The following is a 115,015-nucleotide window of genomic DNA, read 5'->3' on the forward strand; positions in this document are numbered from 1 at the left end:
TCTAGAAAGTACTTTTCATATATATACTTAAAACTTCAAGACTTCCTATTGCTATGTCTTAGCAAGCCCCCCGCCCCCATCCATGCTGTGGAAGCAAGAGGCGGAGACATGTCACACGAAACAAAAGACGGAAAGAAAAAAGAAAATGGGCCACATCATGTGGAGGTACAGCACAGAAAAAAGTGGTGCCAGCTAGTGTTGCACTGGAGGCCCCCGCCGTTTGATGTGCCGCGCTCAGAGAACAGTGACCTAGTTTGGCTCTGACATGTTTATGGCTGATGAGCACAGGCCAGTGATTTCGCCAGCAGAGATTGAAACCTTGCTCCAGGGCCCTCTCATTTGGAGCACTTGGGCTGGAAACCGCTCCGAGAGACGAGACATGATTCTTGTTGGGGAGGAACCTGAATTCTCCTCCTTCCCTTCCAGCCCCCTGTGTCTTCTCTTGCTTTCTCTGCATTTATGTCTCTTTTTTTTTTCATTTTCAGCCATGCTAGCGGCACAACTCTGGGGATTATCTGTCTGTCGGTGTAGCGCCATCATTAGGTCAAAATTTCACCCTGTCAAACACTTTGGTTTATGACCAAATACCTGTGAAACTAATGACATTCCCATGATGGTGAACATGCTAAACGTTACAGCGTGCTGCAGAAATAACATGGGAATCTGGTAGCATTTTTGCAACTCTGGTTACCTCTTCTTTTTTGAATGGGGTTTTGGTTTGATGTCTGAATTAAGGACTGTGGTTAAAACAAGCTTAAGAGATTTTAACGTTTTGTTCTACGATATAAAAGACTCCACCCGCTTGTGAATTTATAAGCTTTTACCTGACACAATAAGAGAGCAAACAAGTGGCAGAATAAGTTGTGTTTATTTGGACTCATGCGCCAGTGTTGTAGTTGGTTTATAGCCCAACGTTAGCTTTTTTACTTCTGACACAAGCATTTACGCTTCAAGTGGTGATTATTTGTGAAGATTATCTTGCTGAACAAAACTTGTAGATATCATAAACCTTTGTTTGCCAAAATCCAATTGAAAAATCCCATTAACTTTTTGTCGAGTGAACCACTACGATGCTAACTTCAAGGTTGGCCTTCAAAAATACGTCATCCCTGAAGCACTGTATACCTGCTAAGCATCAGCATGTTAGCATTGTGCTTGTGAGCATATTAGCATGCTGACTTAGCGTCAGTCTGTCCCAATGTCCATAAAGTTTTTCTTTTTGGGAGGTCGTTGACAGAACATTTATCCATGAAATTGACTTTTATACTCCTCGGTCATCTATATATGCAGTTTCTTCATGGTAGTTTTCTTTTCTTGTACAGGGAATGCCTCCGCTGGTTTGAATTATTTATTTTCCCTCCAATATGAGACAAATGCATTTGGCTTACACCCACTACTTAACCAGTAAACCCAACGACCCTTCAGTTGCTTATTTTCTTTTACTTGGCAAAATATATGTTTTCTCTTTGTATTAAACTACAGGAAATAGTGACACATATTGCCCTTTTGCCCATTGTTTTTTTAAATCATACTAAATGCTCCATTCATAAGTTCACAGGTTCAAGAGCTGTAATGAGTCCTTATTCCTCTGGCTGCTATTTCCTGGTGTCCAAGGCCATGTGTGAGTTGCCACAGGGCCCGCCTGACAGCTCCAGCGTATTCATTTTTCAGATTAAAGCCTCTGATGAAGAGGCCTGTCCTGTAATTACAGGCCACGCCACAGCCACTCTTTGTGAGATTCACGTTACCAGGGCAACAAGGCAAATTAAATATGTCTCTCCCCCCCCCAGAGGAGAGTAAATATACCCTTGCACTATGAGTGTAATTTTGTTTGATGTGCCTTCCACGACGCTCTCCTTGTGAGGGGGGAAATAATTCACAGAGATTGGATGAATAAAAGGGCCGAGGAGAGCGAGCCCACTGGTTTACCCTCACCATCATACCATCAGTCAGGGAACGGGAAAGAGGTTAGTGTCCCAGTAGGAGATTTTCCCTTTGACATTAATAACACGGTTACAAAACCACATGGGATGATAATTTAAAGTGGTTGCCTCAAGATCCATTTCCACTGTTGTTCTTCCTGGTTCAGGAGGGATTTAATTTACCAGCAATTGCAGGGGTTTGAAATCTGTTCACCGCCATAAGGAAACTGTCCGACGCAGTGAACCCTACTATTCGAGAGCAACTGGTATTTTTTAGCCATGCCAGAGAAATGTTAGACGATTGGTCCAGACTGAAATCTTGGGTAGATTGACATGAAAGTTTCTACTGACATTCATGATCACCAGAGGTTGAAGCCTACGACTTTGGTCATCTTCTCACTTTCCCTGTAGCGCCACCATGAGGTAGATATTTCAGATTTTTAGTTAGAAGTCATTCCATTCACTTCGGTCCAGACAAAAATATCTAAGCATCTACTGCTCGGATGGACATGATGAGCCTCTCCCATCTGAATTAGTTATACAAAAGACTAATGAAACTGAAAATCATTGGCTTTTTGATAACGGAACAAGCCTGTGAACATAAAAACATGGAGGTAGGTGTTTACTATGACTCCAAAAGTGCATTTCTGCAAGAACCATTCAATCACAGAATTTAAACTAATGGCATGTGGAAAACTACAGATTAGAAACTGAAAACATAATCTACAGTTTAAATCACATCATTTTTTTGTTATTCCGACTTTGAAAGCAATTTGTTTCCTTTATCACACGGGTTGAACGTTCCTCCTCACAATACAGAAACATTAATTAGGCGTTATAGGACCAGACGACATTATGGCTAATCTCTATGAACAGATATCTAAAAATGAATGCATACGGACTCTTTAGCTGCATGTAACCAAAGCCTGCTCGAACGTGATTGGTCGACTTGGACTACAAATGGAACACAAAATCCTTTCCTGTTGCCTTCAGATTCCGCATTCTTCTGCAGATTTATGGATTAATTCAGCAACTGCAACGACAACTACCGCTCTGATTTCGGACCTCTGATTGGCCTCTTCTCCATGGCAAGGGGGGCTAAGGCTCATGGGTATTGAAGTATTTAGACTAGTCCACTGTATTATTATATTTCTCAGAGACACCAGTAGGACGACAGGTGCGAAGGAGAAAATACCTAAGGGTAGACAATATAGAACAAAAACACTCCCTCACACTGAAGAAGACAGTGTGGGGGAGTTTTTTTGTTCAGATACAGAGTTGAAAAAATGTAAACTGTTGGCCATAACATAAACCAATGTGGCTGTTAGACTATCTGGGGTAGCATGGCTGTAGATTCCTTGATAAATATCTTTCACAATAGCTATATTCATTTCTGAAATTGTTTGTTAGCCTTGGGTCAAGCGTTGAAAGCATGAGACAAGTGTAAACATGTCTGGGGGTATTTTACCCTTTAGCTTTGCTTCGGCAGATTTCTCTAAAGCTAAGAATAAACAGAAAAAGCTCCAAGTTAAAATGTCCATGACATGTGTTGCATGTTATATTCCAACAGTGCTAACATAGATAGTCCCAGGATGTCAGCACAGGCCACACATTGTTCTGCTCCTCTCTCCTCAGCGACGCCGAGGATCCGTCCAGCTATTTCTCACCTACTTTTCAAATTCGTCATTAACACACAGTGAGGGTTTCGAAGTGTCGATTTGAATTACATGACAGGGCTATAAGATCTGGCTGCAAAATGAATTTCCTAGTAGAGGCTCATCCATTACTCTGTCACTGACGCTGCAGGTCCGCTGTTACATTTTCAGTCGGATTGTGAGATACGTTGTTGGAGGGACTCGGTCAACGATGTGGTATGGTCTGTAAATATTAAACACTAGAAGTTATGATGTATCATGAAATCAGTGCGTGCTAGTGTAATATGTTGTATAACATAAAAAATGGGAACTATGTTAGCAAAAGACATATCTATTGTAGGTGTTCAATGAGCAATAGTGGTATCATCTTGTACATGGTTCTGTTTCATTGTCATGTAAAAGATTACCGACTTAGTTTTAGTTGGTTTCAAAGGGGATTTAAAGGGTATATTTAATTAGCTAGGAGAAAGAGTGATACACAACATTTGACATTTTTAAAGTAAAGGAAATTTAGAGACAAATGCAGACAAGGGGAATTAGAAATGGGTAAATCTCTCTAGAACACAGTCAACCATGTAGTATTGCAAAACAGTCCTTTACTACTTAACATTTACAGCCAGAGTTTAATTAGAAACATTCCTGTGACACAAATGAAAGCGCATAAAATAATGGATATATTCCACATGGAAATATCTTATGAGGTTGACACTCATTGGTCTGGATGTGATGTTATCCTGGAAGGTATGAATTCATGTTGCTGCTTGAGCGGAGAGTTCCAGGAAATAGGAAGGGAAAAAAGTGGGAAAAGATATGCTATACTGTTATTCCTGCATGTGGGAACAAGCGCAGTGTTATGATTTGAGACCAAGGTCAGAGATAAACTCGACACTATCAACTGTTCCACCTATTATATCCTCTGTTTAAAGGAATACAGCCTCCCTCTCTATACGAGCCTACATTTTATGGCACAAGAAGCCGGAAAAAAAAAAGGGGCTCTTACATACATTTCTGGCACAACTCCAGCAGCAGATGGCAAGAGAATCAAAACACCTTTGAGAAGATGGGAGAAGGAAGAGCAACTGAACAGAGAAGCGAGGCTTTGAAAGGGAGGTTCTGGGCTCTGGAAACCAGTTAAAGCAACAATCTGAGCAATGACCTGCTACCTTCATCTGGACTACACATCCAGTTCCCACCCCGAGGTATCAGTGTGCAGGCCATGACGACGGCGAGGGCGCTGCATTGTGTATGAGGCCGACCATCTGGCGTCATAAAAAAGGCCGGCAGCAGAGAGGCCCCACAGAGTGTCCATCACAGGGTGAATAGTGGCTGTCATGGTTGACTTGTGGGTTTGTTTCAACAGTGTTTCTGTCAGATAAAGTGTAAATCTTGAAATATTAGCTTTTTATTTCCGTATTTTTTGGGACTTGATGACATAAACAGGTGCATATTTGAGCACTTAAGTCTCTAACGGACACTATGAAATGAATCCCCACAACACTATTTGTGTCCTCACGATACCCCGAACATGATGAGAATAGTTTGGGAACAATATGGGAAAGACACTTATTCGCTTTCTTTCTGAGGATTAGACTAGATTCATATTTGTGAATATGTTGCTTTTCTCTGATCTATATTATTGTATATTGTATATATTGGACTGTCCCTCACCTTGGTATCTTGAAATTTACAAGAGCAATTTCTCCCTTTTTTTTTCTATAGGAAATAAACAACTGATTAATTGATAATAATTATGGCTGCAGACCAAAATGTGACTATGATCATTATCATTATATCATATTACGGCATTTCCAATGAGACCAAAACTTGATCTTAGAAAGTTTAAACATATTTGCAAAGAAGTTGCTTTGCTCCACTTGAAGTTGATTTTTTTTAATTTATGTGTTCTTGTAAAAGGACTTCCTATTCGGTTCTTCGTTTTATGCTGAGAAACTACTGTAGCAGTTGCTTGAATGTTTTTAGTATTCTTCTGATTTACAGAACCACTGTGCTCTCTAGGAATGCCCTCCATTAAACGTCCTCTGAAATAAAACAAATGTACTCATATCTAGTTCTAGAAAGCTCTCTCGGTGTGTAGGCTTGGCTTCTGATTGCATGCCGGAACAGGTCGACATGACCGGAGGCTAAGACTGAGTGTGCAAACCCATAAAAGTGGATCGAGCATTGTTTGACATCTAATATTAATTCAGAAGCTGCGGTCCTCTGCCAGGGCATGACTGACATTTACGAACACCGCTCCGAGGCATTTTATCACTCTAGGAAGTGATCTAAAAAATATTTCGCCTCACTCCCCGACTTTCATCATGAACGCAATTTCACATCTCCCCAGGAGAGTTCAGGCCTCTAGGAACGCTGCAGGGGAAGGAAATAGTAGTCGCTAATCCCTTCCACATAATGAGAAAGAAGTCCATCGTTTTATCCACGTGGGAATGTAAAAAAGAATACGATTATATGATGTCTATTTTCCGCTTGCAGTTGTTAAACAGCAACAAATAAAGCTACTAAAACTAAACATGAAATACAATTCCCACATTTTCAACTCAATCTTTTGAACATCCACATCATATTTAATCCTTTTCCTTCATATGGCTGAATTTGATGACCTTTATTACAAAAGATTGTAATGGTTCAGGCCGCCTCACTGTTTACAAACACATTTAGTTCTTCTGCTTTAATAGACCCATGGCCTGTGATTTGGTCCTCTCTTGGGAGCGTACCATATCAGATTTAATGAGGGTTCGTTAGAGGGTTACAGTCCCTGTTTAGAATCCGACATCCTGTCTCTTCAACCCTCTGCCTGACAAACGCATTAAGAAAAATGTCCTTTTCTAATATTAGTTCATAATTCTAACTTCTCTCTCTCCACAACATTCAGTACAATAAACGGTCTCTTTGTGAGCTGCACCGCTTTTAAAGGAGAATGTTGATGTTAGTTTCGGGCTTAATGGTGTCTGTTTAAAAAACATAAATAACAACTTTACTGTTTTGGTTCACTCTCACCGCTCTCATCAGTGTCATTTCCAGATGCTGCAGGCAGTTGTTTTCAGCACAAACAACACACAGTTAGAGACCAGCTGGTGAACATAGTGGAGCTAAAAAGAGAGTGAAAATGATTAAGATATTGGACTCGCAACATTCATCAGATGACAAGACACGCAACATAAAATTCATACGGTTTCACCATAACTGCTGGATGTTTCAATATCAGCTAACAAGGTGATGATATGTCAATGATGTGTGACCAGCTTGTTCTGCTCCAAAAATCAATTTGTGCAGGTCTAACCTTCAAAATTGTCTAGTTGCATAAGTGTTTTACAATTATATCTGATGTTTCTGGATTAATATTACTGCTGCATTAATGTGTATGTTGCATTCTAACTCCTTTATATCCTGTTTGCTAGTTTATCTACAGCAATGCATCATATTCTGAAGATCATATGATGGTAGAATCTCTGTCCTGTGACAGAGACGCTCGTATCTCGAAAAAGAGAACCTCGTATCTCGAAAAAGAGAACCTCGTATCTCGAAAAAGGATAATAGACCTGTCTCAGCTTTGTGACGATGCTTTTTCCAGCTGATCCAAGAGGCTTTTTAAAGAGTTTATTTATCTGAAGAAGTAGGAGGATTTTCTCAACACATAAAGGAAACACTTCATCCTTCAGTTTATCACAAACATCAACACATCTGGAGATACGTGGTTTTCACTGGACAGGAAGAGGTTGACAAATAATATGAAAAGCGTCAGACAAATGTTGTGTAAAAAGGACAATATTTGTCTGAGATGTAGTGGAGGAGAAGTATGAAGTTGCATAAAGTGTAAATACTTAAGTGAAGCACAAATAGGCCTACATAAAATCTGTACTTCCTACTTGAGCAAATGTACGTTTTTACATTACACCACTGCTCTTTTGAGACTTTGTTTGTAGTAAACAGTTTCATTTATGAGTAAGTGTGACCATAAATGAAACGGAACCACAAAATCAACAGCATGAAATCTACACAGACTCTCTTTGTCGTCGCACACTGACACAACTGCTGCTTCCTTTTTTACAGCTAATTGGAATGCAGATCAACATAATCAAATGATTGTTACTGATTGATGTGGCATTTATCCCACTAAGATGGTGCGGTATTGTTTCTTTACAGCCTTGTATTTTTCTCCACATAAGCTGCCTGTATGCCACTAACAATATTATCCACGATAACATCAGTGCAACATTGAGTGATGCCACCATGTAAAATTTGATTACTGTTGTTCTGAATTACTTTGGGCCAGAGCTAATCAATCTTTATATATTTATACCGTGCTGTTTCCCTGAAAACATGTGCGTTCTTTGAATCTAGGTTTTCGCCAAATATCTACCAATTAAAGACGTAACAAAAACAACATGTGTGCTCAAGGGTACGTTTGGCATTTACCTCATTTGATTACCTGCTCCTTTATTGAACCCTGCAATGGTTAATGTGAGTGGGAAGCTTTTCAGCACGACTCCTCTGGGAACGCTGCAGCATGTTCTTGTCAACAAGTAGCAGCATGAGTCATCCATTAAAGAGAAGTGCTTCCTGCGATCTGAGGGGAAAGTCTAAATTAGACCATTGCGTTACAGATGTTTGCTTTGCATTTTCATTCAAGGCGTGTTTAATAAATTGCTTACCATCCAAACAAACACATCTATCTGCTAATAGATTAGCTGTCACTCTCTAAAAGATCAATGGATATTGTGTCCCTGCTTGCAGGTCGTACATATCGAGGATGTCTTAGTGTCCAGATGCTGCACACATCAGAATGAAAGGGCTGAAATATGTTTTAACAGGCATGTTAATCTCTGGCTTCTGCTCCAGCAGTCTATCAGTTCCACATGAAATCACCAATTTAATGCTTTTTCCCGCTCTCCAAAAAGAGATCAGGAAACCATTAAGCATTTTAAATATGCCTCCAGCTAATTTTAAGTAATGCTTGGCTCTACAGAGCAACCTTCAACATTTGGTTTGGATGTATTCCAGCATCACATGCTAATTCAATAATGCTAAGTCATGAATTCACCATCTGTTGGCAGTAATAGTCCTCTTGAGGGATGGTAAAAGTTCACTTTTAGGGAGATGGGAACTCTTTTGCAGGATGAATCTGCTATAAATACTGCGTTGGTGAAGCTCGGTTTCTGTTGAGTCGTGGTAGTTTTCAATGGCATGGTGTGTTGCACCTGTCTCCTTTGGCCTTTCAAAGACCCGAGCCTGCACCTTGTGGTCCAATATTGGTTTTTCAGGTTGTGCCTTGCTGAATTATTGAGCTATTGACCCATGCTAAGCTCCGGCTCCCTTCCTGGAAGACGACTCCAATACGTGGACTTTAGTGTGCTTATTCTAGGGGAGGTTCCACACGATCTTTTTGAGTTTCAAAGAATTTGTCTGGCTCTCACTTGTGACCAGCTTGCCTTTGATTTTTTACAAGCATGAGGCATATATAAGTGATGCATTTGAAATGGCTACATGTTTGCTTTTATCTGTGTGTTTACAAAAACTTTACTCATATTCCTCAAATTTGCTTGGTTTTCCTACATTTGCATGGTTTCCCCAATAAACTTGCACGGTTTCCAAAGAATAAGGACAAAGAATCTTTGCATCCGTGTCACAGCAGGCCACTTGTAATGAGAGAGTGTACACATCTCCACCAAGCTGATTATTGCACAAGCCTATAATCTGTGAACATCTGCAGCTTGACGAGTCCGTCGCCACCGGTCTCCACAGTGTGAGAAATCTGCCAAAAGCAGATTTGTCTACTTTCGCTTTAAAGAATTACCTCAGTTTGGACTCAAGCACGGTTTTGCTGAATATTGGTGCACAGGCAGAGAGAAATATTAATTCAGAATAATCACACAGAAAGACACACAGAGCTAGTGGGACTCGGATGTAAAAATGTATAATGCCAGGCATACATAAATACTGTTCATATGTACATTAAACAAAATCTACTATTATGACAATTTTGTGTCATATAAATTGTGTGCCTGTAAGTATAGTTTAGTGTTGTTACATTATGTCATGTCACACTTCTACACCACCACTACAGGAATATATTGTACTTTACTCCATTACATTTATTTTATTAATTTCTGTATCTATAATATTTTTAAATTATTGTGGATTTTTAGCTTCTTTTACTTATTTAATATTCTTTACTGTGTGATTACTTATTAACTTATTTATAATACTTGCTTTGATCTTGTTTTATCATCTCTGCTGCTGTTATCCTGCAAATTTCCCCGCTGCGGGACTAATAAAGGATTATCTTATCTTATCTTATCTTATCTTATCTTAAATATGTTGCATGGTTAAAGACTGTTACAGCAGTGTATAAAGTAAATATTAAAAGCTGCACCTCTACCAGCTATAAGAATAGAATACTTCTTACACATAAGGGTCATTTTCTGCTCAATGAGTATTTTTACTTTGGCACTGTGAACACTGTTGATGCACGCATGACACATTCCTGCAGGAGAGCTCGCTGTATTCCTGGGAGGAGTTTTTTAACATGCTGTGCCTCTCGAAGATTATAATCAAGAAACCACTTAATGAAAACCTGCTCGACACAAATGTGACTTGCAAATCATATGAAGGTGTTTCATTTTTCTGTATTTTACCACAGGTTTCTTCTCAACAATAGCTCATTGTTCAGTTGATTATACCTCCAGAGTTGATGCAACGAGCAGCTGTAAGCTACGTGTTCCTGTGACCGTTAATGCGGTGCCATGTTGGCAGACTAAGTGAGGCAAATCCAGTCTATTCCATTTTTACCGTGGAGCGCTTTACACCACTAAGTGCATTATCCACTAATCAGTGCCTGGCTGTACTTGTTAGTGCATGACCTTCCTTCATATTCATGCCAAGGTAAGTGCTTCTAGTAAATTAGCTCTTATTTCCCCATCACAGTGAATTCTCTCATTCATATGCAAAGCAGTTTTTACAGCAACCAGCACATATTAGCATAAACGCTGCTGTAAAACAAACATATATGAATATGTTTAATGTTCTCTGTGGAGTTTACATTTACTCTTGTAGGAGCAAAACACAACTCTCTCTAGCTGAATCACAGCGTTTTTATCCATAAACCTGCAATAACTGATTCATGTCCAGTAAATAACGAGTGACATTATCATTCATTTGGAGTCCCGTTTATGGCCAAAAGGGTTAGGGTTACTTCAATATTCACTCTCTTTAAGCTCTGGTTTTGGTCTCCACCAACTCTTGAGGGAACTATCTGACTCTTCCGTTGCTAATTGCTCCACTTTGTTCACCAGCTAGTCTCTAGCGGTGTCTATCTGCTGTTTAACAGGCAGTGTATGGTGGATTTGTAGAGCTTTTACTCTGAAAATAGCTGTCTTTTGTGGCCGAAAGCGACGCTATGAGAGCGGTGAGGGTGAATCGAAACATTAAAATGGCTGGACTGCATTCTCTACCTGATTAAACATTTGAAAAGCCTTATCTTAGGATGTCATTGTTTCTGCTCTGTGTTCGATTGAAAGTCTTCGTCTGCAGTCTAACGTGATATTAAAGCTTCTATTTTAACATGTAGGGGACATGTTGGCCTAGCTAGAATACATTCAAAAGGGCAGTTATACATGTAGCTATCTGCGCTATGAGCAATGACTTACTGAAACAACCAGCCACCTTCATGTTGGTACAAAATCATCTCTGCAACATTAAACAAATAATATGCTGATTTGCTTCGTTGCCGAGAGTTAGATAAGAAGATTGATGCCACCCTCATGGCTCTGCCGTACAAAAGGTTTCAAAATACAGTCATCTGTTCTTCCTGTAAAACAGGGTAGTATGACGTAAGCTAGTACCAACTAATTTGCATCCAATAAAATCATTATATCAGTCTTTTAATTAATCTACAACTTTTAGCAACAAGTGAGGTGTGTGTGGAGCCACTGTCATCTGTAGCTCCGTTTCGTGCTATTGCTACTTCTTTCTCTTAAACGGTCCAATCAAATGTGAAGAATTTGATTTAAATCCTGTTTTTACAGTAGAAGGCTCAAATATTCCGTTTGACTTGGGGAAACTCACACTACAGGAGCTAAAGGCGCTCTAACTTCCGTTTTACTGAGAATGTAATGGCCCTGAAAAAGCACAAAAGACACTAAAACATAGCTGATTAAACAGGAAGTATGGTCCTCTGCTGTACAACAGCAATGTATACAACACATTCAAACACAGCGACTCACTCACAAAAACATCAGGCTTAGGTATGTCATTTTAAAACACAATCAACTTTTTTTCCTCTGTTTTGGCATTCAAAAACAGTAGCTACCGCCCTCTAACATAAACTATAGTCTCACTGACCTTAACAGTAAATGTGCAATTTGAAATGAAATACTGCAGCAGACCCCTCTAACAACTGTGCCTTCTGTATTGCATCAGCTGTGTTCTCGTTTAAACACACTCAATGCAGATCATATTACACTCTAGTACATAACCTTTAGACAACCCCCGGAAAAGTTTCACAAATGCTTTTTGGAAAATCATTTGGGACAAAATGTCTCTTGGGATACTGTAGTTATCTGGGACAACCTCAATCCTGCACTTATGTTAATCCACCCGTTGCAGCACCATGCAGTTGGTGCCTGAACCAAAGCAGATTTCCAGCGATCTACAAACCCGGATGGAATACACACAGTCTGTGCCAGGGCCTCTTACGCAAATTCAACCAGCTGTGGCTGTTTGGGTTGCGTGTGCAGGGAATGTGTTTACATAACGCTCATTTGGGCTTTTTTCTTTTCCCCGTCACACAGCAGGTCCTATAGAAAGTTGAAAGCATGAAGTTAAGGGGCTTTTTTTTGTTGCTTTTAAGGCTTTAAGATATTTTTCCTTTATTGTCGGCAGTTTTTTATTTATCCAACCCTTCCTATTCGTCTCCATTATTACTGAAATGTAAAAACTATTGTGAACCAGATACTATCTTAAGCTGAAACACTTTTCTGACTTTTAATACACACATGAATTGCGGGATGAGTGTAGATGTAACCCCAGAACCTCGTGGAAGACTTTCTTCTATTCTTCTGTTCCTTCTCCAACTAAGGAGTAAAACAGTCCAGTTATAGTGTCTTTTCAGATGTTCAATAAGATTATGCACATACAGTCGAACAGCTCATTAGGCAGTTCAAAGTCTAGTTTCAGTTACTCTTTGAGCAGGGCGGTTGCAGCGATGCCTGCGTGAAAACATTTCAACACACAAATTCTATACCGACCCGGAGACATGACAACAAAGACAGTGTTTGTTTTGATTTTGGGTTGACAAAAGAAAATACATTTAAATAATTATAATTAATGTTCTGAATGGCAATGAATCATCAAGTTTCTATTTTACTGCTCACTATAGAGTAGACAATGTAGTGTCTGTTATACAGGGAGCAGTGAAAGAAAAGAAATACTTCAACCTAGGAATACAAAATTAGAAGTAAAAGTCTTGAATTCAAAATCTTGCTGAGTGTCATTCTGGAGGGCACGGACAAACAAATTCCTTTTCCCTTTTTATATGGAGGACTTGTTGGGCAATGCATTCTGGTTCTTGTAGGATTTTCTTCAACCTTTTGCTCAGGTTTGTACAGTCATAGTCAATTAAATAACTTGCACAGAGGACCTTGCTTTAAGAAATGTTTCTGAAATGACTCTTTAAAGTTTATGTATAGTAACGACAGATGTCAGATAGAAGTAGTGCAGCAAAAAGTAGAATATTTCCTTCTGAAATGTAGCATAACATAGAAATACTCAAGTACCTCAAAGTCGGGATTTATCGTACTTGCGTTAATGTACTTAAAATGTCATGCTTGGGACCATCACTTTAGTCTTTAAATGGGAGGTCGACCAATGCTCAACCTCTCCAGTGTATTAGACATCATACATTTGAGCCTCCTAACGTTTAAAGTACTGCTTTCATTTGATACAACCTTAATGTGTGTCTCCTTGCATGTACCACTGCCTCCAAAACGGTTGGTTAGGACTCCAGTCCCGTTTTCCCGAAGCGGAGAATCAGAGCCTGATCTGTGTTAAGCCCCCGGAGCTTAAATCCCTCTCAGACACTCATTAATGCTCTCGCTGTGGGCCCACACTGGGGCCGTGTCACTCTCCTGAACCCAGACCCTTGCCCTGTGTCTGACTGAGGGATCTTCTCCTCCCCCCATCCTCACCCTCCACCTCTTTATCCTCTTTCATAACCAATGCCTCTCATCCTCAGCCACCTTTTGACCTCTCACACTCCTCATCCCATCCACCTGTAAATACAGCAAAAGGGACTGATCATGCAGTAAATAACTTAAAGTGTACTCACATTTAAATCCGTCTGACTGTATTCTTCTTAGACAGATTTGGCATTCATTTTGTCCAGGTGATCTTTTTAGAATACAGTTCTGGAAGAGAAAAACACAGCCTTTACTATAAATATGTTATTAATGGCATTTATATCACGTCTTATTACAAAGAGCACTCTCAGGCCTCATTGAGTGAGGTCACTGAAAGTGTAGTCAGAGTTATGCTTTGTACGGCTGACAACTTAAAAAAACAAAAATCTGTTCTGTGGTCGGCTGAGCTAGGAATAAGACTAAAAAAAGATTGTGAATTTTTTTATACCATCCATCCTTTAACTAAACCCGCTTGCCCGCAATTTGGACTTCTTTTTGTTGGCAAATACTCATCGCAGTAATTTGATGTTACCCAGCGTCTTGATGATTCAAGAGCGTTTAGAAGAGTAATAAATCGACAAAACAGAACCAGAAAATTCAAAATGATTGCTGTGTGTGTGTGTGTGTGTGTGTGTGTGTGTGTGTGTGTGTGTGTGTGTGTGTGTGTGTGTGTGTGTGTGTGTGTGTGCACGCCTCTCTTCTTGCCATTTCAAACAATGCTGCTCTGGGTCTGACACTGTGTTGTGCAAGAGGCAAAGTTCATCATGATGAATGAGTAACAGAAATAAAGCAGCATGTGATGATTGGCAGAGTCAAAGCACAAAATGAACTGTTGATCTTCTGAGAGCAACATGTTGGACAAGTCCTGATGTTTTTCTGCTTTACTGAAAGCTTATTAAGTTTGATCAAGAAGACTGCTGTTACTCATCCAAACAAATGATCTGTATCTGTGACTCATAAAACATTTAAAAAGCAGATTCCTTTTTTAAATTGTGCAATGTTTACATCCTAGTCTTCGGTGATGCATTACAGCGTTTATTTACAAGTTAGTGCCGCCAACTGTTGGTCAGTGGAGTAGCGTGAAACTTACAAGTGGAATGTGCGTCACCTCCTTGTGTGTGTGTGCCAACAATACAAACAAAAACACTCTACAGGGTTACTTTAATGTCAATTCATCTTTAAGCTAGGATTGGTCATTTTGAGAAACTAGGAATAGTAAGCTAGATTTTAAGAAAGGTCCAACCAAAAAAACCCAGGCCGGTGTTGCCAACTCTTTTCCAATGAAAGTAGCTAGCAGCTAGCTCCAAAAGTTGCAAAATCTATCAAGAAAAAGTCTCAGAGTTTAAACACCCCTTTGGAAATCGAAAAATGAACTGAGAGTATCCAGACTCATTAGCATTTGTTCCAACGATGGCATGCTAGTACTACTGCATGTGAGAAAAAGTTGTATCGTGTCAGAGGGATGAAATCTGATAAATTGCCTCAAGTGATGTCACATAAATCAGTGTTGATTGCGGCTGAAGATGAAGTTTGAATGTGAAATATGGCTAGCGACTCAAGGCTACATTAGCTGGTACTAGCATAACACACCTAAATCTCCAACTGAACTCTCGTGGGTGAGTAGCATTGTGGGTAATAAAAAAGACAAAACCTTCAACATCCTTTTTATTCTTCTAACTGTCCATCGAGACAGTATTATATGCTAAATGCAATGCTAAATATGCGTAACAATCTTTTAAGACTTTTAGTTGTAAGACTTGGATGAACAATAAAAAGTGAAGTCTTAATTCAAGTTCAAGTGTGTTACTTCTTTCCTGCAGCTCCTTGAGTACACACCTTAAAAAACAAACAGCAACATGTAAAACACAGAGTCTGTTTAAAGACTAAAATGAAGTCATTGCATCATAGCACAACTAGTGACACAAGCACATTCACAGAGCATGTAAACCAAACTTCCAGTGTTCTGTGACTTTGATGACCCAGCAACATTCTCTATATACACTTTAGCACACCCAACATTTAGCAGCCTTCCACAAAAACCACAATATCATGCAGTCATACATCATCATCATCCTCTCATTTCACTGTAACTACACAGGCCTCGGAGAAGGTTTTAATCCACACCCTCTTTGTTTCTTTGCCACACAAGGAGTCTCTAAAGAAGCTTTTCAAGTCCCAGAATCTATTTTAAAAAACTGAGCATTTCATCACAGCCGCCTGAGATTCAGTGTTTATTTATTTTACTGTTGCTACACAAGCATTTCCATGAATATCTCAAAATAATATTCTGTTATTGGTACGCCACACTGTTCACAATCTCCATGTTGTGTACTTGAGCATTCACCTCGCCCACACAAAAAACCACCTGCCACCCACCTAGTCAAACACACACACTTTTACTTTGTGTTGATGTTGCAATCGTTTGTATGACTTTGCAGGAAATGTCAACACAGTTAAAAATGTCACATGATTCACTGTATAGTTACAGGCCATACATGACAGTTGAACAGTTGCATAACCACCAAGGATGTTTTCACTGCTGGGCCGTTACTCATACTGAACGAAGAAGCAGAAACACTTTAACTGCAGGATTACTGAAGCTTCAATGTGCAAAGCCAGAAAAGACGAATTCAAGTTGGGAATAATATCGGCACATTGTTAAAAAATGTCCTGCAGAGAAGAAGTAAGAAAAGTGAAAAATTAAAACCATAACAGTGCAGCAGAAGTGTTTAACACGAGATTGAACCCTCGCCTACACATTGAGCTGCCTCTCCCAGTGTGCGTGATGGGCCTGTGGCTTAGGACTCAAGCTCGGCCCGAGGCCATTAGTTGCAACATGAGATATGGGAGCTGGGCTGGAGTTCTGGCTTCCCCCCAAGTCACAGAATGTACTTGAACAAATTCCAGAAACAAGAGTTAATACAGCCCAGAGTGAATTTGTCTATCTGTGTCTCAGATTGCGTGTGTCTACAGGAGCAAGCAATCCTCCCACTGCCGTTTTCAACTTCTCCACTTCTTTTATTTATAAGATTCACTTTTCTCCGCAGTCGTCTGAACGACTACAAACCCTTTCAAAGGAGGCATAGAAGAGGAAAACTCGATGTTGTAAGAGGTTTTACCACAGCTACAGTACATAATGTTAACAATGTTGATCCCCCACTTTGGTCCAGAGTTACATACAATGTCTCAACAACTATTAGGTTGATTGCGATGAAATTTGGTAAACACATTCATGGTACCCAGAGGATGAATCTCTGTTACTTTGGTGATCCCTTATTTTCCCTTATTGTGCCACCCACATGTAAAAAAAAGTAACTTATACATAAGAAATCTACTAAATAAATGTGGACACATTTTAATCATGATCCCCAGAAGCATTTCTATTGACCTGGGTTTCCCCTTACAGTTTCTCTAAAGCCAACTTGATGCTAGCTTAGTGAAATATCAAAAACATCATAGAAAATCATGAAAATTTGTTGCAATTTTGGTGGTCCCATAGCTTTTCTCTAGCACCACCCTGAAGTTATTATTTTTGGTTTAGAGTTAAATATCAATCTTGGAAATTTGAGACATTCATGGTACCCAGAGGATGAATCTAAATTACTTTGGTGATTTCTTCTTTTTCCTTAAAGTACCAAAGCATGTCAAAAAAAGTACTAACACAATAAAGTATCTCTACATCTACAACATAGATTGAGACAGATCTTATTCATGGTCCCCAGATGATTGCTTTCTAGTGAATCCCCTAACGTTTTCTCTAAAGCCACATATTTTTGATATAACAGTTTAACAATCATTGAAATACGTGGAAATGTGGTACAGACGTTCATGGTACCCAGAGGATGAACGTTGGTGATCCTATCACTTTTCATCTACTGTCACCAGCGGGTCAAAGTTTTCACTAATAGGCTAAATATTTCTACAATATTCTGTAAAAGAGTGACCCGATATTTGGCACAGACATTTTGGTTCCCCACAAAGTGAATTGTATTAGCTTTCGTGGTCTTTTATCTTCTCATTTAGCGGCACCATCAGTTCAAAAATGTAACTTATCCATCAACCAAATACCTGCAAAACTAATGACTTTCCCATCAGCCTCAGCTGTACTTTGGGTTCAGTGCTCAATAGCAAACATTAGCACGCTAAGCTAATACAAACATGCTAAACATGAAACCTGCTGAACATCAGCTATAGACGCTCGTTTTCTTTATCTCTTGCTGTTTCTTCTACAATGTACATGCGTGTCTGTGTGCACACATATGCAACCACACACCCTATTGATAACAATGCACACAGTTGGGCACATCATTACTATTGATCCGTCTCTCTAAACTGGATTACAAACCAGCCAGCCTCCACTCGCTGGAAGCAGTCAGATGGACAATAAAGATATTTTATTATCCTCTTAATCCATTATCTCTGCATGTCATACTGTTTGTTTTATTTATTGGGTGAAATTAAAAGGGGGAGAATGCCTCCACACGAGACCTTGAGATCCACAGAAGTCTCACACTAATGAAAGGCGACAACAACAGGAATAGGGACGGTTTGTACTGGGGGGGATTTTGTTTAACTACCTTCTAAAACATAATAAAATATATTGACATGCTTCAAATGCACTAGTTGTCTGTATTTTAATGATAATAAATAATAGTAAATTAGTTATTTCTTTGCCCTGTGGGAGCTTCTCCCTGCTGCTACACCCCCTTCTTCTGACGGTTAACCCCATTCCCAGACCCTAAGAGGATTTCCCCCCCCCCCCCATTCAGTCAGTATCCACATTTGTGCTTAGTAATCAGTCTGTGTGGACACTGATCCATCTGTGTCATTAACACTGTAATCACATTTGAAATGACGAATGAATGAAGTTTTTGAACATCAACAGGGAGTTATGTATTTATCTGCTCAATCCAAACATTTTTTAATCATTTTTGTTTTAACAAAAAGCCCCTGTAATGCATCATAAATGTATTATTACATGAATGTTTTGAGGTGACTACAAGTTACTCTCTATAAAATATACAATCTATGTGCAGCTTTAACAATTCATTCTGATCTTGGGAGGACTTTCAGACACCATCACGTTTGTCCTCTGTATTTTTACTGAATGTTGCTTTAAGAGGACCTATTTGAGCAATAAGTACTGCAGCACATGGATGGAAGGATACTGCCCCCTGCTGGTGTTACACTGCACCACCATGCTTTGGTATAAATGAGTATATGTGTATTGCAATATATGAGCATATCTTCAAAATTTGTCATCTGCTGTTTGCAGATGATTTATCTATTGGCAATCTTCTAAGAATCTCAGACCTTCCATGTAAAGTCTGTGGTGGAACTGAAGCTTGGAGACAATGGAATTGTTATTAAGTATTTGGGGGACACTTTATTTTACAGGTTTATAATTTCTTAATAATGGCCCAGGAAATTTCCAAAAAGTAATATAATTCAATATAAATGAAACAAATATGTTTCATTTATTTATTCTTTATTATTGGAAAGGTGATTGGATTGGAAGTGTGCCAATTGTACGCTGTCTAATTAGTTTAGTTAGTTAGTTTGGTTCTAATTTTGCATGTAATTACTAGCAAATAATGAAAAAAAATTCAGGAAATTATTATATCATTATTCATAAATGTCAGACTCCTAAAATAAAGTGTTACCATTTATATTTGTGTGATATTCAATGATTCAATTTGAATGTCAATCTATGAAATCTACCACAGAGGACTAAAAAGATTAATTTATAATTCCATTTTATTTTCAGTATTACGCAACATTAGAAGTATAAATATCTGTTTTAATATACAACATCTATGACATCCATAGAGCTTTCCTTGGGCAAAATACAAAACTCAAAACACTTTTATTGCACATATTCTAAAAGACAAACCATCGTAAGCAAGTTCATCTAATACTAGTTTTGCACAGAGGAAGAAAAAACAAAAAAGAAAGGAGGAAACTGAAAAGACAAGCAGAGAAAAGAAGAACCTGACGTATGAAAAGACACATTGATCACAGCACAAACAAATGTTCTTATTAAACATCCTGGTGGCAGGGGAGCAAAGTCTCACACTACTAGAAACAACATCTCGGACACAGAACATAGATTTGGCAAATCAACAATATACAAAATATACATCCATGATGCTTTGTAAACAAACATTGAATGTGCTTTGAGGATTTAAATGTCAGTCGTCACAGAAGGAAAAAAAATGTTCAGTTTGATGAAATAAAATCCAGTGAGTCATTGAAATCTGAAGGACGAGAGGGGAACTTATAAACCGTGTTCAGTTACAGTTTCTTCTTCTCACCCTCTGAACTGAATAATGGCAAACATTAAGGTGCATTTGTTCTCTTACACTACATTAGCAATACATTAACAATATCTAATGCAAAGTAAACATCAGATTTCCTTTAACGTTAAAATCTCTGCAGTCAATCTCACGTGTTTCAGTTCCGTTCTCGGATACAGTGTGCCGTTTAGATAAACTACATATTCTGTGTCATGTTTGACTCGTCCAAATGAGAGTATACGTAGTAGACAAGATGATTGTGTTTTTTACATAGCCAGCACTACAGAGCAAATACTGCATGACGTACTGAAGTGCTCGAGGCTACTCTCTCGCTCTCATTAAGGGTTCACAAATCATCTACAGTATAGAAATATATATGTGTGTGTGTGTGTGTGTGTGTGAGTAAGCTGCAGGAAGTGATTGCTGATATATGACAGCCTATATGTGTAGTACCGAGTATTTAATATCCAATGTATGATGTGGACATGAACTATGCGTATAAAATCTTTACTCAGGTGAAGCTTTAATCCAGCTGCTGCTCATCATGAAGAGTCCTTTGAAACATCGAAACACTCGCGCATGACTCGAACAACACTGAAAAAACGAAACCTGACATCGAAATCCTTTTGAAAACCCTGACGATGAAGCTTTTTGTGTACTTTTAATCAGATTTTAATCATGTGATTGGTTTGAATATCACTCTGCATGGACGTGGAAATAACCGGAGATGATGACCAAAGCCTTCAGAAACCAACTGTGGTAATTATTGGTATCTGGCTCATTAATCAAACGACAACATTTCATATTTTACACCCTCATCAACAATAAAGACGTTCCTGGGAAACGCTGACAGCCCTCACAGTTTTGTTATTTAATGCTACATTTCTTCAGAAATAGCCCAGTTACCCCCCCCCCTCCCCCGTTGCCTTTTCCTCTCTCTCGTCAAGTTATTTTTTGGAACATGTGAACACATGTTGAAAGTCACAGAGAAGAGGATGCCTTTGATGAGACACATCACGGTGTAGCTTACTTCAGAACCACAGAGTTATCCAGCTCTTAATAACGAGCGTACAAACAAATGAAATCTATACATATAGTACAAACGACAATCATGTAAGCCCATGAATCCCAGTTTTACAGTGTTCTCATATTTACACCATATTGCATAAAAATCAAAAAAATATATGTACAGATGCCAGAGGAATGTGAATAAACACCATAACCTTGCTAAGAACAGCAAGTTTTAATTTCCCATAATTATTATCTCTAAGGCCCCTTCACTAATTTAGGCTTTCCAGAACCGTGAGAAGATTCCGTAGTTTTAGATTTAGGTGAAAAGCACAGGACGTAGTGCGTTCCCGCTGTGTACCAGTGCACAAAAACCCCGACATACAAAGAATCGTTCTGAAACAATCGTGATACAACTGCTGAGCGAAAAAACATGAGTGGTCTACTGCATTAAAAGACTTCAGGCCCTCCGAGTCGAGAAGTAAGAGTGCAATTGAAAATCATTTGTATGGCACTGACTCTACAGTACGTCACACGCCTTCGTTAGGCTCCTCCCTGCTGCTCCGGACATACTGATTGCACAAAGCAAAAAAACAAAAAAAACTTCCAAACATTCAACTTGACGTAAAAAGTAAAACACCACAATCAGCAAATGATTTGCCTACATTCAGACCTAGAAATGTGTTGTCATATGTCTGTCTGTCCACACACACACACACGCACACACACACACACACACACACACACACACACACACACACACACACACACACACACACACACACACACACACACACACACACACACACACACACACACACACACACACACACACACACACACACCTCTCTACCAGCATGTAACAGCTTACCCGGTCCTCACACAAAAACAAAAAAAAACAAGAAGGCATGATGATGTTTGCTCAAACCGTTTTCTAATGTAACATCTGGATTCTCTGACGCCATAAACGTCGGCGGCTGCTATCTTTACTTTTTGTTGCTAGAACTACGTGGCGACTCCTTCTGCTGCTTCCTGCCAGTGTCTCTGTCGGAGGCGGCGGCAGCTCGGGATGCGTCTCTTTTAGTGTTTTTCTGTGCAGACGTGATCTCTTGAACTGTCTCTTTTTTCTTCCTCTCAGCCTGCTCCTTCTTGCTGGAGGACACCTGTTTGTCGGGGGTGGTGGCCCTGGTATCTGGGCCCTTGTGACTGAGGGTTTCAGCCTTGGGGACTTCCTTGGACACCTTGACTGCACTCTCCTGGGTGGAACCGCTGGAGATCCGGCCTGGGACGCCTTCGCTGCTCTGGGTTTCTTTTTTCACTGCGGGTTTGGGCAGCACTAGTGGCGGATCGGGCTGGAAGGGAACATCTGACGGCAGCCGATGAGGAGCAGTGAGAGGCGAAGCAACTTCTTTTGGTTTAGAGCCGTGATGGTTTCTCACAGACTGGGCTTGGTTTTTGGGTGAGGTGTCTTTAAGACTCTGTTTAATAACTGGTGTTGGAGCTACGGGGGTCTTTAGCGCTGACGATGGAGGGGCGGCTTTAGGAGGGAGAGCTTTTGGCTTCCAGTCGTTTGTTGTGTGAGCTGAAGCTGCTACAGAGGTTTTGGGCTGTGGTTCTCTTTGCTTCGTATCAGGAAGAGTTGGAGAATGTGTCAGCTGAACCGATTCCTCCCGCTTGGATGGCAACGATGCTTCTTCTTTGCGTTTAGGATCGTGGCTTGTGTGAGTGTTTGACGTCGACAGCGTGGATTCTTTAGACAGATCTCTCTGTTTTGAACTTGGACTTCCCTTCGCTGCAGTAACGGGAGGCGCTGCACTGAGAGATTTCACTTCATGTGTTTTTGTCTCCGTCTTCACGGTGGCGTGTGGTACAGGCTGCGGGTCAGGCCTAGACTTACTTTTGGCAAACAAAACATTTTCATTCGTGGTTGCTGGGGATGAACTTTTGCGTTTTGCAACGTTTTCTTTCACACCGATAACGGTTTCCTCTTTTTTAGATGTGCAGTTTTCTGAATCGGATGATTTGTGTTGTGCTTTTTCAGCTGGATAGTTTTTTGATAGCTGCTCTGGATCTTTCACATTGACCTTGTTCTTTGTCTTTGGTGATATTTGTTCCTCTTTTTTCTGCAGCAAAATGCTTCTACTCTCTATAGAACCAACAGTGTTATCCTTTTTATTCATGTGCAGTGTAACGTTATTTAATGAGGCGACCATGTTTACTGTAGTAACTTCTTTCTTTTGCTCCAATTTAGGGTTTGCCTCCACTTTTGTGACTGTGTTCACCTCCTTCTTTGAGCTCCTATCACCTGTATCAGCGACCACTTTCACAGCTGATCTGTTAGACTGCTCCTTACTAACTGATCTTTCCAAACAGTCCCGTACGTCCGGTTTCAAACTGAAGGTTTTATCTCCTTTCACAGAACCAGACGCTGACGTTGTGATAGAAACCCGCGGTTCTGTATTTGAAGAACAGATGTTCAACAGCTGCTGCTTTGACAGCACGCTCTCTGGAACGCGCACAGATGAAGAGTTGTTCTGTGCAGTCACCTCAGAAGCAGAGGTCATGTTTGAGCTCTGTGCAGGAGCTGCTTTCTTCTCACAGCTCTGATGCTGACCTGTGTCCAAACCACAGTTTATGCTCCGCTTCAGCGACACAGCTAGCGGTTCTCTGGCAGCTGCAGCCGGAGTCTCCACAGTTTTTATGTTTACCTCCGGCTCTGCTGGAGTCAAAGGGACCACTGTCTTGGAGCTGTCGGTGTTCTGTGATGTGGTGTGCGGCGTGACTTCCTCCTGCTCCGCTTCATCCTCCTGATCTTCGTTGCTGACTTCCCGTATGGACGGTGTTTTTCCACAGGAGGAGAAGTGGGAGCTGTGTCGAGGGCCTCTGTGTTCATGAGCCAGTGACGGACTGGACTTCACGCCCGTCCTGCTCTCTTGTTTAACGCTAAAGTTTGACGCCTCCACTTTGCTGGTTTGAGCCTTCAGTGGTTCACTGTGTCTGTCCTGTGTTTTCTCACCACTTGTGCTGACTTTCATCTCTGTGGCTGCGTTATTTGACTGATTTTTGGCGGCAACGATGCTATTTAGAGATAAAACCGCTTCAGGGCTCGTGGAACTAGTCAGGGGGCTCTTCAGCTTGTCTGCGGTTTTCACTTGTGGGATGGTTATTTGTCTCTCAGTGGGGGTCTGGAGCCAAATTGGAGGACTCAGAGAAACACTGTCGCTTGTGTTCTCCGCCATCTTGGATAAACAGGTTTCCGTTTTAGAAACTCTGGGCCCTGAGAGCAGGCCGATATCCAGAGTGCCCTCCAGGGGTTTGAGGGAGGAGACGTGGCGTCCTTCAAGTTTGTATTCAGACGACGTCTTCCGAAGCGGAGACTCGGCGGAGGAGATGAGCTGGAGCTTTTCCACGGCGCTCTCTCCTCTGCCGGAGAACAGCTTCGGGGACAGACCCTCGGGGCTGGAGTGAACACTTCCAAGCCCCGCCTTCATGTGCTCGTGAGACATGGCCGTGTCCAGCTGGAGGCTCTTCGACCTGGTGGAGCCAAAGTGCAGGGTGTCGTGGAGGCCGGGGGATAACCGGCACATGCAGTCTTCTCGCTCTTCAAATGAGAGCCTCTTTCTGGTGAACTCGATGGTGGGAGCTTTGAAGTCCAGTCTGTCTGGCTTCATGTTATCTTTGCCCTGTCTGCAGTGCTGAGCTGATCTGAGTCCTCCGTCACTGTCACAGCATCCACCGGATGTTTCTGCGATGCCCTCAGACGCTCGTGTGGTGAGTTTCTTGTACAGCACATCTTTAAGGGTTGTGCTTGCAGCTTTGGCCTCCAGGGGGCCGGAGTCTGGGCTGCTCTGGGTTTTGTTTTGGCCGCGGACTAGAAAACCATCATCCCTGTCGTCGCCACACAAAGGGGAAGATGAGTCGGCTTCTTGCAGGGCGTCTTGCTTCTGCAGCGACTCCCTCCTCTCCGACCAATCCTGTCTCTTTGCAACCATCTTGGACTTCAGCTTCTCCCTGTCCAGCTCCTCCACGGACTCCTGGCGGCCCATCTTGCGGCCGACGGGCCTCTTCAAGCAGCCCTGCTCGACAGGTCGAACGCGGTTGACTGCCAGCGGCTCGCAGGCCGTTTCCTCCACACTTTGCAAGATGGTGTAATCCCTCTCCCCAGGCCTCAGCTCCTCATCCTGCACCTCCTCTTGGGTCACCTCCAGGCTGTGTTTCCTGGCACACAGGTGCTTCTTATCTCCTGTGTAAGAGGGGGACAGCTTCTCCTCAGACTGGACACGTTTTAGGAGTGGCGAGCGGGGAGGCTCGGCACTTTTGGGCCGCACAATATGGCGTACAATGGTGGGCGGGGAATGTATCTTGGACGGGAAAGCTTGGCTTGTCTTGGAAATGGCAACGGGATGCCCGCTGAGAAGGGGAGAGGGTGAGCGCTGAGGAGACGTTGGCTGAGGGGTGGGCGAGGGTGTGCGAGCCAAAGGAGAAAGGGGGATGCTGCTGGCAGACTTGCGGCGTCCCTGTCGGAGCCTTTGACCCGGCAGTTTGGGGCCGAGGCCGTGGAGGGTGCTGGGACGGATGTGACCTGAGCCCGCGGGGGAGTTTGGAGCGCTGGAGCTGGGGGAGCTACTCTGGGACGAGTTGCCACCTGGACAGTTAAAAAGGACAGAAAAAAAGACATCAGTCATTTAACACACGTGAAATGAAAACAAAGAGTTCCGATTTCTTAGATGAAATCTCCACCTGACTGGGTGAACTCTGGTGGGGGCGGAAGGTGGCGGTAGGGGAACGAGGGGAGAGACTGTGGGTGGGGGAGCCGGGGAGACTCTCACCAGAGGACAGAGAGTGGTTGAGGGAGGAGAAACTGCGGCTCGTGTGCAGGAGAGGAGACGGCTGCATGGCGAAACGTCTGAACAGGGAGCGGCGCCTGGAAGAAAAGCAAAGAGAGGCAAAGAAAAATCAATCCAGAGTCATGTGTTAAAAAACAATACAACCACATAGCTATAGATGACAACAACTAGCACTACATTAGATAGTATTATGTAATGTGAATTTATTAAAAACTAGAGATGAATCTACAGTCACATTCTGGGTTGTTTCCACAGACATCAGGTTCCTTATTTTTTCTTTTTTATTATATTATTTGCTTTATTGGTTTAAACAGTTCGCAGAAATTTACATATAAATATATTTGCAGAAATAAAACAAAAACATGCAAAAACCATAAAAAAATATAGGTGCATTATGACTCAATATAAACATTAGCTTTTCTCACATCATCTTGCACATTTACACTCCTTTAAATCCTTTTTTAGATGCAAAATAACCCATTGATCCTGAAGACTTCACACTCGCATATTTAAATACTACCTCTGTGTTATTGATCTGCCCCCTAGGGACCAATAGGAGACATAGTAACGTCTAAACACTTCATCAGATGATTCACTCACCTCTCCTCTGCTGCACTACTGAGCTGTGCAAAGCACTCAGCTGTAAATCAGCGACACTGTGTGTCCCTTTTAGTTTTCAGAGACACCAATAAGTGGTGAAAGTGCTTTTTAAGTTTTTGCAGCCTCATCTTGGTGTGAGCTACAGACTTTAAATTAGACTATTTTATGAGCATGTACGACTTTAAAATACAAGACTATTTGATGCTGAATGTAGATATCCTGTTACTGAATGACAATTTTCATTTGCCGTTTGTTTGGCTTGACTTGTCTCTTGTCGTTAACTTTATATGTTGTTTTTAACTTTTTGCTGTTTTGTTTTTTATTCTGTTATGTGTGCTTTTATGCGTGAAACGTTGAGGCTGCTGTCTTGGCCATGACTCTCCTAATAAAAAAATTATTTAGATCTCAATGGGACTAGATTCTACCTGGATGAATAAAGGTTAAATAAAAACAATTAAATAAATGTGTAAACACAGCAATTCTTACCTATGATCCTCATTAACTTAAAGCTACTCCAGACTGCCAAAGATGATTGAAATGGTCACTTTCTTTACAATTTCCACAAACATGGTGTTCATCAAATACGTAAAATTAGGACATTTAAGATTAAAACCAAAACATATTGTGGAGGAGAACAAAAGCCTTTACATCTACAGTGGTTAAAAAGTTTAAGGAGGAGATTCGTACCTTTCTGGTGTTTTCTCCTTCTTGGGCTTTTTGGCACATCTCACCATCTTGCTCCGGTAGCTGTTCCTCCGGGCCGGACCAGTTTTTATCGAAGTATTTTCAAACGGGGTTGTGGAGATGGCCACTTTGCTACCACTCTGAAAAAACAAAGGACAAAACTTTAGAGGACATTTGCTATCGAACAAGCCTTATACTCTCTGATTTTAATATTAATACTATTACTTTAAGTAGAGGATGTTTACTGAAGAAGATAATAATTGAATTGTAGTAGAATAGTCAAGTAATAATCTCAATCCAGCTACAGTAAAAACATTGCATCCAGACATATTAAAGAGTTACTGACTCAGATTAACAGGAATATGAAATGGAAACCATCATGGAATCATTAAAAAAATGTAAATCTGCAGTTTAAAGATAAACATATGTTGTGGTTTACCTTGAGCAGGAGCTCCACCACTTCCGTGTGGACGAGTCCGTGGACTGGTTCTCCGTTCACGTGAGTAATGAGGTCTCCAGCTTTGAGTCCTGCTTTATGTGCAGGCCCACCGTCTTCCACATTCTGAGAAACATACAGACACATAAGAGACATTTAATGTTATCATCCATTTAGATCTTTAGGTGCGCAAACAAAGAGCTATATAAATGGTGTATACAGACTTTTGACAGTTCAGAACGAGCAGGTTGATTCAACAGAAGATCAGCTTTTGAATTCACGCTAACATCACATATCTACTATCATAACATCCTGCAGTTTGTCCACTTTGCTTGCACGCAACAAATAAACTGAACCAGACCAGAATCCACTTGGAAGCGGCCCGAAAGCTTTTACACCGCTTCAAATGAACCGAACTAAATGGGCAGCAAACAGGTTCAAGGTTCAAGTGCTAAAACTTCTCCACTGACTTCTAATTGATCCCTATTTGTCTACTGCAGGCTGATAAAGTCCTTCCTTACCCAGACCATATGGTAGACAGTGTAGACGTCGCCGTCACAAGCGTACACCCGGATCGCCCTCAGCGTGAAGCCGAACTTCTTCCCCGAGCTGTGGATGACGATGGGCTGCCGCGGGTTGGCGTTGCAGAGGGAGGAGTCTCGGCTCGGAGAGGAGTCTCTTGATGAAGGGTCTGAGGAGAGGGAGTATGGAGAGAGAGGGCTGGCCAGAGGAGACACCCCGAACATATCTGGAAAAATAAAAGAGCTGATCACAAACCTGAGAATATCCTTTCATTTAATCGATGTGGATACAGCAGTGAGGCGTTTCTGTAGAACCCGCTCCGTTCTGCTCCTGCTGTGGGTGAAACTAATGTGATTTTCACTCTCCCAGCAGTGGAGACCTCTCGCTCCTGCCCTGACTGCTTACTCTCATTATTAGCGGCTCAACCCACAAACACGCCGTTAAAATTGAACTCACAGCAGGTGTCACGCTGGTCCAATGCCACACAGATCTATAGAGTGGGCTTTCATCTCTTCCACGTTATTTGTACAAAGTGCGCTGCCCTTATTGTAATTCTTGGCACGCTGTTGCTTTGATATACTTCTAAAAACTGGTTGAGATCATGTTTTTATGAGTCAACGTCATGCACATCTGCCTGCGTGTAAACGTGGGTTCTTCGTCTCACCTCCAGGGATCATGAGGGACAGGGCGCCGGTGGAGACGGACTTTGGGACTTTGGCCACAGCGCCGGTCTTCTCTGCAGCGCTCTCGGGCCGCAGGGAGTTGCTCTGAGGGATGTGATGACCGGTGCTGTCGGGGCTCTCCACCTCTTCACCTCTGGGTGTCAATTGGTCCAGATGTTCTGAGAAACTTCCTGATTATTACAAAAGATGAGCATGGAGTGAGCAGAGCAAATGCATCCTTGTCATTTCAATTAGACTTTTTAAATGTATGGATTATAGATACAAGTCTTCCATTCTAAAAAGAAATGTTTGAGATTTTGGGAAATACACTGATTTGTTTCTTGTATGCAATGCTACAGTAAGAAGTTGGTCAGCTTAGCATAAAGACTGGAAAGGGAGAAAAACAGCCAGCATTGCTCTTTCAAAGGTTAACAAAATATCTTAAGTGAATTAATTCAAACATAATATCTTGATTGTTTTTTTCAGTGCAAAATACAACAACTGTATTTTGCGTGAAAACAAAAGTTTCAACAAAAACAGGACATAAGAGAGAAACAGAGATACTTCTGAATAACAATAACTCTTAAGAAACTAATAATGACAAATAAATAAGGGAAAAAATAATGATTTCCTGCGTTTTGTAATTCATGCAAACTGAGGGATGTTTTGAATGCTTTTCGACTAGGATACATGTTCTTTATGAAATTAAGGAACATTTTATTTGCTTTTTGAGGGTGGAGTTACTTTTTCTTGACTTATGAATGTGGAGCTTTTAACAAGATTATACACTAAAACTTGAAAGAGGTGTCAATTTATTCATCTATCTCTCTGCAAGAAAGCAAATTAGAATTTCTTCCCCAAATGCCAAACTATTCCTTTAACCATTCCAGGTCTGACAAACTAGTAGCTTGACTTGCAACAAAGAAACACCTGCACGTTATTAATATAAACATAATCATCTTTACTTGTCCAACAGAAAAAGCTTGGATACTGTAGTTTCATTTCAGGGACTTTACAACTTATTGACTTTCATTTTTTTTAACCAACCACATGTATTTTATAGCTTAACACCATGATACTCGAGACGCATTCATTTCCCACCAGAGAGCGTGGCTCCGCTGTGCGTGCTGCCTGGAGTTGTAGCGTCAGGCTCGTCCTGCAGCAGCTCTCCGGTGGAGAAGGAGGTCTTGCTGGGGTCTCCGAGGCCTGAGGTCTCGTCTCCCTCGCTCTCTGCTGAGATGGCGAACTTTGGCAACAAGTTGGGTCGAGGCCCCTGATTCATGCCGTCAGTCTCCGTGGAGTGGGATAGCGAGGGCCTGGTGGAGGAAGAGGAGGAGAGACTCATGAGATGAACAGATTCTCTCTTTTCAAAAGTTTAAGTTCAATATTACAAGATTTTGGTACTTTGACTTTGACTGTGATAGTTTAGATTTTTTGATGTGGGTTTGTATGAGTTTCTTATCTATGCATACAGTAGATGACAGTAGTTTGAAGAAGCAGATAGTTACGGCACAGGACTGCTGTTGACTGGGGCAGCAACAAAACATTTTTAAGACACCTTAAAAAAATGTGTACTATATTTAGAATATTTTCACATCTTTGCCTTGCTGTTAGACAGCTTTTTCTGACAAGGGAAGTGACGCCTTTATATCCCCTCGAAAAAGACACCAGACTCCGTTGTAAAAAACAAACCAATTTGACCATTCAGAACATGGGAGTTGCTGTTTTACCGCTGCCTCGGTCAGTTAGTTAGTCTGCGTTATTGTGTGACTTTGGTTAGTTTGAATTCACCAAAGTAACACAATTACACAAATGCTGATCGGGTCAGAAGTAGACTTGTAAAATTATAATTTTTATTTTACAATGAGGTCTTATGGCTTTGAGGAGAGCATAGACAACTGCTTCAGTTCCCCCTCAGATACATAGACCGTATAGATGTATGACAGCAAGATAAAGCAGTGAATATATTCTAAATGTAGTGTACACGTCAACTGATATAGATTTTTTTAAGTCTTTTAAAACACGTTTTGCTGCTACTCCCGTCCACAGCAGTACATCACTTTCACACACTTTGTGCCATTACTCCTGTCTGTTTCTCCAAACTCCACCTACTGTAGATAATACACTGACTATGGATGAGTAGCTCCAACAACAAAGAAAGGATCTGAATACATCTTCAACCTTTGAATTTGTAGCACAATGCAAATGTCTCCCAGTAATCAGCATATTTCTGTTATGATGTCTTTAAGCAAAAATATATTTTCATCTTGTGTTAAATATGACGTCCGAATTCAAGCACCGAAGTGCATATACAATCTCCGCTACATGCTGCATTGTGTTTATGTTCAGAGGTTTAATGAAACAGAGTTCCGAGCGTACATTTCAGGAAAGTCTGGCGTCCAGCTGAGGGAGTCAACGGTCAGCGGGCTCTCACTCTTCTTCCCTTCAGTCTCTCCCTTCTCCTCGAGGTGCCCTCGGGACAAATCCAGGCTGCTGTAAACCTGACGACCACACAGAAACAATGGTTAGCTTTAGTACATGCAGGCAGAATAAGCTAGAAAGATTGATGACAAATGTGGAATATTCTGTGAAGACAATAAGGAATGATAAATAAATCAGAGGAGACCAGAACCGCTGTGCTGTGTATGTCTGTTAATGCAGACTTCATCGTTTCTTACAAACATTGGGAGCTTTAGGTGCAGGAGAGAAAAAAAAAAAAGAGAAAAAAGAAAGATTCAGTGCAGCTCAACACTTCCTCTGAGACGCCCCGCTGCTTCTGGAGACACTGTAATGCTTTGTTTTGATGTGAGAGGGGAGCATACTGCAATGCAGCACAACAATCATTCCCAGCTTGTATGACTGTATTGTGTATTGTGTTCCACATTACCAAAAAAACAGAAGAAGAAAAAAAGCGGATAATATATGCAAAGCTGACATCTACGTTTTAATACTGTAGGGGTAAAGGGACACACATTTCCATATGAAATACCACTCTACTTATGCTTTGTCTCCCATGAGAAAAAAAGAGCAGGACAGATGAGGGCAGCTACTCATTTACATTACTAACATCTTCAGGCGGTAATGACGTTGTATTTGTGTTGGTGTGTGAAATACGAGGAGAGGAGATTTAAAGGACGCACCTTTGAGAATCTGTGAGAACAAGAGGAGAACTGACGCAGCTCCACGTTGAAGTCTTCGTCGTTTGTGTCCTCTTCCTCTGTCTCCAGGTGGTGGTATCTCTCAGAGCGAGCTAGGGATGATGGGAGATTTAGAGTTAATATGTTTTTTTATTCATTATTATTTTTGCACAAAGTCATTATAGGTTTATTATAAGTGCCACAAGGTGATTCAAGTAGAAGTTTTCCCTTTTCATTTACAGCCATATATTGTGTATCATGTGATTTGCACTAAAAATGTTCGTAGTTTTTATGAAAAATAATTTGAGTTGATTCTTTTGCCAGAATAAAAAGAATACATCGTTAAACTGATGCTTTGATTAGAGAACTCACTGTCGAAGTAGCTGGTGTCATCTTCAGACTCCAGCTGAGGAATGAACTCGGCCTTCTGCCTCAGCAGGCTGTTCCAGTCCAGGTTGTGGAAAAACTGATGCTGCTTCACTTCGGCAGCTCCTCCTGCAGATGTATTAAATACAAATGAATAAAAAACTGTTTGAACACATTCTTTGGAACAAATGTGAAAATCATTTTTGCAGAAAACGCTGACATGAATATCTCCGTGAGACACAGGAGGCGAAGAAACGCTTACGCTATACGTTTTCCTTTCCCCCCTGGTGGCTACTGCAGGCCAAACCGATATCATGACCATAAATTATGCAGGACAATTTCCTGCCTGTGACCTTTCGTGGAATAGCAGGGGACTTTGTGAATGGCAGCCTGTCGAGGGGAGACCTCGATGAGCGAGGAGGTCCAGATGTCCCTGGACTGAACCGGATACGTGTAGACCTCGGATATAAAACCTTTGTCCCAGGTCAAGGCCACTTTTACGGCCCCCGGATCTACACGCTCTTAGTGCCTGATCATGCATGAACTATCAAGGAAATAATTGCAATTGATCAAAGGGAAGAGGTGAGGAGGTCACTGGATAAGCTGCTCTGCTGTTGGATGACCTCAATCTCTTCCCCGGTGACTTGGAATTATGAGCGCTGCTGAGGTGGCACTAAAGGGTCACGTGATAATTTATGTTGGCCTGCTGTTCCCGTCTGGTCCTAACCGAGTTACATAAAAATAATTATCTTTAATGTTTGTACCTGCGCCCATCCTTTCCAGAGGATTCTGTCGGAGGAGTAAGGCGATGAGCTCCTGAGATTCGGGGGGCGGGGCCTCCTCTCCCTCAGGCCAGTTGATCTCATCTGGAAACACATAATGCACATGATCAGTTTGAATCAAATTACCCCAGACAAACAAAAAGCCTGTGAAGATCAATTAATATTATATTACTAGGTTGTGGTTTAGGTATTGAAAGTCATCCGGCTTTGCTAAGAAAATATAAAGATGTGTGTTTAAGTAACGTCATTGTAACACAAGGAGTAAAGAAACAAGGTGATTAATTGCTTTAAACTACCTGATTTGCAAACTTGATGGTAAATCCCTGTTAGTTTAGAATGCATGAATAATTGTTTGCATTTTGCAATCTGGAAAAAGTGGTTGATTTGCACAGAAAATGATCAGGAACAAACTCCCGTCTTTATAGATAAGACAGCTTCCACAGTTTGTGGCTGTTAAATAAATCTTGGAAACCTTTTTTTGGGCTCTAAAAACAAGTTTGGTCATTTAATTAAAGTTTAGTGTCATTGTGTGACTTTGTGACAAGCTGATAGAGATGCAAACTGATGAGAAAAACGCATCACCTACATTAAATAATTCTGTGTGGCTGATAAATAAACCTTGTTAAATTCAAAATTCAAATAAAGGTTTTGAAGTCGTGCTTCACATGTGGCATAAATCTAATGTCTAAGATATTTTTGACAATCAATAGACGAATTTTCCGACATGCTGATGTTAAAAAATGAAATATCCAGAATATTGTATTAGTAACTTGTGCAGCAGGTATCTTTTTATCCGTTTTGCCTGTTTGTGGTTTGGGACACCTACAGTTATTTCTCCCTACCAGTAGAGCCCAACTGTGTGTGTGTCGTTTAGCATTATCGATGCTATTAGCTGCCATTTCTCACTAGAATTAAATTTAAGTTTTTTTTTTTTTTTTTTTATTCTATTGAATTGACGCTTTTACCCAATTGTGAGCTGACATGTACAAAGCGCTCTTTTTAAAATAGCTCCACCAGCAGAGTCACACAAAACATAGTAAGTTCTGAGGTGTAGGCATTGTCGTGAATGAGACTATTTAAATGTGCTCTAGCTTTCAGTGAAAAGCCTCGTGGATAAGCAGTGAAAGCCCGTCTGTGTCGTGCTGATTGTCTGCTCTGTGCACCATTTGTCCCCATTTTAATCAAATTTGTGAGGGGGAGCTATGAATATGTATGCAGGGCCCGAGGCCACGGTGGCATGCATTCAGTGTGTTCAGGCCCCCTTTAATTAACACTCACTCTCAGAGGCTTGTGGTGCAATTTGATTGAGAGCATAGCAAATCGGTCATGGCATGCCATTTATTTCCACGCCACAGATAGAGGCTGTTATCCAACAATTCATCTGAGCCGCGCCGCTGACGAGATAAAAGCTCTTGTTTTTTTTTAAGATAAAGATTTTCCCTGTGCGGCTGTCACCATGAGACAACAGGAAGAGGACAAAGTAACATCATCAGAATTATTAAAAACTTCACTTGTGGTCTAAAGTCAAGCTGAATCTGTCTCCCGCCATCTGTTTTTTCTACTGGACCCTCAGGGGAAATCTCTGCCTCCAATAAATTGAGAAATATGCACACCGACTAATTCCATGTGGTCACTATGTAAATGTTTAATTCATATCTGAATGACATTTGGGAATTTCTGCTCTAGTGTTTGACAGAATCCGAAAGCCAGATGCTGTGAAACCTGTGAAAATGAGTCTAGTGTAATTATATATTTGATAAACTGACATAAATAAATCAGTAGTTTTTTTTTCTTCTTTAAATACAAAAATCAGAGGCAGTAAATGTTTCCTTTTTGAATAATTGATGACTCAGTGAAATTACATGCTATGCATTTTAATCCAAACACTACATGTTAACATGAGGAGAGTGGAGTAGAAAGATATTTAGTTAGGACATTATTTAAACGTTTATCCTTTAAGAATTACGAGTGGACATAAACTGTGGTACGTTTTTTATCCGAAGAATGTACTTAATGTCATATTAATGTGGTTATTTTGATTTACCTTAATTTATTGGTTATTTTGTTATCATCTATTTGCTTTTATTTATCATTAAGAAGTAGTCCTACCTCACCTATTTCATTTTATTTATGTTATTTTTAAATGTTGTTATAATTTGTTTTCATCTATCTGCTGTTGTTTAAGGATTGTGTTGTTGGGTTTTCTATGATATACTTCTGTGATGTTAAAACTGAAAAATTACAAATTCAATAACATTTTAATCGTAAAATATAATAAAAAGCCTAATTTATTATCCTAAATTAAGGATTAAAATGAAGGAAATCTTCTGTACTGAGGATCAAAAATTTTTCCGTACAGTTTGAGCAGCTTTATTAGGCAGAAATATTTTAAAAAAGCATGTTTTTAACCATCATCTGAGAAGAAATAGATGCGACACTTACCACTGATGACTTGTCCGAACAGCTCCTCTGGTGTGTCTCCAAAAAAAGGCACACAGCCGACGAGGAACTCGTAGAGGATGATGCCCATCGCCCACCAGTCCACCGGCTTCCCGTAGCCCTGTCTCAGGATCACCTCTGGGGCAATATACTCTGGGGTTCCACACACCTAAACAATCAAAAACACAATAAATCCTCTAAGCATGATGTGACTCGTGGTATATGTTTTGTCCACACTGTCGGTTAAATGAGTCGGACCTGTTTATCAGAGAACTCCCTGGCGTCTTTCTCGATGTGTCCCTCGTACAGGTTGGTGGTCATGTTCATCAGCCCGACTTTGGACAACCCGAAATCTGTGAGTTTAATGTGTCCCATTGACGTAACCAGCAAACTGTGAGGAAGAGGACAAGAGGAAGAGAATGGAAACATTACAATGAATTGGGATAATGAACCTTTAGGCCTAAATGGCGTAGGCATATTTTGAATAAATTGCACAGTATCTACATTGCATGTCCTGTTTTGACAACTAGATGTTGACTAAATTTAGTGAAATGATTCCTCTCTTAAGCTCTTGGCACATGAACCAATATTTTACAATTTCTGCCTGTTCTGTTTGTTACATCTTAATATTGGACTTTACATTTATCGTCATGATTTTACATCATCGTTATACTTAAGTTGGCTCGAAGGCCAAAAACAGAAATCAATATTTCTGCCTGTTTAATTTGACCTATTTACAGATTTACTCATGATCTGGTACTATTTTTAAGTGGGCACTTAGGGCCATGCACTGCTCACAGTATCAAAGTTCACAACATGACGTCACACAAATGGCCTATTTAAGGGTCACTCTCACATCGCTGCACAACCCTGCGCTGCAATTTCAGATTTGATGTAAAAGCAGACTAACAGCTAACAAAAATGTAACTTTTGCATGCTGGAAAAGCAGAACAATGACAGATGTTGTAGGGAAATGGTGCTGATAATTCTCCATGGGCTGATCGCTGCAGTATGAGCGAACATTGTTGAGTTTGGGTCTCACTTGTCTGGTTTGAGGTCCCGGTGGACGATGCCATAGTTGTGCAGATACTCCAGAGCCAGCACAGTCTCGGCAAAGTACATCCTGGCCATATCCACAGGGAGGGGACCCATGTTCTTCAAAAGGGTGGCGCAGTCTCCACCTGTAAACATCAACGGAGTGATGTGATTAAGAGAAAAAACTCAAAGTGCTTTCAGCTGCAGCACTGTGCACAAAAAAGAACCGAGCGGCTGACCTTCAACATACTCCATGACCATGCACAGGTGCCGCCGTGTCTCAAAGGAGCAGTACATGGACACCACAAAAGGGTTCTCTGCAAAGGTAAGGATGTCTCTCTCCACAAAGGCCTGCTGTATCTGATTCCTCAAAATCAGGTTCTGCTTGTTGATTTTTTTCATGGCAAACCGCTGCTTCGTTTCCTTGTGACGAACCAGATAAACAGCTCTGTGGAATAAAAACAGTTTACCAGTCAGCTTGAGGACAGATCTGATCCTTTTGATCTTCATATTTGTTTTATTGTCTGTTGTTATTAATGTCTAGAGGAAACAGAGGGAAAATGCTGAGGAAGATAACTGAAAACAGGAAAAGAAAAAGTCATTTCTACCCGACATAGTTGGGTCTGTAACAATCCATCAACTATAAGAGATTAGATACTCAGATATAGATTAAGATGTCCTTACCCATAGGCACCATTGCTGATGAGTTTTGTCATCTCAAAGTCCAATTCACAGGGTTTACGCCGACACCGCAGGGCCGTGCTGAGGCTCTGAGACTGAGGGCAAGGACAGACACAAAACATTAGAGCAAATCAAAAAGATAACATCTGTACTTCGCTGCGGTAAAGATGGATGGAGTAGATCAATACAAGGAAAACATTTCCTGAGTGCTTACAGAGTCGTCTGTTTCTGGAGTTTCTGCAATCCCGCTGTCACAGCTGGTCAGCTGAGCGATTTCTGCAGAAAAAATAAACAGAAAACAAGCAGTTTAATATAATATATGTTATGTTTTAATATAAAACAATGGTTGTTAATGCATCAAAGATCTAGAACTTCATGTGAGGACTACAAAGATGTTCTGCAGAGCAGTTTTTGAAACAAAGGTAACGTAAATGCTGAGACTTGTAAATGTAACAAAAACAGCAGCCTTTAGTAACCTATTAGGCTTGAGGTGCTGACTCTGAGATAATCTGAATTGAGAATAAATGGGGCGGAAATCAGATGTGGCAACACAAACACATGTCTAACACCCATTTTGAAAAAAACAACTCCAGAACAAGTGCTCATTACAAACCACCTTGCATCTTTAACATTGTTTTTGTCTCTCTGTGTGTGTTTGTGTGCAGCCATGCCAAAGTCCATGTGTGCATTTTCACATGGGGGTGTTTCACTTGCCCCTAGAGAGCCCCTAACCACATTTCCACAGCTATTTAACATCTGTCCTTCCTTGTAAGGTCTGCTGGAGGCACAAGAGGCTCTGGGCAAAATGAAACTCGGGGGAAATGAATAGAGAGATCGGCTGATGAGCCATACTGTGTGGATCTGTATAAAAGGTCTGTGGGGAGGCCATTCCTTTCTAATTAGTCATAATGAATGTTGTTTGTAACTGAATCCGGAGAGACAGAGGGTCATTAGAAAGACGGTCTGTTCGGTACAGGACATTAGTCAGGAGTATGTTTTTGTCTTTAAGTTCTTTCTCATTCCTTTAAAACCTTCGCCACACCAGTTACCCTTTATTCTTAAATACCGCTTCAATGACAACTGTAATACTCAGCAGTCCTGTGGATTTATACGAGATAAAGTACTTTCTTCTTTACAAACCATAAAGAAAAAACTAGAAAATGACAATGTGTGCAAACTAAAACAAACCAATAGTGGGACTTTATAATTAATTTCATTATGGTATGTTTTTTTTTTTTTACTGCTTTTCAATATCAATGACAATATCACTCCCAATATCATGCTCCATATTACTTTTCTATTTTTGTTTTTACTTGGCACTGGGGTTAGTAATTAAAAACTTAAAAACTTTATATTTTTACACTTCACAATTTACTTTCTATATTCTTGTTGATATTTTTACATATTTATTTACCTTACTCTTATTGCTATTCTAGTCTATTTTGCACTGATGTTACTTATTTTACACTTAACATATATGACCATATACTGTTCATAAATGCTAATATATACATCATTTATTCTATTGTGTTTTTGTCTTTCTGATTAATCTTTGATCAAACTCTGAGACAAGAAATGCCTTCAGGATTAATAAAGTTTTATCTTATCCTTTTTAAGTGTCTTGCTGAAGTGTGCCAGAAGCTTTAAACAACATTTTTTGTATTTAATTGTCACTGATGATGACCTTTAACGTCCTTACCTTCCAGAGGATCTCTGGTGAGTCCCAGCTGGCTGATGATGTAACGAGGGATGTCCGTTTTGATGCCCTGGCCCTCTTTAGCGTGTCCTTCAGCGGCCTCCAAAAGGTGGTAAAATTCTTCTGGGTCAAACTCCTGGAAACACACGGCAGCATGCTTTAGTACATGAGCAATGTTTAAAAAAGGTAAACCGACAAGTAGTATTTTGTGTTTTTGTGGTTTTTCCTATTGGTTTTAGAAGTCTCAGTGTGCAGTTTGAATATTTGATGAATGGTGACACTGGTGTCAACTACAGGATGTCTAAGGGATTAAGTGGCAGCTCTGCTTAAGGTAAGAAAATACACGTTTGCATTTTTTTTCTCATTGCTCTGACTTTTGCTAGATATGAATTTACCAACCATAGTTATCATGATCTGTACAGAAAAGATCGGGAGGTAAATAAGTGCAGTACTTGATATTTAAACTTGTTTTTATTCATTTAATCTGTTATAATAACTGTAAATTAGAGCACAGTTCATGGTTTGTTTAGCACTCATTTGATAGTTGCCTAGCACCAATGAAAATGAAAAGAAAAAGGAAGCGGCACACAAAACACTCCCTGCCTGATCGGGGCCTTACACTGCTCTAACACCTTTCACATTACACACTCATTTCATACATTGTTAGTAACAAATATTGCTTATTTAACAAATTTAACATGGATGTCTGTAAAGGATGTGAATGATGTAGGCAGCTTAAGTACTTTGTGGTAGGTTTGGCCTATAAATGAATCTGATATGATAATGAGACACTTATTTTTCTCTGTATGTGTGTTTGATCTGTGGTTTGATGACAGTGGCCTAAACTGTTGAAAGAAAGTGAAACATTGGCATATTTCACTTTGAAGAGGTAGGAAAAATAGTTACACTGCCCTACAATTAACTATTCTAGCGAGTAACAGAATCAAGAAAATAATTACATTAAAAAAATCTAAATCAAAAGACTTGATGGGGGTAAACATACGGTATATTTCAAAAAACATACCAGACATTCCAGCAGTCGAGCAGGTCGGGCTATGATGATGAGGATCTTCTTCACCAGCTCCTTGATGAAGTTTACCTCCTCGCTTTCGGATCTCTCTGTGGACTACACAGCAAGATAGAAGATTTCAGTTTTGTTCACATGTTGTCGTGGACGGGGAAAAAGCAGCACGGTTCTCCTGAATCGCACTTTGTGCCTCTCAATCACCATCACGCTTGATGCCAGAAGGGCCGCTGTATTTCTTCACGGAACTTAAGCAGGAAAAATTTACGAGCCAAGTTCCTGTTAACTTTCACAGAGGACCAATAGAATTCATCCTTGCTGGCCCAGGACAGGAAGGCTCTGCAGCGGGTGATTGAAACCTCCCAGAACATCATTGGTACTCGTCTACTGAGCATCAGTTATATTGGTGACAAGAGGTGCCTGCGCAGAGCCCAAAGGATATTAAAAGGCAATATCCACTCCAGTTACTGACTGTTCAACCTGCTGCCATCTGGCAAGAGACACAGAAGTATCAGCTGCCAAACAACCAGACTTAAGAGCTTCTATCCTCAGGCTGGGAAACCCCTGAATTCATCCTCCACCCTCCACATATGATACAGTTTTGTTTGTTTCTTTGTGTTTCTTTCTCATATAGTAACTACAAACTGCATTTCATTGCACAACCATTCTACTCTTTGCTTTTCTTACGGTATTTCAAGAATCCTAAAAGACTTTCCTGACCATCTGTAGAAAAAAATATTCTGTCTGTTGCAATATGTAAAAGATTTTAAGTTTCCAAAGTCGGAATACACTTGCAACTTGAAAAGCTCAAAACCTTTTTTCTTGTACAACAGACTAAAGAGTTTTTGTATCCAGATGTTAGAAAAGTCTTTCAGAATTCTGTGAACACTTAAAATGCTAATGATTTTTCTGAATATCAGATACTCAGCTCTGTGACTCAAATGTGTCATAATACATGAAAAGCACAATCTTGGCTCACATCCTTCAGATGTACAGATCGAAAAAAACATATTTTAACACTGTTTCAACATAATTTAAATGAGATTTATTGGAGTAATCTGTGAGATTCCTGAAGACGCTCTCACCTCTTGAACAAGCCTCTCCAGCTTGTCAGTGAGCTCGCAGAAGTAGCTGGAGGTGACGAGTCCTAGCCGGCTCTTCTCCAGACAGTCCCGGGCCAGCTCGATGATCTGGTGGTGGGCGAAGCCGAGCACGCCATCTGCCAAAGGGAGGACGCTCTCCGGAGAGTTGCTGCGGATGACGTCCTGGATCCTTTCCTCCATCTGAGCCGTGGCCTGCAGGAAGAAGTGTCAGTTTGTTAATGCATGAGATAATAAATGACCAGACGTCGGATGTAGCAGACACATTGTGAGCCTTTACCCTGGGAAACCGCTCCTTGTAGACGTGATTCATCATGATAATCTCATGGTCGTAACATGAAGGAGATCTTCCAGGGCTGAAAGGGAGAGTGGACAATCCGTACCTTAGTGGCTTTGTTTGTACACATTACCACATGAAGGGTGATGTTCACCTGCAGAGGTAAGCATACCTGAGACTGCGTGAGCGGGGTCGCATCGCCGTCGCCCTGCGGCATTCCTCCCCGAGATGCTCTCAGTGCAGAAGTGCTTGGAGAGGAAGTGCAGTTCGTCAGGCGTCGGCTGGAAGGGCAGCTGGTGCAGCTTCTCCTGTGATGAACAGGATGACTGGAAATGAAACACATATATATTCAACATGAAAAGAAAAAGAAATCATTTTTTGTGTGTGGATAAAAAAAAAAATACCATAATAACAAACAAAAAAAAATCATATGTATTGGCAATTTTCCCCTCAAAATAACTGGAAGATTTTTAGGAATAATTTGACATTTTGGCTTTCTTGCTGAGAGTTTGAACCACAATTGTTTTTGCATTTCAGTTTCTATATATATTAAACTAACGATATAAAAATGTGTTAGTCAGTGAGCTTTAGCGGTGCTGCTGGTCGGTGGACTTTTTTAACGTTTGGACAAGGCCAGGCTAGCTGTTTCCCCCTGTTTCCAGTCTTTATGCTAAGCTAAGTTAGCATGTAACTTTATATTATACCTGACACATGAGAGTAGAAATAAGCATCTCATCTAACTATTAGCAAGAAACCAAACATGTTTTTTCTTCTTCCAAATTATCAAACTATACCTTTAAAGCATCCTAAGTAACAATATGTGTACTGTGGATTCATAATAATAAACAGCAAAGATAACACTGAAAAACAACAAAATAATAAATCATTTTACAATAATTAATTCAAATAAAATCAGTATTGCATTTACAGTGTATTAAACCAATACACTGTTGTACTCAATAACTCAAACAAGGGTGCTGACCTTTACCTCGAAACCAAAACTGGCGCTACTTGACTCATGACTGATGTTTTACCAGAGAAACAAGAACGCGTTTCCTTCGATAGATGGTGTGAATGGCAGGAAATGTACCAGCTGACCAAACACCACACTAAACAAAACACTTTAAATCCCCTGACACTCTAATTCCTGTGAATGGTATAGTGTCTTTGCATGCATTGTACGCACATGCTCTGTCTGCTTCCTATAAACACGGATGTATTTGAATACAAATATTTCCATGTAGGCGGAGGAACTAGACACAATAAGAGAGATGATAAATGTGTGGGTTTACTTCAGAACGTACAGAGTGTTCAATGAAGAGTAAACAGAGGCAAAGAGACGAATAATAAACTCAACATTAAAGTCATTTCATCTCCAATATCTTCTTCATGGGGACTTGAACAGATTTTTATTTGTCCAACTCCCAGTCATGTTTCAGCATTATGAATGTGGGTTTAATTACTGCAGAGTGATTCATTGTTTTTATATCAAAATCACAATTGAAAGAGTTGTTTTCCAATGGCAAAAGCTGTTTTAATTATAACTTTAATAATTCAAATTTGCCCGTTTCTGGTTAATTTATTCATCTTTTATAAGTGAGAATGACATCTTGGCTGTTTCCTGGTTAATATTTGAACTCTCTACTATAATATTTAAACAGAGCTGCAGACTTTTCAGAATCTCTTACAGTTAAACTGTTTATATATTTTTTGACATTGTGCATATTTGGGATTTGCATCTTATTGGCATTTTATGTAAATATTTACATTCTTTCCTACTTTGTACTGCAACTGCTGCACAACAATTTACCTCATTATTATCAAAGATCTGTCTTATCTCTTAAACGTTTCAGCACCTCTTATGATTGAATTGAGACCTCCAAGATTCCTGTCAATCTTTCTGAATGTTCTCATTATTTGAATATAATTTAGTACCGTTTAGTCCTCTACTAATTATATGACTACTTATGACATAACTGTGATCATGCTTGGTACGATCAATCTTGTTTAATTAGTAGACAACAACTGTAGGTCTGTTGTTTATTTAATAGAAAAGAATCACAATACTGGTTCCTCTAATACTACCACCTTACTTTGAACTACTCTGTTATGTTTATATCTGTCGTAGTTGATTAGGTTGACTTTAGTGTCAGACTGGGTGAATGTTTGATGCTTACAGAGACGGTGGAGCTCGGCGTGTTGGTTCCATATCCAGAGGAGGGAAGGGAGGCCAACGACCAGCGGCGACCATCAGTCCTGTCACACAAAAGCAAAAACAATCAATAAAGTTATTCGTCAGGGAGAAGAATTTGTATTTGTATTTGTTCAAAGACAAATTTGTAAAATTGTCTTTGGAATCATGAAATATGCATCATTTCCATGTTTGTTTTCCAAAAATCCTAATGATCACATGGTTTAAGATGAATGGGGAACTTTATTTGTTATTGTTCAAAATGAAATTAGAGAAACAAGAAGTGAATGTAGAACTGAAATGGGGGGTTATGAAAAATAAAATCTACTTTAGAACAAATGTGTTGTTATGAAAAGGGGCAAATGAAAGCCTAACATAATGTTACCTGTCTGCTCTGTGGCAATGACTGTGGATTATAATAAAAATACACCATTATATCATATCTTAAATAAAATAATCAACATATTGATGCTATTTTTGAGAGAAGTTATAAACTTAAGAAGTGGAATATTAAAACTTGAGCTGGCAGAGAAAATATTGGCTGATACTGTTGAATGGCTACAACTCTAAACACAGTATACTCTTTTCTTTTTAAGCATCTGTAACTGAGAAGTCTCCTTCTGGCCTCTCTGGCTTGGTGTTCACTAGCAAATTAAATAAATATCAATGGTTGTGTGAATACCTTCGTGCAAAGGAGAAATGAGCAGAGGCACTGGGAGAGAAATTTCTAGGACTGTCTTGAGGGCTCGTTCCTGCCAGAAAAACACAAGAAAAAACACATTTAATAATCTGCAAGCAAAATAACTCAATAAAACTGGATTACATTTCAATTTGCAGCCAAAACAAACACTGATTAACTGCAATAAACCACCGATGGCTGCATTATCACGGTTCATATTAAACAGCGCAAACAGATTTGATGTCTGGTTATTTTCTTCTATCTTGAAACTTCCTTAAAAGGTTAAATACGTAGTAAAGTAGTGCTATGAGCTTCATGTAATAGGTGCTCTGATAAATGCACATTCACTGTTATCATAGCATAAACAAGTTAACTTTTTAACTCAGATTGTATCCACATGGTGGTGTGTTCGTTATACCTAGTTTTCCTAAAATAAGATTTTAAAAAATTGCACGTAGTGATGGTTGTTAACCTGGAGAAGCCTGACAGGCACATAACTTTTCAAAACCGCCTTGATGTTGCTATAAAAACTCAAGTGCTATAAAGAAATGTCAGGTCTTTCATGTAGGTTATGTTAAAATGAAAGTCAGCTCGAACACCAGTTTATTTAAAGTGAACATCAAAGTCTCTGCACACTTTACAGGTTAAAATACAATATTAGAAACATAACGATGAGACTTTACATGTTAAAATACTACTAATAATGGTAAGAATATTAATATTATAACAGAAAAGTAAATGTTGTGATAAATTCCTGCTACCCAGATTTTTACAGGGGGTTTATTCCAAAGAAGAGCAGCTTAATAAGAAGAGCAAAGGTAAATCTGCAAACAGTTAAATTATCATCACCAAGGGGACATATATGACTTGATGGAGAGCAAGACTGGAGATATAGGAAGGAACCAATGCAAAGACATCAGGACAGTTGACTCTGATGGCTGTGTTTTAGACCCAATTAAGACCTCTTGTCGCTGCCAAAAGAGGGCGAGGCAAGTGCATTACAGTTGTCAGTTCTGGACGTTATCAAAGCACGTAGAGTACAACGATTTTGGAATCTGAGTTGGATTAAAAAGGAGCGTTTTTTGTCTATATCATTTAAATGAAAAAAGTTTTTGTTACATGCTTGATATGTCATCTATAAATGGTTGGAAGAGGATCACTTTGTACCTAAAGAGATAAGTATCTCCACTATTTCCTCCAATAAACATGCAGGACTCTTCCTCTTTAAATATATCAGTTATACTGTGTTACATCGCTGGTTATAGCAGCTATGAGCCGCTGAACACATTACCCTGTAGGGACTTTCTGAAAGGCACCAATTATGATTTCCTTATGGTCCAGCTTTAATCAGATATGTCCCATACTGGGGAACAATGACAGCAAATCTTGTAAGTGATGAATATATGCATATTTAAATGCACTGTGATCTTAATGACAACCAATTAAAGATGAAAACCTCTGCAGAATATCTACTGACTGTTAAGAACTTTGTCTGAAAGAAATAACGAAAAATATGGTTCAAGGGAAGGTCGTTTATGAAATTGTTCATGATCACGAACAAGAGTTTGATCTGCTGCAATACAGAGCCAAGGCCAGAATTCAGAAGAAAAACATTATTGATGTAGAACACTTTAATTATTGTGTATATGTCATCTGCCAGCTGTAAAAAGAAACTGAAAAGATATTTTTCTTACCTTTGTTGCCAATATTACGGCTGAGCCACAGTGTTAGGTAATCCCAGCGCTGAACACATTCATTAGCAATAACATCTTGGCTTTCGGAGTCCATCTTACAGAACCAAACACTGTGACCCGAGGCTCTAACTTTGCTGACCAATGCCAGGAAATAAAACACCCCGTGGTAAATGAGGCCTGCCCTCCCTCGGCTCCGGTGCATTTCCTCTCTGCAGGCCACCACTTCCTCACCCAGCACAATCACTGCCCTTCAACGTGTCACTGTACGGTTTGATTCTCACCAGAAAACACAACAGAAGTGACCCGACAAAGATCACGACTGAGAAGTTTAACTTTTTTAGTGCTTTCTGTCATTGACTTCTGGACCAGAAAAGCATCTGCATCCTATGTTGTTAGTCAGTCAACACAAATAAATGTACATTAAACGTGCTTTTGTCCATTTCATTATATCTGTTTTGTACGAGGGTGCCTGATAAGTGCCGGTTCAAAGCTACAAAGAGGGAAACGCAGAGGGATTATACATCTACTTGCATTTTCAAGTATAGTGTTTACACATTAGTTAATAGACATGCACACGTGCTGAACACACACTTACCTGTTAGAGATGAGAGAGGGGAGTGAGGTCGGGGTAAACCGGAAGACTGACCGCTTCCTATCAGGCTTTTTCTGTTGCTCGTCCTGCAGCTGTGAAACCACAGAGTGAAGTATAAGGCAGGACTCTGGACAAAGACATAACTTATCACATTACTTATTGCGTCTTTTCTTTGATCGGTGATGTCATTGCGATTTAGTGTTGTGTATTGGTCAAGCCCTCTGTCTTGGGTTTTGTTTTTGACAAGTGTTTTAAAAGGAAGAAGTGGGTGTAAAATTTCATAAAAAATATTCAGTAGTTGTTAAGCTTCACACTTATATATATACTGTTGCTTGTTACGGCTCTTCTTTGATTTTATGAATTTCTTCTCAACACATTTGCGTCAATACAGTAACATAATTACATTTATAATGAACAACTTCAGTTTTGCAAAACATTTTTTGGTAACACTTTCTCTGATGCCTCATTTTAAACTGTTTATAATCTGCTGATAGTACTGTATAATCATAAATTATTATTATTAGCAGTCATACATATTAATAATCTAACATAACAGTATTTAAAATACATAATAAAGCATTTTGTACTTACTTATAAGTTAAAGTATCATACTACTTCATAAATGTTGGTAAATCACTTATGTTTTTATTAAACATTATAATCTGATAAGTGGTCATTTTTTGCTTTAAGAAAAGTGAAAAAATATATACTAAATATATGCAAGAACAAGAGGGATATTGTGAATTTAATGTAACTCCTAAATGTCACCTTGAGAACCTTTTTTTTTTTTTTTTTTTTTTTTTTTTTTTTTTTTTTTTTTTTAAATGGCATTTTTCTGCTGACAGTCAAGTGGCTTGTTTTAAATATTCCTACAATGCAAAGAAACCCCCTCTACCACCCACATGTCTTTGCACATCCACTTACACTAATCACAACCACTCAATGACTGACTGGATTATTTATTACAATGCAAAAACCTGCCCCCTCCAACATACTCGACTGAGTGTTTACAGTCTTGGAGTGGACGGTTAATATTGCTGCATACAGCGCCATGAAAAGAGACAAAACGTCCTGGTTCAGTCACCAAAAAAAAAAAGCATTCAGGATGCTTTTATGTTTTTTGATCATGTTAATAGAGGACTGTGACTCGTGAGGGACCATAGTGAACAACAACATGTGACTCATAAATTGTAGCCCAGTTTTTAACCTTGAGAGAAAAATAAACTATTTCAACGTTTAAATAAGCAGCTTCAGTGTTCAATGTCCCGATTAGTCTTGGGTTTATATTTTTCAAATTAGAGGCTGCCAGTGGGAACACATAATGCCTGAAGAACACGAATTAGCTTCAAGGTCAGACACTCAATGACATCCTGTTACATAACCTCCTCAGAGAACTGAACCATTTCAAACAGAATTTTTAAGATGTTATTTAATAATTCTTTCCATCCAGTTCATAATACGAACATCACAAAAAAAATATATATATATATTTTCTATCAGTGTTTGAATATTGAAGCTGGTGTGTGGCTGTGCTCCTTGACTTTACTGCAGCATTTAAGGACCATAGTATTCAAACTGCCAAGCTTGAATGTTAATAGCGTTTCCCCTTTAGTTCTTGTTTGGATAAAGAGTTTCCTCTCTGGACACATTGGAAGCAGGTGAAGTGGTGCTGGAAATCCCTGCTCTGCTTTTACATGTATGTCTGCATGTATGTTCGTATGTATGCAGACGACTCAACTTTGTTCTGTGCTTCAAGAATTGCATACATTACCAAAACTAAATTTGATATTTGGTATCAAGGCTGCACTTGAATATTTGACTATATGGATATTTGTTTTTTGGGTGTGTATTTGTTTTTCAATATTGGGATTTAGAGATTTGTTTTTGCCTTTTTCATAACCCCTCGGGATTAGAACCTTTTGGAAAATATTTTTTTTCAATGAATATAGAAAGAAAACTATAGAACATCAGTATCCTAAAAAATAAATGTATGCCGTCCATCTCATCTGAGAACAGAGAAATGTCTGGCCTTTCCGAGGCACGTCATGGAGACGATCCCAACCAGAGCCCTCGTTGTTCATCTCAAAGCATTCTCCGATGCAACCCATGAGAGGCTCCAGCTGAAATGGCTAAACAGGCTGCATAACGCACGGGCTCACAGGAGAACCTTGGAGAGGCGGTGCTTAATGCACAGATATATCAGCCTAAAAATAACATTGTTGGACTCCATAAAAACTGGCGATCACTTTATGGACTCCAAAAGATTTAGCATACACTAAAGCCAAAGACATTGATGGACACAAAAGCAATTATAATATTGGTTACTGTTATCTTGTTTGTTTTTCAGATCCCAAGAGCTTTAGTGCTAATAAGGTCAAGCCCTGTATCTGGTGTCAAAACTAATCCATGTGCCTCCAGCAGATCCTTCATTCTCATGATCACAAAAGTTAAAGCAAGAAAGAACATAACCACATGAATAAAAATGTCAAAAGTGCAGTGAGTTTAGGCTGATAGTCCTTGCTAGTAGATTTAAGTCATGTATTATATGTACTTTTGAGCAGCCAAATACAGAAACAACACCTGGCTATTATTTTAATATTACTCACCAGCTAACTTTATAGAAGACAGTTATGTTAAGTAATTGTAATTCAGCCTGTGGTTTATTTCTGTTCTCCTGTTGGTGTAGATTACCTTCGGCTAATTTCCCACAAATTTGATGCATCGTTTGAACGATGACTCCAGATTTATCAGCGGACGGAGGAAGAGGCTTTGCTCCTGCTTAATGGCTGAGCAATTAGCCGCACACTGATGTCTAATGTGATGATGAATGTACGAAAAACAAATGTTCAGAAACAAAATATTAATCAATCAGTGGCTCCCGTGGCTCAGTGCATTTAGGATTATACATTTAGAGGATGCAAACTTTTAATGATGCTATTTGGATAATTATGAAAGCAATGACCTTCAAGCAGAGGTCAGTCATGTCTGAATTACAAGTCTGCTCAAAGAGAAAGATGATTTGACCTGTAAGATATTGCTCTTCCAACTATGATATATTTGCATTTAAATGAATCAATAATCATGTGTTACATAATGCAACAGTAAAAATTAAGGTATATTATAATTATATAATAATTAAAAAAAAAAAAAATCACAGTGGACAGCAAGTGCCTTTTAGAGCAAATGTGTTGATTCCTCTCAGTTTGAGCTTTGGAAGAAGAGCCTTTGTATACCAACTGCAAGATTTGACAAATGGGCAATTGAGTCTTTTGAGGTCACCTTTCATCTTTTAAAGCACAAGAAAGACCTGACAGACAATAGTCGTCATGCGAGAACCAGTCGTAGAAACAGATTTGTCTAGTACAAAATATTTAAGATTATTTGTGGCATTCATGTATTTTCTCGTACTTTGAAAATATTTTCTATTTAAGAACCACAATTCCTTTGTCTAAATAAATGGAAACCTAAATGGCATTTTTTTAGGGATTCTGCAACTGATTAAGATCATTTGTCCTGTAAGGAGACTTTGGTGAAGGTGACTTGAAACACTCTTACGAGCAAACCTCACAGAAAAAAGTAAGAGATTTAGGACAATAATACAAAAAAAAAGAAATTCTTTCATGTGGTTCAATATCGGGCAACAAAAGTATCCCAAGCTGCTTGTAGTCTTCTGCAGTGTTGATAATGCCCCATTGTCACTCCAAAATCCACATTCATCTCCCTTAATCAGAGGGGAAACAGGATTTTGACTGAAATCCCATTCGTCCTTGTTTACTGAAGTGGTTTCTAGGGCTAACCTGCAATCAAGAGTGTGGACACACGCCGTGAATCATGTATCGTGATGGGGAGGGAGTGAATAATATCTGGTACACAGGTGCTCAGTCAAAGAGGATCACATTTAACGAGATCTATTTATACCCTCTCGCTGTGGATTAGGCCAAGAGAATGCCACACTGCTGCCCAATCAACCCCTCTTGTTGCTTCACCCTCTCAGTACCCGTCCCGCCGTTCGCACCACTATAAACGCCTATTCGGAGAGTGGAGTGCCACTCACGGGGGACATTCAAACCACTGCTTCTGGATTACCCAACACGACAAAACCACAGGTTATGATGGCACGCAGGCAACCTCCGTCACGTTTGATGCTAAGCTGAGCCAATGTGTAGGCACCTCTGTGGCCAGAAAGGCTGAGTGAGGAGGGCAAAAAATAATAAAAAAAATGTGTCGCTGTAGTGAAGCTTTAAAGGAAAAGGATAAAGAAGCCCTGGGCGAAGACGATAGGGAGAAAGTAGGCCAGTGTTGTGTGCTGTACTGCAGATGTGTGAGATTCCTGGAACGGATCCATAGGAGGGTTTCAGCAGACTCGGGTTTATGCAAAACCCTCAACCTCATCACACCATTGTTGAATTACACAATAAATCCAGAAAAGCTACTGATCCTTTTTTTCCCCAATGACGAAAAATAAAGGTGTTTATCAAAGTTAGAGAAACTTTACATAACATGGTTAAAGTCATTTATTTCATTTCTACACTGACCTAAATTACTGTTACTCCTTTATTGTTACAAAGTAATCCAAATCTGTCAAAAACTATTTCTTAAGATTTCATCCTGCTTACTTATTTTGGGTCCAGGCAGAAGCAAAAATAGATAAATGCCTTTGATTTACAACACTCTGAATCCAGATAAATCTCAGCATGTCTGATCCTGACCCACGCCAACCAAAGAAAAAAAGCCATGATTAATCTTTTTTTTTTTCCACTTCTGTGAGTTTTGCTCCCTTGTCAGAACTGTCAGGTGACAAAGCCCGATGCCACATAAATCGCTGCTGACAAACCCAAATTCAAAGTCACTCGTGACTATTAATAGTATTTAAAAACATGCTGCTTTGGTGGAAAGCAAAGCAGATCTTTTTTTTTATAGCCCCTGAGGACATATTTACTACATCTGAGGATGTACAGTATTACACAGCTTTTCAGGAGATTATATTTTCACTGTGAATGCATTGCATACACAACCTTTGTACCTAATAGTAATATGGTCGATAGTTTTTACATCTTGCACAGTTTGCATCTTCTTTGCATCTTATATTTTGACTACAAAAATACAGATGTGTCAGCTGCATTAATACTGAATTCATAGTGTTTTGTTTAAATATTGTGAGTCTATATCAGAATATTCTGATTGTAACTAAAAGAAGAGTTGGAAAATGATACTTTTCTAATGTCATGGGGAATGTGGTCCACATGCAAAACACTTAAAAGGAGGAGAGTCAATCCAGCTGATAACATTTCAAATTAGGGAATAATTAAACTAAACCTTCAATGAAACTTTCCATCTGCTGTCAAAAGCTGTTAAATTTGTATGAATTAACACTTCAGCTTTAAAGTCCGTCATCAATTTATTCACAAAACACACAGCAGAAAAACATGGCTGTGATCTCAGACTGTGATTTTTACAGCATGAGTCTTCAGTTTTTTAAGACTCACTAAATCTGACAGCGCTTTTCCCAAAAAAGAAATAAATCTATGCATTCATGTTTGATGTTTAACAAACAGCCAGTATTTCATGTTAAGCTGTTTTGCCCTAAAAAAATGGGTCAGGACAGGGATTAAAGATAAATATCAGTTATGTTGGCTTCACCAAACCATATACAGAAAAACTGGGATCAAGTGGCTTAGCTCTAAACCAGTAGCTAAACAAAATGTTTTCAATTCGGCGACGTTAAGAAGTCGAAACGAAGTACAAAGCAGCATATGAAACATTTTCTCAGATGCAATGCTTTGTCAAAACATCCACATTTACGGGATCAGTTACGGAAATTGAAAAAACAATCATCGTTTCCACTTTCCAACTCTTAATTAATGGGGATTGCATGCAGGAAAGAACACATCCTGTGCAAGGAACATGAGACGGCCTAAACAATCAACTTTAAATTACCATTTGACTCACAAAGCAAATAATACACAATAGGCTAGAAGGCAACACCTAGGTTCTTATTCATGCTGGCCTCATAAAACAGCAACTGTTAGAACAAGGTCCAGAAAACTATACATGTTTAGTTACTTGTTTTTGCTCAGACAGATTTCATTTCTGTATGTAATTGTCATTTGCAAAGAAGCCTGTCTGTAAAGCAACATACAATATGGTGCAAAAAGAAAATAAGGCAATACTTCAAACTGTTTTTGAAGGTTACCTCTTGGACCGACGCAGACGAGCTCCGCTGAAGAAATGTGGCATGTTAAAGTTGGACAGAACCGTCCACAGACTAGAATCAGACATTGTGTCTGAGTCATGCCAGAGGGGGAGGTGTAAAGGGGGCTTTTGGAGACCTAGAGAGGAGAAGCGACATCTTTCGGGGTTCAGCGGGATGCGACCTCCGGAGCAGTCCTGACAAGTACTCCTGCAGCAGCTCTGCTTAGGTCCAAACTTCCTCTGCACAGGCACATCTGCAGCCAGCTGCGGCATAAACACACCGGCAGAGAGGACGCCTTGTCCTCCTCTGTCCTCAAATGAAAAAGTAATCCAGGGAGGATCCAGAAAGGCAAGTGCGTGTGTGTGTGTGTGTGTATGGGATCCAGGTCAGCGTTGACAGCCTCCACTGTTGAAGGGGGGGAAAGGACACCTAACACCGGCAGACTTTTTGTTTTCCCCTCTCACTGCGACTGTGCTCCATATCCCAAACGCTCGTCCTGCTGCCTTTGCTCAACATGCTTCGTATCATGTAACAGGCATCTACCACTTTGCATCCAGTGCAGGGGGGGTTTGCGAGACAGCGGGGTGCCGCATCATCAGCAGATGCTGCCGTGCACTTGCAGCTTTCACTAACTGGCACCCCTCCAGAAGTTTGGTGGGTCAGTGTATTTAGCAGGACCTGTTTGAAATGGAAATGCCTCCCTTTTGCATGGATTTCATCTGCTGCTGCACATCAGCCGTTCCCTGCATGGGCAGTCCGACTTCACTCATTCGACGGGAGCCTCACCTTAACTTCATCACCTTTGATCCTCGGCTCACGTTTTATGGTCGGCAGATTAGCACCCAAACACAAACGGCTACTGAACTTAATCCTTCTTTACAAGATCCAAAATATATCAAATAAATGATTAATTGCTTTCACTTAAACTGCAAGAAAACTGACATTTCAGAAGAGGTAGGAAGAGCTGAACTCAAAGCTGGAGTTTTGTCAGTTCAGTGATGAATTTGACTTTGGAGTCCTGCGTGTATGTGAGAGTTGAGAGTCAGCTGATCATAGCAGCCTGCGGAGAACAGACAGTATGAGGACACATTCTCTGAAGTAGCTGTCAGGGCTTTTAACTCAATAATATTCCAAACAATATGAAGCATTACAAGCACAAATAATCCAATTTTGGGATCAAGGTATTGATTACTAATTCATCCTCAAGAGAGAGCAAAGTTCAGCCCTGCAGAAAGAAACTTGGCTGTGCTGCAATAACAGAACTCAAGACCTGCGATAAGACTTTGTATGTGTGTGTGTGTGTGTGTGTGTGTGTGTGTGTGTGTGTGTGTGTGTGTGTGTGTGTGTGTGTGTGTGTGTGTGTGTGTGTGTGTGTGTGTGTGTGTGTTTGTGCATAGAGTCTGATGTTGCTGCAATCACATGATTGATGGAGTGAGGTATACATGTTACTTTCTCAATCCAGCTTCAAAACATTCATCAGGTCTTATCGGGCTCAACAGAAATAAAAATCGACCTCATGGGAGCAAATAAAAACAAAGATAAATGCAACTCACAAAAAAAGAAAGGTCGTCAATAACGTGTTCTTAGGTTAAATAATTACGGTCCAATCAATTAAGTCAACTGACAACAAATTAACTGGAAAAAAATACAAAGCACCAAAAACCAACTGGTTCCATAATCTCTTGTGTGAATATTTTCTAGCTTTCTTTATCTCCTTTGTTCATAAACTGAATTGCTTGTATTTTTTGACAGTCGATGGGACAAAACAAGCTGTTAAAATATTTCACCTTTTAATTTAGGAAATTAATATGAACATATTTTCCTATTTTCTGACATTTTCTGCACCAAAACCAAGGAATTAAATGAATAATTGAAAATAATTCAGTGTCAAATAATTGTTGAGTCTTGATTCATTAGAGGTGTGTTAGTTCAACAGGTCTCTGCTTAATTGCCTTATTGGTATGTCTAGCATGAAAAATAACTGTCTCATTGTTAGGAGCCTAATTTCTTGTGTGTTATTCTAAAGAGATAGTTCCACCCGAAAAATCTAAAATACATAGTTTTCCTCTGACCTTTCGTACCATTTATCAGTCTAGTTTCTGCACACAGCTGAAAAGCTTCATTATTTCAGCAGTGATATAAGCACAATTACACAAGATGTCTGCATGAGAGCAGCAGAATCACCTAGGGGTGGTCATGTGACATGTTTTTATAGATTTGCAGAGATAAAGACAAACCACATGACCGCCAAGGTCATTAATATGGCCAGAGATCCAGACTGGCAAAAAAATGTTGTTTCTCCTTACATGTGATAAAATATTACCCGAAGCCATTTTTTTTGCCAGTATTAAGTCACTGTGTGTGACTGTGAGTGACTTCCCTCAGAGTGGCTCAGTCCGGCTCCCCAGAGGCCGGCATGACAGCCTTCACTCTAATTATGGCTCTGCTCTGTTTCTGCGTTCTACATAAGAAATGATGGTTCGGATGGTTCAAAGTCAAACTCGCATAGAGCAGCGTGAATAGGGAGGTCACCAGCTGCACAGAGACATCACAAGCAGAACAATTTGGGTTTCCGCCTCTTGTCTGACATCAAAAACATGTTATATACCGTATTTCTATGTGCAAAGAAAAATTAACAGTGTTACTGTGTTAGAAATTTAGAGAACTGTTAGAGCTTTCATATAATCAGAAAAAAAAGCACAGGGAATAAAAGTAATTAGCACAAGCAGAAAGCTGATATCCCGGGAAAGGTCATCATATTTTGTGAAAACACTTTCTACTCTGATAAGTGTTGAAAAATAAAACACACTTGGTTCATGAGCATGTGAACAGTTAAAGCTATTCTGTGGAGTTTTTTAAATAAATGTTATGTTGTTAAACATTAAAAATGATGTGTAGGGTTATGGTCAAACATAATGAAAGTGCTTCCTCATAAAACATATTTATTGTATAAATATTTTAAATTGTGCAATGTTTACCATTGTGCTTCTTCTTTGTTGTTGTCAATTGCAACGTTTTTTTGGCGCGTTACAGCCACTGACTGTTGGTCAGCACAATAGCATGAAACTGGCAGGAGAACTGTCTATTACTTCCTCGTACATTGGGTCCGTCAACAAATATTATAAGTTCGAAAATACATTCGAAAAGCAAAAAAAAGCAGCACAACCGCAATCTGCCTTATACAGACTGAATGCAAACAATGCCACTTGATTGATTGATCGGAATGTAACGTTAAATAATCCAACAACAACTGTGATGATTTTTAAAGAACTTGGCCAGGGAGAAAGAGACACTGTGTTCTAACAGCGAGCGCTACATAACGTCATGTCAACGTCAATTTTTGCAAATTTTGACGGACCTATTGTGCATGTGCAAGACCCACTGGTAAAAACATTGCTCCATAGCATTCCCAGTGGTCAAAAACTCCAAAGGATCCCTTTAAATCCCAAACTACTTGAATGCTGATGAGACTACTGCTCAGCCATTTACAAACCACATAATGCACAGACCAGTTGTCAGAATCATTTTTGGGCCGTCAGCCAGTCTGTCAACACAGCAGAGCAAAAAAGTTCAACGCAGACTCAATTTTTGCTGCAAGCTTTTTGTGTTGTACTATCAAAGACATGCAAGCACACACGTGGTAGATTACTTTGTAATTTGAATCATTGCCTCACTATCGTCACACAAAAGATAGAATGACTGTCGTCATGATAACTTCCCGGAGTCAGAGTATTATAAATTGTGATTTTGTGTTTTGTATTTGAGTTTTGGGTGTCTGATACACTTTAAAACTAATGGATCTGTCACTCAAACTGCACTTACTAGATCATATTTCATGTCAACGGTACCTGAAACAACACGCACCAAACTCACAGCCTCTTGCATAAAAAAAAAACAGGTCTTACAATCACTTAAATAAGCTAAATACGAAAAAGTATAAAGCCACCTTGGGATGTTAAAAAACCATAACGTCACACAACCTTTCTCCCTTATGCAGATTAGGTTGGTGCAAAGTGCTGCTGTCCTGATGATGGTCCAACACTGTGGCTTAATAAAAGTGTCAGATAATGTCCTCTATAGATTAAAGGTTACTGCATCATTTTTTGAACATCTCTTCAAATTGGTGCATGATGGAATTAAAACTGAAATTGTGAATAGATAAAAAAACGAAAATACATGTCCACATTCTTGTATGGAGCTGACTCACTTAAATGCCTGCTCCACTTCGCTCTGTGAAAGCTGAGCAGAGGAAGAGGAGATCAGAGGTGACATGGGTGGGCGTTTCATGCTATTCATTGATAGTGAAAAAAATCTTCAATATTGAGTGTTTTGAATGAGCTGGAGGAAAAAAAAATTGTTTCATCCATTCCAACTGTTTTTCTTGGCAAATTCTTGTCAGAAGCAGTCCTGTTTCTTAAGCAATTAGGTCACTTGAACGGTATTTAAAAGTTCTATATATGATACTCAGATCATTAATAAATCAGCAAACAACTATTGACTATGTAAAGGTAAAGATGTGTAATGTCTATCTGATCAGAAAATGAAATTGCTCTCAATCTGAGTAAATTGTAATCCAATCTTCTCTGTGCTTTGTTAACGTAGCAGAACCGGTAATGTTGGAGCATATGACTAGCTAGCCGCTAACAACCGATAACCTCACTGAGGTTGTTGTTGGGGACACATAGCACACACCCTCCGGTTCCCCCCTCAGGAAAACACTGTTAGCACCGTTGGCGTTGTTTGCGCTGTTAGCACCGTTAGCTGCAAGCAGCCGGCTGAGCTGTCTCCATGTTGACGGCCATCTGAATTTCACATTTAGCACCTTTATGATAACCTGCTGCAGAAGGCTAGGTTCCTTAAAACTGAAGCTTGAGTGACGAACAATTGGCAAACAGGTCCACCTTAAACAGTCCAGAAATCCACCGTTAAACATAACTATTAGTACTTCCTTTGACTATAATTATAGAGATGAAGCAGATAAGATTCTGATCTTTCATGTCACCAAGGCACCAGATCCTTGGCCAACTTTTTTATCAATCAGTACAAACATAAACACCAATTAAGCAAAACAGAGCCACAACAAGATGGCTTCACCCTTAATGACCTATTTGAAAGTGAAACCCAAAATGAGGCTGGTCCATGAAAACAATAACTGATTCAGAGCTTCTTTGCGAGTGAAAAGTGGAGTTTGAGAAGAGGACATGCCATCTCAGACATCACTGATGCACATTAACATCCTGAAGAAATAATCTCCTCAGTGATACGAGGATAAAAGTTTTGATTTTCACAAAAGAATCTGAAGATCGACGGAGATTTTTTAAATTACTAATCATTAACTGGTCGGGATTTAAGCAGTGAGCTTGCAAAGGAAACCATTACTGAGAAATCTAAAACTAGCTTTTAACGTTTTCAATAAATGAATCAATCCAGCTGGGATTCAGACAGATTGAGACCATTCTTCACTTTGATGTATTGCAAATGCCACAAATCCTACTTAGCACATGAAAGAGGAGCATAAACCTCAGAACAGAGAGGAGCAAGATGGGGGAAGAGGGGAGGGGGGTGACACTATCAACATTATATAAGCAGTGTCCTCCCCTTTCAATGTCATTTCAATGGCACATGATTTTTAGGAGGGTGAAAACTGAACATCCAGTTCAAAGCCTTGTGATGAACGATGACTAGTCTGACTCAAACATGCACCAACAGGCCGTTTCAGAACAACACGGGAACGGTGCCATCGCTTACCTCCAGAAATGAAATGCGTGCAGCGGGCTGCACGGACTGCAGGGGCTAGTGGGAGTGGGGCTCAAGCTTCGGGGAGTCAGGCTGTAAGTTAAATGGAGTGGAGTGAATAGTTGTATTTTATCACACACAGGACAGAACCCCCCCAAACACACACACACACACACACACAAAGCTCTGACGCATGCCCACATGAAGACAGCAGCATCATGAAGAGTAATGATTCCTGTCAGATGAACCAAAATTGTGTTTAAAGAACAGGTTCCCAAGGTATTTGTCTGGTTCTGCAATGTTTGTTTGACATTGGGGATGCTTCAATTCGGAGTAAAATCAAAGAAGACGTGCTAAAAAGCTTCAGATTATAAAGAGAGTTACAGATTAACCTAATTCACACACTGAATGCTTGTAATAAGGTTAAATATATCTAAATATATGTCAAAAAGACTTTCAGTTTAATATGTGATGTCATCGATTGAGCTCTTTTTCAGCTGAGCAGTGGCACTGCAGAGCATAAGGTCACATAGAGGTGAGTAACTTTTACTGCAGATGCAGACCATAATACACTTTTTAAAGGATAAATCTGGGGATTTTTCTATATTTCTCTTATTTTTAAGACATTCCCTGAAAAGACCAAACCAAACTACGAATGTATCCTACTAACAAGTATTGTTTATGTATCCAAAGGCTGATATGTTATATGCCTTTGTGCCATAGAACTCCATAACAGTTAAAAAACACATCAATGAACCTCACTGTTGCATTTGGAGACATGTTCCTTCATTAAGTTGAACATGGACAATGTAGTTTATGTTGAGTCAACTCTTTATGCATCATCCTGCAGCAGTAAATATTCAAGAGCACAACAAACGTGGATTAATTGGCTGATTAAAATAGTCCAAGACAGATGCCTTCTTTCCTACTTTTTGGAGTAATATTACAGTTGCGTGCTGTTTGTAGGAAATGAGTTTGAAAATATACAAAAACATAAAGATAGCAGTAGGAACCAATGGGCTTGGGGGTGAGAACCACAGACAAGGAGGTCAGAAAGTATTGAGAGACGGACTAACATGCTGTTGGTTTTTGGTCTTTTCATGGGATTTGTTGACAATATTCTTATATATGTATAAAATCTGCATAGAAATAATGGTTTTAAAGCTAATTAAACGTAGTCCCTCATCAGTCCAATGGTGCGCTCTCAATTTCAAATTGTAAAGGGAACCATGACAAATACCTTGTTGACCTAAATAAATAAATCATCAACGCAGACAAATGACTGAGGCTTTGATAAAAGGGGAAGCCTGCCGTGTAAACACACAGCGATTCACATCCAACAGACACTCATCATAGGTGTGTTATGACTGTGTGTGTGTGTGTGTGTGTGTGTGTGTGTGTTTCCCTTCGTATGCACTGTGTGAATGTAAGTGTGTCACGCCAGCAAAGAAAGCATGTTGTGCAGTTGCGGCACTCCTCTGCATGACACGTTATCTGTCTGTCCATCACACACACACACACACACACACACACACACACACACACACACACACACACACACACACACACACACACACACACACACACACACACACACACACACACACACACACACACACACACACACACACATATACACACACACACACACACACATAAGAGCATGAAAACATGAATGCATGAACACGCATACACACACACACAAACAGAAGGAAGCCTCTGTTGCGTAGCAGTGAAGGACTTGACATTAGACTTCCTGCTGCAGATGCTGCTGCTGCTGCTGCTGCTGCTGCTGCTGCTGCTGCTGCTGATGCTAATGCTATTGCTGCACAAGCAACAGTGAAAGACAGCAACAGATATGACACAGAGATGAAGCTACAGACTGCAGGGGAGCTGCCTCCCCCGGCAGGATAACGGAGGAAAAAATACTCACTCTAGCGTCAGCCCTGGAATTCTCAGCCTCTCCCGCTGGGCTTTCATGGCTGAACTGTGCTCGTTTGCTCTATTGTGGTCATGATATGCATTCACACTGGCTGCCTGCCTCCCGCCCTCCCACCACCCTGCTCTGACAAAGAGCCAGACCCAGCCACCACAGTGCGATGAGACGGATTGGTTTTCTCTCCCCCCACAAAAAAAGGGAGGGGGGTTAAAAACAGCAAAAAGGGGGCTACGGTTCTTGTTTTGGTCTTTCTGCTTCCCACCTTGAAGCTGTCAAATAAGATCCTCAGTAGCCTGCGGAGGGCATGGAGGCAGGACAATCCCCTCCCATAACACACGCCCCCTGCTCCCTCACATACGCATGCACATATCTAACCCCCCTCACCCCCACCCCCACGACCTCCTCCACCAGCTGGTGACTTGCTGCGTAGCAGAATATGAATGCAATAAATAAAATCTACACTTTTGTCCTCCCCCTTTAACACGCAGTCACCTTGACAGGATGCTAACAGAAAAGCATGCGCTGCACGATGCACTGTCGCCACCAGCACTGGGGGATGATGTCATCTTTGAAAGAGAAAAAACATAATGCACCACTACCTGTCAGTCCACGTCAGTCAAGTGTACAGCAAGACACAATGCACTCAGCTCATTTATGTACAAGCAATCACACAGATGAAAAATGAAGAAGTGCTAAAACATGCATCTTGCAGTGGATTTAGTTTTTACATTTAACCTTACAGGCAAGTGGGAGCATGAGTGTGCTTCAGTTAGAGAGGCATATGAGTGCTGGGATTGTGGAGTCAAAGCATGAAAAACTGAGTCATGAAGCCTGATGACGCAGTAGAGTTTCCTAGCCCCTGCAGGGATTTCAAAGAGATACCAGTGGCTGCTGCGTATCATTAGTAAAACCACCCATGAGGCATCTCATCCACATTTGTTGTTGCAGAAGCTGCAGTGCCAAACCATCGACATTGCGAGAAGTCAAAAAGGAATCAATGACTCGTGTCAATAAATCATGACTGTCCAAAGATAAAGTACTGCAGGACGACAGAGGGGGGGCTTACTTAGATCATTTGACAACAAAAGAAAAAATACCAAAAAATGTGAAGTGTTCACAATGAATCAGCTTCATTAACTGCGGTCTGATAATGCATTTTGTTTTAACAGGACAGAACGGACAGACAAACACTCTGCACTCACTCACTCACTCGTCCAGTACACCAATGAATTCTTTATCACTTTGAGTGTGTTTGAGGAGCAAAGAGTCACTGCACACGACACCAAACACTGCATTAACCCCGGGACTAGGAGAGGAGACAACTCAACACTCAACTTAAGACTACATCCATATTAATACGTTTTCGTTTTAAAACTCAGAACTTTTGCTACATTCACCCCCATAACCACATTACTACGGTGTTTCCGGACCCCTAAAAAGGTGACTTTTGAAAAACACATTTGAAAACTGCGGGATTGCTTTTTTTAGTTTGCAAAGGCAGAAAATAAGACTTTTTAAAAAGATGTCGCAGGCGACCACAATCAATTCCTGATTGGGTCAACAGTCCCTGATTCGTCACAACCCTATCAAGTGACCTGTTTTCATGAAAAATAACAATTAAAAAAAACTCAGCCTTGACTACCAGCGGTGGATTAAACTGTTGAGCAGTTACATTCTGCCTACATGCGAAGGAGTGAAGCCATTATTCAAGTGATTTGTGATAATTATTGAGTCGAGCAATGTTATCAACTTTTGGTGAAGGCAGGTGAATAACCAAGGTCTTCATGGCTACAGTACACAACTGCAACTGTACCTGAGCTGTGGAGAGCTTTCTGCGACTCACAGCACAGAGCTTCTATTGTTCTGCCTGAATTCATTTGAAATCAGTTCTACCTTCATGAGAAGAGAAGCACACCCACATCAGACTCTCAGAGACTGCAGGCTGACGGATTTTTAGTTCCACAGAAAGGGACTCAGAAATTTGCAAATCACTAAACACCTTTTGATTGACAGTAAGTATTATATGCACCACATTTACACCTTTTAATTAATGCCACAGTTATTGTCTTGAGCTGCTGCAAAACGTTGTCATTATGAAAACACATACTGCAGGAGATGATGATGCAACTATTGCAAACATCTCTGTAAAAACAAGGATAAATAATACTTGTTATCATTGGGGACTGGAGAAATGCATGTTCTGTTCATTGTGGAGCAGCAACCTCTTATCTTCAAGAGTTTGGAACCACAGGGGCTGAACTACAGTTTGTTTCGTTAATGCATAAAGAGTGTTTTCCATCTTTTGGGAAAGAAAAATATTCAGATTTTTCGATGATTGAATAATCTTGCAGACAATTACAGACTTGTGGCCAACAATGCCGAATAGAAATTATTGAAACACAATCTTTAGTGCTTTAATTCAACTTGTATTAAGCCATTTATGGCCACTAGGGGGCAGTGCAACAGGATCCAAAACAACAAAGTGTGGGCTGCAAAACCAAAACAATAAAGTGAAAGTGAAAAAGCTCTGTGGAGCTGAAAGGAACTGCTGAGTCGGGTGATTATTATCCTACAGGCAACACTTCCCCCCCTGAGCATCATGTTGGCTACATTCTTGACATGCTTTTGTAAACGGACACGCATAAACACAACGGGCAATATTATATATGAGTGCACCTTGAGTTGCCAATTTATTTTATTGGACCCGGCACAAGACTCCCAGTTATTAAGGTCAGCTTATAAATAGGTTCAAGTCATCACAGAGCCAGAATGAATCGCATTAAAAACAACTCCACTGATGACATAATCTTAAAAAGATGCAACCCAACTCTCTTGTGGTTGTGGGCATCTCCCATAAGATGTAAAGAGTTTGTGGAGAAGGCTGTCACACTGAGACAAACACTGAGCCGACATGGATGCAGAGTTTGAAGAGTTAAGTTCTTTTTCCTTTTCTTTTTGTGATTAGAACATTCGTATATGTCGAGAACACCAACTCCACCATGTTCCCTGCTCATCTCCTACACCTGTCACATTATCATTCTCCCCCCACCAGCCTGTCTGACACATTGAAATCATGCACATGAGCGACACAGCAGTTATAGATTAAATCCATAAAACCAATCTAGAGAAGCAAATCTTTGCAAAAAACGGGTGCTCACTTCCTTTTCCAGCGTGACAAATTAGGGTAAGCCATTTAAATTAACAGCAGTTATGATGAATTTGAAGCAGTTATCACAACTTTGTGGTACTGAAACTCCATTACTATGGTTACCAAGGTCACTAGAGACTCAGGCGGTCTAAATATAAACCCTGTGCAGTTGGTGATCTCACTGCAGCCCGTTAGTAATTGCTCACCTCTATTACGCCGGGTGCCCCCTCTGGTGAGGTGCCAGCACGGTGTCAAAGGTACATCTTTTTCTCCAGCCATGAAATATATCAAACTACAGCAAAATCGATATCCGGGTTTATTACACCTTCACCTTGCTCAAAACATGTATCTCATCATCTTTAATATACGGTGGCCCTGAGAGCTCAAACATACACAAAGACACACAACAATTGATTTAAAAAATACATCTTCACCAGTTTGGAAATATTGAAACATAAACCTAATTTCTATGGTCTCGTACATGAAGACCTCTGCATTTAACCCATCCTAATCACTGAGGAGCAGTGGGCTGCCGTAAAGCACTAAGGGAGCCACTTGGGGTTTAGTGTCTTGCTCAAGGACACTTCCACAGGCGACCAGGCAGAGCTGGAAAAAGGCGAGGACGTCCTGCTCTGAAGAAAATCAATTTGATGTCACATGCCCATCATTTGGAAAAATCTCTGCAGGAAGCTCACAACACAACGGAAGCGGTTTCCATGGGACACTAAAAAGTGTAGCACACACTTACTGTTGGCATTTTCTGGATGATGAACTTATTGTGTGCCCATGATTACGATATTATAATAATAATAATTAAGGCAAAAGGATAACACTTAGTTAATAATAACTTCATCATGTGTTCAAAATGTTAACATAAGTACACATTTTTAGGTCATTTTCCAACAGCAGGTTTCAATACGTGCTGCATGTCCCAGCAGTGTGCATCGTTTTTTAGTGTCCCCTGGAACAACTAACAAAATCAAGACAAAAATAAAGTTGCTTGTAGTAACTTTACAGTGCCATGAGCTCGACCGTATTAATAAACCTATTTAACAGATTTCTGACCGATCAGCCTGATGGTTGTTTTAGTTCATTGTACACATCCTCTCTTTCTTCTTGACAAAATAGACCATTATACAAAAACACATATTCATGAGTATGCATTTCACTCTGCTTTCCATATTGTGTCAGAATAAATGCAAATCCATCCACTATTTGATCCTGAGAGCAACAAACTAATTCAAATGTCAAGTAGATCATATTTAACAAGCAATACTTGGAGAAAAATAAGGAAATTATTCTAATAGATTATTTTTTTTGTCAGTTCCCTCCTTTTGTATTCAAACAAATGCCAGTCAAATAGGTGAATGCTGAAGAATTATAATAAACATGTCCTGTCCTGGATCCATTTTGGAGAGAAATCTTTTAAAGTAGTGGGTTTAAAGCTCCCCAGAGACCCACTGTTTGTCCATCTTTCAAGATATAATAAAATATATATTTATTGAACATACTGCAGGCAGCTGCCAGAAATACCAACCAATAGAAAAAGTTTTCAAAGGAATCATTCAATCCATTTGTTCAAGATTCATCTATGGTGTCTTTGTTCATTTCACTTATTGTATGTATTTTTCATTTATGTATATTTTCCATATTTAACAAATGCCATTTGAGAATTCAAACTAAATAGAATTCTGCTTATTGTGATGCTGATTTACATAATTTTACAGCCAAGAACATTTGCATGGATAAATGGGATTAATTGAGACCCTTCAACTGGAGAGCCCACTCATGCATGACCATGAGTACACAAAGTCATAGACTCTGAATCTAAATATGATGCGACCGTCATCAATTTTCATTCAGAGAATAAACTAGACGAGTCCCAATATGATCTGCATTAATGATGCATATTAGAGTAAAATATTTTTATTTGGGTAGTGTTCTCTGAGAAACAACTAGCAACAAAATTGTGATTATTTAATGTAATCTTTGCTATTTTATTTATATCCTGCAGCCCTATTATGGAATACTGTGATTCATGTTAATCACATTAGCATATTGCTGATTTCTCTGACAGAGAAAATGTTGAAACTCATGGAGAATAGCTTCTCAAGCAAATGTTTTCATCTGCTGTATAACTTAAAATAGTTTTGCACAACTTGTATTAATATATATAGGAGCCCCAAACATATGTGTACTGAAATAATAAATGTCCTCACATCTTTTTGTTGCTCAGTCTAGGGCGACAATAGTCCCATGTGGCCAAAGATGAATATAGGACGATAAGAAAATGGCTGTTTTAGAAACTGCAAGGAGCACAAACAAGTTTTTGAACTTCTATGAATTTCAACAGTTTCAATATCTAAGATATGCATATGAAGTGTAGAAAATGTTTCATATGGAAAACATTTAATAAAACCACTTTTAGCGATTTTCCTAATTTCTTTTAAAAAATCCAGACTTTGACCATTGATAAAAGTGAGATTTTTCATGTGGACTAAATATGTCATATATGTACTGTTGACAACTGGATACTAAGGTGGAATTGAAAGCAGATGTTTATGTGTGACAAACATCTGGGTACTCACAAACTGCCTCTTCTAGGAAGACTCAGCTCTTTCTGTAAATGAGAAGAAAAGAGTTATAAGTACAAAAATGTAAAACTAACACATCTGTTATCCTCATGTGCACTCCACAAACACTGACAAAAGAAAGTGACTTTACACATCATATAACATTTAACAAGGTTACTTTGTCAATTATCAATAAAATAATGTAAAACATTGCGGTCGTTATTTATTGTAACTAGACTGATGTTACAAGTGTTTTTCCTGTCTGTTGTTTGTTTTTTTTTACCCCCCAAAAAATAATCAATCAACAATGATAAAAAAAAAAACTGGTAAATTTGCCAGAATCATGAACGCTGTCATTGTACCAGATCTGATGGAAACAGCATATACTTTACGGCTGGGACTATATGGAGAAAAACAAATATCACACCAAATACCCCGAGATCGATATTGTGAAGATATTGTAGGCTTGATTATTGGTGCTTTTAGTAAATATTTACACAATGAGATTACTGATAAATAACCATTAGTAGTGCTTAAAGGCATAAGAACGATAAAGCAGCTATAACAGTCTGGTAAGTTAATCACTTTACTGTAATGCAGCCTTTAGAACCAGGAAAGACAACACTGATCCTACATTACGATATCCAAAATCTAAGATGAAGATCACAATATTGATATAATATAGATATTTTTCCCAGCTTTACCCACATATTTGTGTTTTTTTCATTTATATAAATAACAAGCAGCAAGCCTGTTCTAGAAAATAGTATAATTGTAGCTCCAGAAACACCAACAATCAATGAAGGACACTCAAACTAAATCAAAATTCACAGACAAAAATAAACAAAGAGAAAATGAAGGAGGAGATTGATGTTCTATTAAAAAATATCCTGCTTCTGCTGCAGCTGCATCTTTACAGCCTGACACACAGCCACTTTATGGAAAGAACAGATCCCAGAGCAGGTGTTAAACTATCTCATCTCATCCCAGAGAACTGGACCAGAAGTTTAAAGAAAGTAACTAGAAGGACAGACCCAGTTCCAAAGAATGAAACCTGACGTGTGCATGTTTATCTTCTTTTATTGCATTAAAGACAATACTGTATATGTTGCTGAAGTAAACTGTAGAAGGTGGAATTAAAGGTCAGGGTTTTAAGGGTGCACTGAAGCAAAAACTAAAGCACCAACAATGCCCTCATTGATTTCTTGAGGGATTATACGCTCTCACAAGGTTCTTACTAAAAAGGATAACACTGTGTTGTTCAGCTCCTTCACAGAAAGTTTAATGACAAACTTAATTAAAAACACACCAAAGAACATATTTTCTCTAAAAGCTGTCAGGAACGAATAACTAAAACACGTCGTTCCACAACTGCTGCTGCAGCATCTGTTGATCTGTCAGTGCAGCGTGAAAAACCCTGAAAGAATTCACACCGACATCAGGCACAGTGACAGACGAGCACACCGTGTACGGATCATTTCATCACCCTTAGATTTAACACAAGTGTTTGTTTAATTACAGTAGTTTCTTGTTAAGAATCGGGTTGTTTTATCGGCCTCACGACATTATCCAAAAGCCCTCCAGCTCTGATTATTTTCTAATCTCTCTTTTCTGGCTCTGCTCTCCTGTTGTAAAAAAAAAAAAAAAAAAAAAAAAAAAAAAAAAAAAGAGAGCACTGATAAATAACCAGGCTTCGGATCAGTTTTATGTTGTGACTACAAATCCCACTGATTTCACTGTCTATCAACAACCTGATAAGGGCGATGTCCTTTGAGTAGATGTGTGTATTGGCTGCTCCAGTCAGCAGAAACAGTGCTAAAGCCTCGCTCTCCCTTTGCTATCAATTAGGGCTTAATGTCTGGCGTCCCCTGCTGCCGACTGAAGACCAAGGGCAGAGCGTTTCCTTGGGAGACATGACCACAGCTCGCACAACACTAATTACCAGCAGGGAATGACTTACAGTTGTGGGATATCCACCAATCACAGCACACCAATTAAGAGGATGAAGTGTACAAAATAACGTCAATTTGTTGGATAATAAACCGATTTATGAAAAGAACAAATATAATTATGGGAGAACAATTCACCCCTCTGGATGATCCTACATAGAGTGGAATAAATGTCTCGCAATGACTTGCTTATTTATGCATTTGATGCTTGATACGTTGTTGACAGCTTTCTGAGTAAGCAAAGAACGTGCAGAGAAAGCCGGATATTACTGACAGCGAGCGCGTTCTAAGTGTATTATGTGACTTGGTTTTAATGAAACAGAGTGGGGAGACACATGCAAAGTTTGGGTTAGTCTTTTTCCCACAAAGTTAGGTATTCTAGTATAAATAAAACAGCCCTGGTCCAACCAAATAAATGCACTCATTCCAGCAAAACAACACCACAAACAACAGACTATTAGAAATGATTATGCAGAACCATAATACCAGAAAGTCTGAGCTTATAGATCTTCCCCAAAACCAAAAAGGAATAATAACGCTAGTTAACAACATTACAGCCAACTACTGTACCTGCCACTCAAATCCCCAAACTCATTAAATCAATTTAAGATACTATTTCTCGACATTTTTAAAATGTATTAACATTTTGTAATTGCCTCTTGTAGCTTTCATTGTTACTGGCCGAGTCCACCATTCCCACATGGGATTCAAAATGCCTTCACATGCACGAGGGATTCACAGATGACTAATGCATGCAACAGAGTTCCCACTCTCTTCTAGATTTATCTTTCCAGGACATTTCTTTCGTGATGATATAGCTGGTTATACAGACAGGGATACACTAATATGTTCCACTCTGTGGAAATTGGATTTAAAAGACGTGTAGTTTATGGCTTTAACTTATCTATGAAATCATCTGTTACATGCTTAGAAATTATGACAAATCTACCATAAAGCACCTGCAGATGTACAGCACATGAAGCTACTGCTACAAAAGTTCATGTCATGGTCCATTTTAATGTAACAATGCAGCATTGCGTTTGAAGAGACAGCGCTAGCAGAGTACACAGTATTTAGCTAGTGTTCTGGGCTCGTATTCATCGTTTTGTTCATTCATTCATTATTATCTCCAACTCTCTGAACAATGATTGGCACACATTTGAAACCATTTCTCCTGATCAGAGTTGAATCACAAACCTTAAACCTTTGCAGGCAATACAAGCTAGCAACTTTAGCAACCAAACATTATTCAACAGTCGAGAAAAAAAAAGTGTGGAAGAAATAAACATAATGCAAAGTCATCAAACCTGCAAATTAAACACTCTAACTTCAAAGACTACTATTTAAATGGTAATATGATCCTGAGCATAATTTAGCTGTTGTTTCAGATGAAAATGTAATCCGTTTTGGAAATCTCTGATAAAAAGACTAGTAATTCATTCTTAGCTGAAGGAATAAAAGGGAATGTTGACGTACATTTCAAAGACATTTCAATTGTCTGCTTTCAATAACTGGAAAACAGTTCCTCAGGTTCTCCAGGAAACGTGAGAACCCTGATGTGATGCAGCATTACTCTTTTGATTTTTATCTCATTGAGCTTCTCTATCTCTCTCCTAACGGCATATTATTGTGAAATAAACATTTCCTACTGCTGACTAGTTCCACAAGGAGGATTTAAAGGCTGTGATGTTTCCTTCCATGGTGGTTAACCTGGGCAGCATTCACTGACATTGTGGAAACATGTTTCTTTTCTCCTCTTTTTATCAGTGAGTGGACTTCTTCTTCACCTCTTGCTTCATAATCCCTGACAGATATTTCTCTTCATGTCTTCAGAGTGGAGCCTGAGCCGAGTGTCAATGTCTCGGTCAAACAGCGTTCCTGACTCGCTGCTGCAATATAAACAGCAACCAGACCACGCAGGACAAATGTATTCAATGAGAGCCCTGTCGTGGGAACTATAGGTGCAGTATTCTTCCTGCATACCCATTGTGTAAATTTACAAAAATGCTTTTATTAACAATTTTAGATCTGTGCCTTTTTGATCTCTTTAAATAGTAATATAAATGCAGTGTTGTAAACATCATGTATACGTTTTGGGTTATTTAATAGGATTATTGTAGGTTCAACATTTTCTCAAAAGGATTCTAAGATTTAATAACAGATTAAAACAAAATACAAGTTAAGTCTCTAATTAGGATCTAGTGTTATTTTTTGTTGCATTTTTCAATTAAATCCTTAGTCTAAAGGTTATTGTTTACAGATGATCTAGCAAGCCTTGAGGCAACTAAATTTTTATGACATCCAAGATTGAAATAATAGCTCCCCTGTGTGTCAGCATAATGCTTAACATAAATATAAGTATTTCCATTACATGTTATGATCCTTAAGAGGTTTGAAAGCTGTCAAACTGGCAACACAAACAGAGTAATTGCATGAAAACCTTTCATCTTTGGAGGTTGTCCGTGAGGAGAACAAACCGGTGATGAAGGTAAACCTTGTATGTTTAATCATTGTTTAATCCAGTAATCTTATCAGCGCTGCAGAGATAACCATTCTGACAAGAGGAACCTGAGATGGTTCATTGTTCCCTGGGGGTAAATGTCAATAACTGGCTTCTAGCAACAACATTTCATCTCCACGGCGCCACATCAAAGCTGCAGTATTGCTCTTGTGAAAAGGCCTATGTGTAATGGTTCATTAATTATTCCCTTTGATTTATTTTGGATTTTCCTACATCTCAAGATCAAAAGTGTGCTCGGTTTTACGGAGGTTTGCTGCTGACTGCGGACTGTATATTTGATGACATGAAGACATGTCATCAAATAAACACCTAGCATGACTTCAGAGTACCAGAGGGTCCTCTGATCATTTAGGACCACTGAGCAGATCTACTTAACTAACATGTAGTCAGAAGCTCCACTGATTCAGAATTTGCAAACCTCATACATCACTTAGCAAATGTCTACCTCGAGCTACATGTGATTTTGACAGCGAGAAAGGAATGAGTTCTAAAACCCTAAATGCACTTCCGGTTCCCTTATCTTTAAGAAAGTTTAAGAGGTTTTAAAATAGGTCAGTCAATACCGCTGAATTTTGAAGCTTTTACGTGTAGCTAGACTCAAATAGTTATGGTTTCCTTTGGCTGAAATAAGACTTAAATGCCTGGGATTTTTGTTGATTAATACTTGACTAAAAACAGGGTGAAGTGGACTTAATATGATAAAAACTAACTGGATATTTGACACATGACGTTGACTAAGTCTAAATAAAAACAATTGCTGACAAAATGAACACTAGATCCTAATTAGAGACTTAACACAAAATTGAATGTTAGCTTCATCTAATCTCAATGCTGCTTCAAAGTCATAGATCTCAAGTGTGTCTGGAGATTTGGAGAGGTCGAGTCGATCAATAAAGCTCGTTATCTGCTCCCAACACATGTGTAGTAAAGGAATTACACAGAGTGCATGAGAAAAACGGATTGAAGATTATCTCAAGAGTGCACTCATTGACCTCAAGTAGAAAAACAAACATTTACAAAACAGCCAATGGATGAATTTGGATCATGTAAGCAGCTGACTTCTATTAACCATGACAACTACATCAGTAGATCCAAAACTACTGTCAGTCTGAAGTAATATTTCCCACCATTATAACCAGCTCCATCTGAAAGATATTGATTTCTGAGCCAGCAGGGGGAGATTCAACAGCACAGCACACATACAGTATTAGGAGGCTTTACTCATTGAATCTGTTGGCATCCTCTCATTTATCCTCGTAGCAAGATGTTAGGTGTCATAAATGCTTAATCCACTGACTCATCCAATGTTGTAAAAGAGGGAAACGATTCATTTCCAGGCTGGCAGGGAGCATAATGTGCTGTTAATTTGATGATCTCTCATTTTTAATGCGGAGCTCCTCTTAATGTCACGATAATGGACTCTTAAAGATTAAATAAATGAATGAAGATGTACTGTAACGGCAACTGTCATCAGTCTAACTTCCTCTAATAACTACAGGTTAGAAGTATTTTCTATCATCTATCAGAGATGTCAGTTGGCAGCTGGCCCGGTTTCATTCATCATCAATATGCATCGAACACGAGCTGCTACAGTTAAAGTGCTTCACAGGCTTCATCGAACAAGAAGTATGGAACTATAAAGCAGGAATATCTGTCTGTACGTGTGCATGTGTCGACAATCTGATCTACTTCACACTTGGTGGTGTATTATTGGGCACCCAAGGGAGTGTTTTTTGTCAGATTTGGTGCAATTCAGACAAGCGACACTTTCAATATTAACAAAACCTGTGAATTAATAAGCAAACAGCGCTCTGATCGACAGCAGAGGCGGAGCTTCAGGACTCTAAAGCGGGCCGTTGACTTTTGCAACAGGATGCTGGACTCTTCTTTACTTCCCTGGATTCAACAGGAGCCAACTGGAAGTATTGAACTGTTGTGACCGTGAGTTTTTCCCCCTTGATAAGACTCGATACTAACATACAACGCTAATAACGTTACCACTATCAAAATACCTCAGATAACTGTACCCATGCTCTACTTTATAACTGCTGTGAATGTATCAAAACATAGCAACCAATATGGCTTTTTGAAAATGATAATTTAGTGAGTCAACTCTGAATCTGTAAACGAAAGGTTCACCGTCAGGTTAATATAAAAGTATAAGGTTTTCCTCTGAGGTTTAGATGCACAGGCTCAATGGGACTTGAAAAAAAGCCTTTAAAAAGTCCTAGCTCCGGGGTCCATGGTACTTTAATGAGTAAAAGTACACAGATGAGTATACAGTTGAGTTGCATTTTTTTTACGTTTTCAACAGCCACTGCAGTAGTTTTGACAAAGGAGTTGCCAAAATGTGTTGTTTAATACTGTTGGATTAAATATATACACATTCTGTTCATCTGTGTTTGCACATTTCATTGCTGTTTGCTAATTGCCATTGGTTGTTAAGTAAGTCCTGTTTGTCAAAATGCCAAATGCATACTTTTCCATGTATATTAACGACTGGCATTTGCATCCAACTGATGTCTTCACTTCACTCACTTGTGCGTCTGCTGATGTTCCAAAGGAGCAAATGCAAATGACAGAAGTGATGTACTAACTCAGACGACAGAAGGACTGAACAGCTGGAGACGACAAGAGACTAGAAACCATTAAAAGACGTCTGTCCAGTTGGAACAGAAGGTACTGTGAGGACATCAGAAAAACTCCAGTGACGGGTACGACTGTCTAGTCTCTGACGAGTTGTATATTGGCAAGTTAATTTGTAGGTGCTTTCAAAACCACTAAAAAGGACTAACGGAACCTGATAAGTCTTATTTTTGTCCTGCATGCAAAATATTCTTCTTTTTTTGACACATTTCACCAAGTAACAGATTGGCATTCATCCATTACTAGGAAGGCCAGGAAGAAGTTCCTTATCTCCTTGTCAAATTACAGTTCCCCTACTGACAATGCCATTGTAAGAATATGGCACATAGACAATATTTAACGTGTCAGGACGATAATAAACTGAAGTAGATATAGAGCTTGTTAGAAGCCGACGTGTAAACAGATAAACATTCTTAATACAACTTTAATCTGCTAGAAGAGCAAACAAGAGGTAGCTCCCAGGATCCACACCAGAGGCTGCTATTGTACATAGTTTTACACACCATTACCAACAGTTTTGTGTACTCCAGTTTTTATTGGTAACTCATCAATATGTTTGGCTGCTATAAGCATCTGCATTGTACTCCATCAACCTTCATTTCCCAGTGATGACGGACATTCTTCTTTTTTGATTATCCTTCCTCAAGGAGAACTTTTATCTTTTAATCTGACCCCTTTTACAGCATCAATGAAGTGCGGTCGGAGCTGAAAGACACTCTGTTTTGCACAAGGACACTTCAGCAGAGAGGCTGCTCACCTTTGGCTTAAAAGAAAGGTCGTCCTATTCACTTGTTCCTCCCAGATGAGAGCCTTTCTCTTGTGCTTTAGTAAAGTTTTGTCATCACATTTGCACACAAAAAAACATTTCAATGACTCTCTCTTGGGAATATTTTTGTTTCCTTACAGTGATGTTAATATGAACAGGCTTTATGGGCCGGGCTTAAAAAAAGTGATAAACATGTGCAAGTAGAAGGCCTTTCTTGTGCTGCACCATCAGGTTTTGTCAGTCGGGCCGTATCTCAGCAGCTGGCTCACACCACTTCACACAAACGGCTCTTTGGAGGAACACAATGTCACTGCACTCGTCTGGATAGCTAAAAAAATTTTTTTATTATTATTATGGAGGCAGTGTTGGATGTCTGAAGAACAGTAAAGCTCACAATGCAATGCAGTAGCTTCTGACAGGCTGCTCCTAATTAAGATGAAGGCCACGCTATAGGCATCATTAAAATCTATATAAAACCTACAAATTTCATATAACGAGGAAACATGGCGGCTATAAGGCCTCTAAAAAAAAAAAAAAAAAAAAAAAAAGACTATGAACCTAGTGAGACTAGAGACACAACCATAAAGAAAAACAATATAAAGGGAATTACAACAGAGGTGCCTGTTACACTTAAAAGTCAAATACCTTCATACTTGTGATGGATACACATTTGAAGATACATATTTGGACGGTTGATTTGTCAAATCAGTCAAGAAAATGCTTGCCTGCAAATACTTTGCATCAAAACTGTTCACACCAGCAGCAATGCAAATTTGTGACAATTGCAGCACTTTTTCAATAAAAGGTTGAAATAGATTGGAGCAGGCAGAAAATCAACCAGGATCCTATTGACCCAGAGCAGTGTTTGGCAGTCTGTTTGAGGTAAACTGTTGTATAGCCTAAGATACTGTTAGCTTTTTTAATTTAATTTCTTTAAGTGAAATGCTCCCTCTGGTGAACAGTAACAGTGTATATGTCTAAGGCTTTTATTGTGAAAGGCAAGAACAGAAGGACATGATTTCATCCACACTTCTTTTGTCAAGTTTGAAAGGAGTAATAAAGCTTTCCGTCTACGTTCGCACTACAGAGCCTCAGTGTACTCTAGAGTGTATGTTTTAAATATGTCCGTTACAAACAATGTGATTGGTTGATGCCTTTTTTGGCAGTGCAAAAACTCAAGAAAATCAACCTTGCTCTGGAAAAAATGAAAATGAAATTTCTTTACCACATAATTTCAAAAAAAGTTTCAAAAACCAGTTCAAAAAAGCATGGAAAAAGCATTCAGACCTATCTTACATTTTGTGATATAAAAACTACTTTTAGAGATAAATAATTACTATAGGGCATCACATGAATCCGTCAATTCTTCACTCACTTTTATTTATGACAATTAAAAAATATAAGTAAATCAAGTGAAACTAGGAATCAACATTCTACATATTTACAAACACAAGAAGATCATATATTCAAGTCAAGTCTCAAATCATCCAGACGAGCAAAAACAAAAGCTGCTGACAAGCCGACAGACATTCATACTGAACTGATCTGACACTTTAGCTGAGCAATTTATTTAGAGAACTCATTAACTGATCTGATACCAGGAAGCAATGATTCTCCTGCGTATTGTTAGTTAGTCTGCTGTTGTTTTTTCCGACAAGTCTGAAAATAAATTCTGCACACTGTTAAATTCATTAGGCGTCAACACGAATACTGAAGCTTTGTCTTCTGGTTCTTCGTGATCGAGGATCAAGTCACAGGTTTGACATTTTCTTACTTGGAGCTCACAAAATTCTCTCTCACATGCAGCATTTTTTACAGTAACACAAACGTGCAAGTTCCAGTGAACGCAATTAATGGTTGTTAATTAATGTGGATATCTTCTCTACATTTTTCATATCTTTGTAAATGTTGCTTTACTCAATCTCATAATGCAAAAAAGTCAACACATTGTGAAAATAAATACTTACGATGTGGTGCCGTTAAATCAATACTTCGACATCGTGGGAATTGTACGTTTGTTTACTTTCTTGTCTGTTAAATAACAGGAATCAGCCAATGACCCTAACCCTAACCCAATGTTTTATTGTACCGATTCAGACAAGCAAAATTATTACCAATCTATTTTTAAGACCATCAAGTTTGACTGAGACTGGTTGTTCCTCTCGCGACATTTAAACTTTTGCAAGCTTATTTATTTCTGAACAAATGGGAAGCAGTAAGTCACCTAACCCTAACCCTAACGAGACTAATTTAATGTAGAAATATGTCATCATCCCTCGACAACATTCCCTTGAAGCCAAAAGCACCGACACCCTCTCCACTATAAAATAATCCAATTCACACCATCCACTCAGCGTAAACAAGGTCTGACTCGGATGATGTCATCCCTTCCTGTCCTGAGAATGAATGGGGAAACTGTGCAGCCTGACTGACTAACTTCCTCGTTTCCTTTTGAATGTGAAAGTTGGAGCGCTGCAGCAGCCGAATCACAGGAGCGTCCGTTGTGTTTGGTTTGAGTTGCGTGTTAGGAAACATAAAGGGGTCTTGTGAGGGAGGAGAGAGGGAGGAGAGAGGGAGCACGGGAGGAGGCGGAGTCCAACAAAGGAAAAGAAAGATTAGGGCAAATGTGCACAAAATTACAGTTTGGAAGCTTTTGATGAACGCAATTATGAGAAAAAGTTATTGGTTTCTTCAGAGAAATCCATTAAAAATAATTCAAAGAGCATAAATTAAATGTCAGAATTTCTCTTATTTTCAAAAAGATTCATAATCAAAATGGAACATATTGACTGTGAACATGAAAGTTAAATGTGTCCATGGTTTGCTCGACAGCTAAATAAATAAAACATCACAAAGAAAACTAACCTTTGTTTATAATGAAATGAATGTTAGTGCATAAATCAGTTTCATTAGTGCAGCATAATTAAAACTAAATGACACCTACAATGGATCACAGGAAGTTTGTGATTCTAAACACATGCAGCAGCTTGAGCTGAATTAAAGAAAAGGTTTCCTGCAAGTGGCCCCCCCACCAGAGACAGCTACATTATGAATCCAATTAACGCTTTACTGTCACACCTACTGCAGTGGATATGATTAATGTCTGAAACTGATTTGACACATGGAGGAAAAATAAGAGAAATTTTGTATTTTAGAACACTCTGTCCTCTCTTTCCACCTGCGTTTATATCTCACGTTACGGCAGAGTGATAGCAGGAATCATTTGATTAAGTGCATCGTTCGTTAGGATTGTTACTCTTAAAGCTCAATCAGGATTTCTCACAGCAAATGCAAAATGTATCATCATAAAAAAGTAAGAAAGCCCTGCATCGATCCAGCTCCATCAGTACACATCTCTCATTCCTCCTGCCGACAGCTAACACAAATGAAATGTGACAAACGATTCTACGTTGTTTAAAAAGTAACAGTGCTTGGACACGAAACCACAAGTGGAAAAACATTTGCAGACTCTTCTCATCATCCTCTTTAGTGCATCTACCGTTCTGCCAAGAGATTCTCTCACATGAAGCACAAATCAACAGCAGAACCAGAGTGTTGCTCCGTCTGTACTGCCAAGTGTTAACACACCAAAAAAGGTCTCAAAGTCCTGACTGTGTTCTGCTAAAAGAGCATCACGAGCCACGGATGCACACCGTACGGCACAAAGTCACCCACACACACACACACACACACACACACACACACACACACACACACACACACACACACACACACACACACACACACACACACACACACACACACACACACACACACACACACACACACACACACACACACACACACACACACAGTACATTTGCTTGCCTACCTGTAGCCCCCGTCTCCTCAGAATGCTGGACTCGTCCATGGTACAGAGCCCCCCGACTTATCATGCCTCCCTACCGGCGCATAGCCATGCTGCACTGCCTAGCTCCAGCCTCCCGCTCTCTCTCCCTACCTCCCACCCTCTCTCTCTCTCTCTCTCTCTCTCTCCCTCCCCTCCCTCCCTCGGGCTAAATCTGATCTTAGCAGCTGCTAAACACTTCCATCAGAACTTATCTGATTGGAAGGAGCCAGTCAGCTGACACCTCCTCTTGTTCCTCTCCTCTGTAACTTCAGGAGAGATGGAGCGAGAGAGAGAGTGAGAGAGGGAGAAGATAGGCAGTTCTAATTTAGCGTAGCGACGGGTGGGGGTGAGTGGGTGGGGTAGCGGGGACAAATGCCCCAAGACTCATTTCTCTGTGCAGCCACGCTCGTTGGGCACCCTGGACGACCATGAAAATGAGAGGAAATCCTTCCAAGCATTGTTCTGCTGCAGCCGTCAAACAATGACTCCGGCATCCTGTCTGCTGCAGCACGAACGGCTAACCCGCCTCACCGGTCTTATTTGCAATCAACGAAGTCACATGACGACCACAAAATACACACCTGAAGGTTAAAGAAGCAAGGAGGGGAGGGGAAATAATAAAGCCAGGCATGCTGTTTAAGTGAAAAATATCCCTACCCAAGACCTTTTCAAACCTGCTGTGAAAATGTCACGCAAACTGCTGCGGGGCCAATTTATAAGTAGGAGAAAAAGAAAAAAGAAGCTTCCATGACCCCCAGAAACAACCCAACACTGAGTCATTATCATGCCGGAATCAACCGCACTCCCACTGCACAGCCTGGTTCTGCACACAACTGCATGTCCTGTGTCAATTTTCCAACAATTTCACGCTCTGAGATGAGTTTTTTTGAGGGCGAGTGACCGCAGATCTTCACCCTCACTAACTCGATGTCCCCACACCCTTTTATGAATTACAACGATTTGGGAAAATAAGTTGTTTCCGATGACATGCTTGCCAATTTCAATCCTGCAAATTTCGCATTCTGTTTCGGTCTGTGTTTTTTCTTTGCCCCCCCCCTTCATTCAGTCTCTTTTTTTTTCCCACCCTCTCTCACTCATTTCCATTCACTGTGGTTCTGCTCTGTGAATATTAAGTGGGCCCTTCCATTCTCCTCATCTCTAGCCAAGCTCAAATGATTTCTCTTAGAGAGAGAGAGAGAGAAAGAGAGAGAGAGAGAGTGTGTGGCTCAGAAAAAATGACAGCTTCTCACTGCTGCACTGGCTGGTGGAGGAGATGCATGGGACCGTCAGACAGGTGACCAGCGCATCAACTTTTCTCATTTTGGAAGAAACCTGTGCAGCAGAGAGCTGATGGAGTGTTGCGCTGGCTGGTGCGACAGTCATTTGTGCAGATAAGAAAAGCCGAGAGTAGACGGCTCAGGTCTGCGCTCTCGTAATCAGGCTGTATTTTTTATTTATTTGAATAAAGCCCTTTAGACCCTCAGACGAGGAGGATTACAGTAGTCAACTTTCTTTTTCAGCTTGAACAATGCTCTCCAGATTACCTGAGAGAATTAAAGAACCCTGTAATGTTTCAACAGTCAGGTCTCGAGTCAGCGCTCAGTCTGCGGCTGCTTAACAGAACAATTAAGTCAATTCCAAATTGGACTGACAATGAAGATGTTAAGCTGCAGGAACACAAGGGAGGGGGTCATTTGTCTTATTCAATGCGTGGAGATGAAGCGTATTTCTCTGCTGTATTAAGCGGCTGTAACAAGCACAATATCAACATGCAAACAGCAAACATCCTGAAACAATAGATCAATTAATCAGTTCATCAGATAAAGAGAAAACTATTTGGGCACACGCAACTCATTTATCAAGAGTGCACAGCCATGTTAGCAGCTCTGTGAGGCTGTGACAATGCAAGTAACATGCTTATGTGAGGGTTATAATGCTCATCTTAGCTTAGCATGTTAGCAGGCAGCAACAGTTGCTAATTAGAACTAAATGCGAAGTATGGCAGAGGCTGATATTTGCTTTTCCAGTTCTGGTCTTGTCACAGTTTGCATCTGTACCAAAGTTTTGAGAGGATTTTGAGATATTTTCACAGAACAAGCCAAAACTTTGACCTGCTTGTGGCGCTAGAGGAAAAGTCTTTATAATACTGGGCATCATCTGGGCACCATGAGTGTGTTTACAAACTATCATGGCAATCAATCCAAAAGTTGTTGAGATATTTCAGCGACATTGCCAGGCCACTAGCACGACAACGTATCCTCACACAACGGTTCATATGGAATCTATCGAAATCGTTCTCCTTAGTTTTTTTGTCCGTTTTTCTATGAAAGCCATCAACTCGTGTCAGTTTCAACTCGTTACATGCATACGGTCTTTTCAAAATAAACCTTTGTCTTCACAGGAAACTCTGTCGTTCTGGAGTTTTTTTGAAAAACTAAAAACTGTTTTAATAACAACAATAATAATTAATTTTGTTTGGCCTTCTAGTCTCATTGCGAAAAATAAATATTGATAATAACTTGAATGAAATATAGCAGATGAATAGAGAAGCTTTTAGAGGAAAAACACACAAAGTGACGCCGCTGTGAGCCGGGTTCAGGGCAGCTATAGAGACAGACTGTTTGTGCCGGTGGCCTTGTAGCACAGCTCACAGAATAGCCTCAAGGGAAAAGTCCAGGGGTTGCCCATGAGTCATTTCCTCCCGGCAGGTGGGCGGCTGAGGTTGCTTCCTCTGCCTTTGGAGAAAAAAGGGAGAGCTGCCACTGAAAGCATGCGGCGAGCGCTGATTGAGTGACCCAAAGCCTCCGCTCCGCCTGAGCTTATCAGACCTAGAGGCGACCTGCAGATTGTGAGGCCCGGCAGAGGAGGAACACGGGCCTGTGAGGAAAGAAAGAATCAATTCCTCCCGTACAAAGCGGTGCAAAGAATCCATCCGACCAAAGCCAAAGGAGTGAGAATATGCAGCCACGATAAAAAACGACCTCCAATACGGACGAGGCGATTCTTTGACCTTGACAACAAGCACAAAAAGATAGTAACCAACCAATCACTTCCTCTCTGCTTTTTTACAATTTTCTATTAAATCGCAATCGCCATGCAAATGTAGGCATTCAGGAGATGAAAATTATGTCAGCTTGAGTCCACTTGGAAAATCCAATCGTCTTTCTATCTCAATTCATTTTTTAAATAAACAAAAAAGGTCACACTGTGCACAACGCCGGCACATTTGAAATCTAACAGCGGAGAAATTTGTGTCTCAAACAGAGCGGATGACAGGGGTTCAATGTCTCAACTGCAATTACTTCATCCGGAGTGACAGTTTCATTTCAATATCACACCCCCGTATGTTCACGGTAACAAACCGCACGCTTTGCAACATATTTTAGGGATCCGTTTCCAAAGCTTTTCTGTGGAACATAACAGGGCAAAAGGAGAGGAGGAAAAACAGAGATGAAAGCCCCTCATGAACAGAAAATTAATGTTTGTTTCTTTATACAAATGTTGCCGAAATACAGACAGAATCTCTTGTAACTAAATAATACACAATAAAAATTGTCTGCAGGGTTGATTCAGCTTTTAGCTTTTCTTTCTCTAGTTTTTAGGTTTGTGTGGTTTATAATCACAGCAATACTCTGCTATGTTTGAGCATGAGGCAGGTTAGATTAATTTCTCTCCTCCGTATCGCAATTATGGGTCAAATTTAAACAAGTAACAAAAAAAAGACAAACAGATCAATAAGTTGCATCTGAGAAAGTTATTTTCCACTCTCTTGTTCTCAGGTGACTACTCCGGCTGGTTTATCGTATATATTTTCATTAGAGGTTGGCTGATATAAAAAAAAAAAAAACCTAAGCTAATTTTGTTATACTGTCGAGACAACACGACACCTTATGTTTGTACATAAAAACTGCAGTTTCCTTCCTCTGCAACAGCAAGCTGCTCGGACAACAATGCTATCAGTGAAGGACATCTCTGACTGCCATTATGAGGAGGAACGAGAGTCCACAAAGGCACAACATCAGGATTATGACGGTCTTATCTCCATATCACGCCACAAGTGAAGTATTGATTTTCTGCCAGAGAGCATCACAGTCAAGAGAGATGTGCCACGCGTGTAGAAGAGCCATGCACACCCAGGGGCATGATGGGAGGCTTACAGGACGATGGGGGGGGGGAGGCAGGAAGCAATAACAGAACTCCTGTGAGGCAAAAGAAGGGCAAAGAAAGCACCAAAGGAGTCTTAAACCTCCAATGAAGGTGAGAAAAACAGCACATTTTCATTTAAAAAAATTAAAACTGTTATAGAAAATCATGATGGGCATTTTCACTACTTTGTGACATATTATAGACTTCAAAGTAATGGACTACGTGAGAAAATATTCAGCAGATAACTAATTAATTTTTTCAGTCCAGGGGAAATTAGTCGATAAGTTGATTGAAAGAAATTGTATCTGCCACTGTTTTGATAATCAATTAATTGTTATTTTTCAAGCAAAAACTCTAAACTTTTGATGGTTCCACTTTCTGAAATGAGTAAATTAAGTGTTTCTGGGTTTTGGACTGTTCACTGGTCAAAACAAGACAATTAACAACATTAATTCGGGATTTGGCATTTTTTTTCCACTGTCTTCTGATGGTTCACAGAAGAGCCAACAGATTAAATCAATATTGAAGCCCTGAAAAAATGCATCAACTCATAACAAAGCAGCAGTGAGGCCATCTGAAATTCGAGTTCACGGTCAAGCAGCTTTTGCATCATTCTGGTTCTGAATAAAAATATCTGACCTCTGACAGCTTTAAGAAACAGAAACTTCAATACAGAGTTTTTAACCACAGAAACCCTCTGGCTTCTTTATAGTTACTCTGGAAAAATGTGAAGTATTATAAAGTGAGAACAAAAGAACAAAATGCAGAATGAAGGTCAACATTTTCCTAAAAGTCCTTGCATTTAATCTTATAGCAATACTGTCAACTTTCTAGTATTTCTAGTTTAAAAAATAATAACGAAAAAGTAATACAGCCTGACCTAAACCAACCATATTTCAAAGTTGCATATTTCAAATTAATGAAAAGTAGCTAAATTCAACAGCCATTTAAATCTATTCATACATGAATGTGACAGCATTGCTTAGGCAGCGCACTAAATCCAGATGCTGGCAGCTCTGCATTCATTCATTGTCACTAAAGCCAGAACCTAGTGTGCTTCCCATTCACATAACTGCCACTCTGCCTGCATAACTGACAGACATCATATTTGCCAGGAAAATAAAGATGTTGTTTGGAACCCATTTATATTTGTATATATTGTCCCTCCAAAACAGAGACAAACGGGACTCACGTTTAAGAAACTTTTTTTTTTTAAATTCAGAATTAAAAATCTAAGAGGAAAACCAAGAAAAACAGCCTTCCATTTAGAAGCCAGGAGCTGAGATGTTTGTCTCTTTCCCTTCCCTCCCAAGGTCGACAAATACACCATCCTCTCTGAGCTCGGCTGCGGATGAACCCCTGAGGTGCCGGAGCAGCCGACTCCAAAAGAAGAACTGTTAAGATGTAGCAACACATCAGCCATTCAGCTCGGGTCTACGCAAGACAATATCCGATGCAGCGGTCACCGGCATCCAATTTTCTCATGGCGCCCACCGCGGAGTCACCAGGGGCGTGCAAACAGTGTAGAGAATGAGAATAAGTGTGAGACAACACTGGAGCTGCACGTTACAGAAGGGATTTAATTTGCCGTTTTTCAGTCCCATGACTGCAGGGAAGAGTGTGTGGGAATATTTTAAAGCAAAAACAAAATGTGTAGAATAAAAATTCTCAGTAAGAAAGAAAAAAACATGGCAATGGATGGGAACTTGACCTTTTGTGGGCACCTTTTTAAAACTTATATAACCACCCTCTGACCTTAACACTGTATGATAAGAATAATTTTTTTATGTCATGCATGAATCCAGAATTATTATACATTTTTCAGTGGTGCAAATAAACAAGTAGGCCCACATTTACTCAAGTAGACGACTGTACTTTAAAGAGCAATTATTACCATACTTGTACTTTACTTGAGTATTTGGATTTCTTTGTTACTTTAATCTTCTACTCCACCACATTACATCTGACATTTTCAGATTTTAAATAAAAATGACAAAACATAAATCAACAAATACATTCATTGCGATGTATTGTTAAAGGTTAAGATGAGACTTTAATAATCCCCTCTGTAATTGCTAATTCTGCATAATGAGTACTTCCTCTTTTGGTACTTTGCATACATTTTGAAGCTACAACCTTTGTACTTTTATTTAAGTAAAGTTTTGCAGTATTTCTACGTGGTGGTATTTCTATTGTTACTTAAGTAAATGTTTCGAGTATTCCCTCCTCCCCTGAGGAGTATTTGCACGGCCAAAAATGTAGCAGACTGACGACATAACTCGTCCTCACAAGAGCGTTTCAGTGTGGAAGAGGTGAAATACATTTTCTCACATGGCAGTGTATGCACTTAATTCTAATTTGTCTCATTTCTTTCATTTTGGACATGAAGTTGCTCAGCTTTGCAGAAAGTAAAGTGGGCACCCCGATGCCCTTCCTCAGCAAAAAAAAAAAAAAAAAAAAAGCCCAATTTCATCCATCTATCTGTGCATGCTCCCATTTGCCGAATGAAGCCTGGTGAGAAAGAAATGTGTCTCCTGGGTCCCGATGACCTTACAACCTCATCTGTAGAGTCCTCTCCATTTACGGCTCAGAGTACACCGAGAGCAGCACTTATATACCAAATACTGCTTATGTCCACTAAGACCTGATAATTGTGATACAGGAGAAGTCCAAGTAGATACGTGTAGATCTGCCTCAACAGATAGTAGGGCTGCACAATTATTCAAATATGAATCATGTTTACAATTTTGTTTTCCCACAATTCCATGAACAGGATCGACTGTGATATTGACGTTTAAAATGCGTGCTCCGCTCATAGAAAACTCTCCCTAAAAATTGTGATGAATAATCCTAATTGCAATATTGATCATGATTTTTCATTTTGGGCATAATCGTGCAGCCCTTACAGATATCATTATTATTATTCCTGGGATGGTGGAGGAATTGCTTGCGTCTAGAGACCCTCCCCCTCTCCTGCTGAAGTGTCCTTGAGCAAGATACAAAACCCTACCGGGTCATGGAGTTCTGCTGTGCAGCTGATCTCTTGCTCTAACCTTCCTGTGAAGGCTGGCAAGTAAAAAAACAAAAAGCTTCTGGGGCTCAGTCGACAATTATTATTATAAAAACAGAAATGAGTGGAGATGTTAAAGACTTATTCAGGTCGTCAAGTTATGAAACTTAAATTGAATCAACACATTGGCTGGAGGACAGTTATGATCATGTATTCATTCACTCTGCAGGGCAAAATAACCAAATTCATTTTTAAAAAGCACAAGGATACATGTTTTAGTTCTGAACACTGCAAAATGCACCAGCGCCCCCCAGTGTTCAGAATTAGTTCACATATTTTGTACCTGTATCACATACTGTATTAGTGGTGTTATGTTAATGGTGTAAACAGGTTCACCATGATGTCATGAGGGATCTGAGAAACGATTTCCAATATAATCAGCCCACACAGACACACGGATTTATGCACACATGCTTTCTATTACGTTAACCTTTTGTCTAACTGATAGCGAGCACACACACACTGGGAATGACTCATAGCTTAGCAGCATTGGATTAGATGTTGCTTGAGATAGCATCTCACTCCTGAGACAACAAGATCACGATATTCCACATCACAGTATCCGTCATCTGAAGGAACGGAGCGGGAGCAGCTGAAGGTCACATGTCTGCATTACTTCATGCGGTTCAAACTGGGGATGCACTTGGACCTCTTTGTCTTTCTCTTTGAGTCTTAACTGATCTAAACAGGCATGCAACAACCTTAAATGATCGCCTCTCTGAATGCATTTAATCATCCATGATAAATGAGAACACTTATGTAGCGTGGCTTCTCATGATTCATAGAAATAAATGCATTTATAAAAGCATTTTTCAAAATAAGTGCTTTATAGACCAGGAGCAGTGACAGATTGAGAGACGTTAAAACGACATACAGGTCATTAATCAAAACCGGAGTTCAGCCACAATATACAGACGGAGATTTATAACTGTTACTGCTTCTGTTCCTAGTTTATTGCACAGACAAGAGATTTTTACTGATGGAAAATGTTTGAACATGACATGGCTGTTTAATGATTGTTCAATGTGTTGACAGAATTCTGTTGTTTACGCGACATAGTTTGGACTCATTGCTGACTACCTTAACAGCTGTAAGCATTAGGGATTTCTTTAAGCACGGAACAAAACATAAACAATAGACGTGTTTGATTGTAGTTGGTTTATCTACATTTAATCCACTAATAATGAGAGCTTCTTAGAACTGCATAGACGTTTTAGCCTACCAGAAATTAAGTTTGCAGAACTGTGAGTAATTCACACTGTCTTATTATTTTTTTCCTTCACCTGAATCCCATATTTTTAGACTTAGTTATTATTATGAGTTTAATTACATTAATTCCTATTGCCTCAATTCCTTTACTGCCTTTTATTGCCTTTATCCTTTACTGTAGTACTACACACAACATTTATATATTTAATATTATGTGCCTGTAAAAAATACTCATTTTTGTAAAAAAGTATATTTTAAGTAGGATTTAAGCAGGGATTGGTTTACTTGGATATATATGCATGTGTGCATGTGTATGTATTTCTTTGCTTATTTCACACTGATTTTTTTTATTTAAATCTATCATATCTTTAGCAAACATCACCTCAAGCCATCCATTTCCAAAAAAAGGTTCAGAATTATCATCTTATAAAACAAGTTTAATTACCCATAGAGTATCGGTGACTATGTATTCAGACATTGTTGTTATGAGGAAACTACCCGTTAAGAAAAAGTCCCTCATTACATCACATAACTAGTCCAGTGACATTCAACGCTGATCAAAGGACGAGGTCATGGTAGCTCTCTGCCTGGACCAGGATGTAGAATATCATGCTGGGGTTAATGGTGTAGGAAGTACTCACCATGCTGGAGGTGAGGGAGGGGTCCGACTTCCCGAGGTTCAGGGAGCACATGCGGACCAGGTTAGAGGTCTCGGATGACGGCTGCCATGCGGTCTGTGTGTGCTGGTGGTTGTTGGGCAGGAGAAGGTACTTTCCTGCAGAGCAACAAGAGGACGAGGTTCAGTTAATGTTTCACGTTTCTACGAAGAGTTATCCCCCCCCCCGTTAAACGTCTCAGATGGTTTTACTTAAATAACTTCTCAGGCTTAAATTAAAGGACAATATCCATTCTTTCACCCCAAACAAATCTATGTAATACTTTATTTTTCATCTTTTCTCTACGATTAATCATCTCTCGACCCCTTAGATATAGTTAGTGACCCTAGGAGGGGTCCGACCACCGGACTAAAGTAAATGTATATTCAGTGGTTAATACAGCTCCAGCTCGACCAGCTATAACAGTAGAAGGCCGATTTCACATTGATGCATCTAACAATAACATAATGATGTGAAAAGTACTTTTATTTTGTCCACTTTCTGAATGAAGGACCTTTATTTGTAATTTAACATTAATGTATTGCTACGTTTACTCAAAGTGTTTAGACAAATGGACAACTTTTCAACTTCCACTACCGGTGAGAAGAACTTCCATTCATACGGAGGAGAGCTACCGGGCAAAAAACAAAAGCATGACTCGCTTCCTGTTTTGGTTCGAGGTTTAATGAATGAATGCTGGTAAGCGTTCTTGAGCTACGGGGTGTGACACTTGTGATGCAGACAGCGTAACAAATGAAAGGGGTGGTTTCCAGTCAGGCTCTTTGACTGCACTCGGCTGACATTTCAAGTGAAAGTATTTGTTTATTGTCTTTTGTAAAATAGATTTTCAATAATTGCAGGATTGTAATTTTCCCCCCTCAGTGAAACGTCTCAATCATCCTCATGTTCTATGATTGTTCACCAGCTAACGACCTTTTCGTCAAATAGAGACCAGACTTTCCCGCTCTTGTGTTGTGACCCGATGACATGACGCCACATGACACTTGACCTCTCCTCTCTTAACTCTCCTTGTTGACGCACTTCCTTTGTGCCCTAAATGGAGACTTCATTTTCTCTTAACTAAGACTTGCTCAGTGATAGCGAGGCTTGTAGGGGACCAATGAAAACGGGAGATGGTGTCATTATTCTGTCATCATGGCATTGTTCAATCAGCATTTAATTCATAAAGATAAGTTAAAGCAGAAAACTTTCTACTGCCACTTTAAGCAAAGGATCTGAAGACGGTTTTCAATACTGTGCAGTTGCAAACAAGCTTGGTGGTGCTGCTGTAAATTCAAACTACTGACTCATCCCATAATAAAAGGGAGTAAATGGGGAGAGAGTACAGGTGAGATGACACACCGGTAGCATAACACAGCCCCAGCTGGCTGCTCTTGTAAGGAGTTTAAAGCTAAAGCCTCTGACGTGCAGCCACGCAGGATGTCAAAGGGTTAAACTGGACCAGAGAGACAAAAGCCCATTAAGAGATCACAGAAAACCCTGACATGACATAACCAAAGCACAAGTACACCACAGAGTCTGATGATGGGAAGAAGATGGATCCACCTACAACAGGCGTTCTGTATAAGAGTATTCTTTGCAAAACTGAAATCTCCTCTTTCAGCTCCCAGGGCTGGAAGCTAGATGGCACTGAATGCTCCTTTCTTTTGCTCTCTTTAATCCTAAAACCTCAGAGCAGCCAGGGCAAAGATTAAAACATAACATAAGCAGCCTCAGCGTCTGAATCAGCTGATCTTATTGCACCGCTGGCACTCTGTGGATTGAGAAAATCATTCATGGAAGTCTTGTCATCCTTTATCCTCATGTGTATGTTTCCATTTCCTGTTTGAGTAAACAGTCGAGGAGACGGAGAGGAGGATTAATAACTTTGGCACCGTGAAGGAAGGAGAAGATAAGTCGACTGTGCTCAGAACATAAAAGGTAATATCTCAAGTTCACGTGGGTCTAAAAGCCACACATCATCAGATGTGTTAGGCCTTTATAAACTGGAGAAGGCAGGTTTATAAATTCACTCTCCGGGCTAACAGAAAAGCCTGACAAAAAAATGACAGATTTCAAACACTGTTGGTGTTTTAGAGACATGGAAGTAAATCAAGAGTTGCACCTGATGCAAATACATTTTCCCTGAAACAATGACAATGTGAGAAAGTGATGTTGGTAAAGAAAGATATTTAAATCAAGCTATGACTCAACCTGTTAAGCACATTGTGGTTAGTTAGTATATCAATGACTCACTTGACGGTGTTCAAAATGTTCAACAGATGGTGGTTAAACATATTGGAATTAGTCATATTTGTGTATTGAATCAGCAAATGTTTGCAGTGCAGCTGTTTACGTCCGTGTTTGATTGTTGAAAGTGCTTTCATTTTATTTCCTCCATCCTGATTATAAGAATGAATATTAATTTCGTTTCACTTCATTCGTCAGCTGATTTCTTGTTTAGTTGTCTTTAGAGTTTCTGTGAACCGGATTGGAAACCACCTCTACAGCTGTTTTACTCTCAACCACACTCGTGAACATTATGTTGTAGATTTCTCAGTCTCTAATATGTAGTGAGGTAGCTAGCAAGTTATGCAGGAAATGACATTGACCTTCTATATTCCACCTCCAAAGCTGTAATCAAACACTGTTTCTCCAACCGACAGTGACAATACCAGACTTATTAGAGAAATCAGAGTGTGTGGATAATCAAAAGGTGTCAGACTGGCATTTCTGTCCAATATAATGTGAGGTTTGTAAATAACGCAACGTTGTTTGGTGACAACGTCTGGACAACATCTCTGGTTTGAGATCCTTCTTACCTTTCAGTCCCTATTCTCACTCTTCTCTCATTACATGTCATCTCTAGATTGTCTACTCCCAATTTAAGGCATGAATCACCCCTAAAGACACTTAAAAAGTGATTAACAGCTTAGAGCTGCAAAAGTTTGCCTTTGTACTTCCAAAAACACAAAAACAAATAGTGAGGAGTTAACACTGCCCCCGCTCATTTTAGCTGGTCTTCTTTCTCACCTTCTGCAGATGACACACATTACAAGAAGTTTATTAAATCTCATGAAACAAAATCTTCTCTTTTCCACTGCAGTACAAACCAAAAAGCTCAGTCATGGACCTGGAACTGACATATACTGTGCTACAGTTATTGCACTGTGATGAATGTAGAACGCCAGAGAATAGAAGAGAGACTAAACAGGATAAGGAGGGAAAATGATGTTCCTTTCCTTCCTTACTGGCAAAATCTTTCCTCACTACAGCCCATCACTTACCGGCATAAAGGAAATCTCTCTTCAGGCACGAGTCAACACTTTTAGAAAGGGAAGTATAAGAGAGAGGAGGAGGAGATTTATATATATCTTTTTTTACATTCAACGCAGGTATTCGTAAGGTCAGACCGCTCTGTTCCCGACCTTGTTCAGATGCCCCTGTTTCAAGAACACCTCTCCTGCATGAATCATGATGTCGGGAAAATAAACGAACAAATCAAAAGTCTGTACACACACACACACACGCACACGCACACGCACACGCACACGCACACACACACGCGCACACACACACACGCTGCTCTGCTGGGTTTCATTCCGCTGGACGTTTCATCTGGATGTATCACAGCCGAGGTAATCTATTCTCCTGTCGGGAGTTTCTGGCTCAAGGTTGTAAATCATTAAAACTTTATTTTGTCGCACTATCTTCTCCTCACAGAGAGAAAACTCCTTATTCCTCAGGGGGGTTAAAACAACAGAAGCACCCTTGTATTTAATGTATTATAAGCTGACAGAAGTTGTTTTATTCCGACATAAATATTTAATTGTACGAGTATTTTAAGATAATTATGATACAAATCTTTGCCCTTCACAATTTCAAAGGAAAAGCACATCACCACAACATTTGTAAGGTCTTGGTTGAGCCTCAATTCACTGCTACATGATAAATGATTGTGTTATTTATAACGTTAAAGCATGTCTGAACCACTACAGTATTGGGCCTCAGGTGCTGTTCTAGCTGCAAGCACAAACCAGTCTGGAACAACAATTAGATTACGCTGAAATCAACAGCAGAAACAAAAACCAAATCTCACTCGCGTTGCTTTAACGGCACAATCACGTTGATGGAAGTTGATTTGCTTGGGTTTGATGTTTGTTTATCCGTCTTGTTTTTATGTTAAGACCAGTTAAGTGAAAGGGTAATGCATTTATTCAAAGCTGCACCTGATGGAAACACAATCTTTCATTGACTGTGGAAAAGGTCAGCATCTTAATCAGGGAGGTTAAAGTCTTCAACATTAACCTCACAAGGCTGCAGTCACATTAGCAGAGCCGTATTTCTGTAGTTGTCCAGAGGGAGGAATTCATCTTTTCTCATGTGAGCCAGACTCAAACTAGAGGCAGAAAGAAACTATAGATGACTGAGTTGTTATATTTTCTTAAACTTGCATATTGGCAGATCTCAAGCACCAATCTGATACCAGTGGAAAAAAACCTTACCTTTTTTAAAAACAAAAAAGGTAAACACATCAGAATTCCCTCTATAATATCTATTTCACATTGTTGTGAATACATCTCCATCAAAACAACTATTATTCAAGCTCACCAAAAACAACATTTAACAAGATTACATTTGGACACGTCATGAAAACGTTATAATTAAACTTTGCCCAATACTCTTCTTTACTGACTAGACTTGAATGCATCATAATGTCACTCAATGCAACCTCCGTAATTTGCAGGACTGTGACACCCACCGGGTAACTAGCTTTCTTCCTACAGATTTCAACACAGACTTGTTGTTCACAATATAGCAACATAACAGTGTAGAAGGACGCCTAAGCACAGGGGGGTAACAACAGTCCGCACAGGTGCAGCACTGATTGGCCAGCAAATACAGATCGGGTAGCGAGTGAATCGTGTTGTTGTTCCTGTGAAGCATAAATGAGCTGATAAATGATTTGAGAACGTACTCCCTGATACCTGATCCAGAATTTAAGGCAACGCCTCGTTACGGGAATCTGGATGTACATTGGGTGTGCAGGATGTGTACGCTGCAGGATTTGACCTACAAACTTAAAATCCCCAAATCATCACAGGATGAATTTTTACGATTCCATGGGGATCGCTCTCTGCTGAGTTCACACATTCCTCATCACAGGAACGCAGTCTGCCTCATTATGTGAGCAGCACAGACAAAAATCAGTCCAACTGACTGTTAAGTAATGCACTTGTTTTTCTCATAAAAGTGCACACAGGGGAAATGGACGAGCAACTATTGATGATGCATTTACAGTTATAGGTCAATTAAACCAAGAGTTGCTGCAACAACTTGGATTGTGAAGTTTTTTTCACTAACCTTGAATATTCATGGGTAAATAAATAAATAACAGTCAAAGTTGAAGTTCAGGGGAAATAATTATCTTTACACCACAACTTCTAGGCTCAAATCCCACAACTCGTACCTCTGTTTTGTTTCCAATACTGCTAAATCCTGATTGGTGCTCTCAAGTGTGTGACATCATCTTTTGTCAAACTGTGTCCCGCCTCCTTCAAAACAGCAAGAGTAGCTTTGACAAAACAGCATGAGGAGGTGAGAAATCGCTCAATAAACAACATTTTTTTTTCAACTTTGGCAGAAAAGTAAGTGAACATAGAGAAAAAAATCATCTTGAAATGATGCTTTACAGGCCTGGAGGGCGTCCAGTTAGGTGATATTTGTCGACTTCTCTGCTGTTTGCACATGGTGATGTAATCCTATTGGCTTTCTTAAACCTATCTCTGGTGCACTTTTATATTCTGTACTGCCAAGTGTGACACGGTCATTGTTGGTTTCTCCTCAGAGACAGTTTTAAGTGACAGATGGCAAATGTTCATCACTACTGGCTGCAACTGAAAACAGTCATACATTTGTTTTGACTTCAAAGCATGTCCCTAAGGAACCGTTTTCTCCACGAAAAGATGATAAAATACTGAAAAACATTCACAGCCGGGTTTGTGGATTATCCTCCTATATTTGGGTGAAATTATGCTTTAGACCCATTTAGGGGAATTAATTCCCCATTAAGGAGCATCCATGTGTGAGAGTTGCCAATTGGTTTGTTGGTTTAATGTTATAAAGACTAACATAAACAATTTTTCTCACTCTGGACGGTTTTCAACCGATCTGCCACGACCGGTGACAGCAGAGTCTCTCCCTAGAACAGTCCTGCTGATAACGGAGGATGCATTGACTTGCATTATGATGCGTTCAAGCATGAGTATTTGGCGAAGGTCAATTATAACGCTATAATGTGTTCAAATGTTATCTTGTAAAATTACATTTTTGGTGAGCTACTTGAATAAATACAGATGTTTGAAGGATTTGTTTTTTACGGCAATATAAAAAGGCTATCAGAGAGGAAATGATGAAATGTTTAACTTCCTAACAATGGCTGAAAGCAGCTTATAAGCAACAGTAAAACTACTAACACCATCATTTGAATTGTGTTTTTATGCAAATAATCACAATAGAGGACATTAACAAAGTAAATGATAACATTTAAATTTTCAATGAGCCTTTCTGTCAATTTGAGTTCCAAGACTACCTACAGTGAGATTAGTGACAGTGAAGATGAATCAGTCTTTGCAGGAGTTCCACTATAAATAGCAGGAAAACATTATATAACCAACACAAACTGTCTGTATCAAATGTCAAGCTTTTGAACTTTGGCAAATAAAGACGACATCCATTGACGCACTTATTTCAGACATTTACGTATGTGTGTGTGCCAAGTTTGATGAGTCACGATATTATAATAGCAACATTAAAATATATAAAAAGCATTGGTGTGGTATAAGTTACTTAGAAATGCATCAATCTGTTTCTCTAAAGCAGCACAAATATAAAAAATGAGGGGACCAAACATGAAATGGTTACCTGTGAGACCTCCCCCAAGGCTCCGTCTTCGTACGTTTTTTCCATCCTCACTGAGATGTCGCTTAAATTTAAGAGCAGGACTTAATCTGTAAGTCAACTCGGGGTTACTGGACTTCCTGAGGTAGTTGGAGGGAGGGTAGAGGATGTGGTCCAACTGGAGGAAAAGATAGAAAAACAATCAGTGGGTTAAAAAAAAAAATACATGTTACTAGAAGTTGTTCTCATAATCGTCTAAGGATGAGGTCAACATTCAAAGAAAGCCTACATTTCAGCTTGTTAGGCCTTTAACGGGGTGTTGCAAATGTTTAGCTTGTTTTGTACAAACTGTAGTTGGTCAATAATTAAACACAATATGTTGTGTATTTAGGAATGCAAAGGGTTTCTAGCATTAATGTAAAACTTGTCTACACACGTATGTTTGGTCTTATCAGACAAAATGTCAAAACAGTATTTAAGAGAATGACACACTTTGCTCTCTCTTTTCTGGAAATCAAAAGCCTCATCAGTCATGGCAATAGAAAATATAAAAAGTTGTGCTCCGCCAATTTTTTTTCCCAAGTGAGGAAAAATAATATTCACGGTTCACAAAATCAGGTCAAAAATCCTACATCTGTTTAAGGGCATCAAGATTAAACCATCACTGGAGCATGCGTCATGCGAGAAAGACAACCAAAACAAATGGAATGGTCAAACTTGTCACATTGACATTTAAGCTGATAACTGACTCACAATATCTATTCACTAATTGATTAACGTGCAAGAAAAAAATTCCACCTTAAAAGTTTCTGTAGCGGGCGGTAGCCTTTGAGCAACACAGTGAATTGAATTATCTGTTCTCATTCCATAGCAAATATAAAAAGCAGCAAGACATCCTTTCAGTTTTGGTTTTTAAAGTGTGTAAACCTGCCACCGTAGGAACAGTGGTTATATAACCTACTTAACCTTTGAAACAAACCACAAACCACAGCTTTTAGTGTAGGAGAAGCAGGGTGTTCAGAACTATGACAAATAAAAGTTCAGATCTATAAATCGCTGGAAACTCGAAGAGGAGTCAACTTGTCAAATGATCTCTAGGAGGGAGATTCCCAAAGTGTTAGTTCATGAATCGCTTGATCAATCCAAGACACTCCTAAGCCTGGGTCATTTTAAAATGGCCCATGGAGGAGTTTTTTTTTTTTAAATAAACTAGAAAATGGCTTTAGTATATTCTAATAAATTGCAATATATGTACACTGCAAAACCTAGTTTAGTAGATATAATTAAATGTTGGGATAAATTGTTAATTACTTGTCTTAACTTCTTTTTGTAACAGAAACCAATATCTAATATGTGTATGGGCAAATGTTTAACTGTTAAGTAGTGTTGTGTAGTTATTTTGATGGAAAATGAATTTTCTATGGCACACGGGATTTTTTGGGCCAAGAAACACAGATTTTCATGCAGTGTAACTTGTTGAAAACTAAACATTTATTGTGTTAAATGTTCCTGTAATCAAAAAAGCAATAGGCCAGCATCCCAAATGACAGTACTCTGAATTTTATGACAATAATATTTAGGGAAATAGAGCAGCAGCAAAAACATATGTCGATGCAATACTAGTGAGAAAACTAACATCTAGGAATATGGACGGTTATAAATACATCAACGGGCTGCACCATATTGTGTTCTCAGAAGATAATGACTTTACAAGAAGTTCAGAGCGACTAACAATGCCCGGTGGTGAGGAAGAGGCCCTCCCTGAGAATACAAAGATACACAACGCTCAGGGCAGGCTGTGGAAGGAAACACTCTCTGCTCCTCGAGGGGAGGATTCATGATCCCCGGACAACTAAGGACAGCTGAGACCCATTCTTTATAGGGTGGTCTTGACCTCTCCATGACCTCAGAAATGTAGGGCAAACGTGACATCGTACAACCAAATGAAAGTAATGCTCATTTAAATATTTCTGCTAAAATCTTAACTATAAAAACACAGAATTTCGTGCAATAAAGTTGATCTTCATTCATCACTTTTAAAAGCAAATAGCTTGAGAGCTAATAGTCATGAGGTAGCTGATATTTAAGCACAAATAGACATCAGGATGTCATGACCCTGACATGCTGGAGCTCTGCAACAGTGCTGTTCATTGTTTTTCTGAAACATATATATAACTATATGTGATATTACTGTGCATGTAAATATAATCCTCTGTCTGCCCTGTTAGCAGACACGCACACACAAACGATAAGCAGGAATGTGGAGCATGCATTACCTCTCAGCTATGTCTAAACACAGACATCCACTCTGTTTATGTTGAGGTGGCACATACAGTACACGGTCACCTTGCATGGACTTCACATGTATTCACAAATGCAGAGCAGTGTAAGAGAAGGAAGTGCACTCTTCAAATGAGTCATTTCCTCTTTTGCAAAAGGCAATTTTATATTAAAACTCTATTCTATTAAATGGACCACAATTTAGCCTTTTTTTAAACACTGTAGCTTGTAAAGTTAGGCTCAATTAAAAGTCACAAACCTAACAACTAGCAGTCAGAAGTATGCGTGAAGCTTAGAATTAGAGGGAATAATCGGATTACAGCTGAGTGGAAAAAATCTGCATCATTATGCTAATAATAGGGCTTCAACTAACAACTATTTTCATTACTGATTAAAAAAGGGCCAGCATTATTTTTCAAAACCCAAGTTGACATTTTCAAATGTCTTGTTTTGCCTGATTGTTTTGAGTCCAGAACCCAAAGAAGTTTAATATCATAGAAGACCCAGAACACCTGCAAATATTCACTTAAAGAATCAATCAGTTATCAAATATTGGTGCAGATTCATTTTCTGTCTGATCAACTAATCAGGTGATCATCTCATCATTTCAGCGCTAGCTAATAATGCTAACACTTTTAATGTAACATTTCATCGTTGGAGATAAATTGTGTTACTGGTGTGAAATTGTAAGACATTTTTAGGACTTTTTTGATAAAATGGCCAGATGTGTCACCCATATCTCACTACTTCTTTTACTTCTCAGTCACGCAGGAACTACTTTGTGTGGTGAAACCCATGTTCATCTAGGGATAAGTCATTCTCCATTTGATAACCATTCACATAAACAAAGTTTGAGTTCACGAGCAGCTGGTGTAACTCTCTCCAGGTGCTTGAAGGTAAATAAATTCAGATTAATCACAATGAAATGAGGAACAGACTGATATGTCATTTCAAAGCAAACAGATAATAACCAAGCGATGCCTCCATAAGCAGCTTAGAGTTGCGCTGTGAAACAATCAGAGGTGAACTCCTGCATCATCAGCTCGTTTTGTTCAGAGCCAGACGCGTCTCTACATGGTGCATTTATTAGGCCCTGATGGAGCTCTGCCAAGTGACCCCAGGGTCAACATGTGTCCGATTTCTACATCACAAAGGAAGTTGGACGCATTCTATAGAAGTTACAGTATTTCTCAACATCTTCCAGCTTCCTCTGTTTTTAAAGCTGAGAAATTAGACACCTTCTGTGTTTGCATTATTGCATTTAAAATAAACATGAGAAGAAATGTTATGTTTCTGTTTTGTTTGCTTACCTGTTTTACAGGCTGATCACATTATACTTTATATCACTAGCAGTTGACTTTTAACTCAGAAAAGGAAGTAAGATAATCAGAAATTGCATCTGTGTGCTGGGTCTGAGTCTAAGGTTTAGAAATGTGCAATATATTTTGTTCAGACATTTGCCAGCACTTGACCAAGCAAACAAGGAATATAAATGAATAAATAGATGACATAGAAAAGTAAACACAAAGCTACTTGAGAAGCAGAAAATGCTTTTGCCATTCACACGACCATGAGGTTTATACTTGCTGCTTTCTTAGAATAACTAGTGAGGCAGCATAGTACAAATTTAAACCAAAACACACAACAAACAAACAAACTGCATAAGCCTTCATATCTCTGCAACCTTTTGCCTTCATACTCCTGACTCGTGTGGTGCACAAAAACAGAGAGCTGTGGAGTGATGCCAAAGCTGGCCAGAGTTTCATCTTGGTTGGCTGGCTGATAATTATCAGCTATTAATCAGTAAAGACACATTTCCTGTTCCATGCATATATGATTTTTCTTCAAAAAATGCCAACTTCATCACATGGACAGCACTACAGTGAGCCAATAGCAGTTAGCATGGGTAGCACACACACACACAGTTGCAGTTTTTGGCAGCTGCCGGTGCCCTTTCACCCACCGAGGCTCCCTCCCTGCAGCAGAGAGCCACGCAACCCGCCTGAGAGCAAGCTCCAACCTGACCTGCCCCTCCCACCTCCATCCTCACACACACACACACACACACACACACACACACACACACACACTAAGTGGACAGTACCAACATCCCTGTGTTGCCAAAGCACAAGAGAAACAGCGTAGGTGGACCACACAACACACAGAGTCAGTTGTGTTTACCAACTGAAAGCTGAGGCAACCTTAACCTGTGTTAATGTTGGTTATATTGGTGTGTTTTGGTTCAAAACAACCCGTTCACTTTGATCACTTCCTGACGCCCCGGTGGTTTACAACATGATGACCACAATTTCCTTTGAGCTGGGAACAACACGCCTCTTCCTATGATTCAAAATGAGCAGGAAAATAATGAATTTTTCTACCAATCACTAATACATTAAACCTGCAGTTACTCATGTTTTTGGGCACTTGGAGGGGCGGGGAAATAAGTTTGAACACAAAACTGTCTCATCATCACTGTTAAAGTTGAACTTAGTAGCAAAGAGTTCCCTATTTAAACATCCAGCAGTTACAGAGCGACATTAGCATTTGTGTTTCTGACCAAGAGGTGACTGCAAGTCCAACACTAACTCCCTTTAAGCTCGGTTTTGGTCTCGATCAACTCCCAAGGGAACTTTTTGGCTCTTTGGCTGCAAAATGCATTTAAAAACAATTAAAGAACCAGTGGAAATAAGAAAAATGAAAGAAAAAAAGGGAATCAAGTCAGACAATGTGCAAGAGAAATGAGAAAACAGAGACATAAATGTAACGCATGTAGGGAACCATTCTAGCATAATGTGGATAAGGCCATAAACAAACACTCACAGTAGAAGTCTTACTCCAGCTGTTGACGTTTACCAGCCAAAACTCCATCCATTTGAGGAAGTGAAAGACAAACAAGAGACACTTTTTCTATACCAAGCACAAACATTACACAGCTACCTAAACAAACTTACAATCAAAAGCACAGAACAGCAGGAGGAGTTGTAAATCCTACAAAGGCAGATTCAAGGATGAAAGAGCAGCAAAAGCAAGGCTGCACACAGGGACATTGTCCTCAAGGTCAAGCAAGAAATACTCCAATAGTCCACGCCAAAGGAGGACTCTGTGGTTTTCACAGGCTCGTATGTGGTCTACGCTACCAGACCACCAGGCTTGGCTACGAAAACAACTCAAGTGCAAGCGCATAAACACCAATTTCAGTATTTCTTCCCTGCTGTTACATATCATTGTACACTTCACCAACTTGCAATGGATCGGCATTACAAAAAGGTGAAGAGAGTTGAGTCATCATTTCCTCATTAAGAAAATAAATCTAAAAGCAGTCGCACAAAAGGGAGAATTAGCAAACGTATTCACACTCCGGGTTATTAATTCCCTTTGAAGGATTAGAGGGGAAGTGTCGTTTATCATTTCACTGAGACGGATGAAAGGAACCTTTTTACGGACGGGAACAAATTGTTATTAGTGTCTTTTCTTTGGTTGCTAAGACACAATGAGCACACACTTAAAAAAACAGGAAGTCAGACCCCATACATCAAGAGGCTTTACACGCTTTGCAGTCCTCGCTCGCCCTGCCGTTGTTTATCTAATAAACAACTGAGAATAACATTAATATGTAATAGTTATCTCGTTTTTCATGCATGTCATAATACATCTAAAACCATAAAACGCAACTGGGCCTTTGTACAGGGGAAAAAACCTTAAAGGACGACAATTAAGAATTCCCCCATTAGAATTGTTTTTTATTAATAAATATCAATGTAATCAGATGCAGTTTAGACACTCTACAGTGAATAACAAAGACCTGAAAAAAAGGCAGGTTTTAAAAGCAAAATCCGCAGATTTTCATGTTCATGTTTCATGTTGCCTTTAACAGTACTCCATCGACAGCAGAGTGGTGTTTGTTACATAATCTCCCTTCATCATAGAGCGAAATCTCATCAACCAACTGGGCTTTTTTGCAGGGACATCACACAATTAAAAGTAATTGCACCAAAGAAAAAAACCAACAACAAATACACTGAATAAAAACAGCACAAAACACAAACGTCCGCAAGGCAGGGATGATAAATAGAATCAAACCCATTTCCCCTCTTCATTTTAGAAAGTTTTCAAGCTAATTTCCACATTACTGACTAGGAGACTAATTGTATAAGCAAACGATAACAAGTTTGCATGAGATTAAAGTGCCAAAAGCTGTGTTTATAGTCCCGCTTGGCACCGTGGTGCGAGCGTCCACAGATGGCGTGCGAGCTACGAGCACGCACAGAGGCGTTTATGCTCAATGCGACGTTCGTTGAACTAATATCCGAAACGCCAGAGGACGCACAAACGAAATGAAATATGAAGAATCAAAAAGACAACGAGTGTAACAAGTGACAGGAGGTGTAACCGGCAAAAACGCCATAAACACTACTGCGAGTATAAACTACGCTTAATTTTGATGGTTCAACAAGTTAAACTGTTCAGAGGGAGGCTAAGACATCACTGTTCGGGGGAGGGGTTTGGCGAATGGTCAGTTGGTAGAAGGAATGCATTAGAAGAGGATTGTTGTTGCCGTTTCTGTAAATAAAGACATTTTTCCACATTTCATTTTCAGTAGCCTCCAAAACAAACACATGGTGTGATTACACAATGCGATGGTCATTTCATGCAACGCTTACATCTCTGTGAACCGTCCTGAGTGAACTCTTGGGATAGGAGACATGCTCATCAGTCTTTTTCTCAGGGTCAAACTATGTTCAGCCGACCACGTAACCCAACATCTGCCTGCTTCAACTCTCCCCTGGTTCCACTCTTCCTTTGCTTTCTGCACTGAAGATCTTGAGTGTTTACTCAGGAGGAAAACAGAACACTTAAAAAGTCTCACGGCTAAAATCCAAATATCTCCATAGTTCTGTCACCCGACGGACACTTTATTCTTCTCCTTACATGGACGCAGTTCCTTCATTAGCTTAAGAAAGCCTTTGGATTTCAGGGTTTGTACTTTGAGACATCTCTCAGAGGGGAATTGAGTTTCCGCTGTTGACATGATCTAAAGTTGGCGCTTTCCTTCTCCTATTTCATACGACTATGATGATTTATTATCTTCTGCATTTGAAGAATTAAACCATTTATTATGTCTTCCACCAATTAAGTCATGTTTGCACTTTAGCAGAAAAAAAGAGGCCTTAGAGGGTTATTGTATGCATTCCATAAAATCTGGCGTCATGATGTGCATGGGAACAAGCACAATGTCTCCGATTCAACTATGATATATTGGAAATGCTGTTGTTTTTACAAGAATCTCATTTAAGCCCAACTAGAGTAAAAAGAGCAGCTTTGCAATACAAACTGAAACTCCAGATACAGCCCAGAATAATTTTTATTCCTGTAACATGGGTAAAAGAAATGTCAGGAAAGAGTGAAGGATCTGAATGTTTGTTTGACTTAATAATCTCGTTACTGATATGGAAGTGTGTGACTGGAGGTCAGTAAAATGTAAAACTCATAAAGATATCACAGAGTCTGATTTGCTACATGACCTTCCTACTACTTATTTAGCCCAGGCTGTATTTTAACTACCGTCTACAGTGAAAACTGTATACTATATAAATGTTGAATACTTTGTTTATAACATGCTATAATGTATGCATAAGCAGGTATAAGGGCTTTTTTTAAATATATTTGTACAGTATTTGTCAACAATTAGAACTTCTTCTATAAAAGACATATTTCATATTATTCCATCTTCACTATATTTATAGAGCAGCCTTCACTTATGGGTGCCCACAGGTGGATTGATAGTTGTTGACAAAGACATTAATAAACACTTTCTCATGTACAACTACAATATAATGTGTTATGAACCATTTAGGATATTATTTTATAAGTTACTAATTAGGTTCAAACCTCTATTGTCTGTGTCAGTGTAACTGACCACCCAGTCTTATAGATTTGTTTCTTGGAAAATGGTCAATTTCAAGCCTTAAACATGGAATATTTTCTATATTGTATCCTTAAAAGACTTCAAATATAAAAACTTTTTCCACAGCACCTCAAAATTCAAATATATTAAAAAAAGATCTACAGTGCATGCAAGTGTGTTCATTCAAAACAATTGAAAACACATATTACAGGAACTCAATCCAATCAAAATGCTGGAGTCTCTTACCTTGCATCCCTCCGATGATGTACACGGACACAAAGGTAAATTCCGACCCAGAGACATTCTGTTTAGAGATCAACAAACTTAAGCTCCTGTACCACTTTGAATGCTCAGGCATCCCAAACTGCAGATTCAAACCCAGACGTGCATACGACGCATACAAAGAACAGCAAAGAAGAGTCAAAAATCAGAGACGGATCATGGAACGACAGCGTCAACAGCAGGAGTGAAAAGAGTCTTAACCAGATTGTGTTAATCCTCTTTGACACAAAGCATGCACAGACACTGGATGTCCCTCTAATCACCCTGACTGGCAGCCTGACTGAATAAATGGCTGCTTATTTCAGGGCACAGCACAGGAACCGAGCCATTGCACAAAGAGAGAGTTAAACATTGTCAAACAGAAGCAAATATTGATACACAAAGAGCACTGGTCCAATGCAAGATCGTTGGCCTTTCCCCTTAACCGGGGCTCAGAGTAAACCAGAGGATTAAGTCAGACTGAGAAAGAGGATGTAGAAAGGAAACAGAGACTACTAACAGCTTGACTTAGTTGTTTAAAAAAGCATTGCTTGTTAAAAATCATCTATTTCTTAGTAGAATAACAAAAGTCCTGCTGTTTTATTCCCATGAGCCTACATCAATGCAAGATCTAAAGAGCAATGACAGCATTGTGTGCCAGCTCAGCCATTGTTTTCTTTTCCAAAGCACATTACTGCCCAACCCATCAACAAGCACTGCTCATCATCAGCAGTTGGCTTCAGGTTTTTGTACTTTACTTGTCCATTCTTGTCCCCAAAATACTTTTGATCCCTCAACAAAAGTCCCACGTTCCTAAGCACGCTAAGCATCGTTAACTCAACTCATGGAAACATTTTAACAATACAAACAACTGATTTTTAAACTGATGAATGGGCATTTCTTGACCTCAAGTCAGCCATTGGTAATGCATAAAGAACAACCTCCAAAAACTTGAAGCCTGCTGTTTGTCAAAGAAGCTAACAGTGCTAACAGTGCTAACAGTGCTAACAGCGCGAACAGTGCTAACAGCAACCGCACTGACCGAGCTAACAGTGTTATGTACTCTATTGGTATTGGTATCACTTCAATGGCGCTAAATACAAGTTTGGGAGCATTTTGTATTCCCTCTCGATGGCTGAGCTGGCGGCTCGCAGCTAGTGGTGCATATTGCGCTAACAGTGCGTAGCAGCAGCCATGAGCTAGACAGTAGATATTACTCTAGTATACATTTACAGATCAAATAGTTGTTAGCTGCAAATTATTTCGCTGACTAATGATCCTGTATATCGCACCTTTAAGGATACGGCTATCATAACATTTTAAGTGAAATCCAGCCCAAGTAATACAGCCGACAACAGGGACTGAATTGGAGGAAAAGTGCTCTATCAATATATCAATAAAATGAATGAACTGCTTTCTCAGTCTGGCAAAACCCCAAACAGCACGTGTGTAAATTGTGACTGGTCGAACTATTGCATAAGATTAGCAAACACATCCAAGATCAGAGGTCTGTTTGACCCTAGATCTGTTTACAGTGTTCAGTGAGGCACTGTGGGACAGAATAAAGCAGGTCTGATGTTAAAGGGCTGCTCAAACGGTTTAGTATTGCACATCTTTATAGTTGGGGTACGTGTAAGAACCAGATTTATAAAAAAAAAAGAAATGGTCAAAATCAAAAAGGAGCAGAGGTGGAGATACCCTGAATTTAAGCCCCTAATATGAGTCATGTCCTAAATACTCTGGATCCTACACTTCACACATTGCAACTAAACCCTGATTGATAAGAGCCCACATCATTTAAAATCCACACCTCCAGTTTGCAACACAGGCTTTCTGTGAAAAAAAGATTAAGTGTCAAGGCCCAAGCAAAGATACTGTTATTTTCATTATCATGGTATTTTTCTCGTGCTTTGGAAGCTTCTCCAAAGCTACATAGATCATCTTTAAAATGTTCTTTTTACAATATTCAGAGTATTAATATAGCAGATACAACTATTTGATATATGAAGATATTGTGGTGTATTGGCAAACTGAGGAGAGAATGACGTCACTCTCCTTTGTGTGTGTTGTAATCTGAGTTTTAACCAAATGGGTTAACATGAGGTTTGATCTATCAGCTGATGGATGAATGGATGTAAAGTCTACGGCTGTACCAAATGTTTTTTTTATTTTTACATTTTAAGCTTTTATTGAGGTTTTAAAATGAAGCTTTGAATGTCTGTACTCATATTTTATGACGTTAACCTTGAAAAGAAAAATGGGGAAAATATGATTTTGTGTTATTGTTGCTATGTAAATGTAATTCATGGCGCTGTCAGATTGCTGCTAGACCTCCCTGCTTATAAAGATGCATGACTGAGTGCTTCAGCAGAGTGTGAAACGGTGACTAATGCATGCAATGTTTATTTAAGTTATTGATAATAATAATCCAAATGTCAACATTATGAACGAAGCTGCGAACAAGCCGATAAAGTCAGTCTACTAAATTAATTGTCACAGAAATTGTACACTAACTTCATGGAAAAACTATGCTACCTGCCATACAGAGGGGTTTTAGGGCTATTTAACGAACAACTGCTGCATGCTGAAGATGACGCTATGACAGAGGTGAGATTGAACTCCAACAGTAAAGTTGTAAAACAAAAAAAAATGAGCTGAAAATCACTAAAAAGCTGCGAGAAGTCGAAGGGAGCTGCAGGTTCAGCTGACAATTCTCTGTATGTTCCTCACTAAAAGAGACCCGTTTCACATTGTTTTCACGTTCTCATTTGATTCATTGTTATTATGAAAATATTGAGTATGTCCACTTAAAGATCACTACACTTAAAAAACCTTGACTGTGTTCTTGGGTGGCATGGTCTGTGCATGACGCAATGCACTTTCCATCTCACCACACCAGTGAGGAAGCCGTTCAGTTTATGTTGGTGCTCACTCTGTGTACAGAACATAATCCACACGACTGTCAAGTAACTACTGTGCAACACAAACGTCTGTAAGACAGAACAATACCTGGCATGTGGGAAGAGTAGGAATAATCACTGTTGTTGCCAGATGTTTTTCTGATCTATGCCAAAATAACCTGCCCACTTCAAGGTTTTTATTACTTATCATACCTTGGTGGGGATAATGTTTTTTATTTTACTAAAGGTGTAACATTTAAGGCTTAACAAAATCTGATCCTCTGTGGGAATTGTGGATTTGTTGTTATAGCAGCGAATATAAACGTAAGAAAACCAAATAGGAAATGGTGTCATTAAGCATAACACAACTGGCAGTTCCCATACTCTGCTATCACAACATGAGAGGTGGAGATGAGAAAGTATGGGAACAGAGGATTTATGGTTATGGGGGGGGGGGGGGGGGTATAAAAGCAGTAGGACATATATAGACAAGGAATACAATGATTAACACACTGACAGATTGTGTACTTTGGCAAGCAGCGAGCCAGACTCAGTGTGTGTGCGGCTCAAGTATTATCGAAAATGATTTGTAATAGTCGTTTGTGCAACTAAAGCACAAAATAAAGCCCCAAGTCATGTGCAAACATGTTTATCAACGGGGGACCAAAACTGTGCTTTTATACCAAAAGTCCTATTTAATTACTTGATTAAATCCCTATTAAAAAAATATTTTTAAATTGACTAGAGCTGCAATTAAAAGAGTTGAATAATCAATTGAAAGAAAATTCTTCTCTGCAACTATTTTGATAATTAATTAATGTTTCAGTCAAAAATGCCAAATATTTCTCTGGTTCCAGCTTCTCAAAAATAAGGATTTTCACGTTATTGTAAATTAAATGTATTAGGGGTTTAGCTTAAATCTGACATAACAAGGCATTTGAGGATTTATTTTCTTGATAGATTTCTCATGCTGGTTTCCTTTCTGTAGTTTTCCATGATTATCAAATTAATTTATTTGGGCTCTGGATGGTTTGTTGGTAGAAACAAGATGTCATCTAGGCCTTTTTTTTAAATATATTTTGACATCTTATGGAACCAACGTTTAGTTGATTAATTGAGTAAATAATCTGAAGTCAGAGTCAGCTTTAATGGACAGGTTAGTGTGAAAACCAAGGAATCTGACTCCAGTATTATTATTGCTCTCAATGTGCACATAAATACACATAAATATATAAACACAATGATCAACACGATAAATTTGTAAGAAAATAGTGCAAGGGTGCTTGTATAAATATGGAATAAATAATGGCTGACGTAGGTGGTGATGCTTAAATTTATATTGCTAATGATGATATAAACATACTAAAGAACGGAGATTATTTAAACTATGAAATATATATTATACTTGTGAATGATATTGACGTTATATGATTGATTCTCAGTGAGACGCCGTGCAGGAAGAAACTGCTCTTTTGTCTGATTGTTTTTTGCCCACAGTGTTCTGTCGAGCAGAGGGGAGAAGATGAAGCAGGGAATGAACAAAAAAAAAAAAAAAAGTTTCTGCTCGTTTACTGCCTCTGGAGGAATATAAATCAAGAATGGAAGGCAGGCTGGAACTCATGATTTTCTCTGCAGTCCTGACTCTCTGCTGTACTATGCTCCTGTCCTGTTTGGCAGCATATCCAACCCACAGTGATGGATGCACAGAGAACAGAGTGGATAATTGCAGGGTAGAACTGGATCAGCAGCTCCTGAGGCAGGTTGAATTTCTTGAGCTGTAGAAGTAAGTAAATCCTCTGCTGGGCCTTTTGGTGTCTATGTTCTAAAACTACTTTAGGACCTGAGAGATGGTGGATCTCGGAAACCTGAAGGCTTTTACAGCAGAGACAGTGTTGTTCAGAGTGGTGAATCAACAGTTTCCTACTGGGAAATGTCAGAAAATAATGGAAATATCTGCTACAATTTTCTGTAAATCTTCAAATTGCTTGTTTTGTCCAACCAACAGTCAAACAAATATTAAATTCCCAATTATATAAAACAGAGAAATGCAAAAAAAACATCACAATTGAGAAGCTGGAACTAATGAATGTTGGAAAATGGCCATTTTGATGGAATAAATTGCTGATAAAAAGGGGTAACTGCTACAGACACTAATAGCAAACTTGAAATGCATAATAATTCATAGCAGCAGTTCACATCCACTGTTCTTGGACAAATCTGAACTGTATGCTTCCTATTTTAATCTACTGCTGTTATCTCATCTTGTGCATGTATGATAGGATTATGTGTGGGATAATCTCATTTTGACTGTAGATAATGTTCTCCATCACAGCCCACTGGACTGAAAAGTCTTGGCTGGACGAAGATGCAACACACACACACACACACGCGCACGCACACGCACACGCACACAGACAGACTTTTCTGAAGATAAGCACCAAATAAATATTGTGCTAAGCTCCATGAAGCACCACCGTAGGAAGTATCTCACTGCTTGAAACACAGCCCGAGGCTAAGTTTAAGTCTGGAAGGGAGACGTCACGCGAGTTCTCAGAAGACTCTCCGTCTTTAACTCCACAGCAGCGAGACAAAGGGCAAAGGTCGGGTTTCCCTGATTATCCCTGTAGTAATACCACTTCAAGGTTGCTTCTTCACCCAGCAGATCAGCTTACCTACTTTGCGGGTGTTTTGGCCATTGACGTGATGACTCGGTGCAGTGAAACGGGTCAAATTACAGTTCCCTCGTCTGTGGCCAAGGACGGAGAGGTAGGTAGTTTTTAAATGAACTTCAAACTGACATTTCAAAAAAGGGATCAGACGGAGAAAAGGGCACACGGTCCGTCCAATACAAGCTGCTGTGGCTTTTGAAGTTTGTTGAAAATTTTGGTTTGAATTCAGTAAAAACATTTTTAGGAAATGAAATTCCACTTGCTGTCGAAAGAAAGGCATAAAAAAATAGTTTTTCTGTCCAATATTTCAGTTAAATATACAGTATGCATTTTGAGAGAGAATTAAATAAGACACTGATATTAGTCCATGCCTCTATTAAGCTAGTGAACTGTCAAACTGTTACTCAGCCAAACCAAATTAGCCAAGCGCCACTGTTAGCAAACATGACACCACCCCAAAAGGGTTATGTTCCAGTCGGTGCATGCTGGATAGCCTTACAAATACTGCTTTTAACAGTCGTAGTGAGGAGAGCCAAATGGAATAGTTTTGTGAGTCGTGTACGTCCAACTTCCATGACAAACTTTTTTTTTTAATTCATGATGGGTGCATGTGTCACACAAACAAGTTCAGATTAGCTCGCTGCAATGCTTCGGAACATTGAATCCCCCTAAAAATCCGAGTTAAAGTGTGAGGTAACACATCACGTTGCACAATCCTCTGTATTCCCCCCCATTGCTTTTATTGGACTTGATAACAGCTGACAGACAGCCGCACCTACAGCCTAAGTCACGCATGATATTATGATTTTTGGAAAAGGTTTTATAGGTCAGGTAACTCTGAACACACACACCCTGACAGGCATCAAGCTGCAATGTGTTCATCTGAGCCAGTCAGACCAGTCTACATCCATGTCAATTTTTGTCTTTCTCACACACACACACACACACACACACACACACACACACACACACACACACACACACACACACACACACACACACACACACACACACACACACACACACACACACACACACACACACCTGTTTCCTGAATGAACACCACAACAACTGCAAGCTCCTCAGTAAGACTAGTGCGTGGCTACTGGCCCCAGTTTGTGCCTCTCATGTACCACCATGTTTCAGTCCCAGAGCTAAACATCAGATTTCAGGGGAAAATAAACACCTTTTGTTTTCTTTAAAAACCTATAAGAAAATTTAACAACACTTATAAAAGGGTATTTCTTTTAAGATTTGTGATGCTGATGAATTATGTTACACTGCGTTATGTCTTATATTTAGTCTACTTTCATTGGTATAAATGGGGCGGACAAAATATTTTAAATATCTCTCAATAACATGCAAAACAATTCAACATCACCACAAACTGTAGATTCCAAAATGACCATAAAGTACCTCTAAAACAACACTTCCTTCATGAATATAGCATTTTGTGCAGGACTGTTGGATCAGACTGCTGATAAAACATTTTGAAATTATATTGAACGTCCATGTTGTACAAATTGAGCAACAACAAGACACAGTATTTCTGGCAACCCAACGTTTTTTCAGATTAGGAAACTTCAGAAAATCTTTCTTTCATGTAGCAGGATATTGTCTCATCCAGTTAGTCAGAAGTTTGCAGCAACACTTTCAGTAATGGTGATGCATCAGAGGCTCACATTGGGGCTATAAAGTAAGAAAATGATGTATAAATAGACATCTACTACAGCTGACTGAATGACTGCATGTCAGTGGAAGCAGAGCAGCAGTCCCCTCACTCTGCTCACAGACTCCAGAGCACAATAACAAGAGTGCAGTCAGCAGGACTTATTCTGGGACTGCACCGACTTCATGACACGTGCACGAGCTCAGAGCTTGAGCCATATGCGGGTGCATGTTTACAAATAGTTTGACAGCAGGAGGTGAATTAATGAATTATTGATTACAGTGCATTAAGAGGATCACTGGAGTCAGTCTCACTCTCTCTCTCTCACTCTCTCTCTCATTGCATGTGCAGCAGTAGTGTTTTTTTTGGGGGGGGGGTTACCTTCTCGTCCTCGTCCTCGCTCTCTTCCTCCCTCGCAGTCTCCTTGTCTCCCTCCCTCTCACAGTCCGAGAGTTGCGCATCTCCTCCGGCTACACAGACGCAAACGTCCAGCTCAGGCGTCACGCTTTCTCCCTCTGACAACGTGTGCGAGCCGGAGGAGGACTCACTCCCACATGACAGATACTGCTTCTGCTCCATCAGGTGGTGGTGTTGTTGTTGTTGTTTTTAAATACTACTATCACCAATTTCTAATGAAAAAACACGCGCATTGAAAAGACGCGTCAGAAACAAGACGCGCGTCGCTGTTAGTTAATGAGTTAATTGATTAACTCGTTAATTAACCTGTGCGCGCACCTGTCCGGTGAGGTCATTTTCGCAGAGAGTCTCGAGCCCATAAGAGGATATCTGAATAAATACTGATCGATGCTGTTTGATGTGGATGTCACGCGGAGCTCTGCTCTTCAGGTTAAAAAGTCGCCTCCGTCTGTTTTTGGGTGGTGTTGCGCTCCAGTGACTCCATGCTGTCACTGCCTTCATAACGCCAGAGCGCTCCTGGGTAAGCCCCGCCCACTGCGTGCAGGGGGAGGGCCAATCAGATCACGTACCACCATGTTTCAGTCCCACAGCTAAACATCAGGTTTCAGGGGGGAAATAAACACCTTTTCTTTAAAACCTATAAGAAAATTTAACAACACTTATAAAAGGGTATTTCTTTTAAGATTAGTTTCAAAACGGCTCCGATTTGTGATGCTGATGAATTATGTTACACTTATTATTATTATTATATTCCTTTATTGATCCCCATGGGGGAAATTCAAGTGTTGCAGCAGCTCAACTACACAGACACAGACAATAAATACACATACTATACAACTACACAGACAATAAATACACATACTATACAACTACACAGACAATAAATACACATACTATACAACTACACAGACAATAAATACACATACTATACAACTACACAGACAATAAATACACATACTATACAACTAAATACACATACAACTACACAGACAATAAATACACATACTATACAACTACACAGACAATAAATACACATACTATACAACTACACAGACAATAAATACACATACTATACAACTACACAGACAATAAATACACATACTATACAACTACACAGACAATAAATACACATACTATACAACTACACAGACAATAAATACACATACTATACAACTACACAGACAATAAATACACATACTATACTACACAGACAATAAATACACATACTATACAACTACAATAAATACACATACTATACAACTACACAGACACAGACAATAAATACACATACTATACAACAAAATAAAGATAGAACAGGAATAAAAATGTACAGTATATCCACATGGATATACTGTACATTTAACTGCGTTATGTCTTATATTTAGTCTACTTTCATTGATATAAACGGGGCGGACAAAATATTTTAAATATCTCTCAATAACATGCAAAACAATTCAACATCACCACAAACTGTAGATTCCAAAATGACCATAAAGTACCTCTAAAACAACACTTCCTTCATGAATATAGCATTTTGTGCAGGACTGTTGGATCAGACTGCTGATAAAACATTTGAAATTATATTGAACGTCCATGTTGTACAAATTGAGCAACAACAAGACACAGTATTTCTGGCAACACAACATTTTTTCAGATTAGGAAAAAAGATTAGGAAAAAAGAGGGCCAATCAGATCACAGCAGCTTCCAAAACGCACTAAACAGAGGCAGTTGAAATGCACATGGGAGGAAGTTTGACTTTTTTTAAAATTTATTTTAGGTTTAGACAACAAACTTATTTGGTTAGGTCCAGAGCAGTGGTTCTCAAATGGGGGTATGTGAAGGCACTCCAGGGGGTATGTGAGATTTTTTAAAAATATATTTAAAATTAGCATCCATTCAAAAATCCTTTAAAAATTGTTATTTAATAAATATACAATAAAATATAAGTGTAAGTTCATAAACTGAATTTAATGCAACAATGCAAACTGACAGTTTAATAAATCAGACACTGATGGCAGAGCGCTGTGTATTACATCTTTTTTTCAACCAAAAAGTCTTTGCACTGGTTAGGGGGTACTTGGCTGAAAAAGTATTTCACAGGGGGAACATCACTGAAAAAAGGTTGAGAACCACTGGTCTAGAGTAAGATTATAGGTTCAACTTCTCTCATGTCGCAGTTTTAATCACCTGTAGTGTGTTTTTTTTCATGTTTATTATTGTATTTGCTTTTTTTTTATATATATATATATACTATGTATTTTTTTTTTTTTTCTATGTATTTTTTTGTTATAAAGTGTAGGGACAATGCTACTGGGGGATTCTGCACTTAAAATAAATAGATTTATTGTTGATAAGACCTGACAGTTTGAACATGCAAATTTGACATGATAAAAATAAAGCAGTATTTTTTTTTTATCTTTGAACACTTTTTTTATTCCAGTCCTGGTCTCCTCTGAAAGGGGGCTCTTGCAGTTTTCTCCTCTCATCTCACTCATCCCGTACTAATACTGATTTAACTATATTATAATATTATGAGTCCTGTCTGTGCAACTCCAATTTCCATGACAAAGCAATGATTCAGTTTTCAGGATTCATGACGGGGGCATTTGTCATGCCAAAGAGTACAGATTAGCCACCTAAAGCTGCAATGCTTCGGGACATTAAATCCCCAACAAAATACGAGGGAATAAAGTGTGGAGTAATACATAATGTTGCACAATCCCCTGTATTCTCCCATTGCTTATATTGCCCGTTTAATTAGGATGACAGGGAGCCCAGCCTACAGCCTGAAGTCATGTTGCATGATGTTATGATAAGAATCAGGATTCAGGTTTCTGAAAACAGGATGTGATGTTTACATGCAAAAGGTTGGTCTCTTCTGAAAGAGGACTCTTGTAGTTGTATAGCAAGATGTCAGTATTAGTAGAACATTTTCTTTTTGTTTTGGGCGCAGTTCTGTTTCAAAACAAACAACTTTTGCTACAATGGTGAAATGGTAACCTTCATTGGTTCAAAGGTTATTTATTGATTGATTGGTTTATTGTTTATTTAAAAGGGACAGTGCACATTAATGAACATAGCTGTTAATGTGCCAGTTTTTCAATTGTAATCCCTGTAAAGATGCGACAAAATCACCCTAAAAACGCAATATATGTCTTTGTTGTAAAGATGCAAAGCCTTAATTAAGAAAACTAAAGATATCTAGTTGGTTATTCCATTTGTAGTGCAGCAATTAATACAGCATTTAGATTCATTTTGTATCTTTTGATGTAGCCTACAATATTTTTTGTCATTCTTTCTCTGAAACCAAATATATACTCTTGTTCAAGAGCATACAGCACAGTTTATAATCTAAGATTTTACACACACACATTTAAAACATACTGCCTTAATAGACCAAATGCATTAAAATAAACTACATTTATCTAGGACCAGTTCACAGTTAATTACAAACGCTGTCCTCCACACTCTTTGTTCAGCTTGTCCTCCTTGCAGCGAGACTAGAACGCTCCCTCCCTTTATAATCCGTATCTACCACATTATGTCATGGTACACCGGGCTCCAGAGTGTAAACAGTCTGCTGAGGTGTTGGGCCAGTATACCCAGACAGTTCTTTATCTACTGTTGACTATCTGATGTGTCAACAGCTGAGGAAGTGTTGACAGTCACAAAGAACCTGTGTAAAATGCAAACTTGCAAGTTTGCTCGACATTCTTAAACCCGAGGCCTGAACGCTGCCGTCAGAATCCATACGCCGCAGGTTTTTAATCAGCATGCAAAACTAAGGCGGTGAACATCAAACCCATTAAACATCAGAAGGCCTTTGCTTGTTTTAGAGGCGTTGACAACGGTCACATTTACTTTGTGGTTGACTTTATCAACTGAATGACTGACATGTTTTCTCTGACGCTAAAAACTGTTTTCATTGGTCCATTATTCAGGTTAAAATATGAATTTCTATCTCATCGATGCACTAAATTTGAGGCAATCTAGTTGCTAAATCACACTTTATGTTAAAGTGTTTAGTAGTTCCATTTTCAAATCAAACACATGACACAAAAGGAGAAAACCAGTAAAGACAAACAGGATGAAACTAAAGACAAATACAAACTGAGACTCAACAGTATAATAACTTTGATGATTCCCTGACTTTTCCTCTAGCGCCATCATCAGGTCAAAACGTTGATGTGTCAAATGCTATTTCTGTTTATGAACAAATATCTTGAAAGCTCATAAATTTCCCATCAGCCTCAGCTGTATCTTGTGTCTCGTACTCATTTTCAAATGTTGATCATGCTATCATGCAATTCATTATAGAAGCAAAACCTCACTCCACTTCTTGCTCAAGGTAAACTAACTAAACAACTAACACAAATCATCATACTTTGTTTCTCAGATTTCTTTTCTCAGAGTTTTTTTTTGTTTTACTGCATTTACTCACAAAGTAGTTTTCCAGGAAAACTTATAAAAGAAAAACACAAGTTCAGACATGACCTGTTGTTCCTAGTAAGATGGATTCATTTATGATCATCAGTAGTGGAATGATGAATCCAAGTACATTCAGGCTTACTCAAGTAAACTCAAGGTACTTGTACTTTAATATTTCCATGTAATCCTACTTTATACTACTATTTATACTTTATATACTTAAATGAACAGTTTTTCATCCCCTTCCTGTCCAGTGAGAACCTCGTATCTCCAGATGTTTAGATGTTGAATATTTGTGATAAACTGAAGGATGAAATGTTTCCTTTAAGTGTTGAGAAAACAAATTCTATACTTCTTAAACTGAATTATCCATTTCAAAAGAAAAACATTGGATTATCTGGAAAATGCATCATCACAAAGCTGTTAATCCAAAGACATCATATATAAAAGTAAAACACTGACAGAGTGAGTACTTTCACTTTTGAAACTTTTCAGTACATTACATGTAATAATTACATACTTTAAATGAAGTAAGGTTTGAATGCAGGACTTTCATTTGTAATGGAGTATTTTCACAGGGTTTTATTTATAATGAGCTTCTTATGCATCTCACATCAACATGCACGTGCCTTTATACTGGGTAGTTCACAGGTTCTCCA

At 39.4% G+C, this 115,015-nt stretch overlaps 1 protein-coding gene across 1 annotated transcript; it reads right to left on the minus strand.

The window, feature by feature from the left end:
• Window positions 1-21,807: 21,807 nt before the first annotated feature.
• Window positions 21,808-110,500, minus strand: mast4 (microtubule associated serine/threonine kinase family member 4). Its single transcript, XM_054613139.1, is given in 31 exon segments — window positions 21,808-25,722; window positions 25,818-25,838; window positions 25,841-26,001; window positions 27,212-27,348; window positions 27,648-27,770; window positions 28,166-28,392; window positions 28,831-29,019; window positions 29,930-30,144; window positions 31,208-31,329; window positions 31,969-32,078; window positions 32,338-32,460; window positions 33,096-33,197; window positions 35,556-35,721; window positions 35,811-35,943; window positions 36,595-36,733; window positions 36,827-37,035; window positions 37,272-37,363; window positions 37,483-37,544; window positions 38,968-39,100; window positions 39,989-40,090; window positions 41,074-41,283; window positions 41,369-41,444; window positions 41,538-41,592; window positions 41,595-41,691; window positions 43,543-43,621; window positions 44,239-44,308; window positions 46,525-46,613; window positions 66,126-66,157; window positions 86,909-87,042; window positions 93,848-94,001; window positions 109,892-110,500. Coding segments are annotated over 31 exon segments (7,419 nt in total). The 5' UTR covers window positions 110,090-110,500; the 3' UTR covers window positions 21,808-22,063.
• Between the last annotated feature and the right edge of the window lie 4,515 nt (window positions 110,501-115,015).

Source organism: Anoplopoma fimbria, chromosome 14 (assembly GCF_027596085.1).
Source record: "Anoplopoma fimbria isolate UVic2021 breed Golden Eagle Sablefish chromosome 14, Afim_UVic_2022, whole genome shotgun sequence".
Classification (NCBI taxonomy): Eukaryota; Metazoa; Chordata; class Actinopteri; order Perciformes; family Anoplopomatidae; genus Anoplopoma; species Anoplopoma fimbria.